This window comes from Phocoena sinus, chromosome 10, assembly GCF_008692025.1.
Source record: "Phocoena sinus isolate mPhoSin1 chromosome 10, mPhoSin1.pri, whole genome shotgun sequence".
NCBI lineage: Eukaryota > Metazoa > Chordata > Mammalia > Artiodactyla > Phocoenidae > Phocoena > Phocoena sinus.
Window position 1 is genome coordinate 84,971,601 of NC_045772.1, and position 144,179 is coordinate 85,115,779.

The 144,179-nt window shown below is 37.3% G+C and overlaps 1 protein-coding gene and 1 pseudogene across 2 annotated transcripts; one reads left to right on the forward strand and one right to left on the reverse strand.

Annotated features, from left to right (window-relative positions):
• Positions 1–23,329: 23,329 nt before the first annotated feature.
• On the reverse strand, positions 23,330–96,721 carry ETNK1 (ethanolamine kinase 1). Of its 2 annotated transcripts, XR_004351732.1 has the most exons (9): positions 96,291–96,708; positions 68,237–68,496; positions 58,825–58,965; positions 54,281–54,423; positions 45,222–45,305; positions 43,306–43,466; positions 30,917–30,987; positions 29,391–29,464; positions 23,330–29,063 (listed from the first exon to the last, which is right to left on the reverse strand). XR_004351732.1 is itself a non-coding variant. In XM_032645245.1 (8 exons), exons 1-8 carry the CDS (start codon positions 96,444–96,446, stop codon positions 28,991–28,993), a joined length of 1,092 nt encoding a protein of 363 aa, XP_032501136.1. In that variant the 5' UTR covers positions 96,447–96,721; the 3' UTR covers positions 23,330–28,990. The 2 variants fall into 2 exon arrangements, 1 of the variants encoding a protein (XP_032501136.1); XM_032645245.1 differs by lacking the exon at positions 30,917–30,987 and having other exon boundaries at positions 96,291–96,721.
• A 31-nt stretch (positions 96,722–96,752) lies between these two features.
• On the forward strand, positions 96,753–101,647 carry LOC116760405 (annotated as a pseudogene).
• The last annotated feature ends 42,532 nt before the right edge of the window (positions 101,648–144,179 follow it).

Here is a 144,179-nt window from a genome sequence, read left to right on the forward strand (position 1 = left end):
TGAAGCCCGTGTGCTCTACGGCCCGCGTGCCGCAACTACTGAGACCGAGTGCTGCAACTACTGAAGCCTTTGTGCCTAGAGCCCGTGCTCTGCAATAAGAGAAGCCACCTCAATGAGAAGCCCATGCACCTCAATGAAGAGTAGCCCCCAATCGCCACAACTAGAGAAAGCCTGCACGCAGCAACGAAGACCCAACATGGCCAAAAATAATAAATAAATTTTTTTTAAAAAAAGTAACTCTCGTAGGTTCAAATCATTGCTTCAAATCCCAAAACATTCAGAACTGCATGGAAAGTCTTAATTTGCTTCAAAAATAAATTCCAAATTTGCTAACAAACAAAAACATCTACCCCACCCTCAGATAAAACCTACAGCAAACATCAACACAATAGTGAAACTTTTAAAGCATTAACTTTAAAATTAGAAAAAAGGCAAAAGCCTGATATCACCATTTCTATTCACATTATACAGGATATCTGAACCAGTAAAATAAGAAAAAGAAAATAAGTCAAAAACATGAGAGCTAAACAGGAAAAGTCAACAGCCATCATTTTATGCTTGTATACATAGAAAACTCAAAAAAATTATATAGGTAAAGTGTTAGAACTATTAAGACTTTTTTTTTTTTTTTGCGGTACGCGGTCCTCTCACTGTCGTGGCCTCTCCCGTTGCGGAGCACAGGCTCCAGACGCGCAGGCTCCGCGGCCATGGCTCACTGGCCCAGCCGCTCCGCAGCATGTGGGATCCTCCCGGACCGGGGCACAAGCCCGTGTCCCCTGCATCGGCAGGCGGACTCTCCACCACTGCGCCACCAAGGAAGCCCACTATTAAGACATTTTAACATGGTAGCTAGATATAAGATTATTAGTTTTTAAATCCATATTAAAAAGTCAATTGTACATTTACACACCAGGAACAGACATTTACAATACACAACTTTTAAAAATACCCCCTTAAAAATCAAAAATTAAAAAAAAAGTCGTATAAATAAATTTCACAAAATCTTTGCAAGATCTCCAAGAAGAAAAATATAATACTTCACTGGACGGCATGAAAGATGACTTAAATAAATGAGAGACATACCATGTTCATGGATTACATGAACATGTATGTATTCTAACCATATCAGTTATCCCTAACATGTTCTGTATATTCAGTTTAATTCTAATCACAGTTCAGTAGGTTTTATGGAACACTAAAAGCTAATTTTTTAATCATATGTAGATTAATGGGTAAATAGAGAGATGGACAGTTATGTGACAAAGCAATATGACAAAAGGTTAATTATAGAATCTAAGTAGTGGGTTCATGGGTGTTTGTTTGCTATAAAATTCTTTCAACTTCTTTTCATTCTTGGAACTTTTCATAATAAAATGTTGGGGGAAAATCATATGGAAATGTCAACAGCTCAGAATAGCCCAGACACTCCTAAAAAGGAAGAGCCAGGTGCTTTACCACACAGGAAAATTTTGAATAAAAATTATAATAATTGGGCTTCCCTGGTGGCGCAGTGGTTGAGAGTCCGCCTGCCGATGCAGGGGACGCGGGTTCGTGCCCCGGTCTGGGAGGATCCCACGTGCCGTGGAGCGGCTGGGCCCGTGAGCCATGGCCGCTGGGCCTGCGCGTCCGGAGCCTGTGCTCTGCAACGGGAGAGGCCACAACAGTGAGAGGCCCGCGTACCGCAAAAAAAAAAAAAAAAATTATAATAATTAAGAGAGTGTGGCATTGGTATGGGAACAGAAAAACAAATCAATGGACTATAATAGAAATCAGGCATTTATGAAAACCTGATTTATTTCAGATATGACATTATAGATCACTGGGGAAAGGGTGGATCATTCATTAAATGGTTCTAGGAAAACTGGTATGCAAATAAAAAATAATTAAAATGTTAACAACAAAACTTTAAAACTCAGGAAAAAAATCAAGAGAATATCTTTTAAATATCTTTAAATTAATCAAGGCACAAAAAAGTATATAATAAAACCTTTTGCAAAAAAAGCTTAAAACAGAGAAGATTAAGATATATATATATATATATTAGGGTTACTAAAAGGATAAGGAAAACATTATTAAAATTTATGGAGTGTTTTTCTTCTCATGCCAATAACACTCTTGCAAACATGGTGAACATTCTTAAAATCCACTGGACTTTCTGTAAGAAGGGTGGCAACACAAACCCCCCAAAATGACAGTGCAAGAAGGGCAAGGATCCTCAGTATGCCCAGGGAAAGCAGCATTATAACAGGAATCAGAGCGACTATGGTAAGCATAGACTAAGCTGTTTTTTCTAGGAAAAGGCTAAAACTACAAAGAAGATTGCACTAAGGCTTGAACGTATTGAGCCCAAATGTAGATCTAAAAGAATCCTGGATATTTAGAGATGCAAGCTTTGGAACTGGGGAGGAGATAAGAGAAAGGGCCAAGTGATCCAGATCTAAGCTTCATCTTTTGTTTTGTTATGAAGACAATACAATTTTGAGGTTATGTTCACTTCATTTGGTTGCTTTGTTCTTTGGGGAGGCAAATAAGCTAGTGTCATCAACAAAATTCCCCTTGTGGGGAAATTTACACTTTAAAAAATTGTATGGAGTGGAGGGATGAGGTTACAATTTGGAATGAGCATATCGGGAGCCACAGGTGTAGTAGTAATGATCTATTTTTTTAATTGGGTGATATATATGAATGTTTATTTTATTTATAGTTATAGAACTGGATACATACTATTTTATATATGATATAATATACAAATTAAAGATTTTAGGTCAAATGCAAGATGCTAAGAAACCTAATGGGAAAGTAAAAAATCTAAAAAGCGAATCGAGATAGAAAGAGATAAGCAAACTCTCTTAAAACCTTAACGTTTTCATGTCCCTCAACTTTAAAGAAAATAAGCCAAAATAAAGGTGGCACTAGCTTATATTTCACTTTAGTAAATTTGGTAAGGCATTCATGAAGTATAATCTAGAAGCTTAAAAACTACACAGGACTTCATGAAGTTCTTTTTTATTAGCCTTTCAAAATTTATGAATTGTAGCTAAGTATGTCTTTCTGTCTTAGGAAAGAGAGCAAGGGAGTGGAAATTATGACCAAATATCCTTCCCTCCCTCCCTCCTTCCATCCTTTCTCTCTCCTTCTGTATTAATTTTAATTTTCTAATACTGTATAACAAATTACAAAAAGAAGAAGAAGGAGAAGGAGAAGGAGAAGGGGAGGAGGAAGAAGAAGATATTAGAATATCCATAGGAGTTCTGTTTTGCGTTAGTACCAGAGGTGTTTTCAAGTGTATCAGACCTCCTCGATGCTGTAAACCAGAATTCATTAACTCAGTCTTGTTTAATCATTCTAGAAGCAACAGTAACAGCAGCAGAATGAAAGTCAAATCCAGAGTGAATTAGTCATAGCTTTTCTGTGATGCTGGTTTGTTTTTTTTTTTTTTAGTGGCATTAGCTAACATTTTTATCCCACTGACCCCTGTACCGTCCGAATTGTATACAGCACGTATACTCACCACGGAGAAGCACACTCCTCTTCTGTCTTATTTCTTCCTCGTCTCTTTACAGCCTGTGGTGCCATCTTGGGGCCTTAGAGGCATTTCATCCAAATATCCACATTCGCACAAAATGTTCCAACACCTTCCCAGTACAATCCTTGACATTTTCCCTGCCCTCCCTGAGAAGCATGTGCTGTGAACCTGCTCCTTCTTGCATGTGAAATGGCAGCTGGGCTCATTAATCGTTCCCTCAGATCCTCTACGTCCTTTATTCCTCAAAACAAACTCTTTGGCTCCATTCATAACAGGTCTGATAGCACCCTAAATAAAGTGCCGAGACTTTGCTGGAAGGCATGAAAGATGACCTAAATAAATGAGAGACATACCATGTTCATGGATTACATGGACATGTATGTATTCTAACCATATCAGTTATCCCTAACATGTTCTGTATATTTAATCCGGGTTAGACATGGATGGAGGTATAAAACGGTACGTGTCCTATCAAAGTATTCCCAGATTCCCTTAATTACACTTAGGGAGTTGTTCCCTTTGAATCCCCTAAACAGGTGGTGAGTGATGTCTTCTTTTTCCCTCAGGGGCTACTAGCCTACAATATAATCATTTAACTGGGAAACACACAGGTTATGCTGAAGTCATTCATTTTATATATATCTGGTATACCTAGCATTACTGAGCATATATGGTTACCATGCACTGTGTGAAGCAATTTATATGCATTATTTTTACCAATCTTTATAACTCTGTAAGATATGTTTAATTACCAATATCCATTTAAACATAAGGAGACTGAGGTACAGGGAGTGTATTAATGTGTCCAAAGTCACTCAGCTAGCAAGTGGCCAGACCAGGAATCAGACCTGGTCAGTCTGGCCCCAGAGCCTGAGCCATACTCACTGACTGCCTTCCCCTTCACCCTGGGTGAAGCTCTGCAGTAGGTTCTAGAGTCATGTGCATGGATGCTGAAGACAATATTTCTGCCCCACATCCACCCAGAGCATAAATTCCAAGAAAAACACCTTAAAATCTATTACAGAGCTAAGAACAGAGTGGTGGTCCAGCATGGAAAATGGAATAACTAACTCAGCCTAGAGGATTGAAGAAAGCTTCCCCAGGGGAGTGACATTCAAGCCACAAATGTGACAAAGAATATCTGAGGAAGAACAGACTATATACTATAAAGTACAATGTTATAAAAGGGGATGTACCAGGAAAGGCAAGAAGCTTGATATGATGGCACGAGACGTGGGACCATGGAGAGAGGAAGAGGATGAGAGTGACAAGAGACTGAAAGGTTAAGTTAGGCCTTAATTGTGATGCTAAAAAGTCTGCATATTGTTTTCAGGTAAGGGAGCCAACTGCTTTTAAGCAAAAGTATTACATTATTAATGTTAACTCTTGGGTTGCTTTTTTTTTTTTTTTTAAAGGATATTAGCCAAGTTAAAGTACAGATAATGGAGTAGAGAGAAAGACCAGAAGAAAAGGCACCTGTTTGGAAGCCAAGACAATAGCAAAAGCAAGACATAAAGAAGGGCGGCTTCCCTGGTGGCACAGTGGTTAAGAATCCACCTGCCAATGCAGGGGACACGGGTTTGAGCCCTGGTCTGGGAAGATCCCACATGCCGCAGAGCGACTAAGCCCATGCACCACAACTACTGAGCCTGCGCTCTAGAGTCCATGAGCCACAACTACTGAGCCCACAGTGCTGCAACTACTGAAGCCCACACGCCTAGAGCCCGTGCTCTGCAACAAGAGAAGCCACCGCAATGAGAAGCCTGCGCACAGCAAAGAAGAGTAGCCCCCGCTCGCTGCAACTAGAGAAAGCCCGCGTGCAGCAACGAAGACCCAACACAGCCAAAAATAAATAAAATAATATTAATTTTTTTAAAAAATGCTTTAAAAAAAAAAGACACATAAAGGGCCTGAGGCAGACCAGTGGGAAGGAAAGGCCAGAACAAGACACAGGAAAAAATTTCTCCACACGACTTACTCCACCATTTTCATACCATATAGTTACTTAATAATTTGTTTATTTTCTGTCTCTCACTAGATTATAAGTTCCATGAAAACTTACAAGGATTTTTGCTGAATCCTTAGTGCCTAGAACACTGCCCCACAGGACCTCCATAAATATGTTTAGAATAAGTGAAGTAAATTCAAAGGAATTGAGGGATAAATTGGATTTAAGAGATGAGAGAGTTAAATGACTGAAACTTCTAGCTAAGGAAACTGAATGGATGGTGATAGAGCTCAAGAACCCACAAGACAGTTTTAAAGTGTCTACAGAATTCAGATTGACATATGTTGAAGGCTGTTTAATGTTTGGAATGGAACACCAGGGAGAAGTTGAGACTGATTTTAGAGATTTTGGAGTCATCAGTATAGAGTGAGAAAGAGTCCTGAAGTCATGGAAATGGACAAAACCGGGCAGAGCCCGTGAGAGGGAAGGAGAAGAGAAGTAAGGAAACCACGAGCGACCACAAAATTTAAGAGATATTATAACCAAGAAGGACTCTATGGGGCTTTCCCAGGAAAGAGCCCCCACCTCCCCTGCCCATGTCCCCTCTGCCTGCCTCTTGTCTGTAGAAAAACTTTAGCCAAAGAAAAATAAATTTAAACGGAGAAATGAGAAAATGCAAAAAGCAAAGGAAAATAGTCAAATAAGACAAAATAATAATAGTTCAACCATTAAGCAAAGTCAAGGACCTTTAGTTGCTCCTCAAGGGCTATAGATAATATTTGGAGCCATATCCTTCGAGCTGCTTTGCAGATTCTGAAACCCCCACCAGGTGGAAGGAGTTAACTACATGATGACCAGACTGTACTCATGACATGAGTTGCTCCATCTTACACAATTCCGAGAACAGGTCTCAAGGGAAACGGGAAGGAACCAGCCCTGGAACTGAAGATTAACTGTACCTAAAACAATCAAGATGACACTGATCAGACCACCACATGACCAATTTCAAGATGATTGTTGGAGCTGACTGTGCTGTTCTGCATGTAACCCCCTCCCTCTGCCTATACACCCTTGAAACTCCCCTTTAAAGGATCCTGCCCTGTGAGGGGCAGTTGGGAGTTGGTTCTTTGGGACATGAGTGCACCTTCTCCCCAGGTTGCTGGCCTCCTGAATAAAGCAACCTTTCCTTTCCCACCAACACTTATCTCTCGAGCATTGGCTTTCAAGCAGTGAGCAGCCAGACCTGAATTTGTTGACAATAGGAGAGCCTGTAACAGAAATAAAGAAGAAACAGTGAGAAAGCTAAGAGGAAAACTGGGAGAGAAGGGTGCTCTGGAAAAACCAGAGGGGAGAGTCTTCAAAAGCAGAGCCTGGGGTTGAGTTGTGCCATTAACCTTATCTGAGTAAAATCAAATGAAGATAGAAATCAACTATACTTCAATAAAAAATTTTTTTAATAAAAATAAATAAGTAAATAGAAAAAATTGAATGAAGATAGAAAACAGGACTTTTTTTCCTTTATTAAAAAAAAAACCACAACTTGCACCAGAGCACATGGACTGGGAGGCAGAGCAACACTTGCCCTTGAGCCGAGGATCTTTGTGAAGGACAAAACCTGCTCGACTCCCAGGAGGTGGTCCTTGCTAGGAATTAGGCAAGGAATTATTTCAGGGTAGTGAGAACAGAATGCAAGGACCAATAGAGTCATCAATCTAAGATAATGGAGAAAAGAAAAGTAAAGCAGAACAGGGCAGGAGATGGAAACAATCCATCTTTGAGTTTAAGGAGCATGGGGAAGGTTTGAATCAGAGGAAGATAGAACTTGTCAAAGGTTAGAAAAAGGGTGAGCTGATCTGTATTGATAGTTCACCTGAGGTTGGATCCTAGTGCCACAAACTGCACAGGTGTGTAATTTTTTCCAACAGGGTTCAGAAGTTCAGTAACAGGAACAAAGAAAGCAAGTGGTTATCTTCATCTTAAATTTCTGTAGAAATTTACATAATGCTCTACTACCCATTTTAAAAATTGACAGCAATCACAAAAGTCTAGACTGTAGGAAACTATAGGAAAAATAATTTTAGTTCCCTCAACAAATAAATCATAAGTTGAAAGAGAGAGAAAGAAAGCAGGAATCTGTACATTGAAAAAATATGAAGAGAAGGAGCAACACATCACAATGTGGGGACATATTTGGATACTGATTCCAGCAGACAAATTATAAAATAATATTTAAAAATTGGCATGACAGGCATTAGAAATGTGAACATTAACTGGGTTTTGTGCTATTAAGGAATTACTCACATTTTTGGAGTAACATTGCCATTGTGGTTTTGCTTAAGAGTCCTCAGGTTTGAGAGATTGATACAGACACACTTACAGATGAACTTGGTACAGGGCTGGAGCTTGCTTCAAAATAATCTGGGAAGGGCTTCCCTGGTGGCGCAGTGGTTGAGAGTCCGCCTGCCGATGCAGGGGACACGGGTTCGTGCCTCGGTCCGGGAGGATCCCACGTGCCGCGGAGCGGCTGGGCCCGTGAGCCATGGCCGCGGAGCCTGCGCGTCCGGAGCCTGTGCTCCGCAACGGGAGAGGCCACAACAGTGAGAGGCCCGCGTACCCCGCCCACCAAAAACAAAAAAAACCTGGGAAGTGGGAAAGTGGGTGGGGACATAGGTAAAGTAAAATTGGCTATGAATTGATAACTGCAGCTGGGTGATAGGTACGTAGGGATTCATTATACTATTCCATGCACTTTCATATAGGTTTCAATTTTTCTATAACAGATTTTGTTTAAGGACAAAACAAGATTCTATTCAGTGAATAATGGAAAAATTGCATTACTCCTAATCATGGCCAGTTAGGGAGATAATGAAAGAGAGGGAAAATTTTTAAAGGGAGGATACACAAGTCAGAAAAAGGCAGAAAGATGAAAAGGACTGGAACACAGAGAAATAAAGGCATAAATACAAACAGCAAAAGAGGAAGCAACCAAGTGAAAGACAGACTTGTGAAATGACATTACCACCTTGTGGTCTTTTAGGATATTGCCCCTAAATACTCCAGCCATGATGTTTTTTCACACCTGTAGGCATTTGTGGGGATGTCATGCCTACACTTGCACCAGGTGTAACTGAGGTCATGGCCATACCTAAGCTTCTGTCTGGAGGTTTATTATTTGTGACTGAAATTTAGTTGACTCTCCTAATATTTTCAGACTGTACTTCCACTCATTCTCACAAGGTCCCCACATTTACTAAGTTTTATCATCCTGAATGTCCCACTTTATATATTCAGGATTAGCTTCTAGTTTGCTATTTCAGGACTTTGTGAACAAATCTTTGTTCACCTTATCCAAACCCTTAGTGTATTTTATTTTATTTTATTTTTTAAAAAACAGCTTTATCGAGATATAATTGATATCCAAAAAAATGGACATATTTAATGCATGCAATTTGATGACTTTGGAGATATGCCAAAACCATCAGGACAATCAAGGTAATAAACCTATTCATCACCTCTATTTGTTATATCATCTACTTGCCACTCTAACTCCAGCCTAATCTTAATTTCCAATTCCTCCATCTCCTTGTGCAGTCTACTCACGTTTCTCTAACCTTGTCCAACTCCACAGAAGTTACTTTTCATTGCAGTATATGACAGAGCAGCATACGGTATTCATACAGTGTGGGAGTGCCCCCACGAGACAAAGGAAAGGATTGGAAATGTGGAACCAAAGGGATTCTACAGCTAAAGTGGCCCCACTATTCAGTCAGATGACCCAAAGAAGAACGTTCTGTCTCATACTCAACAGCCCAAATAGCCCCGATGCGATTGCTATCACCTGGTATTATCTTTTAAATTCCGCCTCCTCTCCATCCACATTCCTCCTGTGTGAGCTCTTGCTGGACTCCCTGGCGTGGACTATGCTAGTCTCCAAGCTAGCCTCCTTGCTTCCATCCGGTAGTGCCCTCACCTGACCCTCCACACTGCATCTAGTTACTTCTCCAAGACGCAGATCAATCCTGTGATTCTCCGCTTAATACCTTCCAGGATTTCCTAACATCCACGAGAAAAAAAATCCTAAATGCAGACCGCCAAGCTCTACCCAACACAATTCCCTGCTTTCTAGTCTTATCCACTGCAGTGTCCCCAACGTACACACTCCGCTCCAGCCATGCCAGGCTGCTTGCTATTCCCAAGAAGGCCACTGAACGTGTCACACTCACTTGCCTTGGCACAGATTGTTATTTCCATCTGAAAACCCATTCTTGTGCCTGGTTAACTCCTAATCTTGGTTTGTCTTAACTTAGACACTGAGTTAAGACTCAGACCTAACACAGCTGACCGCAATTCCCACCTGAGTGTTCCCATAGCACCTTAACGCTCTTACACTTAACTTATTGTGTTGTGATGATGTGTTTACAGGTCTCTCTACAAGCCCTGCCTCTAGCCCCCTCAGACTCAAATGGAAGACAACTGGAACTGTGCTGTACTTATTTAAGCTTTCCCAGAACTTAGCACAGTGGCCCGCAAGGCGTGGGTATGCAATAAAGATTGGCTGCCTTCTCCTCTGCAGCTATTTGTGGAAATCTGATCTCCAAAGTATAGAGTGGGTGGCCAGAGCTTTAATGAAGAAAAGAGATACCATTTGGAGCTGATTGGGTTGGGTATTTTTTAACGATACTTAGCCAGTGTTAGCAAGGATTCTCCCTTAAACTTCAGCGAGGAAGTAAAAATGTGTTCAAGTCTTGCAGAAGTAAATACAACAAAATATATCAAACATATGTATATCATTAAACCCAGAATTCCACGTGTAGGAACTGAAATTGACAATATGCACAAAAAGCTTGATACAAGAATATTTGTCACTTGACAATATGCACAAAAACCTTGATACAAGAATATCTGTCACAGCAGTATTGATACAGCCTAAAAAAAATCTGGGAACCCAAAATGTCGAGAATAGGAGCTTTAAAAAGCAAATGCAGTATAACCATATGATGGAATTCTAGGCAGTCATTAAAAATTATATAACATGAAATTTAAAATTATTCTCTTGAAAAGCAAAAAACAAACGCTGGTTATAAAACAACTGTGGCCAACTTAATAGTGCATGCGTGTGTGTGTGTGTGTGTGTGTGTGTGTGTGCGCACACGTGCATGCATGTGTTTATTTCTATCATGGACTAATGCAATACACTTATGTACATACATACACTTATACACAAACATAAGATACCCATGCATAGTGAAAGTTTGGGAAATATGTATAACCAAAATGAAAATAGGTTTATAAATAATGTAATTGTTGGCTCCTCTGTACTTTCTTTTCTTTTCCCCTGTATTTTATTTTATTTATCTTTTAACATCTTTATTGGAGTATAATTGCTTTGCAATGGTGTGTTAGTTTCTGCTGTATAACGAAGTGAATCAGCTATACATATCTCTCTGTACTTTCTGATTTTTCTCCAGTGAACAGGTATTGCCTTTAAAATAAAAAGGGGAAAAATAAAGGGTTTTTTTTTTTTTTTTTTTAAGATAAGAGGAAGAAGAAAGGAGAGGCGGCAGAGTCCCTGAGGCCATCAAGAGAGAACCTAGGAAGCTGGCCTGAATCTAAAAGAGCATCTGAATCTTAATAAGACAAAAACCAATGGAGTTTTACAGAAGGTTAAGCCAATTGGTCATATGTGCCTTAGTGTCAAGTACTCAGATCAATATGTACTTGAGGTCAGTGTCAGTGAATGGAAATGATTTGAAGAGGAGGGAGCTAGGAAGAGGAGGTGATATCTGTCAATATTATGGGTCAGACTATTCACATAACCCTTGTTTCCTTGGTTGCCCTAGCTCACCCCTTCACTCGCCTCCATCCTTACTACAGGGACTTGGAGAATACTAGAAACTTCCTTTATTCATGGAGAACAGGAGGGATATCTGTGGAAGTAGTGCACAAAGAATATCTAGGCCAAGTGTCTGCCCAGACTATCTGGATCTTCTTCACTAGACCTGGGCATCCCTCCCCTAACCCAGAGCTCAGTGGACAGAGCTTAGTGCTTGGAAATTTATTAAGTTTAGGTTTCATCAAAAATTTCATACTGTTTGATTTACAAAGAAAACCAATAGGGAAAATCTCCTGTCTCACTAGAATGGATATCAAATATTCATTTTGAAAATTCTTTTGTTCTGACAAAAAAACCCCACTAAAATCATACTAGATGAAAGAGGGAGTTGAAGGTTGTGATGATTAATTGTATGTGTCAACCTGACTGTGTCAAGCGATACCTCGATGGCTGGTTAAACATTATTTCTGGGTGTGTCTATGAGGGTGTTTCCAGAAGAGATTAGCATTTGAATTGGTGGACTGAGTAAACCGGATGGCCCTCCCCAGCGTGGATGGGCATCATCCAACCTATTGAGGGAGGTGAAGGAAGGGAAGCTGTGCTCTCAGCTTGACTGTTTCACCTGGACCATCAATCTTTTCCTGCCCTCAGTGCTTCTGGTTCTCAGGAGATCGGACCCAGGCCGGAAACTACACCATTGACTCTCTAGCTCTCGGGCCTTTGAACTACACCATCGGCTTTCCTGGGTCTCCAGCTTGCAGACAGCAGACCATGGGACTTCTCAGCCATATGTATATGTATATATATCCTATTGGTTCTGTTTCTCTAGAGAAATCTAACTAATAGAATGATGAAGTAGAGATAGCAAGAATACACTAATTTTAAAGAACTTTTTGGCTGTGAAGTTGAGAGAGAGAAGGGTAGAGGTGAAAAGAGGTATGCATTGTTATTTTGTTTGCTTGAAGGCAAAAAGAGAATTTTGCATTCTCGTGTCTCATGAGGAAAGCTATTAGAGGGGAAATATTGAACATAAAGGAGAGGACACAGAGGGAGGCCTTGGGATCGAATGAGATGGAGAGCATTAGAGCATCTCTACTTCCGAGGTTGCAGAAAAGTTAAGTTATGGAGATGCATAATATTTGAAGTTTTGAAGATGTAGTGTGGTGGGACTTTTTGATTCTTTGTGAAATTAGAGGCAAGATCTACTGCTAGAGGGAAAGGAGTGTACAGGGGGTGGAATAGTCGTTTTAAAAGCATGATATATTTTTGGATAATGTTTTCTTGGAAAAGATACTTCATCACAGGTGGTGTTCTCTGGGAAGCAGACACTGGGACAGAGTTGGGGGTACAAAGGATCACTAGAAAGTAACACCTGTGAAAGAGGAATTATGCTGTACCAGAAGCTCAGGGTTGTTCTCTATTGTTGGACATTCAGAGGAAGCGGATCCAACTTGGTAGGTAGGAATTCATGCTATTAAGCTCATACATAATAGCCTTCATCATAGCCTTCATCACTGTTAATGTGGTCACATCATCCATGTGCCCATCGTGCTAGCCCTAGCGCGGCCACTGATATAGGCTGGCAACGTCAAAGCCCAAGCCATTTTGACTGCTTATTTGTTTAGTGCCTCTCCCATGGTGGATTCTATCTGGGGCATGGCTAATGTAAGAATGATCTTTACACATCATGTCCACTCCCATATACTCATCCATATGTCTCTTAGATCTTGTCATCAGTCTCCCGATCTTTTTTCCTTCTATCTCTGACCAGCTTGTCACTGCCGTTAGTCCTCATACAGTGTAACTTCCTTCCACACGAAGCGGATAGCCTAGTGTACCACCCGCTGGGAATATTTTCCTTCACTGTAATTTTTTCAAGACCACACTGAGTGGAGCAGTAATTCAGCTGCTGCCCACATCAAGCTTACATCTACAAAACAAGCCAAACCGCCTATCAACCAAGCTGAGGATTTTCCGCCTTCCTTCAGCTGGTCCTACAGGCCCTCCCACGTGACCATAGGTGTGAACTGGAGGAGGGGCAGTGGTGCGAATATGATGGATAATGTAAGGGGGTGGGTTATCTGCTCATTCATTCTGCTTGAATCTTTTGGTCCTGCTCATACTTGGTCCAGATGTATTATTTCCAACCTATAATGGACTGCCACTGAGCCCACCTGACTTTATAACCTGGTATGACCAACAGGAGCCGGATCGTGACGGCCATTTTAAGACACATGGTTACTTGGGGACCCATGTTCAACTGTGCCATCTCTACTGCGGACCAGTAGCACACTAACAGCTATTTTTCAAAAGGCGATTAATTCTCTGCTGCAGATGGCAAGACTTTACTCCCAAACCTCAAGGGGCCGGTTTGTGATTCTTCCACTGGGAGAAACTCCTCATTGAATCTTTCTCTACCATTGACACCTCCAACCCTGTAAGGTCTATGAAACCATACAGCCCAAGTGGCCGAGCTACTTACACCAAAGGTTCCATTTGTTGCCGAGGTTACCAGTTCTAAGCCCCACTCGAATCTGCCAGTCTCCCATATCACTCACTATACGGGAGGAAGCAGTATTCTTAGGTGTGGAATGTGGTGCCTCTGGAATCCAAACAGACCTATTATGCATTGTGATTCCTTCTTCGTAGTCAAAAATGCACAATATAGCATTTTCTCATTTCCTTTGGGAGGGGACATCACACCATATTCTGACCACTGGACTCCTAGAAACTTTACTTAAGAGGTAGATCTATGAATCACCTTAGGGCTTATCACGTATGTGTTTTACCAAGGCCTCCAGCACGCTAGCTACCCCTGACCCCGTTTTTCTTACCTCATCAGCAGAATGTCATTGCCATATGGATTAGTATGATGTCCAGGGGATGTCCAGATGGTCTAGATCTACTCGGACTATATTATGCCAGAGAATGAGAAAGTTAAACATTTCCTGGAATAAGATTACAAATATATATTATTTTTCCTTCCGTGTAAATGAATACTCTCTCTGATCCTGGCATGGCTTAAGTGTGATTCATGTCAATCGGAGGCAAAAAAGGACATCAATCAGAAGTACCCATTTGCATCACAGAGCAATGGTCTTGAAAGCCCTCAAAGAAGAGAGGTGCAATGCAGTCACCCTGGGAGAACTGCCCAAGCCTAAGGAGTGCAGTAACCACCCTGGGTACCAGCAGAAGAAGGGCATGCAGAGTAAAGGATGCTAAAAACCACACTCCCTGCCCTTGGGTGCTCTAGACCAGAGCCAGTACCATGGTCAAAACATATAGTAGAGAATCAATGCATGGGCCTACAAGTGGTTCAATCCCAGGAGTCAGCAGGAGACCATTGGTAACACAGAACCCTAAACTCATTCTGGTCATACGTAAGAGTCATTTCAAAAGCAGCACGTCAGAACTCTTCAGGCAGTGGTCTTGAATGACCCGTTGATGTGCTGTAGCTGGCTGACACCAGCTCATGGGAGCCAACTGTTAGCATCTCTTCCCAACTCTGCAATCAGTGACATCATGTTAGTAGCCTGAAATTGGGCACGGTGAGTTTTTATACCATGGGAACTGGCAAACACTTCAGGGCTTTCTTGTGAGATAGCTGCTTGTTAAAGTGCTCTTAAAGGCCAAGCTACGTTGGAGACTACGAAACTGTAGGAGCATCAACTAGCAAAATTGTGCCCCCCAGCAGGGCCAGCCCCAGAGGCAAGAGTGGATGAGGCATATGGTTGGATATATCAAAGCCTAAGGATTGGTTAGACAATGATGGGAGAAAAACAGAGGTGGCCAGTAGGTGAGGATGCTGGTAGGAGGGCCTAAGGTGACACACCAGAGTCTAGGCTATATAACAATGACAGGCCAGAAGAGGGATGTTCGGACAGAAAAGGAAGAGGTCCAAGTTCTGGAGGTTTTAATGAAGGAAGAGAAAAAGTAAGGTGGAAGAAAATGAAAATGAAAGAAGTTAGATGAATAGGAAAGAGTAGCTAACAGTTTTATATTTCTGTGGTGCATTTTCAGATGACAACCTAGGCATATACTATGATCAACCAGATAGGACGCTGATATGAAATGGAAATGTTAAAATTTGAAGAGGGTAAAGAACTTCCAGCCTGGGTTGCTGGAGAGACATTCTCAGGTACAGCTAAGTTGTCCATGGTGATGACAGCAGTGGGAATGAGAGAGGACTGTGACTGAGATCCTGAAGCCCCTCGTGGGCAAGGAGGCCTGACCAGAAGAATAGAAAACGACAGTAAGAAGAACAAGTTGAGTATGGCATAGTTCATGAACTTCACATAAGGCAAGTGTTTGCTGGAAAGAAACAGTAGTGGAAGGCTAAGAAAAATTCTACGGTGCTCTGGGCCCTAGGCGCACGGATTAAAGAAAGCACGAGGAGCCTCTGCTCTGGGGACTCTGACTAAGTGGTATCCTCAGGAGAGAAGCTGTTCTCAGTTCAGGCAAAGAAGAAAATACCTTGTGAAACAGTTAATGTTTTTATACACTCTTTCCTTAAACGCCGCCCCCTGACACACCCACACATACTACCTACTTGCCTTCCCTACGTACAACAGAAAAACCCTAAGATAGTCTGTGTTCCTGCCATCTGTATCAGTCAGCTTGGGCTGCCATAACAAAACACCGGATTAGGTGCCTTAAACAATATTTATTTTCTCACAGTTCTAGAGGCTGGACATCCAAGATCAAGGTGCCAGTTGATTAGATTTCTAACAAGAAACTCTCTTCCTGGGTTGTAAATGCCGTGTGCTCACAAGCCCTTGCCTCAGCATGAAGAGAGTGAGCAAGCTCTCTAGTGTCTCTTCTTATATGGACAGTAATCCTATCGGATCGGGGCCCCAGCCTTAAGAATGCATTTAACCTAATTACTTCCTTAGAGGCCCCATTTCTATGCTGGGGGTTAGGACTTCAACATATGAATTTGGGGGAACACAAACATTCAGTCCATAAAACCATCCAAAAGCTAGGCAAAAATGACCCTTATTTGCCAAGAACCTACATAATATTTCAGAGATAAAAGACTCAAAGAAGTGAAACTCAAAGCCTGAGACCTCCAAAGACAAGGTACCTCCCTGCAGTAGCCAGTGTTCAGATAAGGTGAAGCTACGGGGAGAGTCAGCTCATGTACCAGCTCGTGACTCAGCAGTTTAAGTAGGGGGCACAGCAAAGGAAGGGCAGGGATGTACCAAAGTGCAGAATAATACCAAAGAGTCCCAAGTTTTATACGGAATCCTTTCAAAAGTATTTTGTTTACTGTATTCTAGCATTTTAGAACTAGAAGGGACTCTAGCGGTAATCTCATTTAATCTGATCATTTTACAAATGAGAAAATGAAGCCCACAAGACTCCTGGTCATTACTGGGAGTTCCTGCCACCTGAACAGAAGGATCTTTCTACTATGTGACACTTTACCTCTAGTTTCTGGCTGTCTCCAAAAAGATGTTCTCAGTTGACAAGGAAAAAGAACAGAAACTAAACTCCACTCAACCTATACAAAGACTGGTGCTATTACTGACCCCCCTCTAAGCTTTCATTTTTTTATTGCAAAAGATAAAAGAGCTGCTGTTGTCAACATAGTATCAGGTAACATGAAGACAAAGGAAAAGAACGTTGCTCCTCTAACCTAGGAAGGACACTCACTGGCAAATGTAGCCAAGTGGTTACTTTTCTTGTTGATTTTTCTTTTTAGACCATTTCAAAGCTGGAACTCAGAAATCTTTTTTAGCAGGATTGCTTTAAGTTGTTAGGGATGTCATAAAGACAGCCTTTTACAAGGCACCTACACAGCCTTCTGCTTCCATGTGAAAAAAAAAAAGAATAACTGCAAGAAGCACAATAAAATTTTAAATTCTTTTCAAAGTGTTACAAAGAGGAAGAAAGAGAACAGTTTGAGTTAGATTCGTCAAATGTGGTGAGAATAAAAAGGCAATCCTTTATCAACTAATTACTAAATATATATAGTTTTTAATAAAAGAAACTAAATCATTTTCAACTATTAAGATTCACAATACAGAGACTTCCCTGGTGGCGCAGTGGTTAAGAATCTGCCTGCCAATGCAGAGGACACAGGTTCAATCTCTGGTCCCGGAAGATCCCACATGCCGCGGAGCAACTAACCCCGTGTGGCACAACTCCTGAAGCCCGCGCGCCTAGCGCCCATGCTCCGCAACAAGAGAAGCCACCGCAAGAAGCCCGCGCACCGCAACAAAGAGTAGCCCCCGCTCACCACAACTAGAGAAAGCTCGCACACAGCAACGAAGACCCAACACAGCCAAATAACTAAATATTTATTATTAAAAAAAAAAAAAGATTCACAATACAAAGAGTTGAGAGAAACCGTGAGAGAAACTGCAGTAGAAACCAGAATGTTTGATTCATAATCTTGTGTTGAATTGAAATAGTACAGTAAAAATACTTGATATGTCAGAGTAGTTTTAGGTTGATTCCTCTTTTGTGATATTCTGGTTGGGTTAAGGGAACAGAGGAGATAGTCCAATGTAACTGCCAAATCTTTAGTAAAAAGTAGATTGTTGCCTGCATAACAAGTTATTAATGATGGCCACTTTAAAAAATAAAGTTCTGGTATAAATCAATCATGTTTGGCTTGGGTTTTATTGACACTTATACAATATTATGAGAAAAACAATTATAGATTCTGACTGAAACTCATCTAGAGAGAAAAAAAAATCTTTCACTGCTTGTTTTAATGTTAGACATACATTTTAAAAAATATACACTGGTTGAGGGGGCTTGAAAAGCTGCTGGGATGCTAGATTCTAAGAACACTGAATTCTGGTCATCTCCAGGAAATCAACACACAAAATATCTCAAACTTTTCCAAATTTGGGCTCAACTATATAAATTAACATCAAGCCATGCAGAAGTATATGCAAAAAAGTAGAATGGATTTCTAACTTCCAAAGTAGTGAAGTGCAGCTCCCCTAATGAAATCACTTTTCAGGTATCACATCAACTCAGGAAAAGTGATTCTGGATAGCCATTTCCGAGGCTCATCTGTCTCCAAGATCAACCACTGCCTTTTGATTTTACTTGCTTTTTGCTCGATTGGAAATATTTCCTAATTATTCAATACTTTGATTCATTCATTTAACAAACATAAAGTGAAGTCCCATTACATAACTAGTGCTATGTAAGGTTATGATACCATAAAGATAAAGAAGGCTCATAAAGTATACCTGGGGAGGCAAACTTATAGCCAGACAATCCTGGATACGTTCACTTGATAAGAGGTGTCCTGGGCACTGCAGTGAAGCAGAGGAAAGGGCCAGAAGGGACAACGGCGCAAACACGGAGATGGCTTTCTGGAAGCGATACTTCCAAAGTAGATTGCACAAAGTTTTTAAAAGCTTTAACAAAGTCAAGAATTAACCTGGTCAAAAAAAAAAAAAAAAAAAAGAATTAACCTGGTCAAGAGGATAAGAAGCATGGAAAAAAGCACAGAGTTTTGAACAAGATTGACATGTCCAGAACTATAAGTAGATGGGTGTTGCTCTATCTGAAAGTATAAGGCAGTAGGTGAGAAGAATCTGAAGCTGAAAAGAAGAGCTGAGACCAAACCAAGGAAGACTGTGCTTGGAGAGCCATTTTAAACAGTGAAATCGCGAACAAAAAGCACAAAAATGGAAAAAACGTGGTACTAAATACATAATGAAAAGAACATTTACAGTATGAGAGCTAAAACAAAAGGCAGAACATCAGCTTGTTCAACCTCAGCTGGGAATTCACGTGTCAAGGGACTCAAATTTTTCATCACTCTGCATAGGCACAAGTCCACAAATGACCACAAAAGTGCCCCCAAAATTGACTTTCCCCCAAAATAAATAAATTTTAGCACATAGGCGAATTCACAAATATGGAATCCATGGATAATGAGGATAAACTGTGTGTGTACTCACACATACACACATAAATATATACATGTGTAACACTACACACTGACAATAGAGAATATGCCTTCTTCAAGAACACAGGTTAACAGTGCCCAAAGTGAATCATATATTAGGTCAAAACATCAATAATTACCATAAAGTAGAAACAAAAACACTCTCTGATCACAATGGAATAAATCAAGATATTAAGAACAAAACCAAAATTAAAAAGGTTCTTCCACCTAGAAATTAAACTTGGGTAAAAAGGAAAATATATATAAATTACACAATTTCTGAATAATAATTAAAACACCGCAAGTTAGAATAAACGGTTTTTGTTAACATCTATGCTAATTTACCGTATCAGTTAAATTCCCAACTGAAAAAGCTACATTAAAGAGGTTCCACATTGAATGATGGAGGAATATCTCCTATTGGACCAAAGTTCTCACAGATAACTATAAAATTGGGATATAAAACTACCTAAAAGCACTAGAAAGCAATAAATAGCAAAAGAAACCAGATCAGGATTTACATTTAGAAAAAGAGAATGGCACTGAGTTTCCCATATTATTTACCTGAGGGCAAGCCACAAGTCAGAGGTTTGTGGGGTACCTAAAACTCAAAAAACCTGCAGTCTTTACTTGACGAGCCAGAGGACAGAGTTCAAAGTAACCGCAAGAGCTGGAAAGTATGGAAAGAAATTCTGAGAGAGACCCAGAGATGACACTAAAATCTGCATACAGACCGACCAGATCTCTGGCTGACTTGTAAACTACACAGGTGTGGGGCACATTCCAAACAGCCCAACTAAATCTAAAAAAAAAAAAAAAAAAAAAAACTGATCAAAAATTTTAGCTGCTATCCACCGAGGAGAGCCAGAGTTTGAGTACAGCCAAGTTACATACCTGCTAAAACAAACAAAATCAATACTTTTCAGAGGATCATAGCAGAATCAAGAGTCTCTACAACATATCAATCACAAGTCCAGGAAACAGATCAAAGCTACTAGACATACAAAGAAACAGGAAGATACGAACCATACTCAAAAGAAACCAAATCAACAGATGGTCCCTGGGATGATCCATTGTTGAAATTCATGGACAAGGATTTTAAAGCAACCATGCTCAAGGATGCAAAGACTATACTTATATTGAATAAATAGAAAATTTAAAGAAAAATAGAAACTCTAAAAAACAATGAAATGGAAATTATAGAACTGAAAATAATATCCAAAATTTAAAAAGTCACTAAATGGACATAACAGCAGTTTGGAAATTAGAAGGGAGGAAAGAAGCCAATGAAGTATGAAGACAGATGAACAGAATAATCCAATCTGGAAAACAGAGAAAACAGACATTGGAAAAATAATGAACAGAGCCTTAGTGACCGGCTGAACAACTTCAGTCTAACCATGTGTAGTTAGGGACCCATAAAGGGAAGAGAGAACGAGTCTGAATACAATACTTGAAGAGATAATGGCTGAAACTTCCCCAATTTGGTAAAAGACATAAATTTACAGATTCAAAATGGTCAAAATTCAAGCAGAATCATAAATACAAAGGAAATCACATCTAAATAATCAAATTGCTAAAAACCAATTAAATACAGGTCATGCAAGCAGTCAAAAACAAACAAAAACCCCAAAATACCACACTACAAACAGAGGACATTCATCTGAATGATCACCAACTCATCACAGGTCAAAACAGTGTTCTTAGGAAATACAAGTATTGAAATATTAAGGGGTAAAGAAGACTTATGTGTGTAAATTGCTCAAGTAATTCACAAAAAGAAATAGAAAATGGTAAAGCAAAGGAAGTAAAATATTACTGGGGGAATCTGGAAGAGGATATATGGGAGTGCATTGAAGCATTCTTCTGACTTTTCTAGTATTTCCTAATTCTGTCAACTGATGGAATTTAGAGGCAGTAATGCCCAACAATGAACAATTAAGGCAACTAGGCCTTAATTTCTAAATATTCTCTAAAAAAAAAAAAAAATGTCAGGGATCCGTGAAGAAATAGCTGAATTGAGGGTTGGGGCAGGGAAAGTACAAACCTAGCCTGGAACACCTTATGTTGCCAGAAAAGGAAGTGCTCTAAAAATGAGGTGGGCAATGTTGAAAGAATACAGCAGCCAGCTTGAAGGAGCTCTCAATCACCAATCTAGAAATAAACTGAGCAACAGAATGACTGTAATAGAATTATAGCCCACAGAATATCCTTGTGTCCTTACTGCTTGGATAAATAAATAAAGGTAAATAATAAAGGTACAGCTCTTCCTTACAGTAAAATTCCAATTTATGAATGTAGAAGGAAAGAGAGAAATAGAAAATCAGCATCGTGCAAACATCACAATATTGTTGCAGGAAAAAACTGCCAATGGATGCTAAAATTAATAGCAAAGAAACCACACAACTTCCAAGTATCCTCTTCCACCAGCTAATTACCAATTAAAAGTAAAACGTGGGGAGAGAAACCTGGCAGACACTTCAATTAAGTAACTAAGGTTAAAACCACTAGTAACATATGTATTAACATCTTACACCTCATATGATACACTGAAAAGGGCCTATTTCTATGGTAGTCTTGAAAAAATACCCATCTATATTATCAGAGTAAGGAAATAAGAAAAACAAATATGAAATGGTAGAGGCAAGGAAGAACTCTGGAAAGCTGAATCAGAAATTGGAGGTGTCAGTACGGACTCAATTTCTAAAACATACATGAATATGAGCATGTGTACATGCGCACACACACAACACGTGCGCGCTCCCTTGCTCTGCCGGCTAAAAGGGCCTAAGATCAGTAATAGCCCAGGAGCAATGAGCATCCCTAGTCCTCAGATCTAAATTTCTAAATACTAACACCCCCAAAAGGAACCAGGCTCCTTGGAGAAAATGCCTGATTCCAGGGGTCAGGAAGGGAAGTACAAAATTAGTCTGCAATTTCTTGTTTTACTAGAAGGTAAGGAAGTGCTCAAAAAATTTCGGGGTATATCAAAAGGACATAGGAACCAGATTTGATGGGGTTCCCCCAAGCCAAATCTCAGACAATTTAACATCGATATATGGAAGTGTAGTAACAAATTATAATGCATTGAATAAAACAGAAACCCATGAGTATATACTTAAAATACGGTCCCATGCATGGCAGATCAGAGAAAGATAACAGACACAAGAGGATGATTCCTTACAGTAAACAGAGATAGACAGATGATAGACAAGAGATTCCTTACAGTAAAAGGTTGATATACGTGAAGCATGCAGCAGCACTAGAAGTGACTATTTTGCAGCCATCACAATAAAGACTGGTTTAGATAATTATCAAGTATTGTTAAATCAGGGGAGGAGGACAGGAGATGTTTGCCAAGGAGCAAAATACTTAAATCTTAAAGTATCTCCCCAGACTGCTTATTAGTTACCACAGGGAAAACAACTATACAGTGACGACATAGAACAATACTTTGACCAGGTGATCAAAATTAACATCAACATTGATTTCCTCACATGTGATACTCTAACAAGGACAAATCACTTCTGTAGTATTTTGGCTGCAATACATAACCTCAATCTAATCATTACAAAACACCAGACAAACCCAAATTGGAAGGCATGCTAATAAAACAAACACACACACACTGCTGACTATTTTCATTATGGAAAATTGATCTTCATGATAAACATTATCTGAAGGTAGAAATCATATCTTATCTTTGTATCTCCACCATCTATCACACTACCTGAAAATTAGAAACTGAGCTTAACTAACATTAGTTGAACGGATAGTCCTTGCCTAGACTGTAAGATGCTAAGTCCCAACCAGTGTCTCTATTCCTGCTTCCAGCCCCAAGCACAGTGAAAACACATAGTGGCTACAATAATGAATTTTTAAACTAGGTAAACAAAATTTGTTCATAATTTATACAATATTCTACACTCTCATCTCAACCAAATTTTCAAAAGTAAACTTTTTTCAAAACTTTTAAACACTATATTAAAAAACCAGAGATTAGAAATTTAAAGACTCACTTCAAATATACAAATAGTTATACACGAACATTTAAAAGCTTTTTCTACAATAGGAAAACCACAAAAATAAGTTGAAGTAACAAGATTTATGGATACAAGCAGTTAGAACTCAACTTTATTGTTACAACCAATTTTTATTTACAGAATATAAATCTCTTCAAAAAGATACATTCCTTTATTTAATCAATGATAAAAGGCCTTATTAAACAGAAATAAAGCCTAAACATCACTTATATTTAAACAGAAATACAGATTCATTAAAAGTTTATGAACACATAGCAAAACTGCATCTTTATTTAAGCAGTTACATGAATGAGGCTGTTTTTAATTTTCTTCACTGGTAACCCCATTTTAACCAGAGAACAAATTTTACTTAAATTAACAGTAGTAAAAATGTAAAAATTAAATTTTAAACATGAAAAGAAGCAACAAAAAACAGGAAGTATCTTCATTACCAAACAGATTAACAAGTTCCCAGACACTCAGATACTTTCTGAGGCATATCAAAACACCTACATCAAACGTTGCATTCATTTGAGAGGTATCAATACATTTTCAGTGCTGAGACTATTTGTAGCACTTACAGTATTTACAGAGCAGCATTATACTACTATGGTTCACATTTGAGAAACATAAATTTAACCTTTATGCCACAATTTCCCAATTCAACCTACAGCTAATGCAATGACAATTATTCATTTTGGTTTTTTCTTCTGAAACTGATAAGGACATTGTCATTTAAGAATATGTAATAATGCCAGGTCTTCTTTCTTAAAATAATGGTATATTTTAAAATCCAAATACTTCAAATCATGGAAACTTCACCCAGCTACACAAAGGCTCCTAAATACAGTAGAGTTTAAAAGTTTCCTTTTTGCAGATTCTACCAATTTATAATTACTTTAGTACATGTAAGTAACAGGAAACTTCTTCAGATTGTTGAACAATAAAAATTACAGGGTGTCACTACATAATTTAAGTAGCAGCACAGTACAACCATGCAAGTGCTCTCATTTCCTCCACTGGAAATGGGGGGAAACATTTGGGGGTCTTTCCCAGTTCACAGGAGCTAGTTTACACAGATACTATCAGGTCTTAATCTCTCAAAGTTCCTTTTGAAATTTAACTAATGGAACAACTCAAATCAGCCACCTTTTTCTTACCCTTCACTAACGAGTTCAAATATAACATGTAATGTTTTCAATTTGTATAAACACCTTGTGTTTTGTTAAAATGATTTATGGTATTAATACCATTAATGGGCAAGGTGTAGACAAAAATATGCCTACATTTAGGGATTAAGAGTATTTTACAGAGCAATTTTTTCGTAACTAGAAAGCCATAGGATGCATAACGAACACAGATTTTATTTTAACTTGCTGTTTGATAACATCAGTAGCACAGTAAGTGCATTAAGTATAGGAAAGAAGAGAAAGCAGATTGCAGGACAGAAACCTACTAAAAACTTGAATTCTGAATGCCTCAAAGTCAAAAGGGTATTTTCTATAAGCACTATATTATTTTTTCTATTCAAATAGTTTAAATCTGTCCATTTCAAATTATGATTCAGAAAGGAAAATTTTAGTGTTAAAAACTGTTCAGAAAAGTCTAATTCATTGTGTAATATATCTTATTAATTTCAGTTTTCAAGTATTCAAGTAATGCAAACTCAAGCATTTTCTTTTATAGCAATACATTTATGGACTAAACTTCAAAGATGGGGAAAAATTCATTTAAAATAATCGTTACACTTTTCTGTCTGAAGACATCAAACCCAAGACATATAACACTGTAATCTCACAAGTGGTATGTAGCAGAAAAAAAAGGTGGTTTCATATAACTAATGTCTTTCATTAAAAAAAGAAACAAAAACAAAACAGATTGCCTTAATATGTAACTAAGTTTCCAGTCAAAGACATTCTAAAAATCTAATGAAGAAAATTCAGAGCAAATCAATTTTGAAATAAAGATAAAGCTACTTTACCACATACTTATAATTCACTTTCCTTTGTGCATAAAAACTACTAGCATTTGCCTTTTCTGTAAAGTAGTGCAAGTTGCTGCCAATAACAAAACTCCCCTAGCATAAAACATTGTTAACTTTGTCTAGCAATTGAATGACTGACTAATATTAAAAGCTTAAGTCTATATCACTTTGGAATGCTTATTAAAAAGCAATTTAAAGCAGAAAATCAAACTGATAGTTTTCTCATTTACATTATGAAGGAATTCAAAAATGGTACAGAAAGCTTTGTGTAATGTAAAAAAGAAATATCCATATAACTTTAAAAGTGGAGGTTTTTAACTGTTAATTGAGAGTGTTTGGGGGGAATTTTTCCTTTAAATCTGGAAGGTTACATAATAAATATATTTATGAAGTTAAATATTTTTAGTTCAGCAAAAATGGAATTAGCAGTCATTAAAAGAGCACATACCTTTTCTGTGTTTTACAATCCCATAATGAACAACTTTATACTTAGAGAAGCCAACTGAGACATGCTTAAGTTGAACTAGGAGCTATTACTTATCATTTCCCTTGTATATGTGGGACTTAAGATTCACACTGAGATATATAAAAACTCAAAGGTTTTTTTTGTAGAAAAAGGTTAACAGCCTTGAAAACAGAAAAGGATAACACTTCAGTCTGCAATCATAAAATTATATTTTTAATTTGCTTTAGCTTAGAGTCATGACTCAAATGGAATTCTAACAATGTATTAATTTACTGCTTGCAGGAATCTAACCTCCAAAAACTAGTGGTCAACTAAAGTTTGAAAAAAAGTCATATTAGGCACTGAGAGGCTAAATAAATAAGTACTGACATTAACAAAAACTGACAAACCCTATTTCCAGTTCCTCTTGTTATCCCACTGTGCAGCCCGATTTGTTGGCTATTTCCAGTCTAAAACCAAAGAGCTGGATCATGACCTTACAGAAAAATGTCTACAAAAGGGAAAAGAATGCAAAACAATACACAATCTCATATGCAACATACAAGTCACACTAATTTACAAATTTTTATTTACACTGTTTTATATACATTCCAGGCAGACCTAGTTGATGAGTTTTGTGCTCATATTGATCTCAAATGATCATGTGAACAGTATGATTTACTACCACGTCTCTTTAATTCCCAGAAAGTGGTGGTAGCATGGGGTCAGGAGGGGAAAAAATCAAGTATTACTGGTCAGTTAAGATCATACAAGTATGTAAGGAACAAAGGGAAAACAAATTGTGGAATTTTGCTTGCTAAAGCATCCAGGCCACTATGGTCTACTGACTAACACTGAGTATACATGAATGCCACTTCTCTAACAACCATTTTCATATTTACAAAATGAGCTTACTATCAGTTGAGTTATTAGGTAAGGCATTCAAGTTCCTTAGCTTAACATAAAAAGGCAAAAGACATCCCAGCAAGCCACAGGACAAATTTTAGAGGGATGTTTTCCCTTTAGAATCCCTTAAATGATCAATTAAAAGGGAAGCAAACTTTGAACCCTATTAGGCTGAAGCATGATCCCAAAAACCTGTACAGGAAGTGGGAACATCATAATACCCAAAATCTAGCCTAAAAGTGGGGGAAATATCTTAAATAGCTTATTTTGTTCCCAAGATTCATTGCCTAGGGCTAAAGTGAGAGCCTCTATTCCCCTTTACATTCACTTCTATATGAATCTCTCTGAACCACTTACAAGAGTATCACAGCTAGCAGCTAGGCACAATCTACCAGCAATGGCTCGGTGAATCTCTATTCAAAATAGTTTGAAGAATATGGAGAAAGGCAGAAAAATGATCTTCTCTCTTCCCACAGTTCTCCAAGATATATCTGCACTTTTAAGAAGTCGGAAAGCAAAAAAAATCAAGAGTACTACATATTCTTCATTGTTCTAAGAAAATGTTCCAGCCCCAGATGAAATTCCACCAAAAACAATTTTTCAAGTTCACTCTAACATTATATTAAAAGCTATTCATTGTTTAATTGGTTCCTTTCATTTAGTTAATTAGGTAAAAGTCTATTGATCCTACAGTAATATGGTTTATAAAAACAGAAGTGAACATCTGTAACATTGGGGAGGTAGAAAACAAATCTTGGTCTAACACTGCTAATATAGACACAAAACAGATTTTAAGATTCTATTCATGTAACTAGAATTTACCATTTTAAATGGCCTGTAAGTGTTTCTACTTACTTTATTAGCTTTAAACATCTTGAGATAATCCAAGTATTTTAAAGCACTTATCTGAGAATACAAGTCACTTGGAATAATACATCAGACTCCCCAGAAGATTTCTCAGAGGATTAATTTGTAGTTGCATATTCTGAATATGCAGATCCATTAAGCCAACTTTGTACATGGGCACTTATGTGACCAAAGTGCAAAGCTTGTCAGACTAATTTTTCTAAGCAGAGTTAACCATGACTGCTCAATTCTACACAGCAGTCTTCAAAATTGGATGCTTGCTTATCTATCTCAACGATCTAAGTTCCTTCCAAATAATAACTGCCATCCTCTCACTCTCAAACAGACAAAAACAAACAAACAAAATCAAAAGAAATCAAACCAAACAGAAGCCCTCCTACCATGAGTATTTTTGCTTAATTCACATTGTTATATCAGATTTTAAGTGTACAAGGTTCATGTTCTAAAGGTTCCTTATTTAATTCTTTTAACCATCTCAACTTATTTCTCTGAAACTATTGATACATTTATCAAGTAATCATTTGCTATCATTCTAAAGACATGGAGCCAGACTAAAACATTAAAACCACAGTGTAAGGAATGAATCTGAAGAAGTAAAAAAGAATTAAACTAAATGACATTTTCTTGTTCCCAAGTATGATAAGCATTCTGGCTTTGTTTCAAAAATTAACAATTGCTGTACTAGCTACTATTTAATAACAAACAAAATATACAACATCTTAATAAGTAAAACAAAATTTTTGGTTAGAAACAATTTGATACAGTAAAATTTTAAAAACAAACTGTAACTTAAATGACCATATATAGTATATGAAAACATTATTTAATACAGATTTTGGTAACATAAAATCATCATATATCTATTCCAGGATTATATGGTAAATATTAATATTTATACTGCCAGACTATGTAGCAAGAGGGGAATTTAATTCTAAGATGTTCCCCCCCCAAAAAATGCTTTCCAATACTCCAGAAAGATGTACCACTAGCATAGACAGTGAATGTACTTCACTCTCCTAAACAGATATTTTTCTATGAACATCTTAAGTTATCTAAACCAGTGTCTGGCATTCCAAGAGTAAATGATTCATTTAACTAACAGTGTGTCAAAATAAAAAGGTTACACTAAACACCTAAAATGTTTACTAAGATTAATGTTATTAAAGTAAAACTTAAAAGAAAATTTTCTCTGGAAAATTTTTGTTGCTTACACCCAACCAACAGATGAAAACAGTCACAGAATTCATGTTAAATTTATAATAAATAATTAACATATAACATAGATTAAATTATCAAAGGATTAAACTGACATCTTTATACCCTTCTGCTGATTTAACAAACTTCTAACCCACCACATACTGAGAGCAGTAGGTGTATTTCTTAACATCATTCTATTTAAAAAATAAATTGGTTGTTTAGAAGCATAATTTGTAAAGCAAGATAACCAAATTAAAAGAATTTTAACATATATTGGCTTTTCGGAATTTCTTAAAATATCCACAAGCATTGTTCAGCTACTTAAGAATAATTAAATGTCTTCTTTACTCAGGCACCTTTAATGCAGTAACCTCAGGCTTCATCTTAAAGTATTGGTTAAAACGAACAATTGCATACCTATTGAGAAAAGAGAGTAACAACATAATTACAGCTAAAAACCTTAATCCTTCGTTTATTTCCACCCACCCATTCTAAACTGATTTTTTTAAGTTTTTAAATTTTCAAGGGACATACTTTTAGTTTATTGCACCACCTACTGGACACTTTTCTAATACTGAAATCATTTAACAGATTATACCAGATTTCCTTGCAGACCAATTATTAAATGTATGCAACCTCTGCAACATTTGACTAAAAATAATAACTACAATGTCCCCTATAAATACTAAATGTAAATCCCAAGAGTAGAGACAAATGTAATGCATACAGTAAAATTAAACTTACCCAAGGAAATCAAACTCAATAGTGGAGTATTTGGCTTGAATCAAAGCCCACAGTCCCCAAAAGAAATGTGAAGCCTAAAAAAAGGGAAGAAAAATCAAGAATTATGATAATGCATTTCTTTGTAAAACAAATATTAAATTGTAAGTTTCTTCCTTTTTCATCAACTCCATGAACAATACTTCCTTGATGCTTTTTTAACACAAAGTATCTAAAACCACAGGTAATACTGAAGTGTACAGTTATCTGGATGGCTATAGACCACTTTTGTCCACAAAAGGTTATAATAAATTATAATCACTAAAAAATAAATAGAGCCCAGTTCCTGTATCCTGCTTTGTGTGGGCAGAGTTTGGCATCAGCACTGATACATGTTGTTAGTTAAGTGTTTTTAATGGGTCATAATTGCTAATAGGATTTCCTATAAAATACATTACCAAAGGATTTTGTTTCTTAAAATATATACAAAAAGGAAAATCCAAATCTCAAAAATAAAACATATACTGAAACCTGAAGATGTTCAGGGGGTGACAAATTTCTGAAAGCAATTTTTATTGACCCAACAATTCTGCGCAATCAACAATGATATAAAGTTACACAACTTATGTTGGAGAAAAATGAGTCTTAGGACTTAAAGAGTAAACAGATGACTGTATAATTAGGAGCTGCATAATAATTTTGTATGTGTGCTTTACAATCTATTTTCATTTAAACACGATATTTTAAGATTCTGAGGGAGGAACCAAGATGTTGCGGTAGAATGACATGCTCTTACTCCCTCTTGTGAGAACACCAGAATCACAACTAGTTGCTGGACAATCACTGACAGGAAGAAACTGGAACTCACCAAAAAAGATACCCCATATCCAAAGACAAAGGAGAAGCCACAATGAGATGGTAGGAGGGGCGCAATCACAGTAAAATCAAATCCCATAACTGCGCGGTGGGTGACTCACAGACTGGAGAACACTTATACCACAGAAGTCCACCCACTGGCGTGAAGGTTCTGAGCCCCACGTCAGGCTTCCCAACCTAGGGGTCCAGCAATGGGAGAAGGAACTCCTAGAGAATCAGACTTTAGAAGGCTAGAGGGATTTGATTGCAGGACTTCGACAGGACCGGGGGAAACAGAGACTCCACTCTTGGAGGGCACACACACAAAGTAGTGTGTGCATCGGGACCCAGGGGAAGGAGCAGTGACCCTAGGGGAGACTGAACCAGACCTACCTGCTAGTGTGGGAGGGTCTCCTGCAGAGGAGGGGGGGTGGCTCTGTTTCACTGGGGGACGGGGACAATGGCAGCAGAAGTTCTGGAAGAACTCCTTGGTGTGTGCCTTCCCAGAGTCTGTCATTAGCCCCACCAAAGAGCCCAGGTAGGCCCCAGTATTGGGTTGCCTCAGGCCAAACAACCAGCAGGGAGGGAACCCAGCCCCACCCATCAGCAGTCAAGCAGATTAAAGTTATACTGAGCTCTGCCCACCAGAGCAACAGTCAGCTCTACCCACCACCAGTCCCTCCCATCAGACTTACACAAGCCTCTTAGACAGCCTCATCCACCAGAGGGTAGACAGCAGAAGAAAGAAGAACTACAATCCTGCAGCCTGTGGAACAAAAACCACATTCACAAAAAGATAGACAAGATGAAAAGGCACAGGGCTATGTACCAGACGAAGAAACAAGATAAAACCCCAGTAAAACAACTAAATGAAGTGGAGATAGGAAACCTTCCAGAAAAAGAATTCAGAATGATAGTGTAGATGATCCAGGACCTCAGAAAAAGAATGGAGGCAAAGATAGAGAAGATGCAAGAAATGTTTAACAAAGACCGAAAGAATTAAAGAAGAAACAAACAGAGATGAACAATACAGTAACTGAAATGAAAACTACACTAGAAGGAATCAATAGCAGAATAACTGAGGCAGAAAAATGGATAAGCGACCTGGAGACAGAATGCTGGAATTCACTGCTGCAGAACAGAATAAAGAAAAAAGAATGAAAAGAAATGAAGACAGCCTAAGGAGACCCCTGGGACAACATTAAACACAACAGCATTTTGCATTATAGGGGTCCCAAAGGAGAAGAGAGAGAGAAAGGACCCAAGATAATATTTGAAGACATTATAGTCGAAAACTTCCCTAACGTGGGAAGGGAAATAGCCACCCAAGTCCAGGGAAGCGCAGCGAGTCCCATACAGGATAAACCCAAGGAGAAACACGCCAAGACACATAGTAATCAAATTGGCAAAAATTCAAGACAAAGGAAGATTATTTAAAGCAGCAAGGGAAAAATGACAAATAACATACAAGGGAACTCCCATAAGGTTAATTAATAGCTGATTCTCAGCAGAAACTCTTACAAACCAGAAGGAGTGGCATGATATACTTAAAGGGATGAAAGGGAAGAGCCTACAATGAAGATTACTCTAGCCAGGCAAGGATCTCATTCAGATTCCATGGAGAAATCAAAAGCTTTACAGATAAGCAAAAGCTAAGAGAATTCAGCACCACCAAACCAGCTTCTACAACAAATGCTAAAGGAACTTCTCTAAGTGGGAAACACAAAAGGAGAAAAAGACCTACAAAACAAACCCAAAACAATTAAGAGAATGGGCCTAGGAACATGCATATCGATAATTACCTTAAACATAAATGGATTAAATGCTCCAACCAAAAGACACAGGCTTGCTGAATGAATACAAAAACAAGACCCGTATATATGCTGTCTACAAGAGACCCACTTCAGACCTAGGGACACATACAGACTGAAAGTGAGGCGATGGAAAAAGATATTCCATGCAAATGGAAATCAAAAGAAAGCTGGAGTAGCAAAACTCATATCAGACGAAATACACTTTAAAATAAAGACTATTACAAGACCCAAAGAAGGACACTACGTAATGAATCAAGGGATCAATCCAAGAAGAAGATATAACAATTATAAATATATATGCACCCAACATAGGAGCACCTCAATATATAAGGCAACTGCTAACAGCTCTAAAAGAGAAAATCGACAGTAACACAATAATAGTGGGGGACTTTAACACCTCACTTACACCAATGGACACATCATCCAAAATGAAAATAAATAAGGAAACAGAAGCTTTAAATGACACAACAGACCAGATAGATTTAACTGATATTTATAGGACGTTCCAGCCAAAAACAGCAGATTACACTTTCTTCTCAAGTGCCCAGGGAACGTTCTCCAGGATAGATCACATCCCAGGTCACAAATCAAGCCTCAGTAAATTTAAGAAAATTGACATCATATCAAGCATCTTTTCTGACCACAACACTATGAGATTAGAAATGAATTACAGGGAAAAACACATAAAAAACGCAACACATGGAGGCTCAACAATGTTACTAAATAACCAAGATATAACTGAAGAAATCAAAGAGGAAATAAAAAATACCTAGAGACAAATGACAATGAAAACACAGCGATCCAAAACCTTTGGAATGCAGCAAAAGCAGTTCTAAGAGGGAAGTTTATAGCTATACAAGCCTACCTCAAGAAACAAGAAAAATCTCAAATAAACAATCTAACCTTACATCTAAAGGAACTAGAGAAAGAAGAACAAACAAAACCCAAAGTTAGCAGAAGGAAAGAAATCATAAAGATCAGAGCAGACATAAATGAAATACAAACAAAGAAAACATAGCAAAGATCAATAAAACTAAAAGCTGGTTCTTTGAGAGATAAACAAAATTGATAAACCGTTAGCCAGACTCATCAAGAAAAAGAGGGAGAGGACTCAAATCAATAAAATTAGAAATGAAAAGGAAGTTACAACAGACACCACAGAAATACAAAGCATCCTAAGAGATTACTACAGGCAACTCTATGCCAATAAAATGGACAACCTGGAAGAAATGGATGAATTCTTAGAAAGGTATAACCTTCCAAGACTGAACCAGGAAGAAACAGAAAATATGAACCAACCAATCACAAGTAATGAAATTGAAACTGTGATTAAAAATCTTCCAACAAACAGAAGTCCAGGACCAGATGGCTTCACAGCTGAATTCTATCAAACATTTAGAGAAGAGTAAACACCCATCCTTCTCAAGCTCTCCCAAAAAACTGCAGAGGAAGAAACACTCCCAAACTCATTCTATGGGGCCACCATCACCCTGATATGAAAACCAGACAAAAATACTACAGAAAAGGAAAATTACAGACCAATATCACTGATGAATATAGATGCAAAAATCCTCAGCAAAATACTAGCAAACAGAATCCAACAACACATTAAAAGGATCATACACCATGATCAAGTGGGATTTATCCCAGGGATGCAATGATTCTTCAAAATACGCAAATCAATCAATGTGATATACCATATTTACAAACTGAAGAATAAAAACCATATGATCATCTCAACAAATGCAGAAAAAACTTTTGACAAAATTCAACACCCATTTATGATAAAAACTCTCCAGAAAGTGGGCACAGGGGGAACCTACCTCAACATAAAAAAGGCCATATACGACAAACCCACCACAAACATCATTCTCAATGGTGAAAAACTGAAAGCATTTTCTCTAAGATCAGGAACTAGACAAGGATGTCCACTCTCGACACTATTATTCAACATAGTTTTGGACGTCCTAGCCACGGCAATCAGAGAAGAAAAAGAAATAAAAGGGATACAAATTGGAAAACAAAAAGTAAAACTGTCACTGTTTGCAGATGACATGATACTATACATAGAGAATCCTAAAAATGCCACCAGAAAACTACTAGAGCTAATCAATGAATTTGGTAAAGCTGCAGGATACAAAATTAATGCACAGAAATCTCTTGCATTCTTATACACTAATGATGAAAAATCTGAAAGAAAAATTAAGGAAACACTCCCATTTACCATTGCAACAAAAAGAATGAAATACCTAGGAATAAACCTACCTAAGGAGACAAAAGACCTGTATGTACAAAACTATAAGACACTGATGAAAGAAATTAAAGATGATACAAATAGATGGAGAGATATACCATGTTCTTTGATTGGAAAAATCAACATTGTGAAAATGACTCTACTACCCAAAGCAATCTACAGATTCAATGCAATTCCTATCAAACTACTACTGAATACCTAGGAATAAACCTACCTAGGGAGACAAAAGACCTGTATGCAGAAAACTATAAGACACTGATGAAAGAAATTAAAGATGATACCAACAGATGGAGAGATATTCCATGTCCTTGGATTGGAAGAATCAATATTGTGAAAATGACTATACTACCCAAAGCATTCTACAGATTCAATGCAATCCCTATCAAATTACCAATGGCATTTTTTTACAGAACTAGAACAAAAAATCTGAAAATTTGTATGGAGACACAAAAGACCCCGAATGGCCAAAGCAGTCTTGAGGGAAAAAAGCGGAGCTGGAGGAATCAGACTCCCTAACTTCAGACTATACTACAAAGCTACAGTAATCAAGACAATATGGTACTGGCACAAAAACAGAAACATAGATCAACGGAACAAGATAGAAAGCTCAGAGATAAACCCACACATCTATGGTCAACTAATCGATGACAAAGGAGGAAAGGATATACAATGGAGAAAAGACAGTCTCTTCAATAATGGTGCTGGGAAAACTGGACAGCCACAGGTAAAAGAATGAAATTGGAACACTAACTAACACCATACACAAAAATAAACTGAAAATGGATTAAAGACCTAAATGTAAGACCGGACACTATAAAACTTTTAGAAGAAAACATAGGAAGAACACTCTTTGACATAAATGACAGCAAGATCTTTTCTGATCCACCTCCTAATGGAAATAAAAACAAAAATAAACAAATGGGACCTAATGAAACTTAAAAGCTTTTGCACAGCAAAGGAAACCATAAACAAGACGAAAAGACAACCCTCAGAATGGGAGAAAATATTTGCAAATGAATCAACGGACAGAGGACTCATCTCCGAAATATATAAACAGCTCATTCAGCTCAATATTAAAGAAACAATCAACCCAATCAAAAAATGGGCAGAAGACCTAAATAGACATTTCTCCAAAGAAGCCATACAGATGGCCAAGAAGCACATGAAAAGCTGCTCAACATCACTAATTATTAGAGAAATGCAAATCAAAACTACAATGAGGTATCACCTCACACCAGTTAGAATGGGCATCATGAGAAAATCTACAAACAACAAATGCTGGAGAGGGTGTGGAGAAAAGGGAATCCTCTTGCACTGTTGGTGGGAATGTAAATTGATACAGCCACTATGGAGAACAGTATGGAGGTTCATTAAAAAACTAAAAATAGAATTACCATATGATCCAGCAATCCCACTATTGGGCATATATCCAGAGAAAACCACAATTCAAAAAGGCACATGCGGGCTTCCCTGGTGGTGCAGTGGTTTAGAGTCCTCCTGCTGATGCAGGGGACATGGGTTCGTGCCCCGGTCCGGGAAGATCCCACATGCCACGGAGCAGGTAGGCCCGTGAGCCATGGCCGCTGAGCCTGCGCTCCACAACAGGAGAGGCCACAAGAGTGAGAGGCCCGCGTACTGCAAAAAAAAACAAAAACAAAAAGACACATGCACCCCAATGTTCATTGCAGCACTATTTACAATAGCCAGGTCAGGAAAGCAACCTAAATGCCCATTGACAGACGAATGGATAAAGAAGTTGTGGTACATATATACAATGGAATATTACTCAGCCATAAAGAGGAACGAAACTGAGTCATTTGTTAAGACATGGATGGATCTAGAGACTGTCATACAGAGTAAGTCAGAAAGACAAAAACAAATATCGTATATTAACGCATATATGTGGAATGTAAAAAAATGGTACAGATGAACCAGTTTGCAGGGCAGAAGCTGAGATAGAGATGTAGAGAACAATCGTATGGACACCAAGTGGGGAAAGCAGCGTGGGGGGGATGGTGGTGTGATGAATTGGGCGATTAGGATTGACATGTATACACTGATGTGTATAAAATGGATAACTAACAAAAACCTGCTGTATAAAAAAATAAATTAAATAAAATTAAAAGAAGAAAAAGAAGCAGACTCACAGATAAAAAGAACAAACTAGTGGTTACCACTTGTGGGGGTGGGCAATATAGGGGTGGGGGAAAAAAGGGTTATCATGGGGTTATATGAAGTCACGTGTGTGAAACTTTTGGAAATTGTAAAGCACTACAAAATTTTTTAAATCTTTCATTTAATAAAAAATTATGTACAATTAAAAAGAAAAACTGGCAGTGTTTTGGTCAGTTCAGTAAAGCTACACAGAAAAGACTGCCAAGCATATGCTGGCTCCTAGTTTTTATGCCTTCTGTGGTTCAGATGCATTTCTTTCATTCTGATTACTTAGGAAAAGTTATCTCCAGCTTGCTTTTTCCCATTAGTTTCTGTCTACTTTACTGTCTTCAATTTATCTTGTTTAATGACAGATTTTTAAGGCAGTTGGTATTTTACTTTTTTAGTCATCATTCTTTTTATATCCCTACTTATTACATCTTATTAGAAAACCTATTTTGTTCTGTGTTTCAGTTTTTTCTGCTACATATTTATGAGGCTTCCAATTGACTTTCTCTTTGAAAGCATTAAACAGAATATTGGTATAAATTATATTGTACATACAAGCAAAAATAAAATAGTTGCATGTGTATTTTTTTAACATTTACATAGATAGATATTTGGCTTACATTCATCCCTACCTATGCATCTTTTGATTAGCTATAATCCACATCCAAATATTTAGACCATCTGTTCTCATATATTGAAAATAGATTGATCTATATTTTTCCCTACTGGAATCGTACCTTACTATATATCCAGCTTTAATTTTCATATCTTTCTATAGTGGTCAGATTCTACTAAGTTTTACCATTGCATTGTACTCCTTAGCTTTTCTAGGCTGGGACTACACAACACTGCATTAAACAGAGTTAAATATTTGATAATCTAAAAAAAAAAAAAGTTTCTGATAACACTAAGACTTCACTTCCCGAGAAATACTCTATTCTAACTAGAAATACTATAACTAGAAAAAAATTACTAGGTGTGTGGTTGTAAGCAACTTAATTAACCCCTCTGTACGTTTGTTCTCTCATCTGTAAAATGCAAGTGAGATATTATAATTTATAATAAGATATAGACATTTGATCTTCATTCACTGTTCCTGGCTCATAGCTCCTTGGACTTTCCTAAGCATAGAGCAACTGGAAGCATCTTTTGTTACAATATTTGGTCTTTTGTCATTGGTTCCTGAAATAGTTCCACAGCTATAATGTGAAAGGAATGTCTTTGTTATTCTTAACAAGCCCCTTTCAACCACATGTTAATGAGGTATCTTTTGGAAAGCCCCTAAACTTGAGGGCTGGTTGCCAGGGGAATTAACCACGTGATTAGAAGGTTGGAACTTTCCGCCCCACCACCTCCAGACTTCCAGGGAGGGAAGAGGGACTGAAAACTGAGATGGCCAGTGGTTTAACCAATCTTGCTTTGGTAATGAAGCGTCCACTAAAACCTAAAAGGAAGGAGTTTGGAGAGCTTCCATATTTCGTGAACCAGATGACCTACGCACATGTTGGGAGGGTGGTACACCCGAAACTCCACAGGAACGTAAGTTCCTACACCCAGGACACTTCCAGACCTCACCGTACTATACCTCTTCATCCAACTGTTCTTTTGTATCCCTATAATATCCTTTATGATAAACTGGTAAACAAATGTAAACGTTTCTTTGAGTTCTGTGAGCCACTCTAGCAAATTAACAGGCCCCAAGGAGGGAGTTGTGGAAGCCTCCCATTTAAAGCCAGTGGACTTGCGAGTGGCATCTAAAGGGGCAAGGGGACAGTCTTGTGGGACTGAACCTTTAACCTATGGAATCTGACACTATCTCCAGGTAGATAGTGTCAGACCTGAGTTAAATTTGTAGGACACCCAATCACTGCCTACTGAGAACTAGAGAACTGATTGGTGTGTGGAAAAAAAACCACATCGGAGCAGCTGGCATACAACAAACGTTCAATAAAATGTTAATTATTAATTATATGAAACCAGAATGACAAAAATGATGAAGATTTTTTAAAATGGTCTTCTTTCTGTCTAAGGAAGTGTCTCAGGTATTGAAAAGTGATTTATGAGATGAGATGCCTTCCTTCTTTTGAAAGTCTAAATCAGTGGTTCTCAAAGTGGTCCATGAATCCATGGAAGACTCTGAGGCCCAAAACTATTTTCATAATAATACTAATATGTTACTTGTCTTTTCGACTGTGTTTACATTTGCAATGATGAAAAAGCAATACTGGGTGAAGCTCCTGGTACCTTAACATAAGTCAAGGCAGTGGTACCAAAATGAATTAGTATAGTAGTCTTATTCTTCACCACCACCACACACTCACAGTACAAATCCAGTCTCACTAAAGAATGTCCTTTAATAAAGTCCTTTAACTATTAATTTTATTAAATCTCCACCCCTGAGTACATGATATTCTGATATTCTGTGGGATGATACAGGAAGTACAAATAAAGAATGTCTGATGCATACCCAAAGCGTGAAGGCTGTCTCAAGGAAAACCACATATGACTGAGTTGTGACCTAAACTTGCACATTTTTAATGGAACATCATTTTTACTTGAAGAACAACTGACATATGAACTAGAGTTATTAGACTTGGGTATTTGGCAGACATTTCTCAAATATAAAAAAGAGAACTTGTCATTTCAATGAGAATAAATGACAGTATTTGTTGCCAATGACAGACTTTGACTATTCAACCTAAAATTAGAACTTTGGAAAATCTGTATTCAACTCTGTGAGCTTATCAGCTTCTCAATAAAGTACCTAAAACTTTTCTGATACTGGTGGTGATATCAATAAATGTGATTTTTTAAGTATCATATAATGAGATGTATCAACTTTTAGAAGATCTATACAGCTCAATAAATCCATATTTTCCAAATAACTAATGAATGACATTCAAATTACAAAATCACACATTGGTAAAAGAACCATTCAAAGTGCAAGATAAACTAATGGAGTTTAATGTAATAGAATACAAAAGTTAACTTATGTGTTCAGACTGAACATTACAATTAACCTTTAAGAAACCATCACTTGCTGAGTTTTGGTGAAGCATCAAAAAAGAATATCCACAATTCTCTGAAAAGGCAAAACACTCCTCTTTTCCAACAACCCTATGTGTGCGAAACAGGACTATCTTCATATACTTCAACCAAAACAATACATTGTAAGAGATGAAATGCAGGAGCAAATATGAGAATACAGCTTTTGTTATGCCAGACATTACAGAGGTTTGCAAAAGTAAAGAATTATGTCATCCTTCTCACTGACGTGTTTTTTGATTTGGAAAATAGCTATTTTTCATTTTTAAAATGCTGTTTATGTTAACATGAGTTTTTTAAAAAAACATGTATTTAATAAATATTTTGAATTTGTTTTAATTTCCAAGATGGTAAATACTGATAGTTAAACCATATAAACAAAATCTCGTAGAGGTCTTCAAAAAAGTTTTTGAAGCGTAAAATAAGGTACTGAGACCAAAAAGTTTGAGAACCACTAGTCTTAATCACCTCAGCATATTCTAATGATATAAAAATCATCTGCAACTGGTATCATAATCTCTTCCTATTAGGTGGGTTCTGTAGTAGAAAAGACTAAAATCAGGGGACATTCTACACCTAAAAATAACATAACATTCTACACCTAAAAATAGCAGTGCTGGCAAATGTATTTCTCAATTTTTATTCATATAGTAATGGAAAATAACTAAATAATTCTAAACTAGAGAAGCATTATACATAAAACTTCACGTTTTTGGTAGGTAACACCTTTTATAGGGTGAAAAATTAAAAATTTATATGTAACATTAGACTCATAAACAAAGGGGGAGTGAGGAAATAGCCCATTTGTCATTTTGCATTCTCCAAAATGGCAAAGAGAGAATATTTAAGTACAAATAATATAATAATCTGTGATTCTATGATTTACTAATACTACTTCTCTCAGATTTGGAAGTTATGGATATGTAAATCTATCAAAGGGTATTTTAATTCCTAGGCTACCCACATCTGTTGCAAAGAAAAATTAAAAGCTTTATATGGTGAACAAATAACTAAAATGAATCCTCAAACTGTTTCCTGAAAACCTCAATATAACTTTAATATTTTACTTAGAAAGAATCTGAAGTCTGCCAACAATGTGTCTCAAAACTCAAAGCTTAAAAAACCCCTGTATTCCCTATTTGGTTTTGTAATGCAAATACCTACTTTTGTTTGTCATCTCCTCAACATTAATTAATTATAGTAAACAATTAATTAGAAGTGAAATCTTTTAATACTGAGGAAGTCGGATCATACCATTTACTGAACATTTATTTATTTAGAACATTACCAAACATTTACCAAACAATAAACATTTACCAAACATTTATTTATTTAGAACAGCTACACCTTGATCTTATTCAAACCTCTTTTCCTCCCTTATCAAAACAGCTTTATAATGTATGTATGTGCTGTCTTCTTCATGACAAGTGATCAAGGAAAGAGGAGGAAACAGTATTTAAGACACATCCATAAGGAACAAGAGGAACTTGCCAGAGAATACAGGGAAAAGGGCATTCTAAGTAGAAAGGAATAATCTATACAAAAGCATACAGGCTTAAACCACCCTAGAGTGTTTAGAAAACAAGATGACTCTGCCAGAGAGGAGGTGGTAGGTGAGAAATTTAGTGGGAAATAAGACAATTTGTAGATGCTATCATTTGGATTTCATTCTGTAAGTCACGGGGAGTCATAAAGTAGGAAAGTGACACAATCAGATTCATAAATTAGATTCTAGTTATTAGAAAGAGCACTTTTAAAAAATATACAGTGTGAATTACAGACAGAAAAAACCTGCAGGTAAAGAGACCAGTAAAGACTAACATATGTGAGAGACAAAGGCCTTAATCAAAGGTCATGCAATTAAGGAGAAAGGGTTGGAATTGACAGAATTTTAGAGTAGAATCTGAAAATAGAAAAAATGTGAGGAGAGGAACACATGAAAAAAAATTCCTTCTTTCCTGGTTTCAGAATACAGCAACAGAATGGACAGCATTTTAATTAAGTCAAGATAGTACAATAAAGAATGGGACAGAGGATAGGATGCAGAAAATAAACTTCAAGTTTGGACACCTTGTGGTCAAATACTAATGGGACCCTGGATAGATACAGTCAGTACTGATCTGGAGCCTGTCAGTGGGATCATTAACAGAAAGGGCAATAAAAGCCATGGGACTAGATCACCCAATAGAAGTATATAAAGTGGGGAACTCCCCAGGAGTCCAGTGGTTAGGACTCCATGCTCTCACTGCTGAGGGTCTGGGTTCAATCCCTGGTCAGGGAACTAAGATCCCACAAGCCGTGTGGCACGGCCAAAAAAAAAAAAAAAAAGTATATAATGTACATAAAATGAAAGGAGGGAGGCCCAAAATCCAAACACTAGGAAACACTAGCATGTAAGAGGGTTGGAGGAAGAGTAAGAAGAAAGAGGAGCCAGAGAAGGAGACAAGCAGGAGGGCACAAAAGAGGAAAACCAAGGAAGAATGGGACCACAAAAATTAACGAAAGGAAAAATTGGAATCAATGGAAAATAATGTCAAATGCTATGGACAGATCAAGTAAGAAAAAGACTGAAGAGTTTTAACTGGATTTAGCAATTATGTCATTATTGTTAAGAAAACCCTATATTCTCTACTTTAAGATCATGTTTAAATAGAATAAATAGGAACAGCAGACATCCTAGGACCAACTGGAGAGCATGTCATTAATTTAACCAACAGTTCGACTCAAAATAGACATCAAAACAGCAGGTAAAGAAGTCACATTTCAGCACACCCTCTTACTTAAGATGTATTCTGTATGGCACTGGGGGAATGCTGCTCTTAAGACTATGGAAACAGTACACCTGTGAGCCACCAATAGGGTCTATTTGTGAAGACTACATAGCAAATATTCCCCATGTCAACTGCAGAGAATTATATTAAAACTAAAAAGAAGTAGTAGCTAAAATAACTTCAACCCAGTATTCAATTTAATTAGTCTCAACACCTTAGCTGAAAGCTTATTCTAATGGCATCACGTCATTCTCAAAAGGTAATTTAAATGAACTAAAATTTGAAAACATAAATGCATTTAAAGAGAAGTGGGTCTTGAAAATAATAAAGCATTACAATATCAAAGAGGCAGGAAATAAATGCTTATCAAAAGAAGCTCAGTAAGACAAAATACTGGTGGTTATGAAAACATAATTCTACCGGTCCTTCCAATCTACTTTTATCACGTTAACATGATATGTTAACATGTTAACATGTGATGATTAAATATATTGTGGAAAAACCTTACTACCCATAAATCTGTCCTTGATTATGTTTTTTACAGCATAAAGAAAGAGGGCTTCCCTGGTGGCGCAGTGGTTGGGAGTCCGCCTGCCGATGCAGGGGACACGGGTTCGTGCCCCGGTCTGGGAGGATCCCACGTGCCGCAGAGCGGCTGAGCCCATGAGCCACAGCCGCTGAGCCTGCGCATCCGGAGCCTGTGCTCCGCGACGGGAGGGGCCACAGTGGTGAGAGGCCCATTAATCCTAACTCTAACTAGAATCCATTCATTAAACAAATAATTTCACTGAGCAGTTAACCATGTGGCTAGGCACTGTTGTTCTAGAGGCTGGGGATATAGCAGTGAATGAAACAAAATTTTTGTCTTCAAAAGCATTATAGTGGGGGAATTTTAAACAATCTCATTTTGTCATTATTTTAAACAAATAACAAGTTCACAAAACTCAAAATGGGCAACTGTTTAAAAAATGATGAAAATTTTTAGTTTTTAACATTATATCAAGAATCTTTCATTAATTGTTTAAATTTAAACTTACCAATGAAAACTGATTGACTTGAATGAAGAGTATTTCTACTTCCTTTTCAGTAACTTCAGACCCAAAACCCTTATATTCTTTGTACGCTTCAAGGTAAGAACGCAGCCACTGGCCCTGCAGTTCTCTATCTGGATAAAGACTATAGTCTACATCACTCACACCTAAAATAGAAATGAAAATACACTGAGATTTTTAAGAACACATTACACATCTTGTGCAAACTTTAATAATCCGTACCATCTACATTTTTTTTTCAGAAAAAAATTATTAAATGTTTCCATTTGGGGCTGAAATACTAGATATTATTAAGTAAATAGCATTTATTAGAATAATAAACCAATCATAATGTATTCCAAATTAAATGCTAATGTACAATACAGTTGATCACCATAATCAATTCCCATTGCCTCAATTTTTCCTCAAAGTATGAAGCTTGAATCACCTGCATCAGAAGCCACAAATCTTCAATTTTAATAAGTACCTCAGGAGATTCTTATGCACACTAATATCTAGAGCATTTCCTAGAACTGTGGCTCTAAAGCTTCTTTAATCATTTCTCACAGAGTAAGAAATATATTTTTATATTGAAACCTTATACACACACCTGATATTAAGTTTCACAGAACAATATTTACCCTAACTACACCTTCCAATTCTGATACTTTCTATTTCTTTTCCATTCCTTGCTTTAATTATCCCACATACCTGATCTCATGATGTAGAGTTTGAAAAATACTAATCTAGTTCATAGTATTTTGCCTAGCATTCAAGGTTCTTCCTAAGTTGATCCAAACTTACTTCTCTGGTCTTATGACACTCTATTCTCCTTCATGGATTTTATATCCTACAGAAATAGGTATACTCATCTTGAAGATTTCTTCCTTCTTCCTGCAGTGCCCTCTCTTTCTCTTCTATCTGCACATCCAAACTCTAACTTTTTCAATTTTTTTCTACACAAAATCATATTAAGATCACTCTTTGGTATCCACAGCAGTGACTATCCATATTACTAACACGGTGATATCTCATTATATGCACAACTGCTTTCCCTTCCTATAGATATTTATGTACAACATGTATCTGGGGATACGGCAATGTATATAGGCTTGGTGGAGGGAAATAACTGAAAACATGTAAACTAAAACTTTCCCCCAACTCTCTTTACCCAGTCTGGTAACTTAGAAGTATGTGAAAATACATGAATACATAAATATACAAATTCAGCAATGAAAAGTTCGTGCTAGGTATAAACCATCCAGGAGAATTCCCTAATCTTCACTATTTTAGAGCATTTCATGTTTCTAAATATAGCCATAAAATGTATTTTAAATTAATTATACTTACATTAAAAAACTTAAACTTTTACCTTTGATGGTAATAAAAGATTATTTTCAGGGGTAAAAATGACCAGCTTTTCAATTATTCATAGCCAATGACAAAAAAAAAAAAAAAAATTCTTGAGCTTTTTAGTTAAACAACATTCCAAAAGCCCTACTACACAATAGAAACAGCAAAGGCTTTTAAATGATTAAAAAGTTGTTTTCAAATCTTAGTTCTTTGCATTTTACTGTGACCTTGGTGAGTTACTTTACTCATTTGTAAACTGGGAATATTACCCAACTTATTATTGTGTAGAAAAAATCAGATGAGATTTACGAAGCAACTATGTCAATTCTTAACGAAAGCCACACACACAAAAAGCCACAATCATTATTTTCCTTAAGAAATTAAGGAAGAGGTCATCATCTCTTTCCTCCAATAATAAAGAAAAACCAAAAAGGTCAGGAAGAAAATAAAAATTGTTGCTCCTACCCCCAGTTGATCTTCTTTAAAGAAAAGAAAAAACAATTCGAAAAGCATCCTTTCAAAATTATATATGCTACTCCATTAGAGGAACATGGTCCTCTAGATTTTACCTGCAAATTCATTGAAATGATTTCCAATATCATACGCCAGGTAGTTGTATCCAGAATATTCATAATCAATGAACTGTACATCACCTATGTGAGACACAAAAACAGAGACATAAGAAATCACATATAGGATCAGAAAATCCCTATGCTATTTATAATTAAATAGCTTCCAATATTTTGTCTCATTGTACGTGCTTGGTTACATGCACTTCTGAGACAATACAGGGTAAGGCTGTGAATTTTATGGCAATGAGCTTTACAAAATTCAAATTATTTATCTGGGTCAACAGCTTCTTTGTGAACATTAATGTCCACTACACTAAAGAAAAGTCAAAAAACAGTCATTCTCCAAGTTCAAACAAAAGCAAAATATGTCTTTAACCACATGGGGGCATCAGTTACTTAAAAATTCAAGTTTGGTTAGAAATGAAAACTATCTTTGGAAACTTAATAATCTACGCAACTTTAACAAAAAATTAATCTATGATACTCCAACAGTGAATTGACAAGCTAATCTATATATGGAAATAAAATACAGACTTTCAAAGACTTATTAAATTCTGAGAACCCTGCACTTGCTGATCAACATAACAACATGCCTCATTTAAGAAGTTAGTTGCTATCAAACTTACATATTCCTGGAATGCTACATAATTAAGGTTTCCAATAGCATATTTGAGCAGCCTTAAGGTGGTTGTTTTATCATTTAAAAAGAGCAAAGGTATAGTTGCTTTTAAATATTTTTTTAATTTGAGAAATTTTTACATAAACTAAAGAGATTCCTATTCTAAATTAGTGCTAAATACAGATACAGATATGCGTATTTCATTATAATTCTCCAAAGACTATCCTGTTCCGCCTGCCCAGGGGACAAACTCCTGCTTATAAACACTTCATTTTCGAGTACTGAGTATTAGAGAGGGTTTGGCTCAACAGAGATATAGGTCCTATTTTTTAAAAGACGAGAAAAAGAGAGAGAGAAAGAGAGACAGAGTGAAACATTAAAAAAAAAAAAAATCAAAATGGGTCACTGTCTACATCAAGGGATCACAAACTCAAAGGCTAACAGGGCTCAACAGTTAAAATGGATACATGAACAGAGATGGCTATAAGAATAGTTTCTAAGCTGCTGATATTGAGAAAATGCACAGCGTATGTCTAGTTACATTGTCTTTTAAAACATCAAGCTGAGCAAACTTCTGGTTTATACACACTGGCTTTTCCCGGATAAAAGAGCTTTTGAACTGTCATGTGTCATACAGATTTATATGTTTAATATGGGGATGTATGTTGATCATATTCAAACTCAAAAAAAGAGAATTATATGACAGAAAAATGTAATGGCAAGTGGAGTATTTTAGACAAAAGCCAAAAAATTTAATGTAATTGTATTTAATTCAAAATTTTTACAATAGTCAAGTCTAGAGTAAAATAAGTGAGATTACCAAAGTATAAAAGGCCAGTTACCAAAATCTATACGCATATTGACAAAATAATATAAAGTTTTTAGAAGTTGGTAACTACATAAACCACTACAACTCAACCAGTTTAAATTCCTGAATTCACAAAAACTATTCCACAGAAAGTCTTAGAGTTAACAAAATCACTTCACTAAACTTGCAGAATGGGAAGACAGAACAAGCTTTAACCAAATCACTTTACTAATAAGCTCCGAAATGAAAAGTCAGAACATATTTAAAATTTTTTTTCTAGGTACCCTTGGGAATGAGAGAGTAAAGACCACCATCATGACAAAATACTTTGCAGCCATGATAAAAATTTCATTTTCAAAAATTATTAAATGACCAGGAGAATTACAAATGTTATATGAAAAAAGACATAAAATAGTAAACACAGTGATCCAAATTATTAAAATATTATGCCTGAAGAGAGGAAAAAAGAAAAAAAAATAATGCATAGGGGAAAAAAGATGAATGGAAATAAACCAAAACAAAATGTTTCTACTAGCTTCATTTCAGATGGTAGACAAGTGACCTTTCTTCTTTTATTCTTTGCAATAAACATTACTTTTAGGAGGAAAAAAAAAATGACAGTTTAAAAAGATTAAGATGAATAAGAGACTAAACACAATTTGGGAAATACCTAACCACCCAGCCTTCAAGAAATCAGGATTCCAGAGGATTTACCAAGTTGTATTACTGAGCCAACCAAATAGTTTTAATAAACAATGTTTTAAATTGCAGCTGTTGATTGCTTTAGCTCTTTTAAACACAAATTCTTGTAGAGCTCATATTAACTGTTACATGCCAATAAAAATACACAGCCCAGTCCTGAAGCTTACTTTTGCCACATAAACAAAAGCTTCAATTTCAATTTTCAAAATTATATTTAGAATTTGGCAAACATAAATAAAATGGCAGGTAAAACATGCCTGCTTATAAATACAATTTAAATAAAGCATAGATCATTTTAACAAAAGTTAAAATCTGTTTCAGTATGAAAATTTTAGCAATGACTTTTTGTAGTAGCATTAATTCATTAAAACTAGCCTTTATTTTTAAATGCTATGTTGAGTTTATAAATAATGAAATTTTAAAAATAAGAAAATGAAGCTAACAAGATACAGATGAGGCTGTTACCAGGCTCCGTGCATGTGAACAAGTGATGCGATAAACCTCCAGTCAGTGCGTTTAAGAAGCACGGGTGCGCCGCCACATGGCAGCAACAATGGCATACCTAATCTGTAGCAGATGAAGAAAATTTGGCAAACTCACATTTTACAAGACACAAAGCTTAAAAGGAAAAAAAAATTTTTTTAATCTGCATTAACTATTCTTTTCAAACAACTGCAAACAAAGTGGAACTCAACCTTAAATTTAATCTTTTGCAACAAAGTAAAATTAAAGAGGCCTGCTTCCCTTATTTCGGGTGCCAGAAAAATCAAATTACTGGAATGCTTTCCTACCAAAAAAATGCACTGAACTTTTTTCTTCTACAAATTTAACTTCTGAATTCTAAGTTTTCCAAGTATTTAGAGGAACATCCACATCACTATAATAATTAATAGCTCATATGGCATGACTATCTTGTTAATTCTTTAAGATATGAATTTTTAATTGGGGATTCAAGGGTGGAAAGAAAATGAGAATACTCCCGAAAATTTTACACAGAATTTTATATAGGCAGATTCTGAGGGGATTCTCAATTTTCCAGATTCTCAAGGGATCTTTGACCTCTAGAAAGTAAAGCATTGCTTTAAGAGCTAAGACTATATTTTATCTGTATATAATTAGCACACAGTGGGTAAAGCATAAGATTACTGAATAAAACTATAATCTGAATGTTCAAATGCTACATTTTTCTTTTTTCGTTTCTTACATATCTTCGCAGTAATGAAATCCACACTCTGAGTTAAACTGTTCAAATTTCAGTACAGTTTAAATAATATTTAAAGTACTTTAAAACCAAAAAAATTAGCTTATTAACTAAGGCTATATAATTCACATGATACATTCATTTGGACTCCTTTTATTTATTGTTGTTACAGAGAAAAGGATAAAGATGAAAAGCAAAATAACCAATATGAGAACCTGAAAATGTTTCCAACTCACTCTACTACTTGCTCTACAGTGTTATGTAAGGCAGAAAGAGAACGGAGAGAAAAAGTAACCATGATTACACTAATGTTGGCAAAATGCTCTCTAATACACAGAAAAGGGAAGTATTCTGTTCTGGGAAACTTTCGCTTCATCCCTTACTCTAGCGTCCAATAATTTTACCCTGGACGTGTACATGTTCACCACACAGTACTCATCATTCTGAATGTAAACTTCTGTATTGTGATCTAACTCGTCCACTACATGGCACATGGCTTCCTGGAGAGGCAGTAGGTCCCTTCCACTTTTCCTTATGCAATCCACAGAGCAAATCCTAGCACACAGGAAGTATTCAAATGCTAGTGAAATAAATGGAGGTTTTGCAGAAAATGCTCAGACACAATGATAACACATATTTAAATGGAAGCGGGGGATAAGCATGAAATATTGAGGAACAAAATATGGCATTTCTGCCATTCTTATTCCAGTATATGACTGAACATATACAGTGGGAATGAATGTATGAGTAAAGAAAAATCACTGAACTAGTAACTATTTTAGGTAGCTCTTCCTTGATAGTTCAGGTTTTTACAGTCCATTTAAAGTTTTTTATTACCTGATTTAGGGTTATTTTATTTTATACTAAATAGTGATCCAGACTACAAGTTAAAACAAGGTTAAGATTATCGTTCATAAAAATTCCAACCTGGAAAATATAGGTTAGCAAATAAGAAAATAAATTTAAATTTTAAAATAAAACAAAAAACTCTTGTTTAAATATCAATAAAATAACAACCATATCAATGCCTTTTCATGAATAATAATAAAGTGGATAAGACTTAGAGTCAATCAAGTGACTAAGAATGGTGACTCACCCATTTTCTATTTATATTGTTTTATTTAAAACTCTAAAGAAAAACCTGGCTTACTCTGTAATTCCCAGAAAAGCTTCCTTTTTCTTCCACTCATTTTGTATTTCCTTAAATAGCTGTGAATCAGCTTCTTGCATTTGCTGACAGAGAAAATAATCAATGGCAGCCATTTTAAGTTACAATTAGGTCTTCAAGTGAGCTTTTTATGAAGCTTTTATGAATGGGGGAAAAGGAGAAACAAAACAGCCACCAATAAACATTCTGACAGAGCATCAAGACATGAGACAACAAACTCAAAAGCTTTAGCAATTACTTCTAACATGTCAGCAGTTAAAGGATTAGTTGAAATTAAAATATTAGATTTGAAGTCAGTCAATAAGCAATACTGAAATTTGTTCTACTTAGTATAAATTCTTTTTAATTAATTGCTGATTAATTTAAAAGATGACTGATGTAAGTCTTATCTTACAATTCTGGAGCGAAAACCACTGCTTTTGGTTTTACTATTATATAACAAATTCTATCATCATATTATTAAGTATACTTTTCTTACCTTTTTAAGATGTCATTTCACTGAAGCCAAGGAATGGGCTGCTGTCTTACCAACCACCTAATTCCTGGCACTGACTAACTTTTCAAAAATCTTGACAGCTACCATCAACTTCAGAAAGGAAGCTTACTCTTCTCCCATATTCCTGAGTCCTGTCAACTGACATGATGAAAACAAGTAGAAGCAGTATTTCTTCTGTGACGCCTACCAGTTCTGTAACATTCGCAGGTGAAAATGCCTATAAACTGCAGGGTGCTCACAGTCTTTGTGTGTGTGTATATATGAGTACGTATATATACATATACATATATACATTTTTAAACTTTAATCACTCAAGTTATAGTTAAGATAGGGTCTGTAAATTGCACTTAAAGATAATCTGAATTGTCACCGCATACCAATGAGCCATAAATCCTTCTGGCTTATACTGATAGTAACCATTTTCACTTTTTCAGAATCAGATACATTTTGTATAATGCATCTCCTATAAACATAATACAGGGGTTGGCAAACAATGTGGTCTCAAGTCAAATCCACCACAGTGCCTGTTTCTGTAAACAAAGTTTCATTGGAACACAGCCACACATATTTGTTCATGAATTATATGAACAGTATATGGCTGTGTTTGTGCCACAACACAGATCTGAATAGTGGAAACAGAGACTATAACATGGGACGAAAAGTCTAAAGTATGTACTACACAGCCCCTTACAGAAAACGTTTGCCAACTCCTATCACGGTATAATAGCTGCAACTGAGAGCTGCTAAGCACCTAGTCTGGTGCTATTTACATTACATGCATCATCTAAAATCTTGCCAGGAACCATCTGAAGTAGATATCATCTCCTAAGTTTCAAATAAAGCAAATAAAAGCTCTAGACTATCAACAGTATAAGCACTTCCTAGAAATCTGCTAAACATGCAGAGTCCTAAGCCCATCAGTAGAAATTCTTGTTCAGATGGTCTTGGATGCAGCCCAGAAACCTACATGTTTCCCAAGTACCCTAGGTGATTCTGGTGCAGATAGTAAAGGATCAAATATAAACACTTAATGAAGAGATAAAATGAATTGTCTAATACCACCTACTTCCATATGTGATTAAGCAGGGATTTGAACACGAGTGTGCTTGGTTCCAAAATCTATATTCTTTTTGACTTCTTTTAAGTTACTTAAGAGTTAAGAGTTTGATTACTCTTTTAAGAGTAATATATCTGCTTGTAAGAGTTACTTAGAGATTTTTAATCTAGTTACAACATATAAAAAAATCTAACACTACGTTTGAAAAGTACATGCAGAGACTTCAAGATGATCCAATATAAATTCATGAAGCTTAACTAAAATTTGTACTTCCAAGAAATTAAGGGTCTGAAACACACTACAGAGAGATACTGAGATTGATGATGCAAAGGCTAGTCCCGTGGCTTTCATCTTGTTATTTTTATATATATCATAGGTGGATACAAAATGGTGAAGTCCTGACCTCAAATCACATGAATGATTTAACAAGTGATAACAAATCAAACACATTTGTGAACATAATATATAGCTTAATCATTTATTCTTTGTAGAAACCATTTTAATTTGAAAAGACTTGACACTTGGCTTTTAGATGCTATAATAAATTAACAAGTTCAGGTAAAGAACTTTGCAGTGCACATTTCTAATTTTCATGATCCTCCTTGATATTGCAATTATAAGTACTAATGATATGCTACAGCTCAAATATATATAGTTTCTGCTTATTAAACTTACTAAATTTATATAATTTACTTTTTATAAAGTATGAGGCATGTTACTTCTCCTTATAACTAAAGACAAATATGTCATAGTCACATTACTTCAAAACCATTAGCTCCTAAGTTGAAACAGAGTAAGATAATAATAAAAAGAACAAGCTTCTTGCCATTGTCATGAGTTTCAGATTTTACCTGAACAATATTCCAACCATGTTTTCTTAATGCTTATGTATCAACTAATCACATAGGAATTGATTTTAATGGATGCCACAAAGTCCAAAGTAGCCTTCCTAACGGACAGTATAAAGCCATTGGTAAGAAAAAAATAACAGAATATCTCCACAACTAACACACAAACATAACCACAAAGACAAGAAGAAACAAATGGTACATAACAGACTTCTGTGAAGAAGGGCAAACTCTAAAACCTGTATCAACATATTTACACTTGTTGAACTGCGAGTTTTATTCTTCTGTGTAGGGAAGAAAAATTAGACACAAAAGTATGATTTAGGTAACTCGTGGTAAAGTAAACAATGACAACCTTGAACTCTTAAAGCCAGACTGGAGCATAAATATTTTATTTGAAAATATGAGAACTTTTCATATCACTAATCAGTAGTTTAGACAGGCAACTGGTTAAATAAAAAAGTAAAAATTAATTTTTTTACCTAAGACATAGTAATCTGATTTTTTTGGTCCCTTATGTTTTAGATTATAAACAAGTTTGTTCAGTGAAATGAATATTCAAAAGAAACTTATAAAATTAAAATATGAAAAGTTAAAATTATATTCCAAAGGAAATAACAGATTCTCTTAATTAACTTGCAGTTAAAAATAAAGCTGAGTGTCCACTTCAAATGTAAGATGAAGACCCTCACTTGAAATTCCGTTATATAAAATAATGTGTTTATTAGATCTTGCACTGAACTTAAAAGCTAATATACATCGCTTTAATGCATAACTAATACTCTAGTCTCACAAATGGCATTGAGATTTGGTTACTAGCATATAATGTAGTACATATATACTATGACAATTATATATAATAAATGGATAATAATAAATTAAAGGACACTGTCAAGTACTTAATGCTTTGGGGTACACCCGAAGTTTTCAAAAAACGATTCCACACAGACTTCAAGACATTCAACATAAAGATGTTAGCTCAGAAAATTTTTTAAAAATAGAATCTCTAATCCAAATTAAAATATCAAATATAAAAGGTACTTAAGTGTGTTTTTGAAAATATGTGCTTCAGTCTACCACCCTTGACAGTGTTCTTTGGTTCGTTTTCTTCAAACTAAAGTCAGTTACAAATATTAAAAGCTTTTGCATTAGCATAGTCTCAGCTTACAATCTGATAAGAATGGTCATAAATAGTAATTTAACATAATATGACCACTTAATCAGAATTCTTTGGCTTCAATATCTTCACAACACCACACTTTTAATTCAAAATAATCTTCCAACTATGATACCTATGTTCAAAACTGGTTTCCTACAAAATGCAATAGCTTCAAAGTTTCAAACAGACTTTTTGAATTAATACTAATCTTTCAACCAAAATTATGTTTTAAAAATGCCAATGTAGTATTGAAGGGCACCTACCGCTTTAGCAACCAAACCTCAAACCACTTTATCCAATAATATAATACAACCAAGTGTTTCTTAACGATAAAAACACAGAGAATTTGAATACAGCAAGATAGGAACAATCCCAAAAAACATTTCACCAAAAAGTTCACTGACCATCTCAAAAAATGTTAAAACAATTTACTAAATTATCTTATTACTTTAGTAGATAAAATTTCAGCAACTACAAATAAAATTTCCTCCATCTGTGGCTCCCTCCTTAGCATCAAAATATCTAACAAATCAGTATAATAAACAGGTAATAGGAAACCTAGAGACATATTTGCTTCTAATACTGCTGTCCCCCCGACACTCAAAAAATTTCTATATTTATAAAATAGTACAATGTCAGCTGGTTTTTCAATTACTCCCATTACAAGCAGGTGCATTTTCAAACCATGAACTACCAAATATTTACAATTAAATTCATAAACCAAGTCATTTTATCAGTTTTCATTTAAAACTCTAACAGAAACCAAAAACTGTTTCTAATAAACCAATTCTAAGAAACATATTTTATACAACTATAAAGAGAATATGTACTCCTAATTTAGCACAGTTACCGTGACTTTGTAACCAAAAGAAAATGTTGAAGACTGCACACATGTTTTTAACCCTTGCGTTTGAATTAAATTTACTGACACAAAGATCAAAGGATTGTTAAGAACATGAAGAAAAAAACCTTACTCACTGCTAAAGTCAAACACCTACCTTGTTTCTCATTGTAGATTATATTCTTACACAACAGGTCATTATGGCAAAGCACAACAGGTGAGCCCAGGTTAGAAAGAATCTTCTTCATCCAAGTCATTTCTTCCTGAAGAATCTGAGAGCTTGGGATATCACTTAGGAACCTTTCAGTTTAAAAAAAAAAAAAAAGAGTTATATCTTGTTTATATTAATGGCAACATTTTTTAAAGTTTCATTAAGGAATAAAATCTTCTTTTCTTTTCTTTTTGTCATATAGAACTGATTTTTTTCCTTCTAGTTTTATTAAGATATAATTGACACACACAGCACTGTGTAAGTTTAAGGTGTACAGCATAATTTGACTTACATACATCACGGAATGATTACTATAATAAGGTTAATGAGCAGCCATCATCTCACAAAGATACAAAATAAAAGAAAAAAATTATAGTTTTCTTGTAATGAGAACTCATGATTTACTCTCTTAACAACTTCCATATATAATGCACAGCAGTGTTAATTTATGATGTTTTATATTACATCCCTAGCACTTATTTATTTTGTAACTATAAGTTTGAACCTTTTGCCTACTTTCATCCAATTCCCCCTTCCCCATACCCCACCTCTGGTAACCACAGATCTGATCTCTTTTTCTCTGAGTTTTTCAAATATAAATGACCTGCAGCACTATGTTACTTCCTGGTGCATGACACAGTAATTCCATATTTCTATACATACCAAAGAAAATCTATTTTTAATAAGTCCTTTCCATTTAAATGCACAGACTTCTGAATTAAAGCAAGCCAATTATTCTAAAGATTAGAATACAGAAAAACCATTAAAAAGAACTTAAACATGAATAAAAAGAAACAGATCAACAGTTAAAATGCAGGGCAGAAAAGTAAAAAATATATCAGTACAAAATGGGGTGAGGGAATAATATATATATCTAACAGCTAACAATTACTACCACTATTCTAAATGTCTTATGTTTATGTCCATTTTATAGATGGGGGAAACCAAGACATAAAGAGTTAAATAAAAAGTTTAAGTATATTATGTAAAGTTACAAAGATAGTCCATTAAAGAACTAAAACATCTATTTCAAGCTTGGAAGGGTGAATGTAGTATAAATCAGCTAAAGTCGCATTTGATAGTCAATAGATATTATCTACTATTGATAAATCAACTCATTATTATATGATAATCATACAATTGTTAATCATATAAAATTATGATACTATCATATGGTAACCACATCACAGAATACTCATCTTTACAGAGAACTGCCTCAGTAGTCAGACTGGGAAGGGTGAGTGTTGGTATGGCAAGAAGGATTAGTGATCATGGCTTTTTATCCTACACTCTTTTCTGTACTATTTATTGTGCTGTATTTGTAATAATTTGATAAAAATACAATGGAACAAAAATAAGGTGCTACTACTAATTCTTCAATAGCACCATCAGGCTTACAAAATAAGTTCTCTTCATTCTTTCTCTATATCGTCTCTCAAATTACCCCTTACATTTTCCATTTTATAGCACAAAAAAGATTCTGTATCACTGAGTTTACTTTAATGAATTTGCCTATTCATTGTTCTCCCCACTCCTGCATTCTCTTCTACACATACCTTCCAACAGAGATCCTTATATGCGCTTTTTAAAATGGTGAAATTATTCAAGAATTTATTTTAAAAGTACTGAGTCGAATGGAAATAATAGGATTCAAAGGATTATTAACATAATTACAATCATGTACAGACAAAAAGGAATGGAAGAAAATATGAAACATTTTTAATATTTTAACTGTTTTTAATGTTTTAGTTGTATATTTTCTGTTGGGGGGAGGTTCTTTCATTATTTACCACACTGCATCTCCAGCTTTACCCAAGTATCACTAACCTCAAGCATTTGAAGTAACCTTCTCTGACTAATAATAATTTTAAAAATAGCAGCTAACATTTATTTAGCACTTATATGGCCAAGCACGGTTCTAAGAAATTTATATATACCAACTCAATTAATCCTCACAGAACCCCTAAAAGGTAAATATATTACCTTTGTTATTTATGTTTTACAGAAGAATAAATAAGTAATTTGTCCAAGGTTACACAGCAGAACTGAGATTTGATCCCAGGCAGTCTGGCTCCAGTCTTGTACTCTTAATCCATACAGTACCATACTGCCTCTCAACTCTGCACCACTGCCATCTACTTATTCTAAAGTGGTTTTTCCCAAAATCTTTCAATAAAATAGCTATTTCAAAAGAGAATTTTTTTTGTTTTTATGTTATCACTTTCTGAATATCCAATACACCCGACACACTTCCAGGTGTCTGCCTATCCCAGTTAAAGGGGTGTAATATCCCTATCCATTCAAAGTTTGACAAACTACATGTAAATAAAGCACACACAGAGTGAGTCAAACTAATCTTTGAAATAATCAAGCTCAAAACAATACAGCTGTTTTTCGCTAATGAATTATAAAAAATTAAAAGAAACAAGAAAAAAAAATCCACAGGTCCTGCTTACTTCTGTTGTTCTTAAAGCAAAGACTTCCTGAATACAAAAGCTGAAATCTTCATGTACACTTTAGGTATAAAGACAAAATAAAATTTCCAATTTTTGCACTAGTATTAATCACACTATGGAAAAACACGTCTGGTGTGGTTTCTGAGGCATGTGCCGCCGAGTATTTCAGAAGGTCCCAGCAGGACTGTGTTCTGCATGTCTGTCAAGAGTGGCTGCGATGGAGGAGGAGGAGGACTCAGCTCACCGGCTCCCACTGGCGCCATCAAAACGACAACTACTTACAGAGCTGCTTACTCTTGACGAGAAAGACCAGAAGACTGGCACAAAAGATTTTTTAAAGGTATAAAGAAGAAGCCACAAGAAGACGAGTAGAAGGGGCAGAGATGCAGCACAGTCAAGACCTGTACCCCTGGGTGGGCTACCCACAGACGGGAGGATAATTACAATTGCAGAGGTTCTCCACAGGAGAGAGGACAAGCCCCACAGCAGGATCCCTAGCCTGGGGACTCCTGCACTGGGAAGACATTTGGCTTTTTAAGGGCACACTTTCAGGAGAACCAGAGGGCTGTGGGAAACAGAGACTCCACGCTTAAAGGGCATATACAAAATCTCACACACTCTGGCATCCAGGGCAGAAGCAGTAATTTGAAAGGAGCCTGAGTCAGACCCACCCGTTGATCTTCAAGAGCCTCCTGGAGAGGCAGGAGGCAAATGGAGCCTACCCTGGGCTAAGAGACACTGGCAGCAGCCATTTCGGGGAGCTTACTCTACCAGGAGGACACTCGCCCTGGTAAGTGCCATTCTGGAATCCTCCCTCTAGCTTACTGGCACCAGGACCCAGGCCCGCCCTAGCAGGCCAAGTTTTAGGACCCCTCGGGTCCCTCAGGCAGCATCCAGGGATCTTGCCCCACCCACCAGCAAGCTGACACCAATTTCCAGGACATGCTGGACACCAAAGCCAGCTGTGCCAGGAACCAGCTCTGCCCACTGGGGGTCTAATACCAACTCTGGGGAACCCCAGGGCCCTGCAGCCAGAAACGCTGGGACCTGGCTCCACCCAGCAGCAGACCAGCACTAGGCCCAGGACCCTCTGGGATCTGGGCCCTTTCCACCAGCAGGCCGACACTACATCCGGGACCTCTGGTCCCACAACCTGCTCCCCCAGACCCAGTTCTGCCCACCAGAAGGCCAGCACTAGCCCCCTTAACCCTGCTGCATATTGTATATGAAAGTTGTTAAGAGAGTAAATCCTAAGGGTTCTCATCACAAGGAAAAATAATTTTTTCTATGTCTTTGTTTATTTATGATGGATGTTCACTAAACTTACTGTAGTAAGCACTTCTAATGCATATAAGTCAAATCATTATGCTGTACACAAACTTACACAGTGCTGTATGTCAATTATATCTCAATAAAACTGGAATAAAAGAAACATGTTTATATTATTTGGATTCTAAATACTGATTTACACATTTTTCTATATAGGAAATGAAATACCTTAGTCACTCTGAACCTGAAGTCCTACAAAAGCTGAGACTCCAGTAAATTAATTTTCAACATCATGAGACTTAAATAGTCACAGTAAACTAAAACCCAAACTTTTTCATACTCCAATATTACTACACTGTCCCAGTATAGATCTCTAGGCCCCTTCAGAACAGCCTTCCTTTGGACAGAAGGAATTTTTTTAAAAAGGTCTCTATTGTCAACTCACACTACGAAAAATGTACCCATTCATAGTATTCTTTATATTACGTTTACTGCCAAATAAACATTCCATATTTGTTTCTTGGCTCACCACTTCCCCACTTTTATAGGGGTTATTTTTCTTTTTTTTTTTGAGTCAGCTGTAGGAAGGGAAGGAAATTTCTGTAGTGCCTTTTGAGAGTCATATGAATTAATGCTTATTTTACTTAAATGCAAAGAGATAAACCAATCCAGATTTTATACACAAAAACCTTACAGTTATCTTTGAAACCCTATATATGAGCAAAGCAATGTAAAACATAATTTAAAATATAAAAGTAATTTTACCTTTTATTAATATCTTCATCTGCAAATCCTGTGGGAATGAGAGAGAAATATTTTCCCATCTTTAGCCATAGGTTAGATTTGGGAATCCAGCCATTGTGTGCATGAATAGCATGGATTTTAGCAAGCTGACGTGCTATAAGCCTGTTTAAAAACAAAACAGCATAAAAAAGAAAGTGTTAAGAACCATACAGTTCATATCTACTCATAGGTAAACTAAAATAACTAGGGTGCCTTTATCTTATAACATGATTTATTTTTACCATATACAAGATTCAAAATAATATGGCAAGTCAACTCTCACAAGGAGAGGCAAACAAGTGTTTAAAGCATAAGTAGGAAGAAACACCTAAAATTAATACAGTAATTAAATATTGTGTCCAAAAGGGACTGAGTGTCTGGATATAGGCAGCCTATTTTGAATATACAATGTTTGTGACCAGCAGAACAATACACGACTATAAATGATTTCAAGGCACGTATTAGATATTAATCACTGATGCATTTAAATTACACTGAGTCATTTTAATTTTGAGCTTTTGAAGTCACTGAAGTTAAAGGGCAAAAGGGGCTAAAGTAAAAAGGTAAATGCGCAGATAAATAGGTTCTATGAATTAATTTCTGTGTGTTGTTAACAACAAATACTCTGAATAAACGTTAGGATTTTATGATGTCAGAATCAATACTGATATAACAACAAAATAGTTTGAAGCTGTGTAGTATATTTGTGTCCACACCATTTTTGTATCTGCAGAACCTAGTACAGCAAATGCTAATGGAGGAATAAGCATACCAAATAGAAATAAAAACTAAATTACCATATAGTCCATAGAATAGTAGGTAGAAACGTGACTTAACAATAATCTACAAATAAAAGAACTTAAAACTGGCAAATTTTCAAGATGCTAACAATCTAATGTAACGTTCCTCAAAGTACAGTCCTAGGACCTACAACACAGCACCACCTAGGAATTTCTAAGGTTCCACCTCGGATCCACTGAATCATAATCTCTGTGGGTAGGCCCCAGCACTGCATTTTAAACAAGATTTCCAGGTGATCCTAATTCACTGTATAATTCGAGCGGCACTAATATAATGCTCCAATTCTGCTTCTGAAGTCACTGAGGTTAATAAAGGGCAAAAGGGACTAAAGTAAAAAGGTAAGCGGGCAGATAAATAGGTTCAGCGAGTTAATTCCTATAACTGTCTTAACAAGGTCTCTGAACAAACATTAGCTCGGCTATGTACTAAAATCAATCTTTGGAAACTTAAAAAAAAGAAAGAAAGAAAGAAAATAATACAGAGGCCTGGGTATTACCCCGAGAAATTAATTGGTTTGGGGTGCAGCCAGGGCGTTAAGATATTTTAAAAGCTTCCCAGATGACTAATACACAAAAACCACTTAACTAAGTACACAGGGAATCTAGCATTGTAGTAATCCTTCACCAATCTGTGATTAAATAACACACTTTTATTATATTTTTATACTACAGTGACTATTCTCATCTATCTAGTTTTATTATTTAATAAGAGTCCTGACTTTCCTTTGGAGAAACTTCCATCCCCCTCACTTTTAGTTCACTTTTGGTTCAGTCAGAGCTCATCTCAATCCTAACTCCCTATCCCACTGGCACCACTAACTTTAGGAGCAAAGAGATGGCACAGACTTGCCCAGAGCATTCCATCCTTCAGGCCAGAGTGATCGGTTCAGGGCATATTATCCAAGCTAGGCCAAAAAGATTTGATCCCAAGACTTTGGTTGAAGCTACTGACTTTGGTTGAGGCGATCAGAAAAGGAGGGACACACTCCCCACACTGCAAATTGATTAGATAAACCTGTAACTGCTAAGAATCGTAATTGTCACTCCTTAGAAAAGTCTGCCAGAATAAAAAAGGTAACACAACAAAACAGACAGTGGTATTCCTAATGGCACTATTAGAGTCCCTGGATCCACCCATGCTTGAACTTAGTATTCTCAGATATATGAATCGACAAATTCCTCCTTCTTTGAGTCAGTCTGAATTTTCAAATTATTATTCTCAATAAGTCCTAATGCATCTCAGAAGTGTTTAGGCATTACTGCAAGTGAGTTTCAGTTCTACTACAAGAAATATTTGATGTTTTGTTTGAAAGGACACAGCATTAAAGAACCAATAGATTGACTAATATTCTTCATCTTTCAGTTTGGATGACTGTAATTCAGCTGACCACATCTCGTTTGATGTTTGATGATCTAAAAAATATTTCACAGTAGGGGAAAATGCTCAATGCCTATTAGGAGCAGAAAACTGCTATTGGTCTGACAGTACTTGATGCAACGAAAAGAGGTCTATAGGACATAGCCCTTGCAAATCTTTGATACCCAAAGCTGTAACTGAATTAGTTGTTACCCTACTGATTCTCTCATGTACCCAGGTACAGAAATTGGTGAGTTTCTCTTGTCTTCAGAGTACCACTGGATTTTATTACTGAATTTAAAATAAGTAATAAAATATTTGTAATGCTGTTCTTTAACCCACCTAAATTTTTAAAGAGAAACCTGCTTATATTGTTATTCTGAAGCTTAAAAGTTTACATGTAGATCACATTCAGCAAGCTCCTCAGCCTAAAACTGCTGCCAAGTGTAGTGTCTGATGCATTCAATATTTTCTCCTTGTTTTCTACTCTGGAAAATAAGTATGATTGAGGTTTCACTGTAATTGAGTAAAATTTGCTTTTGGCCTTTATTTTGATGATTAAGTTAGGATTCTATGGATGCTGAAGTTATGTGAAAGGAGAGACATAGATATATCTGAGAATATCTTTCACCTTTAAGGCACTGCATTCTTGTCTAAAATGGAAAATTTGGCAGATTTGAGAATAAAATATAATTGAGTATGCAACCATGTGAAGAATAAATCTTATTTTGGGGGGAAAAAAAGAATCCTAATGCATTACCAAAATATTAAAATCTGTGATCTTTTTAGTTATGTGTGTTTTGGTCCATACCTCTGAAATTACCAAATAAACATTTTTATATAAATTAAATAATTATTTCTTAAATGATCTTCCCCAAGACCATATACTCTACAAGAATATAGGAAAAAAATCTATTTTTATATCAATCTCTCATACAGTATTTGCATAAAAAGCTAGGCCCAAATGAACATGTAGTACTTTAAGCATCAGGAACCTTCATGATAATAAAAGTGATAATAAAATCAAAACAAAGGAGAGTACAAATATACACATATATACATGCAAACACACATATACATACATAGATGTGTATGTGTGTGTGACACATATATATTTGAAGCCACTAAAAACTGGTTTTAAAACTTTAAGGAGGGGAATTGGAACAAAAGGCCTGAAGAAAGGTAATACATGTTACATAAAACTCAAGGGGCAATCTATAGCAACAGAACATTATGACCTAGAAATGTTTACTCAACAAATGAGACCAGTGATTCAGAAGAAGGGTCACATATTAGAACAGGTATTTAATACCAAAAAATTTTATTTGCTGTTTTAAAAATAAATAATAATGCCTGTTTTTTATAGTTTTACCTCAGAGTTTGTATGAGACCCTGATTTGCAAAACACAAAATGTAGTCTCAGAAGTTGTCCAAATATAAGTTATTTAGCTAGGAGTGACTGGAATGACAATTCTAAGGTAAATACTTCAAAATCGCCACAACTCCAAGGGGTTCTTACACGTTAATGGAATCTGTTGAACATGAATAGCTGCTACAAGAAAAAGCACCTACTAATTTTGATTGTCTTGACTCTTTTGGCAGAAAGGTGGCTAACTGGAGCTGAGCCAGGCCTTTCCACTATAATATACTGCAGTAACACTGCACAGAATTAGTTGGGTTTTCTTCTGACTTTTCCCTTGTATTTTAAGTCTAAACTTAAGCAAATCATTTCATTTCTCTGAGTCTCAGATTTCTTACAAGGAAAATCAAATTACTGGCGTAATCTTAAAGCTCTCCTTCAAACCTGACGTGATATGTCCCTGAATACCAGAAAAAAATTTACATAAACATTTACTCAATTTGGAGATTTAAGTTCAATAATGACAACAGGAATTTCACATTCATATTCATATACAAAGATCCTGTAGACTAACTTCCCATTTCATACCAATTTCCTACTGGGTATAATAGAAATGTTAAATATATATAAACTATGGAGTGAAAGGCAAATTTTCCAAATTTGATTTTGATTTTTATCAAAAATTATCAAATATTTTCTCCTTTGAACAAATTTCTGAAATTACAAGTGAAATTATAAAAATTATTTTATATGCAATTTTAAAAACATTTCTGCATAACGTGATATAAACCTACTCAAATGGAAAACAAACTAAATTATTAACAACCACCATACAATAGCAAAATTAATATTTGCAAAAAAACTATACCAAAAATTAAGAGCTAATGATTAATACTTCTAAAGTAAACTATAGATATTTACCTTATCTACAGGTGCACTGTTAAAATAGAATTCGATTATATAAGGGACAAAGTTAATGTTAAATGATAACATCATGCTTATATAATAGGTAAAAATATATTCAGAAGAGTGTTTAAAATGTTTTGTAACATTTTCCTATGTAATTAAAAAAAATAGCAGCAAATAATAATAGTATAGTTGACATTGCTTTATCAATACTACTGATAAATACTACCACTAAGTTATCATACAAGGGGCAAAGACCATGCCTTATTCTTCTATCCTAGCATTCAGCACTAAAAGGAGGTACTTAACAGATATTTGATGAATAAGAATCATCATCTTGGCAACAGACTCAGGATACATTTAGAAACTTACCATAGGATTCTACCACTATTAGAGTTTTTCTCTGGTGGATTAAAATTTATCCTGGATTTTAAAAAATCTCATATAATAAGAACTGTGCCAAAATTAATGCCTAGCTATAGAAAAACAAAATGACCATCCATTTGAAATACTGCCTGTCCTTTAACAAGACACATCTTGTATAATAAGCCTTTTTTGCAAAATCTAGGATTCAAGTCAATGTCTACAGGTCTCAGAACTACCAGTGTATCTTTTCTGTAGCAAAATTAACAAGGAAAGGAAGAAAATCTATTATACAAATATCCTCGTGGAAATAACAAGTATAGTTCAACTGCAAGCATAGCAGCTACATACTTAAAAACTAGGCTTTGCTAAGAGATTTTAAAAATTAAATAAGTCCTACTTACAAGTTCCATACTCATCTAAAATTTTTGATAAATTGGTGTTGAACAAAACACGCAATTTGTGAAGGATGGCTTTGTTAGGAAAATTTATGGTTTTTACTAGTAAATGAATTCACCAAAGTTGCAGAACACAAAATCAACACATAAAATACATTGCAGTTCTACATTATTGATGAACAATCCAAAAAGGAAATTAAGAAAACAATTCCATTTACAATAGCAACAAAAAGAATAAAATACTTAGGAATAAAGTTAACCAACAAGGTAAAAGATTTCTATACTTAAAACTACAAAATGTTCCTGAAAATAATTAAATACAGAAATAAATGGAAAGACATTCCATGTTTGTGGACTGGAAGACTTAATATTGCTAAGATGTCAATACTACCCAAAGTGATCTTTATATTCAATACAATCCCTATCAAAATCCCAACAGCATTTTTTGCATAAACAGAAAAAAATCCACCCTAAAATTCAAATGTAATTTTAAGGAACCCCAGATAGCTAAAACAAGCTGGAGAAAGAAGAATAAAGTTGGAAGTCTCACACTTCCTGATTTCAAAACTTATTACAAAGCTACAGTTATCAAAACAGAGCAGCACTTGCATAGCCTCAGACATACAGACAAATGGAATAGACAGCTCCAAAATAAACCCTCCAATTTATGATCAAATGATTTTCAATAAGGATGCCAAAACCATTCAATGGCAAAGGAGAGTCTTTTCCACAGCTGGTGCTGGAAAAACAGGGTATCCACATGTAAAAGAAAGACGTTCCTTAATCCTTTCCTTAAATCATACATAAAAATTAACTCAAAGTGGATCAAAAATCTAAATGTTAAGAGCTAAAAAAACTATAAAACCCTTAGAAGAAAACATAGGAGAAAAGCTTCATGACACAGAACTTGGTAACAATTTCTTGGATATGACACCAATAGCACAGACAATAAAAGTAAAAACAGATAAACTGGACTACATACATCAAAATTTAGAACTGCGCATCAATGGACAAAATCAACAGAGTGAAAAGGCAACCCATGGAATTAAGTATTTGTAAGTCATATATGTGATAAGGAGTTAATATCCAGAATACATAAAGTACTCTTACATCTAGACAACAAAAAAAAAGTCCCATTAGAAAATTGGAAGAGGACTTGAAATGACATTTCCCCCAAGAAGATACACAAATGGCCAAGAAGCATAAGAAAAGACGCTAAACGTGACTAATCATTAGGGAAATAGAAATCAAAACCACAATGAGATACCACCTCCTTGCAATTAGGATGGCTACTATCAAAAAAACAAAATAATAAGTGTTGGCAAGGACTTGGAGAAACTGGAACCCTTGTGCACTGTTGGTGGGAATGTAAATTGGTGCAGCCACTATGGGAAACAGTAAGGCAGTTCCTAAAAATATTAAAAATAGAATGACCATATGATCCAGCAATTCCACTTCTGATTATATACCCAAAGGAATTGAAAACAGGGTCTCAAAAAGATATTTGCACACCCATGTTCATAACAGTATTATTCACAACAGTGAAAAAATATCAACAGAAGTGACCCAAATGTCCATCCATGGATTAATGAGTAAACAAAACATGGCCTACATATAAAATGGAATATTACTCAGCCTTAAAAAGGAAGGAAATTCTGACACACGCTACAACGTGGATGAACCCTGAAGACATTATGCTAAGTGAATTAAGCCAGACAAAAAGGTATGATTCCACTTACATAAGGTACCTAGTGCAGTCAAATTCATGCAGACAGAAAGTAAGATCATTGCCAAGGCTGGGGGTAGGGGAGAATGGGAAGTTGTTGTTTAATGGATATAAAATTTTAGTTTTGCAAGACGAAAAGAACTGTGGAGACTGGCTGCACAGCAATGTGAATGTACTGAACACTATGGAACTGTATACTTAAAAAATGATTAAGATGGGAAATTTTGTTATGTGTATTTTATCACAATTAAAAATAAAAAATGTTAACTAAATTAATTAAACGGTCATAAGAAAGAATACAGTTCTTAAAAAGAACTGTATTAGAGCAATTCAATTGTTTTCTATTAGTAAATTTTATGTACAACAGAGAAAAAACTAGGTAATAAAAAATTAAGATTTCTGATTTTCACTATCATAGATTGGTCCTTCTTCTACCTAGTCTCAGTAAGATAAGGTTTTACTGCACTAACATCAAGGCAAATGCTACTTTAAATTCTATACTCAATAAAGCCAAATGTTTGAAAATCTCAAGGCTGCAGAGAATCTCCTCAAACACCCACTAATACTCACTAATTGCTCCTCTCTTGGAAGCTTTTTAAAAATTATAATAACAGGCATTTTTTTGAAACTGGAAAAATAAAACCCCTAATCCTACCATCCCAACAGAATTTATTTCTTTTTTACAAACTCCCTTTGAGTTTTCACATAAGCAAATTATTTCCTGATTGTAGCCACAGTTCAACTAGTAAGCTGATATTTTTCCTTTTAGTCCTGCATCAGACATCTTGTATGTTTTAGACAATATGAGTTGTTATGACACAATCAAGCATATGACTTTCTTTTATGACTTACTATATAATGCCCTATTGATTTCCGAAAGACAACATTACCAATTTTACTTGCAACTCACAATGTATCATTTCCACTACAAAACCCTCAGCACTGGAAGTTGGTGTTTTTTAGTTATGCTTCTTGATAAGTGAGCAATAACTCATTTTAAATTGCATTTCTCCCATTATGTCTGTTGCTGAGTGGCTTTAATTATACTTCAGCCAGTATTCCCAGCAAGAGGCAAGTTTTAGAGAAATACTTGATAAGAAAATTCCTAAACACTTTAATTTGAATTAGAAAAAAATTTAAAGGTCTCTGCAATACTTGATTGCTACACAAAAGTTCAAATAAAAAAGATCATGATAAACTTCCATAAGTTGAATTACTAGTTAAGCATTAGCTTGATGCTATTCGTCTTTACCTATCATCTCCCTCAGACTCCTCCATGCTCTGCCTCATCCTTTAAAATCCAATTCAAATGTTACCTCAGTTAAACACTGCCTAATTTCCCAACTATACCACAGTAAATTATTTGTACTCTTTTTGAAAACCTTTTCTGTTCCTCTGTGTATACTATTTACCTTATTTTTTCCCCAAGGTTACTGTCTGTCACAGACTGTAAATTACTAGTAGAGCAGCTGACTGAATCATTTTTCCTCCCCTAGACTACATTAAACATAAATACATTCCAATGCCTTTTATATTCAAAGTAGATACTCTTTATTATAATCATAATACAGGCAAGTAGCTACGTCTGAAGAAGCCAAAGCAAGAGAATACTATGAACTTTGATCTATGGCTCAAGACCCTTTCAGGAAGTTTGTGAGGTTAAAACTATTTTCATAAAGTATTATTTACCTTTTTCACTCTCATTTTCTAACAAGTGTACAGTACAGTTTTGAGAAGCTACGTGAAGTGGTGTGATGATGTCATCATGTTGACCGACAGCTAAAAGGACATGCACTTGATAATCTTTCATTCTAAAAACTTTGTGTTCTAATTTCTAACATAGTAAACACTGATAAATATAATTCACATAAACAAAAGCTCTTTGGGTCCTCAATAACCTTTTAAGAGTTGTAAAAGGGTCCTGAGACCGAAATGTTTGAGAACTTTTGATTTAAACTATCAATGAACTTGCTGTTTTCAAATCAAGCCCAAAAGAAAATTTTAGCAATTTTAGAAAAATGATCAAGCATATGCAAGACATTATTCTTATAGAAAACATAATACTTTGAATAAAATAATTTTTAAATTTAAAAAGTAACAAAGGCGTGTTAACAGAATTAAGACTCATAGTAAGCAAGAACTCTGAAACTATGAGCATCTGAGTAACGAAACTTAGGAATAAGAAATGTGTAATGCTTTGATTCAAGCACTACTTTAAAAAATTGAGAAGCCTTGACCTTCTGCGACAGGCTAATCCAAAACCTCTCGCAGTCCTTTCTTTTGCAAAGAGTTAACTATGAGAATTCAGAAAAAAGGAATGTTTTTTCTTTAGCAAAAATGAAACAAAACCCGAACAAAAGAAAGTTTCTAAATTAACCAAATAGTTGCCTAAAGAAAGAAAAGGCAGTTTTAAAAAACATTTCCTTAGTGCACTTAATACTCTTATTTTTCAAAAGGACAAATTATTTAGGAAAAGAAATGTACCTGAAAATGGCGGGGTTGCAGACATGCTTTGGATCCAATGCTTCTCCCTGTATAAATTCATAGCACAGTCCATTATTGAAGGTACAGTAGAGTTGTGGTGCACAGCCGTGAGCCTGCAACACTCGGAAACTCTTCACTTCCTCATCTCGATCAACTAACAACTCAGTCTTATTGCCATAAATTCGCACCAGGACTACATCCTCCATTGTATTACCCACGTAACAGCCAATAAGTTTGTTTGTGATTCCATCTGTGAAAAGCTGCCCAAAAAAAAAGAAAAAATGGGGGAAAAACAATTATTTACTTTTAATGAAGGAATAGGAGATAACTTGAAAATCATTAAATACTAATTGAAAGAAAATATCTACTTAATATAACTTTTGAATACAAGTTTGCCTAACATGTCTATAATTTTAATTGTAGATTTAAACAAAACAGAATACCACTGTTTACTATGTTGTGTTGTACAACAAACACGTTCTCTCTCTCCTATATCTAAATAGATTGGAAAGTCTCTGAAGACGGGGAAAGTGGCTCTCTTGCTAGCATAGTATATAAAAAAGTCTTTAATAATGTTCATAAGTTTAAATACACAAATATACCATAATTTATATTATGGTAAATCTCCAATTTATAAAAAACTCAACTTTAAATGTTATTTCCAAAGATTACTTAACATAATATGTATAAAAAATTGTTTTAAGTATTCGGGTTGTAATAATTTAAACTTGAATGCTACAGCTAAAAAATAAAAAGCACAACCTTAATTAGAGGAAGATAGAGATTTCTCAGGTATTTTCTAAAAGGGAGTTTGAGGACTCTTCAAGAGTCTTAAGTACTTAAAGTCCTTTTTAGATTTGAGTACAATGTTATATTAAAAAGTAAACAGATGATTAGCAATATTAGTTCTCTAAGTCTATTCAAAATTGTAGCTTTCATTTTCCTCTACACTACTTTGACACTAAAACTAATTTTCTATTTACCCAATTATAACTCAGAGCTTTTGGAGGCTCTCAGTGGAATAAAGGGATAAAAGTTAAAAAGTGAAAGTAAGCGTTAAGGACATTTTTCCAAAGACAACTGGGAAAGAACAGGAATAATGCACAAAGAATAAGTTTTAAATGTATACACATTTAACTAATGCCTGAGAAAGAAGGTAAACGTTTCTGTTTTGATAAGATTGTTGTAATGATAAATGACATCTGAAAAGGCTTTAGATCTTAAGCTGAAATTTGAAAGAAAGTATTTATGTATCCTTATTCACCTTTGAATATCTATGTTTTTTGGGTATGCAGAGACATACAAACTGTGCTTTCCACGTAGATTTCAAAAAGATGGTATGTAGGGAGACACTGACAAGAAGCATATGTCCTTAAACTAAACTCCATCGTTTTATTAAAATCTATGTTGAAAGCATGTTGTTTCCTATTAAAATGCCATAACAACTCACACATATTATTCTGTAACTCCTCCACATGTCATGTAGAGATGAAGTATTTCAATTATTGTAATGAAGTTTGAGAAGCTAACATTCTGAAATGCTTGTAATGAAAGACATTCTACACTCCTCAAAAGCCAGGAGTGAAATCTATGTTTTCTACATCCTCCTAACAAATAGTAAGGACTTAATACTTAAATACTAGCTTGTCTTCTTGATCTAGCTTATAACAAATTCATTCTTTCACTTCTGCCTATAATAAATTTCTTTAATTGTGCACGCTACATTGTACATTTATGTGTACATGCAGAAACATACATACAAAGACATATGCACTTAAAAAGGCTAGAAATGGATAACATTACGAGATAAGATTATTGAATACTATATAGACATTTATAACATAGAGTCACAACTCCAATGACACTAACCCTAACATACTCTGTTGCACAAAACAGCCACATACTTGCAATGAAATGATAGTCACAATAAACCCCTGGAGCAAAAAAATAAATATATGAATAACTTCATTTACAAAAGTAGTTTATGTATAAATAAGGATAAAAATGTCTGCAAAGATATCCAATAAAATATTAGGTAGTTTAAATCTTGTCTCCTGTTTTCTTATTTCTCTCTAAGTAGTTTAAACTTTTCTCGTTTGGCTTCTATATGTTTTCTCACTTTTTTTTTTTTTTTCCCGTAATCAATCTAGTTTACATGTGAAAAAATTAAAATAGTGAGAAAAACGAAAGGGGCTAGGAACTGACATGGCACATACAGCAAGGCCTGGAGATTCTGAACATAAGCAATTTCATAGAACATCAATATCAGATGAGGCCACTCTGTGACCATAATGCATCAAGACAAAAACAAAGTCACTCTGTAATCATGTCTGAACAAAGACAAAACTATGCATTTTTTCCAAACCACAAAAATGACCAAGCACTCCCCTATTCTGGCTAATGTGAGGGACTGCCGTTCCTTTTCCAGGAACAGCTTTGGTCCTGCTTCATTCCTCCAGTCCTCTAGGTAAGATAAGCTACCCACACAGTTGTAGACTTGCCCCACTTCCTTCCTGACAACACCCAAATCCAGAGGAAAGCCTTGCTTCCTTGAACCCTCTCCCAAATCACCAAATTCAAATCTTATACGAAGTCCTTTCTAACACCCACATACTGAGAGCCCCACCATTCCCCATGGAATAAGTCTTCCTTAAGGAAGGAGTAATAAACCCAATTTGTTCGGCTTATCCTAATGATCTCTTGATGGAGATTTCTGACTTTAAAGATGTATGGTTCCCACCTCATATATAAACCAACAATTAATTCACGGTGCTTCAGCCTTCTGAAACACACATTTAAAAACATACTAGGGGGCTTCCTTGGTGGCGCAGTGGTTGAGAGTCCGCCTGCCGATTCAGCGAACACCAGTTCATGACCCGGTCTGGGAAGATCCCACATGCCGCGGAGCGGCTTGGCCCGTGAGTCATAGGCCGCTGAGCCTGCGCGTCCAGAGCCTGTGCTACGCAACGGGAGAGGCCACAACAGTGAGAGGCCCGCGTACCGAAAAAAAAAAAAAAAAAAAAACATACTAGGGCATATGCTAGGTATGTGTACTATACTAGATATATACTAGAAATATAAAATTCCACCTCAATGGAGGGGGGACAAAACTACTACAAATCTCATGGAGCTCCTTTTCACACGGTTTATCCTGCACTGTTTGTCAAGTATTTAAGATAATACCAGTTCAGAGGATGAGCTACAGAGCAACACTGCTTGACTATAAATTCTAGCTGTGTCATCTGTAAGCTGAGTGATTTTAGGCAAGTCACTTACCTGTATATGCTTCATTCATCTCATGTTTAATATCAGCACATTAGAATCTGCTTTATAGGTTTTTATGAGAATGACTTAATATACACAAAAGCACAACAGTTCCTGACACAAACTAAGCTCTTATCAAATATGTAGATAACTACATATTTAAATTTGAACACAAGACAGAAAAATAATTCATGATGAGATCATAAAAGTTAATAATTAAGACAACATCTATGTTATAGATTAGCCCTAGACTGTATGCTGCTTCACTGGTACCACCTAGCAAACGTTGAAAGCAAGACCCAAAGATGCAAACTATTCCCAAAGAACTACAAAAACTATCGAGTGCCTAACAAGGTAAAATTCACAATGTCTAATATCCAATTAAAGATTATTCGGCATGGGGAAATCCCTGGCGGTCCAGCAGTTAGGACTCTGCGCTCTCATTGCCAAGGGTGCAATTTCAATCCCTGCTCGGGGAACTAAGATCTCACAGGCTGGGTGAGGCGGCCAAAAAGAAAAAGATTATCAGGCATGCAAAAAGGGCAGAAAAATACAACCCACAATGGGGAGTGAGAGGGGGATCAATTAATTGAAACCAACCAGAACTGACACAGATGTTAGAATTAGCAGGTGTTAAAACTGTATTCCAAGAAAAAAGTGTGTTGTATTCTTACAACAAAAAATTAAGCAGAGTCGCTGAAGACATAAAAAAGACCCAAATTAAACTTCTCAAGATGTCTGAAGGGAAAACACACTTAGATGGGATTTAACACTAGGTTAGGTAGTGGAAAAAACAATTTAGCAAATTTGAAGACATAGGAATAGAAACTATGCAAAACAAAATACAGAGGAAAACATGAATTATCAAAGAGAGAGAGAAGAGCATCCACTAGCTGAGAGACTACATATAAAATTTGAGTCCTCAAAGAAAGGAAAAAAGAGAACAGAAACATTTGTAAAGAAATGACAGCCAAAAGTTTTCCAAATTTGATGAAAACCTATAAACTCAAGATCCAAGAAGCTCAACAAGCCCAAGCCAAGAAACATGAAGAAAACTACACCAAGGCACCTCATAATAAAACTGCTTAAAACCAGAGATAAATCATTTAATGGTACCAATTCATTTTAATCTTCCATTCACTCAGGCACATTTCAGTCACCTTGACCCCTCCCTCTCCATCCCCCACATAAAATGTTTTCTTCCTAGGTAATTCTTAAATCCACTCCTGTTTCTCCATCCCCTTGTCAATCTCCTGTCTGCAGTATTTTAATAACCTCATTGGTCTCTCTTACGCCCGTTTAACCACCTTCCCACCTTCCCAAAAAACTCACACTAACTGCCACCAAAATAATCCATCTAAAATACAAACATGAACATGATGACTGGCAATCTTCAACTGACTCCACACTGTTTAGAGGATAAAGTTTAAGTTCCTTAGGGTGTACAAGTTCCACAATACCTCCCAAGTTATCTAGTGATCTACCTGACAAATTCACCCTTCTTTTCCTTCGCCTCACTAACTTCTAACTTCCTTCAAAATTCCAACACAGGAGTTATAACCTCCAGGAGACAATTCCTAAACTCAGATAAGACATAAATACTTCTCAGCGCTTGCTAGTGACCTATACATAGCATTACTAAAATGCACTGAAGGGACTTCCCTGGCGGTCCTGTGGTTAAGACTCCACAGTCCTAATGCAGGGGGCACAGGTTCAATCCCTGGTCGAGAAACTAAGATCCCACATGTTGCACAGCACGGCCAAAAACAAAAACAAAGTACTGTAATTTCTTAATTATATTTGCCACTCCATATTTACTGTGAGTTCCTCTGAGATTTGGAACACACAGAAAGAAGAAAAAATAAAGGTGAAAAACAGGAATATAAAAGATGGGTCAAAGAGGAAAAAAAAGTATGATGGTACAGTGAAAAACTCAACCATATAAGTAGTTACATTAAATGTAAAAGAACTAAATAATCCAATTAAAAAACTAAGTATGGGGCTTCCCTAGTGGCGCAGTGGTTGAGAGTCCACCTGCCGATGCAGGGGACATGAGTTCGTGCCCCGGTCCGGGAAGATCCCACATGCCGCAGAGCGGCTAGGCCCGTGGGCCATGGCCACTGAGCCTGTGCGTCCGGAGCCTGTGCTCCGCAACGGGAGAGGCCACAATGGTGAGAGGCCCGCGTACCGCAAAAAAAAAAAAAAAACGACTATATGCTACTTTTTACAAGACACATGTAGAAGAAAGCTGATGTAGTTACACCATATCAGACAAAATAGATCCTAATGATACATTCCAGGAGATAAAAAGGGATGTTTTATAATTATAAAAGGACTGAGCCATCAAGAAGATACAAGAATTCTAAATTGAGTGCATGCAATAACATAACTTCAAAATACATATAGCAAAAACTGACAGACTAAACAAATTCCACAATAATTGTCTGAAACTTGAGCACATCTCTAAGAGCTGATTTTTTAAAAACAGGGAACAATCATTACATATACAAAAGAGCTAAGCAATAGAATTAAAAATCCAACTTAACTGACACACACAGAACACTGTACCCAGCAAGAGAATACGCATCCTTTTCAAGTATATATAAAATATTACCAAAATTGACTCTAGGCTTGATTATAAAACAAGCCTCAATAAATATCAAAGGATTAAAATCACTCAGAGCATCTTCTCAAGCTACACTGAATATGAACTAGACATCAATAACACACCACACATACACGTATATACACCTCAAATAAAGTGGTTAAGATAGTAAATTTTAGGTTTTGTTTTTTACCACAATAAAGTAAAAACCCTTAATATTCTCCCACTTATTTGAAGTGAAGCAATGCACATCTAAATAATCCACTGGATAAAGAAAAAACTACAATAACTAGAAAGCATTCTAAACTGAATGATAATAAAGTCATATTAAAACCTGTGGGTGCTTATGGGGACACGTAAATAAAAATATTAAAAATAAAAAAGGCAGGGAGGGCTTCCCTGGTGGCGCAGTGGCTGGGAGTCCGCCTGCCGATGCGGGGGGCGCGGGTTCAAGCCCCCGTCCGGGAGGGTCCCGCGTGCTGTGGAGTGGCTGGGCCCGTGGGCCGTGGCCGCTGGGCCTGTGCGTCCGGAGCCTGTGCTCCGCGGCAGGACAGGCCACAGCAGTGAGAGGCCCGTGTACCGCAAAAAAAAAAAAAAGGCAGGGCTTCCCTGGTGGCACAGTGGTTGAGAGTCCACCTGCCGATGCAGGGCACACGGGTTCGTGCCCCGGTGCAGGAAGATCCCACATGCCGTGGAGCGGCTAGGCCTGTGAGTCATGGCCGCTGAGCCTGTGCTCCGCAACGGGAGAGGCCCGCATGCCGCCAAAAAGAAAAATAAATAAATAAATAAAATAAAAAAGGCAGAAAATCAGTGATCTTAGCTTCTAGCTCAAGAAGCTAGAAAAATAAGTCAATTAACCTTCGATTAAAAAGAATTAGGAAGAAAACAAAAGGGCAAAGTTATCAATAAAACAGAAAAACTCAACAGTCAAAAACTGTTCTTCAGGACTTCCCCGGCAGTCCAGTGGTTAAGACTCCGTGCTTCCAATGAGGGGGTGCGGGTTCGATCCCCGGTAGGGAAACTAAGATCCCACAAGCCACAGTGGTGCAGCCAAAAAAACGCAAACGAACAAAAAAAATACTTCTTTGACGATAAAGTTGATAACTTCCAAGCAAAATCATCAAGGAAAAAAGATACTAATTATCAATAAAGAAGTAAACTTTATTACAGTACAGAAATATATTACTATAAACAACTCTTCCAAAAACAGACAAAAAAGAAAGAGATCCCAACTTGATACCAAAACTTGTCAAGGACATTACAAGGAAGGAAAATTACAGACCACTCCCTCTCATAGTTGGAAAAATCCTAATCAAAATATTGGCAACCGATACAATGATATATAAAAAGGAGAATACATCACAACAAAATGGGGTTTACTCCAGGAACACAGTGGTTCTTAATAAATTGTTTTAAAACGTCATTGTAATTGAGCTCAATAACAGAAAAATGGAGGCAAATCATGTAACCATCATGAGTTGCAAAAAAGTACTTGGGGCTTCCCTGGTGGCGCGGTGGCTGAGAGTCTGCCTGCCGATGCAGGGGACACGGGTTTGTGCCCCGGTCCAGGAGGATCCCGCATGTGGAGCGGCTGGGCCGCTGAGCCTGCGCGTCTGGAGCCTGTGCTCCGCAATGGGAGAGGCCACAACAGTGAGAGGCCCGCATAACGCAAAAAAAAAAAAAAAAAAAAAAAAAAAAAAAGTACTTGATAAAATTCAACATTCATTCATGATGAAAATACTTAGCAAGCCAAGAATAAAATGAAACTTCCTTAATCTGACAGAGTATCCAAAGAAAACCTACAGCAAACATCATACCTAATAATAAACTATTGAAAATGTTCTCCTCCAGAATGGGAACAAGGCAGGGATGCCCACTATCACCTCTTATTTCAATATTGTGATGATGTCCTAGCCAGTGTAGTAAGACAAAACAGCAAGGGGCGGAGTCAAGATGGCAGACTAGCAGGATGCAGAATTCACATCTCTGAACAACTAGGGCAGCTACCAGGCACCAGTGGGTGACCATGGACACCTAAGGGGACAGGAGGAACCCCCAGCAACTGGATGGGGTGTGGGGAGGAGTGGGGGAGGAGGAGAAGTGGAGGTGGGACAGGACTGGTGCCCCTGAGGGGTGACTGGGGGAGGGGAAGGGATCCCACGCCTGAAGGGGGAAATTGGGGGGCCACTGGGAGAACAGAGGGTCAAAAGGGAGCATGGCCAGGTTTCCCCTGCCCACTTTGGCCCCCAGGAGCCTGCTGAGATCCCAGGCCTGATCCTCTGCCCACCTAGGCCCCCTCCAGGAACGTGGGTCCTGAGGGAGTGGGAGGGAGGGAAGGGGAGCAAAAGTAAAGGCCGGATCTAGGGGACCCGCACACCTGAGGGGTGGCTGAGGAAGGGGAGGAGTTCCTACACCCAGCAGGACCCTCCCACGGTTAGGGGTCCAGCAGGGACAGGGGAGACGCTGGGTGAACCCCAAGAAGAGGTGGGGCATGGAGGAACGGAAGGGAATGCAGCCAGCGCTTTCCCTGTCCACATTCCACATAGGCACCAGGGAGCCTGTTGGGCTCCTGGGCCTAATCCTCTGCCCTTGGAGCCTCCCTCCTGCCATGCAGAACCCAAGCCCTGCCCCTACACCCCCACCCAGGGCTCCACCTCTACATTCGGAGACCCCCTCTGAGACGCGCTCCAACCACGCTGGGCCTAAACCCCACCCACACACCCTCACCCAGGGCCTTACCTCCAAATTCCATAACTCCACACTCCAGAGGCCCCCGCTTTGGACATGCTGCCTCTCCCCTTCCATGCAGGTCCTAAGCAGAGGCCCCACCCCATGCTTGAATGTCACCCAGCCTAGGCTCCGCCCCCAAGGCCTCTTCCGGCTGCAGGGTGTGGGTCCTGAGCCTAAGACCCCCACCCCCACCACTAGGTCCTGCTCCACCCTAACCCCCACCCCTGCGTAAGTTCCACCCCACCCACCCACCTAAACTCCGCCCCCCCCAGAGCCAAAGCTTTTTATTTTTTTTCCTCTTTTAGATTGGGGGTCTGTTTTACCTTGTCGTTGATTCACTGTTGTTGATATATTTATATTTTTTCTAATAAATCTTTTATCTTTCTGCTCTTATTTTATTTATACTTTGTTATTGTTCTGCTCCTTTTGGCTTGTCCCCCCCCCCTTTTTTTTCTGTTGTGGTTTTGTTTTACCTTCTTGCAGTTGTTTTAATTATATTTTTATTTTTCCTAATGTATTTTTTATCTTTCTAACTTTACTTTGTTTTTATTCTTTGTTATTGTACTGCTTTTTTTGTTTTTTTTTTTGCCACACAACGCAGCTTGCAGGATCTTGGTTCCCAGGCCGGAGGTTGGTCCTGAGCTCCCATGGTGGGAGCGCCGAGTCCAAACCGCTGGACTAACAGAGAACATCAGACCCCAGGGAATATTAATCAGAGTAAGGGCTCCCGGAGGTCCTCATCTCAGCACCAAGACCCAGCTCTATTCAACTGCAGGAATACAGCCCCACACATTAAAAAAAAAAAAAAAAAAAAAAAAAAAAAAAAAAGGGCTTCCCTGATGGCACAGTGGTTGAGAGTCCACCTGCCAATGCAGGGGACACGGGTTCGTGCCCCAGTCCGGGAAGAGCCCACATGCCGCGGAGCAGCTGGGCCCGTGGGCCATGGCCGCTGAGCCTGCACATCTGGAGCCTTTGCTCCACAAGGGGAGAGGCCACAGCAGTGAGAGGCCCGCGTACCGCAAGAAAAAAAAAATGTTACAGAAGAAGAAGCAAAGCAAAAATCTACAACACCAAATAAATGAAGACGAAATAAGCAACCTACCTGTAAAAATTCAGAGAAATGGTAGTAAAGATGATCCAAAATCTCGGAAATAGAATGGAGAAAATAAAACATTTAACAAGGATCTAGCAGAACTGAAGAGCAAAGAAACAGTGATGAACAACGTAATAACTGAAATTAAAAATACTCTAGAAGGAATCAATAGCAGAATTACTTAAGGCAGAGGAACAGATAAGTGAGCTGGACGATAAAATGATGGAGATAACTGCCAAGGAGCAGAATAAAGAAAAAAGAACAGAAAGAATTGAGGACAGTCTCAGAGACCTCTGGGACAATATTAAACGGACCAACATTCAAATTATAGGGGTCCCATAAGAAGAAGATAAAAAGAAAGGGTCTGAGAAAATATTTGAAGAGATTATAGTCAAAAACGTCCCTAACATGGGAAAGGAAATAGTCAATCAAGTCCAGGAAGCACAGAGAGTCCCATATAGGATAAATCCTAAGAGAAACATGACGAGACACATATTAATCAATCAAAAATTAAATACAAAGAAAAAATATTAAAAGCAGCAAGGGAAAAGTAACAAATAACATACAAGCGAATCCTCGTAATTTCTCTAAGCAGGAAACACAAAAGAAGAAAAAGACCCACAAAAACAAACCCAAATCAACTAAGAAAATGGTAATAGGAACATATATATTGATAATCACCTTGAATGTAAATGGATTAAATGCTCCAACCAAAAGACATAGACTGGCTGAATGGATACAAAAACAAGACCCATATATATGCTGCCTACAAGAGAACCACTTCAGACCTAGGGACACAACAGACTGAAAGTGAGGGGATGGAAAAAGATATTCCATGCAAATAGAAATCACAAGAAACGTGGAGTAGCAATACTCATATCAGATAAAATAGACCTTAAAATAAAGACAGTTACAAGAGATAAAGAAGGACACTACATAATGATCAAGGGATCAATCCAAGAAGAAAACATAACAATTATAAATACTTATGCACCCAACATAGGAGCACCTCAATGTATAAGGCAAATGCTAACAGCCATAAAAGGAAAAATCGACAGTAACACAATAATAGTGGGGGACTTTAACACCTCACTACAACCAATAGAAAGATCATCCAGACAGAAAATAAATAAGGAAACACAAGCTTTAAATGACACAAAAGACTAGATAGACTTAATTGATATTTTTAGGACATTCCACCTGAAGGCAAAAGTACACTTTCTTCTCAAGGGCACACAGTACATTCTCCAGAACAGATCACATCTTGGGTCACAAATCAAGCCTTGGAAAATGTAAGAAAACTGAAATCGTATCAAGCATCTTTTCTGAACACAATGCTATGAGATTAGAAATCAATTAAAGGAAATAAACAGTAAAAGCCACAAACACACGGAGGCTAAACAGTGCCGCTGCTAAATAACCAAGATCACTGAAGAAATCAAAGAGGAAATCAAAAAATACCTATAGGGGCTTCCCTGGTGGCGCAGTGGTTGGGAGTCCGCCTGCCGATGCAGGGGACACGGGTTCGTGCCCCGGTCCGGGAGGATCCCGCGTGCCGCGGAGCGGCTGGGCCCGTGAGCCATGGCCGCTGGGCCTGCACGTCTGGAGCCTGTGCTCCGCAGTGGGAGGGGCCACAACAGTGAGAGGCCCGCGTACCGCAAAAAAAAAACAAAAAAAAAACCTATAAACAAATAACAATGAAAACACAACGATCTAATACCTATGGGACATAGCAAAAGCAGTTCCAAGAGGGAAGTTCACAGCAATTCAAGCTCACTACAAAAAACAAGAAAAATCTCAAATAAACAATCTAACCTTACACCTAAAGCAAGTAGAAAAAGAAGAACAAACAAAACCCAAAGTTAGTAGAAGGAAAGAAACCACAAAGATCAGAGCAGAAATAAATGAAATGGAAACAAAGAAAACAATAGCAAAGATCAATAAAACGAAAAGCTGGTTCCCTGAGAAGATAAACAAAATTGATAAACCTTTGGCCAGACTCATCAAGAAAAAAGGAGAGAGGACTCAAATCAATAAAATTAGAAATGAAAAAGGAGAGATTACAACTGACACCACAGAAATACAAAGGATCATAAGAGACTACTACAAGCAACTATATGCCAATAAAATGGACAACCCAAAAGAAATGATCGAATTCTTGGAAAAGTACAAACTTCCAAGACTGAACCAGGAGGAATGAGAAAATATAAACAGACCAATCACAGTTAATTAAATTGAAACTGTAATTTAAAATCTTCCAGCAAACAAAAGTCCAGGACCAGACGGTTTCACAGGAGAATTTTATCAAACATTTAGAGAAGAGTTAATCCCTATCCTTCTCAAACTCTTGCAAAAAAAAAAAAATTGCGGAGGAAAAAAAAAAATTGCACAGGGAGGAACACTCCCAAACTCCTTCTATGAGGCCATAATCACCTTGATATCAAAACCAGACAAAGATATCACACACACAAAAAAGATTACAGGCCAAAATCAATGATGAACACAGACGTAAAAATCCTCAACAAAATACTAGCAAACAGAATCCAACAACACATTTAAAGGATCATACACCATGATCAAGTGGGATTTATCCCAGGAATGTAAGGATTCATCCATATATGCAAGACAATCAATGTGATACACCATATTAACAAATTAAAGAATAAAAACCATATGATCATCTCAATAGATGCAGAAAAAGCTTTTGACAAAATTCAACACCCATTTATGATAAAAACTCTCCAGAAAGTGGGTATAGAGGGAAGCTACCTCAAAATAATAAAAGCCATATATGACAAACCCACAGCAAACATCATTCTCAATGGTGAAACACTGAAAGCATTTCCTCTAAGATCAGGAACAAGACAAGGATGCCCACTCTTGCCACTATTATTCAACATAGTATTGGAAGTTGTAGCCACAGCAATCAGAGAAGAAAAAGAAGCAAAAGGAATACAAATGGGAAAAGAAGAATTAAAACTGTCACTGTTTGCAGATGACATGACACTATACATAGAAAATCCTAAAGATGCCAACTGAAAACTACTAGTACTAATCAATGAATTTGTAAGGTTGCAGGATACAAAACTAATGCACAGAAATCTCTTGCATTCCTATACACTAACAATGAAAGATCAGAAAGAGAAATTAAGGAAACAATCCCATTTACCATCGCAACAAAAAAGAATCAAATACCTAAGAATAAATCTACCTAAGGAAGCAAAAGACCTGTACTCAGAAAACTATAAAACATTGATGAAAGAAATCAAAAATAACATAAACAGATGGAGAGATATACCATGCTCCTGGATTGGAAGAATCAATATTGTGAAAATGACTCTACTACCCAAAGCAATCTGCAGATTCAATGCAATCCCTATCAAATTACCAATGGCAGTTTTCACAGAACTAGAACAAGAAATTTTACAATTTGTATGGAAACACAAAGACCCCGAATAGCCAAAGCAACCTTAAGAAAGAAAAACGTAGCTGGAGGAATCAGGCTCCCTGACTTCAGACTATACTACAAAGCTACAGTAACCAAGACAGTATGGTACTGGCACAAACACAGAAATATAGATCAATGGAACAGGACAGAAAGCCCAGAGATAACCCCACGCACATATGGTCACCTCATCTTTGACAAAGGAGGCAAGAATATACAATGGAGAAAAGACAGACTCTTCAATAAGTGGTGCTGGAAAAAATGGACAGCTACACATAAAAGAATGAAATTAAAACACCCCCTAACACCATATACAACAATAAACTCAAAGTGGATTAAGGACCTAAATGTAAGGCCAGACACTATAAAACTCTTAGAGGAAAACACAGGCAGAACAATCTATGACATAAATCACAGCAAGATCCTTTTGATCCACCTCCTAGAGAAATGGAAATAAAAACAAAAATAAACAAATGGGACCTAATGAAACTTAAAAGCTTCTGCACAGCAAAGGAAAGCATAAACAAGTGAAAAGACAACCCTCAGAATGGGAGAAAATATTTGCAAATGAAGTAACTGACAAAGGATTAATCTCCAAAATATACAAGCAGCTCATGTAGCTCAATATCAAAAAACAAACCCAATCCAAAAATGGGTGGAAGACCTAAATAGACGTTTCTCCAAAGAAGACACAGATGGCCAACAAATACATGAAAAGATGCTCAACATCACTAATCATTAGAGAAATGCAAATCAAAACTACAATGAGGTATCACCTCACACTGGTTAGAATGGCCATCATCAAAAAATCTACAAACAGGGCTTCCCGGGTGGCGCAGTGGTTGAGAGTCCACTTGCCGACGCGAGGGACGTGGGTTCGTGCCCCGGTCCAGGATGATCCCGCGTGCCGCAGAGCCGCTGGGCCCGTGAGCCATGGCCACTGAGCCTGCGCGTCCAGAGCCTGTTCGCGGTGGGAGAGACCGCAGCAGTGAGAGGCCCGCATACCGCAAAAAAAAAAAAAAAAAAAAAAAAAAAAATCTACAAACAATTAATGCTGGAGAAGGTGTGGAGAAAAGGGAACCCTCCTGCACTGTTGGTGGGAATGTAAACTGATACAGCCACCATGGAGAACAGTATGGAGGTTCCTTAAGAAACTAAAAATAGAACTACCATATGACCCAGCAATCCCACTACTGGGCATACACCCTGAGAAAACCATAATTCAAAAATAGACATGTACCACAATATTCACTGCAGCACTATTTATAATAGCCAAGACATGAAAACAACCTAGATGTCCATCAGCAGATGAATGGATAAAGAAGATGTGGCACACATATACAATGGAATATCAACCATAAAAAGGAACGAAATTGAGTTATTTGTAGTGGAGTGGATGGACCTAGAATCTGTCATACAGAGTGAAGTAAGTCAGAAAGAGAAAAACGAATTATCGTATGCTAACGCATATATATGGAATTTTAAAAAGCAGTGCTGATGAACATAGTGACAGGGCAGGAATAAAGAGGCAGACGTAGAGAACGGACTTGAGGGCATGGGTCGGCGAAGGGGAAGCTGGGATGAAGTGAGACAGTGCACTGACATATACGCTACCAAATGTAAGGCTAGTGGGAAGCTGCTGCATGGCACAGAGAGATCAGCTTGGTGCTTTGTGACGATAGAGGGATGGGATAGGGAGGGTGGGAGGAAGGCTCGAGAGGAAGGGGCTATGGGGATATATGCATACATACAGCTGATTCACTTTGTTGTACAGAAACTAACACAACACTGTAAAGCATTTATACTCCAATAAAGATGTGGGGGAAAAAAAGACATGACAACAACAGAAGTAGGAATAGGAAAGCAAAAAACAAAACTGTCATTATTTGCAGAAACAGAGAAAATGCACAAAGTATCTAAATTAAAACAAATAATTAGAACATGTGAAAAATTCAACGTATTAACATATCAATTGAATTTCTCTATACCAACAGCAAACCTTTTTTTAAAATGATATTCTTTAAATAATATCAGAAAGCATCAAATTTCTGGGGGGGAAAATGACGTGAAAAATGCAAGATCTCTACATTGAAAACTTCAAAAGTTTGAGAGAAACTAAATAAATAAATGGGATATACCATATTTATAGATTCTAAGACTCAATATTGTTAATGAATTCACTTCTCCTCAAATATCTATAGATTCCACAAAAATATCAATCAAAATGTCATCTAGTTTCTTTTGAGGAAATTGAAAAGCTGAGTCTACAATTTACATGGCAATTTAAAAAGCCAAGAACAGTCAAGGCAATTTTAAAGAAGAACAAAGCTAGTGTCTCATACCAAGGATTATAGTAACTATACCATACCAAGACCTAGAAGCAAAACTTGAGAGTAGTCAAGACACTGTGATACTGGTGCAATAACAGACAAAACAGACTAAAGGAACAGAATTCATAAAGAGACCCACATACAGTGCCACCTGGTTTATGACAAAGGTAACACTATAATGGTGGGAAAATGGTGGTTTCAGGTAACACTATAATGGGGAGAAAATGGTCTTTTCAATAAGTGATACTGGATCACTGGATACTGATAGCCATTCGGAAGAAAAATGAGTCATGACCTCCTCCACCTTACACCATAAACAGTTTCAGATCAAAATGTAAAATAGCAAAACAATAAAGGTTCTATAAAACATAGAGGAATATCTTCAGGACTTTGGCATAGGAAGAGATCAAGACACAAAACATGCTACCCATAAAGAAAAAACTGAAAAACTGGTGTTAAGACTATCAAAAGACACTATTAAGAGTGAAAATACAAGCCACCAACTGGCAGAAAACATTTATAATACATTTCTTTAAAAAAAGGATACCTGGTGGCACAGTGGTTGAGAGTCCGCCTGCCAATGCAGGGGACACGGGTTCGTGCCCCAGTCCGGGAAGATCCCACATGCCGCAGAGCGGCTGGGCCCGTGAGCCATGGCCGCCGAGCCTGCACGTCCGGAGCCTGTGCTCCACAGCGGGAGAGGCCACAACAGTGAGAGGCACGCGTACCACAAAAAAAAAAAAAAGGACTCGGGAATTCCCTGGCAGCCCAGTGGTTAGGACTCCAAGCTTCCACGGCTGGGGAGCCTGGGTTCAATCCTTACTAAGATACTGCAAAGCCGCACAGCGTGGCCAAAAAAAATTAAAAAGAACTCAAATATAGAATATGTAAAGAACATCTACAAATCATTAGGAAAAAAATAATCCAGGAGAAAAATTAGCCAAAAAAACTTGAACAGGCATCTCAAAATAGAAGACATTCAAATATCCGACCCACAGAAAAAAGATGCACTAGTTATTGAGAATGCAAATCAAACCCATAATAAGATACCTTAATGCCTACCCGAATGATAACAATGAAGACAGATAATAACAATTGTTGGTAAAAATGCAGCACCCCTGAAACACTCATACAGTATTGCCATTAGGGGTATAAATTGACACAACCACTTTGGAAAACTTAAAGTATCTAGTAAAGCTAAAATAACATACCAGATGACCCAGCAAGTCTACTTCTAAGTATCCACCTAACAGAAAAACAGATATTCACACTCATCAAAAGACATACAGTTATGTTCACAGCAGCATAATTTGTAATAGCCAAAAACCGAAAACAACCCAAGTGTCCACCAACAGAAGATAAATAAACTGAGGTATATTCTTACAATGAGAATAAGAACTATATATACAGAAATAAATCTCTCATAACTTTAGCATATGCCACCCCCCCAAAAAAAAGTATATACCATACGATTCCATTAAAAAAAATTCATAGAGAGGGAAAGCTATGATATAAAATCAGGATAGGAGTAACACTTGCTTGGGGAGAGTTGATGGATAGTGACTCCAAAAGTGTAAGAGAGGATTCTGGGGTACCATTTCCCAAATCTGTTTCCTGACTTGGATACATATTACATGGGTGTGGTTGCTTTGTAGGAAAATTCATCAGGTTCTACACTTAAGATTTGTGCACTTTTTATTATGTATATCACACATCAACAACAAATTTAACTAGAAAAGAGTTAATGTAATATTCAGATCAGAAAAAATGTACTGCCAGTTAATCTTTTGATTACCTTCAACTCACAGTAACCCTAGAGAAAATTTCCTAAAGCGATAAGGTTTTTAAAACTGAAAATAAATGCATAGGTACTTTAGTACTTTGGTTTAATTAATTTCAATTTACTATCTTAAAGAGATACAGATATACATACAGATACATATCCTCTCATATATATATATATAAAATAAAATAAAATTTCTTTCATGTATTACATTCTCAACAGAGATGATATCACCACCAAAGGAGCAAAAGTTGGTTACTGAGGGAAGAAAAAAATCTAGAGACGTTACAATGGTTTGTGGCTCTCTAAAGCTCGACCCTACCTGCAAAATCCTATTCTTTAGTATTTAATTTCTCCTGTTAGGTAAAAATTAACATAATTTAACCTTCTCTTCAGAGAGTAATTATTAAAACGTTGAGAAAGAGTGGAACATAGAACACAGAGATATTCAATAAATGTTTGCTTTTATATAGATTGAATGATCGATTTGTAGAATGAAAAAACTATGACCTAGGTAAGTTCTCATATTTTTCCAAAGTCATACAATGGCAAAACAGGATAAAAACCTGATGTCATGACTCTTAATCTGTTTCAGGGATACACCCTCAAGTTTATGGGTTTGCTAGCATGACCCTAGCACTGCAACATTGTTAAGTATTATCTGAAGAAACGAATAAGGAAGGGGCAGTGGATGATCAATCCCTGATGCCTAGGTGTTTGCCAGATCACCCACAGTATGAAACAGCAGGCATGTTGTCATCTATTACAAGAGGTAAAAGTAAGTGAAACCTAAAAATGACAGCTCCAACCCCAGAACAGCTGTCCCTGAATCCACAATAAAGTGCAAAATAATGAGAAATTGGCTAAATGTGTGATCCCTTGGCTGCTGTTAGCCATACTACCTACGACAGAAAGATAAAGACCGTTTTAGGGTAGATCTTGATGTTGCACCAACCCAGGTTCCAGATGGTCTGATACAACATCAGGCTGCTAAGCACAGAACTGTCACAAAAGAGTTCGTGCTCCACAGCAGATAACTCTTCTTTGACCTCTGTAAGTCATCCTCTGTTTGCCAAAATGATTCAGGTGGGAAGGGCACAAAATAAGGAAACTACTGAAATCTGAGGATATAGTGTAAAGTTGTCTCATCATCAGAATGGTCAAGTTAGGAGCAATCTATGGTTTGAAGTCCATGGCATGTTTAGGCTAATGCAGGACCCACAGCTTACTACTGAACAGTCCTGAATGGCTGCAACTAACCCAAACATACAGCAACCTAATCCCAGCAAGACTGCTAGACTGGAAGAATGGATAGAAGTGGCTACTAAGTCGGTTTCCTGAGAAGGGGAGTTGTGCGGTCCCTCCTCTGCATGCAAAGTGGATCGATCACTCCAGATGAAGTGGCTGATATACTGCATATGCAGGCCATACAAGACTGGCCTTACAGTGACCAGGATATTCAACCACTTAATATGCCCCACCCCCAGGTCATGGTGAATAATACCATGATAAAGGTTTCTCCTTCTACATGGGTCCCCCATGTAACTCTCCTGTTACCAACATGAACTGTTCTGGATGCTGGATCTGATTTGCTGTCTCAAGCTTCCCTTTACAGGTCTCAGGGATGATAGTAAGAAAACTAAATTAAAAGTAAGCGGAAAAGGATGGCAAATGACTTGCCCCAACAGAGTGAAAGTTTTTCATGGTTATCAAAAAACTGGATGAATACAGCAGACATTGATGGGGTTGAAGCAAAACTTTTCAATGAAGCATTATCAGATTGGATGGACTGATGGGACCTGCTAGTGGTCTCCCAGCATTGAGTGCCCCGAACAAATCCACCATATTTACTCTAGCTTAGGAGATTTTAAAAAGCCAGGGTACAAAGATGATATTAAGAGTCTGCCACCAATTTGGAAATAAGCAAACTGACTGTGAGGCCAAGATCTTGGCCCAACCCTCAGCAGCTGGGAACCCAAGGCCAAATTCACATAAGTGGGTAAAATGGCCTAGAGGTAGAGAAGAAACCTTTTGACAGGGAAGCCCAATGCACTGAATCCAAAACCTATGTGAGAGACTCTTAAAGGAGCAAGTTACCCTGAGAGGACATGAGGATGCCACGGTTGATGGTGAATATTTGTATGCAAAGCGGAGTGCTGGAACAGGTATTATGAGAGGTGGTTCTGTCTCCTTTGCCAGAATGTAATACTGAGATAAATATGTTCTATAGTAACACTTTCCCTATTTTAGTACTGTAACAGAAGACATAAATTCACCCTTCAGCCAGGACTAATTGACCATATCAATTAGGAACTTAAAGAATTGCCCAAACCTGCACAGGTTGCTCTTTGAAGCAATACAGAATACCTGGTGGACAAAAAGAAATTACAGTTTTAATGACACCTTAGAAGTTAAAGTGATTATCAGTGAACTTGAAGGTCATCTTGAGAACCCCAAAACAATCCAATACCTTCTTTCAGTACGTGACACTGCCCTGCAACTACAAACCCTGAGATGATAAAAATATTAAACTCTACCTTAGCTACTATGAAATTTCTTTAGTCCTTAAAGATGATTAAGATACCAAGCAGAGTTTCGATATTTATTTATGGTCTAAAATGACCGATTAACTACTGAATTCAAATGAATGAGCTTGCACAGGCCAATACAACGGGAAAGACAAGCTTCAATTATTCTTTAAGACAATGGCTACTGGACCAGCCCATAAGCCTAGAAAGATGGAATTAATGCATGTCAGTTAACTGTTTTGTGGAAGTAACTATTGGATTCCACCATCTTCGAAAATAACAAAATTAAAAGTAATGTAAAAACAAAACAAAATACCATTTTCATGTATCTAACCGGCAAAATTTTTTTAAATTTAATATCAGAGGTTGGACAAGGTATAGAGAAAAGGATACTTTCCAACACTGTTTTGAGGAGTATAAATTATATGAAAGTGAGAAATAGCATAACAGTTTTGTGTCGACTTGGATTAGCTACAATACCCAGTTATTCAATCAAACACTAATTTAGATGCAGCTCTGAAGGTATTTTGCAGACATATTAACCAGATAACGTCAAGTAAAAGAGATTAGTCCCCATGAATGAGCCTCATTCAATCAGGTGAAGAGTTGTAAAAGCAAAACTGCAGTTTTCCTGAACATATGCTGCCTTAAGACTACAACATCAACTCCTGCCTGAGAGCTTCCAGCTTACCAGAGAATGCCCTACAAATTTCAGATTTACCAGCCTCCACACTTGTGTGAGCCAATTCCTTGAAGATTATAATTTTTTTTCTTTTACTTTTAACCTTTTAATTCCACTAATAAGAATTTACTCTATGGATATACTTAGAAAAGTTATCCAAAATATATGTATAAAAGCAGATCACTGCAATACTTTTTTAATACCTAAAAAATAAAAACAATGTTTTTTTTAAAAACATGGGGCAGGTTATATATACTGACATGGAGATGTCTAAGATATTTTATTTTTAAAATCAAGATACAGAATAACTTATGTATACAAAAAAGAATATAGTTATATTTGCTGTATTTATAAACATAGGTAGATAATGTAAGCTAGTAAATCTATAATTTGATAATTTTTTATAAGTTCAAAAGAAATTGTTCACAAAATTATCTTTGGGGAGAATGACTCAGAGTTGGGGGGGCTAGATTTTTTACTTTCCATTTTATAGCCTTGTTTTTTAAGGGCATGTATCATTTGTATTTTTTAAACAAAATCAACAGGGTTAGAATATGAGCCTTTCTAATTTTCCTCTTTATACTCTTTACAATTGTTTTTAAAACCTCACTTTAAAAGTAATTAAGTCACATGATGTTTAACATGACCAAATATTATGTCTGTAGCTATCAAAAATTGTGGTCAATACCATACCAACATGGGAAAATATTTATGAAAGGCTACATGAAAAAACGGAATACAAATTGTACATACAGATGGCCAAACACATGAAAAGAAGCTCAACATCACTAATTATTAGAGAAATGCAAATCAAAACTACAATGAGATATCACCTCACACCCATCAGAATGGCCATCATCAAAAAAATCTACAAACAAATGATGGAGAAGGTCAGGAGAAAAGGAAACAATCTTGCACTGTTGGTGGGAATGTAAATTGACACAGCCACTGTGGAAAACAATACGGAAGTTTCTTAAAAAAACTAAAAATAGAACTACCATATGAGCCAGAATACTGGGCATATACCCAGAGAAATCCATAATTCAAAAAGACACATGAGGCTTCCCTGGTGGTGCAGCTGTTAAGAATCCACCTGCCGAGGCAGGGGACATGGGTTTGATCCCTGGCCCGGGGAGATCCCACAAGCAGCAGAGCAACTAAGCCTGTGCACCACAACTACTGAGCCTGCGCTCTATAATCTGTGAGTCACAACTACTGAGCCTGTATGCCACACTACTGAAGCCCTGCGCGCCTAGAGCCCATGCTCCGCAACAAGAGAAGCCACCACAATGAGAAGCCTGTGCACTGCTAAGAAGAGTAGCCCCGCTCACAGCAAGTATAGAAGCTCGCACAAAGCAACGAAGACCCAATGCAGCCAAAAATAAATAAATAAATTTATTTTAAAAAAGACATGCAGGGCTTCCCTGGTGGCACAGTGGTTGAGAGTCTGCCTGCCGATGCAGGGGACGCGGGTTCGTGCCCCGGTCCGGGAAGATCCCACATGCCGCGGAGCGGCTGGGACCGTGAGCCATGGCCACTGAGCCTGCGCGTCCGGAGCCTATGCTCCGCGATGGGAGAGGGCACAACAGTGAGAGGCCCACGTACTGCAAAAAAAAAATAAAAATAAAAAAAGACATGCACTCCAATGTTCATAGCAGCACTATTTACAATAGCCAAGGCATGAAAACAACCTAAATGTCCATCAACAGAGGAATGGATAATGAAAATGTGGTACATATATACAATGGAGTATTATTCAGCCATAAAAAGGAACGAAATTGGGTCATTTGTAGAGATGTGGATGGACCTAGAGAGTGTTATACAGTGAAGTAAGTCCAGAAAGAGAAAAACAAATATCGTATATTAACGCATATATGTGGAATCTAGAAAAATGGTATAGATGACCCTATTTGCCAAGCAGAAATAGAAACACAGACATAGAGAACAAATGTACGGATTCCAAGCGGGAAAGGGGTGGGGTGGAAGGAATTGGGAGATTGGGATTGACACATATACACTATTGATACTATGTATAAAACAGACAACTGATGGGAACATACTGTATAGCACAGGGAACTCTACTTAATGCACTGTGGTGTCCTAAATGGGAGGGAAATCCAAAAGGGAGGGAATATATGTATATGTATGGCTGATTCACTTTGCTGTGCAGTAGAAGCTAACACAACATTGTAAAGCAACTATACTCCAATAAAAATTAATTTTTAAAAATTGTACATAAGGTTCAATAACAACTATGTAAAATACTTAAGGGAGAAATAGAAGGTAATAAACAAAACGAAACAGTTGATTTTTTTAATAAACTATGAATAGGAAGTGGGTAGTTTTCTACTCAAAGTTTTAATATTGTGATACATCTTTTCAGTAAAACTAAGTTACTTCATGATCATATAGTCTCTTATTTAAAAAATTCATACACAGTATATTTTCTCAGAGTACTGGAAAAAATGACTAATTCAAAATATTCTGTTTGTTAACAATTTTTTTAAAAACTGCTATTGTGATTACCACTAGAGGGAGGGAAAAGTTAGGAGCAGGAAGAGAAAGGGGAGATATTCTGGGCTGCTGGTAATATTTTCTCTTTCCCTGGGCTGGGGTTACGAAGGTATTTACTCTACAACAATTTATGTTTCATTCATTTTTCTGTTCGTTTGTTGTATCTCACAGTTTTTAAAAGGGTGATAAAAATTTACCTATTTATAGTCCATCAGAGCAAAATAACTCCTTATAAGACAAAATCCTGGGGACTTTCCCTGGCAGTCCAGTGATTAAGACTCTGTGTTTCCATTGCAGGGGGGCGTGAGTTCAACCCCTGGTCAGGGAACTAAGATCCCACATGCCACGCAGCGTGGCCAAAAGATTAAAAAAAGAAGATAAAATCCTGAAAAATACAACCTGATTCCTTAAATATACTTTTCATTACTTCCCTTATTTTTGTCACCCACAAAAAAAAAAAAAAAAAAAACCCTTAAGCTTCCCACTTCCTCCCTCAACTGCAAGCAATTAACAAGTCCTGAACATTTATTTTCTGAAATGTCAAATCTGTCCCTTATTTCCATCTTCAAGGCCACTGTCCTAATTTGGATCCCAGCGCCGCTTGTCTGTACTAAAATAAGTCTCTCCTAGGTAGTCTTTCACAAACATTTTTTTAATGCAATACACAGAAAGAAATGTATTTATCCTCTAATTCAGTACATATATACTTTTATATAAAACTAAAAGCTTCACAAGATAATACTTACCTTATTACTTGCAATGCGCTCTGATCTATCCTATCACATCTTATTTTAACTCATCTTTTTAAACTGTAGTGGTTTCAACCCACTATACTGATTTAGCATCCTCTTAGTGTGCAATAACCATCAGTTTCAAAACCACCAATGTCCTTTGTAAGTGATCACTTAATCCCCAATTCAAAGCATTTCCTTCAATGAATGCTGCCTAAATTGTAATCTGCCACTTCTCTAAAATATATATGATATAACTTACCTGCTTAAAAACATTCACCAGCTCCTCATCACATCCTAGATAATAAAATACCACCTCCTTAAAGAGGCATAAAACCTTCGTATCTAAGCACTCCCTTATTTGAAAATCACTCCCACTTCTATGCTTGTTCATACACCATTCTGTCCAAGATACTCATAGTCTAGCTTTTGTGAAAGCAGTTTTTCTTTGCCCAGAAATACTTTCCCATTCCATCTCCTATCTTTCCTTCCAAGCTCAGTTCAGGTACCCCATCTTCTATTAAGCCTTCCCTCCTCCATTCTCCCATGGCTACCTTCTGCTACAAGGAATGCTGCTGAAAAGTAGCATTATGCCAGTACAAAAAAAATACATGTTAAAATTACTGAATTTTAGGAGCTTACAATTCTTTCATAACAACTTTCCACTTACAAATGGTGGGGGGAGAGCCTGGGGGAAGTTGGAGTACTAAAACATACTATGTATAATTTTACATACTTCATTTAATTCTCCTGATACTCTACTCTTAGTAGTAAAGTAGTAAAATTAGTACCAGTAGTAAAATGACTATGAGTACTATAGTTGTTAAATTCTACTATTTTCTACTATGCTACTATTTTCCAAGGTAGAGAGTAAGTCCTTTTTATAGAGATTTTAAAATTTGCCAAAGGTGACAAAAGGCTGGAATCAGGACTCAAAAACCATCTTCTTGGGCTTCCCTGGTTCCCAGTGGTTGAGAGTCCGCCTGCCAATGCAGAGAACACAGGTTCGTGCCTCGGTCCGGGAAGATCCCACATGCCACGGAGCGGCTGGGCCCGTGAGCCATGGCCGCTGAGCCTGCACGTCCGGAGCCTGTGCTCCGCAACGGGAGAGGCCACAACAGTGAGAGGTCCGTGTACCGCAAAAAAAAAAAAAACCCATCTTCTTTCCACTACACTATGCTGAGGCCCCAGAGAGGTGAAGTGGTTTGCTCAGTCTAAGTCACACAGCTATTAATACCTGAAAATAAACTAGTACAGTAGGCTCCTGACTTTTTGGCCACATGTTATCCACATATATAGGGACCTATCAAACAACACATCTCTCTTAGCCATAGTCAAATAGTCTTAGGTCCTACCACCCACTCAAATACTTTACTATTAGATAGTAACTATCTTAAAAGAAAGCGGAAGTGAATCCCGTTTCCAAAATAATGTCACATGTGGAAAAGTAATGCAAATTTATGTTTAAGGAACTTAAAGCAAAATCTTTCTATGAACCAAAGGTTTAATTTTAAAAAAATAACTGATTTCACACAGAAATGGCTTCCCTGTCTTAATCATGATATACAAACATAAACTTTTCTCAAAGAGCAATAATTCATAAGATGAGTTCTCATCTCAGATCTACCATTACAAACTCCCAAGTTCACTTTCATTTAACTATAAAATACATATTAACAGTCTACATCTATCTCACAGGGTCATTGGGAGAATGTATGTGAAAGTGCTTTCTTTATAAATAGTAAAATATTATTAAATTAAAAACATTGTGACTGGTATTGTTTTAGAACCACTCTGCCTATTATAAGATACTACACTCCACAAAGCTCACCACTCCTTTTATATTGTATTCTTTTAATTTTGCACAGATAGGGAAAAAATAATTAAACTTTTTAAGACTCTATCTAAAATGAGATATATTATCCCCTGTGTCCATAAGTTGTGAGCAAAGACTGGGCCCTCTATTATTCTGAATGCATTGAAGTCTTTTTTTGTTTGCTTCTGGATTTTCCAAAATGCTCTCAATAGTTCAGCTGTCAAGAGTAAGTGCCAGGTAAAATAAGTATTACTAGAGTAAGCTTCTAAGGTATGTTTAAAGCATTTTATATCACATAAGAATTTTAGAAAAAGTCTTTTTAAAATATGGGCTGCATTACTGATACCTGTTTTAATCTGTTGACTATTATGTTAGGTATGATGTTTATCTTTATACCTCAAAGGAAATAAAAGCAAATCTCAAAAGAAAATATTCCCATTGATATTTACTAAAGAAATCCTGAAGCATCATAAAAGCAGAGTTTATAATGACCTAGAATGTGGGAGTCAGATCTACCATACTGAGAGATGAATAACCATCTACTCTGCTTAGCAGTTGTTCCAGCTTCTGGATCAATAGCTTTGCTTGCAAATGGAGGGATTATATTTCTAAATAACAATCACCCTAAGGGCAAAAAAAAATGGTAGTATTTACCTTCACTTACAAATAAGTATATTAGAAGTTTGGACAATGAGTCCAACGGTCTTAAAGTCAAAAGCTGCTACATGGGTATCAGATTAAGATTCAATCCCAAGTACAACAATCAAAAAACAGTTTGATGTTAGCATATTTTATCCTTTTTTTTTTTTTTAAACCGATATTCTGGCTTTACTTCACTGAGTTTCACCTAAAAAGATAGTACCTATCTAAAATGGTTGTTCGGGGGATTAAATGATTAAAAACACACCTAATGTACCTCTGGGTAGCTATTCCTGCTGTTCTACAGACAAACACATCAACTGAAATTCCAGTCTTCAAAGCTTCAAACTCTTAAGTCTCTGCTTAAAAAGTAATATGGTTTGCCAGTACCAGAGTTTACCATGAAGTAGCAATGTTTTTAATTAATATCTCTTTAATTTATAATTGACTGCCAGAATATAACTCATTTTAATAAATATAAAGATCTTCTATAATAAACTACAAATAAGTTAATGAATAATAAACTAAAGAAGTCTAGAGTTTCAAATTGTAAGTTTCAATTAAACTAATTTTCCTTAAAGAAAATATACTATTTTTTTTAAATTACACATGAAAATCATTTTGGATTCACTATGTCCTACATACTTGGCTAACAAACATTCCCTTAATTTTCAAAATTTTTGTCTTAACTTTTTTCCAAAACATATGGGTCCTTTTAATCTGCTCCTAACTCTTCTAGGCAGTAAGAACTGAAGCCAACATTCATGAAAGCTGAAGTGTCGAGAACTGTTCTGGGCCCTAGGGCACTGTTCATGTTTTATTCATTTTTGTATAGGCGACTACTTTACCAAAGAATCTGAGATACTGTTAAGTCAATTAACATTGCTGAAACGAATCAGTCAACAAAATAAGGCAGACGATGTGGCTACTTCAAATGAATACTCTTACATTATTGCTCAGATTTGAAACAAACCTAAAATATGCCAGCCTTTAAAATTACTTTGTGTTTGCAAGGGAAAAGGAGGTTCATTTTCGTATATAGTACCTAAAACTCCAAAAGTTAAATACAAATTAGTATTCAAAATAAATTTCATGTATGCTTAATCGTAACTTATTAGAAATAAGCTATCAAAAAATGCATAGGTTCTTAAGGACTTTTTCTCCCAATTTTGTCTATCTATGAATACTGTGGCTCAGGAAAAAGAAATATTCACAAGCCGCTGATCCTTCTAACATCAGATATTGTTAGTTTCACTAAGATGACTAAAACATTTTCAGAAGTACCGATACAAATAAAATAACGTGTGCAGGGCTACCGAAGAACCCATGAGGACCTTGGTCATTACTTTGGAATCGAGTACCGTCGCCAATCCCAGGACTTGAGAAGGTAAGACTTAGGGTGAGCATCAGTGGGAGTACACCGACGGGGGAGGGGAGGGAAGGGAAATTAAAAGATCAGAGAAGATTAATTACCACATTATTTGTGAAAGGCGAGGAGATGGTGGCTTGGGCCGATGGGCGAGGACCCCTCGCAAAGGAGTGGAAAAGGTTCTTTTCGCACTTAGAAGGGACAGGGGAGTGGGAGGAGGGGCAACGATCAACAGGAACCTTCCCGAGGTGGAAGGGGTGCGTCACGAACGTAGCCGCCTCTGGAAAGAGAAAATCCGCCCTCAGGACGACCTCAATAAGCAAGGTGAAGGAAGGGGGAGTGACCTTCCTAGGTGTGACGGAGGAAATACAGGATCACTTCCCAAAGAACGGAGGGAGACGACGTTCCCAGAGGTCCTGCCGGCTCACCGGGGACTAGAAGGGATGGTGAGACCGCCCCCGCCCCCCGGCCCCCCGGGGCCGCGTCAAGGTCGGCTGAAACCCGGGGCTGAGGTGTGGGCGTTACCTGCAGGGTCACCTCCTGAGGGTCCCAGTGCGGCCGCAGGTGTCGCAGGAGGCTCAGGGCCCCCTCCCGGCAGCGCTGCTCCTCCTGATCCTGCACCGTGACGTCCAGCTTGGGGACCACCGGGGAGCCGGGCGGGACGTGGATGTAATTGGCCATGGCCCAGGCTACCGCAGAGACTACCACAACTACGACGGCGACGGCGACCACGAGAACGGCGGGCGCCGACAGGCTGCTGGATCCTTCCGTCCCGGGGCGCCCTCGCGGGAGGGCTGGGGCGTTCAGAATAACGGCAGAGCGGTATGAGAACAGCTGGTGGCGGCACTCTCGCCGACCCAGGTCTGGATAGCGGCTGAACTGACCAGCAACTGCTCACGGGGAATAGCCGTCTCGTCTGCGCTCGGCCGCCGGCGGGCGCGGAGCATGCCGGGACTGGCCTGACGCTGGCGTCACGCGCGGGGCGGGGCCTTGGCTGCGTTAGGATCGAGGCGGAGTTTCTAGCCGCGGGCACAATGGGCCTAGTGCCTGGAGTTAGGTTTCTCGGCCGTTATCGGACAGTGCGGTGCGTGCTGCTAGTCTTTAAAACGTGGGGCTCCCGCTTGGAATGATCCTGAGCCCTGTCAAAACCCCGAACGAAAGGCACTGAAGCTTTAGCTCACCTGATCGGGAGGGTCTTGGGGTCTGGGTTTGAGGTAGGTCTGAGTTTTTCTGGGAAGCGAGGGAAGTGCCCTGAAATAACTCCAGGATCAGCCTCTGAATTTGGCCTGAGTCTGGGCAAGCTGGGTTAACTGGGTCTCCTTGATCTCGGAGCCCCTGTGTACTGAGGACTAACCACATGGTTGGGTTGGCAACTAAATTCCCATCAGCAGTGTACGGAGATCATGGTATTTGGGACAGTTAAGATATTTGGGTAAGAAAGCGACTGCACTTCAAGATGTGTTTTTAAGGTCAGATGTTTGATCATACCGAGAGTTATTCAGAGTCAGCCAAAACAGGTTATAGTGTAGGATGAAGATGGAAGGAATGGAGTTTTGGGGCTCAGCCGCTAGATGCCTGTTTCAGGGTATCCCTGAGTGGGCCTTGAAAGGGCTACCTTCAAACTTTTAGTCTCATTGTCTTACAGCACCTAATTCCCCTGCTAGGGGAATATTGGAAACTGGGTAATCCACAAGTAATTTATTGGGACCTCCTAATTTTCCCAGTGATTTCAGGAAAATGGGTTGAGATTTGACCTCTTAATGTCTTGCCTGCAGCATTTGGTAAATGGTGAATACGTTTGTTACTGGTAAATTAAGTTGCTAACTGGACTCAGCTTAATTAACAGTCAAAATGTTTATCTCATTAGCATCAGTTTACATTCTGATTGTTCAGAAAGAACCTACTTACCATTGTAAATCACAAAATAAATAGCTCACTATCAATAAAGTTAAACTTCATAAATTAAAAAGGAGAAGAGAGTTTTATAGACAGCAAGACAGTTGATTCAACATTTTCCAGACTTAGTCTCTTTTTTAAATCGTATACTAGGAGAAACTCTAAATTATGCATTCCTTTCAATTTGGGGAGAAATAATCAATATACTAATTTCACATTTCAGGTAGTATCTGTTGTTGTTGGGTTTTTTTTGGTTTTTAATTTTTTGGGCGGCACCACTCAGGGTATTGGATCCTAGCTCCCCATCCAACCAGGCCCTCGGCAGTGAAATCGTGAAGTCCTAACCACTGGATTGCCAGGGAATTCCCTCTATTGTATCTTTGTATAATTTGTATTTTTTATTATTAAACAGTTGGCATTTTAAGAATTTTGAAGCTATGGTTTGAATTGTGAAATGATTTAATAGCAAATTACAAAAATTATTTGGGGAATTATACAAGTTTGTAATTTTAATGAAGCAACCATTAATAACTAGAAAGACATAAAAAAAAACCTATTAGGTACCTAAGAATAAAACTAACAAAAGATGTGTAAGACCCTTATGGATGAAATTATATTAATGGAGAAATGAACCATATCCATGAATAAGAAAAGATACTTATTAAAAAGATCTGTTTTCACTGAACAAACCAATAAGTATAGTGCAGTTACAATTAAATCTCAATTGCGTATTTCACAGAACTTGTTAAAGTGGCATTAAAATTCACACCAAAACTTAAGGTCGAAGAGAAGCTGCTATAATTCTTTGTGGGGGCGGGAGGGTTAGAGAATAAGTTGGGAGAACACATCCTACCAGGATTTATGATATAACGGTTTAAGAATGGGCAAATAGACAAGTGGAGCATGATAAAGATTCCAGAAAAAGACCTACACACGTGTGAGATCTTTGAATATGATAAAAGTGGCATTGAAAATTAGGAAAGGATGGAGAAACAGTACTGGAATAACTGCTATTTGTATGGGAAAAATTTTTTGATCCCACTGTTACCCAAAAACTGGGTTTGCCTCTTCGTGGGTGTCAAGCCAAAAGACACAACCAAGGCAAAAAGCTGGAGAAGGTAGTATTTATTACTTGCAGCAAGTGAGAACACCAGGGATCTTTCCCAAAGCAACGTCTCCTCGAACAGCAAAATTGGAGAAGTTTTAAGCTAAGGGAACAGGCATATTCATGAATATGCTTGAGTTAAGGAGAATTCAGCATATTATTGGGGCAAAGGTCAACAGAGTCCAAGCTTTAGTCTTGGACTAAAGGGCGGGGGGTGGGTTGGGGTGGGGGCTTAGTTCCTGTAGAACAACTCAAAGATATGTATCAGATTATGTATATCCACTGAGGAGGAACTAGGACTGTTTTATAGCTGAACTGCTGCTGCTTGACTACTTTTCCACTGTTGCTACATTCCTTTGTTCCCTTAAGATCATTAATCACTGAGACCTGTTCAAGGGCAAGCATTGCAGCCAAGCTTAGATCACAAAATGGCTTAGGCCAAAAATGGCTTCTCTTATGTCAAGAAAGCCATGCCTGGTTTTCTTTCTCTGGGGACCCCCTAGCCTATCTGCTTACAGACTTAATTAAAATTTAAAACTTCTGCTCTGTGAAAAACTTCTCTGTGTTAAGGGAGTGCAAATCCAAGACACAGACTGGGAGAAAATATTTGCAACAACAGATATCTGATGAAAGATTTGTATCTGAAAAAAAAAAAAAAAAAAAAGATTTGTATCTGAAATACGCAAATAACTCTGAAAACGTAACAATTGGAAAACAACCCAGTTTAAAAATGGCCAAAGGATCAGAACAGCCACCTCACCCCAAGATGAAATACAGACAGCAAACAAGCATATGAAAACATGTTCAACATCATGTCATTAGGGAATTGCAACTTAAAACTACAAGATAACACTACACACCTATTAGAATGGCTGAAATCCAAAATACAACACATGCTGGTGAAGATGTACAGAAACAGGACCTCTCATTCATCACTGGTGGGATGCAAAATGGTACAGCCACTTTGGAAGAGTCTGGAAGATTCTTACAAAGATAAACATAGTCTTACCGTGTGATCCATAATCATTCTCCTTGATATTTACCCAAATGAGTTGAAAACATATGTACATCCACACAGAAAACCTGCACATGAATATTTATAGAATCTTCATTCATAATTGCCAAAACTTGGAAACAACCAAGATATTTGTGAATAGGTGAGTAAGAATAAAAAAAACTAAAACAACAACAACAACAAAAACTACTGGTACATCTATTCAATGGAATATTATTCAGCAATAATAAGGAATGAGGGATCAATCCACCAAAAAAAAGGAACCTTAAATGCATATTGTTAAGTCAAGGCAGCCAATCTGAAAAGGCTATAAAATGATTCCAACTGTATTACATTCTGGAAAAAGCAAAACAATATTAGGCACAATAAAAACATCAGTGGTTGCCAAGTGTCTAGCCAGAGGGAAGGAAGGATGAATAGATGGGGCACAGGGAATTTTAGAGCTGTGAAACTACTCTGTATGATACTGTAATGGCGGATAGATGACATGAATTTTACAAAACCCATAGAACTGTACAACACAAAGAGTGAACCCTCCTGTAAACTAGAGGCTTTAGTTCATACTTATGTCTTTGACAAGGCAGTAGTTATTTTCAAAATGTGAATGAATGAATGAAAAAAGTGTATAAGAAAATATAGGATCGGTTGGCCTTGTTCTCCACTTTTCTGTTTTTCTTTTTGCAGATGCCACCCTGCTCTCATCAGCTGCTGGCCCGCCATCTCCTTGAGCCCTAACACCATGCCTACAATTAAGTTGCAGAGTTCTTGTGGAGAGATATTTGAAGTTGATGTTGAAATTGCGAAACAATCTGTGACTATTAAGACCATGTTGGAAGATTTGGGAATGGATGATGAAGCAGATGTTGATCCAATCCCCTTGCCAAATGTTAAGGCAGCAATATTAAAAAAGGTCATTCAGGGGTGCACCCACCACAAGGATGATCCGCCTCCTCCTGAGGATGGTGAGGACAAAGAAGAGTGAACAGATGATATCCCTGTTTGGGATCAAGAATTCCTGAAAGTTGACCAAAGAACACTTTTTGAGCTTATATTGGCAGCAAACTACTTAGACATCAAAGGTTTGCTTGATGTTACCTGCAGGACTGTTGCCAATATGATCAAGGGGAAAACTCCTGAGGAGATTCGAAAGACATTCAATATCAAAAATGATTTTACTGGGGCTCCCCTGGTGGCGCAGTGGTTGAGAGTCCGCCTGCTGATGCAGGGGACATGGGTTCGTGCCCCGGTCCGGGAAGATCCCACATGCCGTGGAGCGGCTGGACCCGTGAGCCGTGGCCGCTGAGCCTGTGCGTCTGGAGCCTGTGCTCCGCAATGGGAGAGGCCACAGCAGTGAGAGGCCCACGTACCACAAAAAAAAAAAAAAAAAAAAAAAGATTTTACTGAAGAAGAGATAGCCCAGGTACACAAAGAGAACCAGTGGTGTGAGAAGTGACATTTTGTGTCTGATGCTGTAACACTGTAAGGATTGTTCCAAATACTAGTTGCACTGCTTTGTTTATAGTTGTTAATATTAGAAAAACGGTCCACAAATGCAGCAGCAAATCAGTTGTATTAGCAGAATGTTGTCCTCATTGCATGTGTAGTTTCAGTACTGATTCCAAACTTATGACTCAGTTTCTTCTAGTATGATCAAAAGTTCTTTCTTCTTTGCTCTGAATAAAATTGAACTGTGGGTTCTCTATAGAAAGTAGCATTTTGGGCTCTCCCTCTTTTTGTAAAGCAATTTCTGCCTAGTTTATTGTCCGGTTAACTTTAGTTTAGTGACTTTTAAAAGTTGGCATTGTAGGGACTTCCCTGGTGGTGCAGTGGTTAAGAATCCGCCCGCCAATGCGGGGCACATGGGTTTGATCCCCGGTCTGGGAGGATCCCACATGCCACAGAGCTGCTGAGCCCGTGCGCCACAACTACTGAGCCTGCGCTCTAGAGTCCACGAGTCACAACTACTGAAGCCCGGGCGCCTAGAACCTGTGCTCTGCAACAAGAGAAGCCCCTGCTCACCGCAACTAGAGAAAGCCCACGTGCAGCAACAAAGACCCAATGCAGCCAAAAATAAATAAATTAAATAAATAAATTTTTAAAAAACTTCTTTAAAAGTTGGCATTGTAAGTAAAACAACTTGCAAAAAATTTTCTGAAATAGAATTAACAATGTATTATATTTATTCATGAGTTGGAAACTGGAAAAAGGCTACTTGAGGTAAATGTTATCAGAGTGGGGTTATCAGAATGTCTTCCAGCTTCCTGGAGTCAGAGTACCACTGGTATTGATTAGCCTGTATGTAGCAGGGCTCCGTTAATTGGATCTGAGGACTTGTTTTTGCATTTTTAATCCTCTCAGCTTTGAATATGTTGGCTAGAGGCTCAGTTACTACTCAGTTTGTGTTTTGTGAGGAAAAAGAATTAGACAGTTTGCTGGCTTTTCAATTAAAAAAGACACTTAACGCATGTGGTGTGTCATCTTTTTATAATCAGTAATCCTATGTGGGGAAAACCATAAACACTACTTGCATGTAAGAAATAATTTAACCTTTAATGTTAAAATGTATGGCATAACCCAGAAAGCATCAGTCACGAATGCAAGATACTTTCAATAAAAAGTAAATCACATTAAAAAAAAAAGAAAAAGAAAATATAGAAATATAGGATCAAGTCTCCATGACTGCAAGTTAAGGAAAGATTTTCTAAAGAAGTCTCATAAAGCAAACACCCTGAAGGAAAAGGACTGACAAATTTGAAAACATTAAAATTTAAAACTTCATGAAATTAAGTCATAAAAAAGATAAAAGATAATTGTGACATATATGATGAAAAAAGGATTAGTATTCAGAATACCACTAATCAATAAGAAAGCCAAACCACCCAAGAGAAAAATGGGAAAAGAATATTAATTTTCAGAAGAAATCCAAACAGCAAATAAGCTTACAAAAATAATACTTCTATAACTAATAATCAAGACAATGCAAATTAAAACAACAACAGACAGCATTTTATATCCATCCATTAGATTGGAAAAGTTTTTGAATTCTGACAGAGCCAAGTGTACATTACTGGTGGGAAGATACATTTATTTAAAAAAAATAAAACTATGGAAAGAAATTTTGCAGTATTTAATCAAGTTGAAGATAGGCATTCTTTACCATCCACCAATTTCAATTCCAGGTATATACAAAAATCCCACATATGTACATGAGGAAGTGTGTACAAGAATGTACACTGCAGTATTAGTCCTAATGGCTTATAACTGGCAACAACCCAGCTGTCCCTCAGTAAGCAAATAATTAGATAGATGATTGATAGATAATAGATAGATGGATAAATAGATAAGAAATATCCTACAACAGACTAATGGTGGTGGGTAGAATACATCTATCTACTTATACATACATTCAGGAGACAACAGGGGCCCTAGAAGTCAGAAATCAAACAGTAGCTTTGAGGACCCAACAGCAACCATACCTCTGGTTAGTTTGCAAATAGCTGACTTCTCTGTTTCTTCTCTCTCCACCTGTTTTTGTCTCATTCTCTGCTTCTTGAAATCGCACTCACTCTTCAGAGTTTAACCTCCAGCAATCATCTTCACGGAGCTTATGTGGATTTTCCTAATCTAAATTTACTTCTTTTATGCATCTGTTAGAACACCTAAAAACTTCTGCCTTGTGCCACCCACACTGTAGATTTAAATCATAAAGACTGTGCCACATATAAAAGACCAGTAAAATGTTTATAACTTGCTACATAATAAGCATTTTGTATGAGGGAATAAAAGGATCACTGAATATACATCCAAAGGCTCTAGTCATAAATAAATTAATGACAATGGAGTTAACTTTAGTTAGCCGAGTAATAGCATAAAGAGTTTGCAGAAGAAAATATTATGTGAAACGAGATTATATGGACGTGTCTAATAGCTAGATCATCCCCCAAACTGAACACAAGTTTAAAATGAAGCCGCTCTTGTACGCCTAACAGAGAATCAGAGTTAGTTAATGTCATTGTAGACTGAACTGAAGATTCAGAAATCCAGAACACCTGTGATCCCTGGTGTTCAAGGATGTGCATGCTCTGCTCCACTGCTCCCCCTCTAAAAAAATGAAAAAGAAAGAGCCTCTAGGTGTTTGGATTTTCAGATGTTACATAAAAATGAAGCTACACGTGTTCTGCTCTTCACAACTTTAAGGGAGCCTAAGGGAGCTGGCCATCTATAAAGCTACTATAACAAACACATGTATGCTTAGCTATATTAATAAGAGCTAATAAATATTTAACTCTATAAAACATGTCTATCAGTGCTTGTTCTAGCTTGCCTCTTTTTCATGTTCCTAGAATCAGATTATAACTCTATTTCATATAATAGACTAATTCCTTAGTAGCAAGATTCTATCATTTTTCTCTTAATAGCCTCCATGGTCTCAAGACAGTATCTTGCATATCGTAAATTACAATTGTGGATTTAGTAGAACAGAAATATTTCAAATGTTTCCTAATTATAAGAATCTAAAATATGTAAGGGGAAAAAATGTTTTTAAAGATATATGGGTAACGAGAGGGAATACACCTTGCCAAATATTGAATCATATTATAAAAGCATAAGTTGAGAGGCTGGCACAGAAATAAACAGATTCCAAAAAAGAAAAATCCATGTATAAATGGGTATTCTATACGTAATAAAGATTAATAGTTTAAATCAGTGAGGAAAAGCAGATTAATTAAAAAATAATGTTGAAATCATATTTGTCACAGTATTTGCTAAAATTGATTTAGCAGTTTTTATTATTGTCATTTATTTTTTTTCTATCTTTTTTGGTGTTTTTTTTTTTTTTTTTTGGCCACGCAGTGCAGCGGCTTGCAGGATTTTAGTTCCCTGACCAGGGATTGAACTGGGGCCCTCAGCAGTGAAAGCATGGAGTCCTAACCACTGGACAGCCAGGGAATTCCTTATTATTGTTATTTAAGTGGTATTAATTAAAAGTTCACAAGTGCTGATCAATATTTCACCTTAATTCTATATAAATCAGTGGCAAAAAACATCATTTTAAAAATGAAGAAACAGGGAATTCCCTGTTGGTCCAGTGTTTCACTGCTGTGGGTCCAGGTTCAGTCCCTGGTCAGGGAACTAAGATCTCACAAGCCATGTAGCATGGCCAACAACAACAAAAAAATCCTGTGGTTTTTAAAATCCATTTTTCCAGGACTTAGCTGATGATTGTCATTTAATAGGCACTTAATTATAAAATGGATGACAGGCTAAATATGTTCTGCATTATACTTTAAAGCAATTTTTTCAGACTCCTAATGTATACTGAATCACTCTATATTGTTTTATTACCATTCCAACTTTCTCCCAAATGTACCCAATAGCTTAAACACCAATTCCCAAGTTAAACATTTAATATCTCTATTCTCATTACTATTCGGTCCTCCATAAGAAGTGTTTGAAACTGTATTTTGATAGTTGGAAGTAAGGATTTCAGAGCAATTGTGTATGCACACAAACTACAAAGGGCTAATGCCTACTACTTGTGTGCCTACAGCACATGAAAAATACACAACAAGTAAGGGCCACTTTCTCCAACTTCAGACTCTACTCTACCTTGTTCCAAAGGATGAAACTTTACTTTCTAGCTCATTAAGGCATGTTATACAGAGACTGGAGAGATAATGAAGGGGATGAAAAGAATTTGAGCTTTGTAAGTAGACAATCCTGCTGTAGAATTTGAGTAATTTATTTAATCTCCTTTAACCTCAGTTTCCCCATGTGCAAAATAGTGCTAATAACAGGTCTGCGGAGATTTAAATAGATGGTTATCAAATCTTCAGGATAATGCCTGGTCCTAGTAAAGGCTCAAATATTATTATTAAGTTTTCATCTGGATTAAATGAAATGGTACATAATAATTAGCTATTATTAAATGAGATGGTGTATTATTATTAGGTAATAAAAGGTAAAAATCTTTCTTAACTTCGTTCAGGGGTATTGTTCCAATGCTTAAACCTTAGTTCAGCAAAGGAATTTCAAAATCTAGAACTAAGTTATGGTTTGGGGGTCTGCGTAACGAAGGAAGCTTCTCTCTTCTTTCCTTGGGAGAGGTGTATCAGAGACTAGAGGAGAATATTCTGGGGGAAGGGTAAGGAAAATATCAAGGACCTACTTTCTCTGGCCCTTTGTGATCCACTAGGTCAGCTCGTGTTACTCTCCTTTTCTTCCCTTTGTATATTTTAAAGCTGCTCTGAGTAACACGACCCGGAAAGAGAGCACAATAGCAGGGAATGAGGAATGAGGCAGTAACTGGCAGCTCAGTGATAATGTCTGCAAGGTACCTAAAACCAGAGCAGATGCGAGGAGACAGGCCATTATCCTGGAGGACTGATGGATAATGAAAACTCTGAAGATTGCTAAGGAGTTAAAAGAAATACTAGTTTTTCAAGGAAGATGGGCAGAATGTCGCCCTATTAATCATAAACTGGTGAGATAAACCAGGATTGCCTAGGTAACTACTATATACTGTAACAGATTATTTAAGCCAACCAATAGTAACCATCCAGAAGAGATTTAAATACAGTAAGGCAAAATTCTGATGGTTTAAAGAGAACAAAGCCTACTATACTAATTAATTAACTTTTATGATGGTGTCAGGCCATTAGCGATAATGAGAAAACATCGGATTTCATGTGTTTGGACTTTGGTGAGATGTGATTCTTTCTTCTTGTCAACACATTAGGACCATATGGCCTACGATCCAGTATTATAAATTAGAAAGAAAACTGACTGAATATCTTATCCAAATGGTTAAAAGTACCATGGATGCTGAAATGTGCCAGATGGGGTTACTTAAGGATCAGTTCCAGGGTTTTTTAATATACTTATATGTGACAAGTATGAGACATTGTAGAAAACCAGCAGGAGTTTCTATCCACTCCAGCACCCCTGAGTCAGTGCTCAGCGATAAAAATAGCCCAACCAAGGTACACATTCTTGACCCAAAACCATATGTCTGAAACAAATATGTAAGAGGTGGCTAATACACAGACCTTCATATGGAAAAAATAAAAAGTTGGGTTGAGGAGAAAAGAGGAAGAGGCAGAGTGGTAAAAAAAAAAGTTCAAATAATGTGAAGTGTTCTAAATAGCCATAAAAAGAATACAAAACTTATGTATTTCTATAGATACAAATTATTCTTTTAATATTAATTGTATCTTTTTTTGTGTGTGTGTGTGTGGTACGCCGGCCTCTCACTGTTGTGGCCTCTCCCGTTGCGGAGCACAGGCTCCGGACGCGCAGGCTCAGCGGCCATGGTTCACGGGCCCAGCCGCTCCGCGGCATGTGGGGTCCTCCTAGTCCGGGGCACGAACGCGCGTCCCCTGCATCGGCAGGCTGACTCTCAACCCCTGCGCCACCAGGGAAGCCCATATTAATTGTATCTTGATCACAAAATAATAAATGTTAAAACAGGACACATGCCGGAATTCCCTGGCAGCGCAGTCAAAAAAAAAAAAAAAAAAAGAAAGAAATAGAAAAAAAAATTAAAACAAAACAAAACAACATGACAAATCATACAAAAGCAAAATTATTAACCTGATGTTAAAAAGAAGAGCACAACATTAAGAGGCAAATGAATATTCCTTTTCTTTTAGAAATTTTCAGGGGTGATAGAAATGCTCTGTTTTTTAAATAAATTTATTTATTTATTTACTTATTTTTGGTTGTGTTGTGTCTTCGTTGCTGCGTGTGGGCTTTCTCTAGTTGCAGCGAGCGGGGGCTACTCTTTGTTGTGGTGCACGGACTTCTCATTGCTGTGGCTTCTCTTTGTTGCAGAGCACGGGCTTCAGTAATTATAGCACGCAGGCTCAGTAGTTGTGGCTTGTGGACCTAGTTGCTCCATGGCATGTGGGATCTTCCCGGACCAGGTCTCAAACCCATGTCCCCTGCATTGGCAGGCGAATTCCTAACCACTGCGCCACCAGGGAAGATCAAATGAATATTCTTCTAAATAAAAACTAAGGCAAAAAGGAAATTAAAAATACAGTAAAGATATTTGGTAAATAATTGATATGAAAACAGTATCACAAGATAGGCCTCTGCTAAATCAGAACTCACACTTGTAGGTTAATTTATGATTTTGCGTTTATCATCAAAATTAAAAAAGAGAAAATAAGCACTGTATTTTTCATTGAAAAAAAAATACCCCAAGGAGGGGAAACAGGGTGGTGGGCACAAGCCCCATAAAATTAGTCTCTCTTTCAGCTTAGCCAAGGCTATCTTAGCTGTTATAGAATATGCAAACATAAATGGGATTCTTATGTATTGCCAATAACTAGTTTGGGAGAAAAAAATTGTTTTAATCATATTGGCAATTGCATCCAAAAGAATAAATTACCCAGGAATAGAGATGTGTAAGAATGTTTCTCCTATAGTACACACTCATTTTTTTAAACTATAAAATATTAACATGTATAAAGAAATATCCTGTTTTTTTTTTTTTTTTTTTTTTTTACTCAGCAACAACATTAGCTCCAGATGATTTGGTTAAAAGTAATCTAATCACCATAGCAAATGAGGAATTCCCTGGTGGTCCAGTAGTTAGGACTCGGTGCTTTCACTACTGAGGGCCAGGGTTCAATCCCTGGTCGGGGAACTAAGATCCCATGAGCCAAGCGACCAGAAAAAAAAAACCCAAAAAAACGCAAGTGAGCAAAATGACAAAGTGATCAAAACATATTTCCAGTAATTTTAAATTTCACACACGTGATGCCCCGTTTAGCAATTTCTTCATACATCATTTAAAATTTTTATCTGTTTCAGAATTTTTTCAGATTATTTTCGCTTTTCTTCCCAAGTATTTACAGCTGCTCTGAGCTATTTAAAATAGTGAAGTTTGAAAGTAATCTAAATATTCAAAACTAGATGATTTGCCTGTGTTGCACAAATTTATGCAATCAATAAATTAAAATGTGGTTTCAAAATTGTACATTTTGAAATGAAAACAAAATAAAATGTATATAATGTCTTTTCAATTTAAAACATTGTGTGTGTGTGTGTCTTTGTGGGAGCAGAAAAGGAATTAGGAAGATAGATGCCATTGCCTTAACAGAGGTCATGATTGCTTTTTCTTTCTTTCCCTTTCTTTCTTTCTTCCTTCCTTCCTTTCTTTCTTTCTTTCCTTCTTTCAAAATATTTATTTATTTGGCTGTGCTGGGTCGTAGTTGTGGCATGTGGGATCTTTTAGTTCCCCACATCTTTACCAACACTTTTCTTTTTATAATGGCCATACTAACAAGTGTAAGATTATATCTCATTGTACTTTTGATGGCATTTCCTTGATGATTAGTGATGCTGAACATATTTTTATATACCCATTGGCCATTTGTATGTCCTCTTTAAAGAAATATCTATGTACAGGTCTTCCCTGGTGGCACAGTGGTTGAGGGTCCACCTGCCGATTCAGGGGACACGGGTTCGTGCCCTGGTCCGGGAAGATCCCACATGCCGTGGAGCGGCTGGACCCGTGAGCCATGGCCACTGAGCCTGCGCGTCCAGAGCCTGTGCTCCGCAACGGGAGAGGCCGCAGCAGCGAGAGGCCTGCATACTGCAAAAAAAAAAGAAATATCTATATATTAAGTCCTTAACCCATTTTTAAGTTGGATTATTTGGATTTTTGCTATTGAGCTGTAGGAGTTTCTTCTATATTTTAGATATTATTTCTTTTTCAGATATATGGTTTGCAAATATTTTCTCTCAGTCCATAGGTTGTGTTTCACTCTGTTGATTGTTCGCTGCACAGAAGCTTTGTAGCTTGACATACTCCCATTAGTCTATTTATCCTTTCATTGTCTGTGCTTTGGTGCCATATGCAAGAAATCATTGCCAAGACAAATGTTATGAAGTTTTTCCCCTAAGCTTTCTTCCAGGAATTTTACTTAGTTTCAGGTCTTATGCTTAAGTCTTTAATCCATTTTGTGTTGATCTTTGTGTTGGTGTAAGACACCAGTTGCATTTTTTTGCATGTGGATATTCAGTTTTCCCATTATCATTTTTTGAAGAGACTATCCTTTCCCCATTGTATACAATACAGCTTGGCACCCCTGACAAAGATCATTTCAATGTATATGTATGGGTTTATTTCTGGGTTCTCTATTCTATTCAACTGGTCTATATGCCTGTGTTTACACCAGTACCATGCTGTTTTGATTACTGTACCTTTGTAATATGTTTTGAAATCAGGGAGTGTGGGGTCTCCAGCTTTATTCTTCTTTATCAAGATTGTTTTGGCAATATAGAGTCCTTTATGGTTCCATGTGAATTTTGATTCTTTTCAATTTTACTAAATAAATTGAATTTATTGAGTCTAAAAGGAAGGACTATTTAGGTCTCCCTAAATGACAGAAACAAAATATAATTACAGCACATACTATTTTGTGTAATTTTCTCACCTCACTAAACCTTGGCAAAGATTTAAAAAATTAATTTCTATTGAAATATAATAGACAAATAAAATTGTAAAATATTTTAAGGGTACAACATGATGATTAGATACAGCCATTGACATTTTGATAGGGACTGCACTGAATCTGTAGCTTGCTTTGGGTAGTATGGACATTTTAACAGTATTCAGTCTTCCAATCCATGAACGCAGGATGTCTTTTGATTTATTTGTGTCTAATTTGTTTCAGCAGTGTGTCATAATTCGTTGAATTGTTCTAGTTCAGTAGATGTTTTGTTTTTCCCAATTGTCCTCTATTATAATTAACATTTTGAGTAACATCTTTGTGCATGTATCTTTATTTTCATTTCTGATTACTTCCTTATGATAGATTCAAAAAATAAGATGACTGTTCCAAAAGCTATAGCTATGTTTAAGATTTGATTCATGATGTCATATTGCTTTCCCGAAAGTCTTTTTCAGACTAACTTTCTATAAGCCAAGTGCATGCCCATCTGCCCTTATTGTTTAAGTCATGGAGATCTGGGGGACTGTATGTTAGCTGCAGTGAAACCCAGTGTATCCTGAATGTTACTTATGACTTTAGAAAAGGTTTAGATTACAGCACCAAAATGATTAAGGTTTGGGAAGATTTTTTATGTTTTTTGAAACTTCGCAGCATAAGATAAAATCTAAATTGAATCAAAAGCTTTGTATTGGGGAACTAGCAGAAATGTTATAATGATTTCAAATGTCTATTGGGAACTCTGAAATGGAAAGTCAAGAGACATTTTGTGAAGCAAATGAAACGAAATTGGTTATGTCAAATAATATCACTGAGTGTTAAATTTTGCCAAGTAGGGAGAATTTACATGAGAAATGTTCCTTTGAATCCCATTTGAAATTCTAGAGCCTGAAGTAGAGATGATTCTGACCATTTTGGTATAGGTAATATAACTTAGTTGTTAATAATAGGTCCTTTACTAAAATTCTCAAAACCCAAAGTCTCTAAAAACCAAATATATATATATATATATATATATATATTTTTTTTTTTTTTTTTTTTTACATTTGGCCCAAACTAGTTGGGTACCAAATTCAGACCTGAAGTGAAATCAAACTACGTAGAGTCCTCATTTGTTCCACTCCACGTGAATTAACAAGTTTAAGTCAGATATATTCATTTCTTTGCTTATGGGAGGTTCCCAGACTCTGCTGAAATGTTATATAAATTTTGGTAAATGCACTCATTTACTTTTGTAAAATCTGAAGAATTCTGAATTCCGAAATATATCAAACCTCATGGTTTTCTGGTAAGGGATTACATACTTGTAGTTAAGATTTTTTAATAATGTGTACTGTGTGCCAGATTATTCTAAAGGCTATATTTATTTTACCTTAATTTATCTTTAAAAAACTTATGAGAAAGATATAGTGGTTATTTCCATTTTACAGATGAGAAAACTGACACACACAAAGGTGAAGTAATTTACAAGGGGTGGCGCCTAAATTCATATCATGGCTCCAATCAGACAGCTGGACTAGCTCAGCTGGCTTTTGAATCAGAGTGCAAGGCTAACTTAACAATAAAATCAAGCTAGTTTAATGACCACTCACACTCAGTTTTCTCATTGTAAAATGAGAATAACATGATTAGCTAGCTTACCTGATTACTATCCAGATTAAATAAAACAAGTAAATGACTTAACACACTGGCACATAGTACCTACTCAATATACCTGTGCTGTTGTTGTAAATGTTGGTCACTTTAAGTCAACCTGAACTGTCAGTCTCAATGGGGACCTTGAAATACTTTGAAGCAACTTAGAATTTGCATCAATAAAAAAGTAAAATATCTGTTTGGACTACCTAGGAAGACACCTTAAAGAAATATGAAATCAAATGAAACCAAAAGTTTTGCTTGTGCTATGGTTTGACCTGTAGAACAGTATTTAACACAGAGTGGGTAATCAATACATATTTCTTGAATGAACAGGGTTGTAAAGTTATAAAGAGGCAGCCACATGCTTCAAATTGTGAAATGATGATATATGATGGTAGATAATAAAAATGTTAATGGGTTCATTGGCTTCCTATAAATAAACAGTAGAGTCCACAGTCTATACTTCATTAGAGTTGTGCTGGCAAGACATCTAACAAAGAATAAAAGAACAGAGCTTTGCTTTCCATTTCAGTCCCTCAGGCTACAAACTGGCCAAGACGGGGGGAAGAGGGGCACTTGGGTGAGCAGAAGTGGGTCAAATGAGGCTGAATTTTAAATATGATTGGAAAGCTCTGGGTTCTGCCTGGGATGTCCTTAAGAGATGAGGCAGGGGGATTTGATATGAGTTCAAGTCATTTAGAAAAATATAAGCTTTATGTTTATACTATATTGAGGGGAGACTATTTAAAACTAGTTATGTGTATTTTTCTGACAAAAGGGCTTTGAAAAACTTTGAGCCTGTAGAGAGTTTAAGAACCCATAAGATACTTCAGAAGAAAATAATTTATAATATATATGAATCACCTGGTAGTAACATTAGTAACAAATACATTGTGCACCAGAACTGTTACATTATTTGTTTCACCTAATTTTATCATGCTAGAAATATCACTTGTGAATTGTGATTAATGATTTATAATAAAAGCAGTAGAGCTTTCTCTCCCCGAGAGCAACTCACCTACCCAGGCCACGTTGATCACTTAATCACTGCCGGTCGATTTGTTGGGAGCAAATAAATAGTCTGTTTTGGAAAAAGAAAGCCAAAAACAGTAGAACACCCAAAGTTATGTCCCTCCAGTTTGTGCCTGAAAAAAGCTCCTACTTATATTTCAAGACCAGTACAGATCAACAAAATGAAAAGGCAACTTATGGAATGGGAGAAAATATTTGCAAACCAAATATCTGACAAGTGATTACTATTCAAAATATGTAAGGAACTCATACAACTTAATAGCAAAACAAGAAATAATCTGGTTTTAAAATGGGCAAAGGACCTGAATAGACATTTTTCCGAAGAAGACATACACATGGTCAACTACAAGAAATGGTACTCAGCATCATGAATCACCAGGAAAATGCAAATCAAAACCACAATGAGGGGCTTCCCTGGTGGCGCAGAGGTTAAGAATCTGCCTGCCAATGCAGGGGACACGGGTTCGTAGACCTAGTCCAGGAAGATCCCACGTGCCGCAGAGCAAGTAAGCCCGTGTGCTACAACTACTGAGCCCATGCACCACAACTACTGAAGCCCGCGTGCCTAGAGCCCGTGCTCCACAGCAATAGAAACCACCACAGTGAGAAGCCCACGCACCGCAACGAAGAGTATCCCCTGCACAGCAACGAAGAACAAATAAATAAATAACTAAATTTTATTAAAAACACACACACACACACACACACACACACACACACACTGAGCTATCACCTCATACCTGTTAGAGTCACTATTATCAAAAAGACAAGTGACAAATAAGTGCTAGTGAGTGTGTGGAGAAAAGGGAACACTTGGGCACTGGTGGTGGAAATGTAAATTGGTGCAGCTACCATGGAAAACAGTATGGAGCGGTCTCAAAAATTAAAAATAGAACTACCATATGATCCAGGAATGCCACTTCTGGGTATTTATCTGAACAAAATGAAAACACTAACTCAAAAAGAGATATGAATCCCCATGTTTACTGCAGCATTACTTACAGTAGCCAAGATATGGAAGTAACCTAAGTGTCCATTGATGGATGCATGGCTAAAGAAAATTTGGTGTGTGTGTGTGTGTGTGTGTGTGTGTGTGTGTGTGTATATATATATATATACAGACATTTATATATCATATACCGTAAAAAAAGAAACAAATCATGTCATTTGCTGCAACATGAATGAGGCCGGAGGGCATTATGCTAAGTGAAATAAGTCAAAGACAAATATTGTATGACCTCACTTAAATGTGGAATCTAAAAAAACCCAAACTCATAGAAACAGACCAGATTGGTTGTGGGGGGTTGGTGAGAGAAAGGAATGAGTGAAGATAGTCAAAGAATACAAGCTTCCAGTTATAAGTTCTGGGTATCTAGTGTACAGCATGGTGCGTATAGTGAATGGTACTGTACTGTATACTTGAAAGTTGCTGAAAGTGAAACCTAAAAATTCATATCACACACACAAAAATGGTAACTGTGTGAGGTGATGGTTGGGTTAATTAACTTCATTTCACAATATATACTTACGTCAAATCATCGTATTGTACATCTTAAACTTACATAGTGTCATATGTCAATTATATCTCAATAAAGCTAAAAACAAAAAAGAAACAATTGTTTTGGAACTAGATAGAGATGGGGGTTGTGCATTTACACATTACATTACATTGTGAATGTACTGAATGCCACTGAACTGTTCAGTTTTAAATGGTTAATTTTATGTCAATTTCATGTCAATAAAAAAAAGAAAGAAAAAGACCAGTAAATATGTCACCTTTGGTAAAGTTATAACTAATAGGCCTTCATATCATATTGTATTACAATTATCTGTTTATGCTTCTACTTCCCTAACTGGATTATGTTCTTAAGGAGAGGAACCGCAATTTTTTTTTTTTTTTTTTTTTTTGCTGTACGCAAGCCTCTTACCACTGTGGCCTCTCCAGCTGCGGAGCACAGGCTCCGGACACGCAGGCTTAGCAGCCATGGCTCACAGGCCCAGCAGCTGTGCGGCATGTGGGATCTTCCCGGACCGGGGCACGAACCCGCGACCCCTGCATCGGCAGGCGGACTCCCAACCACTGCGCCACCAGGGAAGCCCAGGAACTGCATTTTATTTGTTTTGTATTCCTTATGTAGCCCCCTGCCTTAAATAGTAGGCATTTAAGAAATGACTGAGGTAATTACTGAATTGAGTAAGTCACATGTATTTCTCATCATTGAAAAGTTGAAGTTAAGTTTTGGATAACTAGCACATTTTGGGAAAGTCATTGATGTTTGTGATCATGAAGTGCTGAATGTGCTAGGTTATTAAGACCTTTTTTCATAAGATTACAGGAGATTTACCTAACAGAGCTGATAATTGACTTTATCACCCACCAAATTGCTGACACTAACACAGCTGCTAAAATTATAAAAAAACATCTCAGTTGGCTTTGTAAAGGTTGCTCTGTTTACTTCGGGCTGTGACGAACTTATTACTAAGTCAACGAACAGTTCTAAGAGATCTTAATTTCCCAGTAACGTGAGAGTGAGCTCAATGGTGGAATATGACCTAAGGCTTGCAATTCTACACGAGTGTTTAACTTCTTCAAGTAACTCATTAACTATTTGCCTTGCAAATAGAAAGGGCATGATGATTCTGAAAGAACTAAGCAGACTAATAAACGTTTCTGGAAATGGGAAATCCTTCACAATTTTACACTGTTATAAGTGCTACACAGCTTGAGTTGACTTTCATTCACTGAGATATTCCCTCAAATTTTTCACTGTGTGTGTAACTATCCAAACTGCAAATGTGGTGCAGTTAGGGTTGTAAAGGCTTCATCTGAACTTTGTTTTGTGACTCATTTCTCATAACAGGGAACTTTCAACTTGACACACACTCAAATATGTGCATGGAAATAATTTTTCAAAGAAATAAACATGGTGACACAGTGATGAATTTAAAAAAACATTCTATTAAAAAAGCTAATTTAATATTGTTTTGTGCAGATTCTTATATAAGGTTGTATACCTTTTAGATTCTAACTAAAAGTGACATTGGTGTTAATATGGCTATTTTCTTAATTTTACAAGTCTGGCTACAGGTATCTTCATCTCTGTTGACTTGGGTAATGTGTCTAATGTAAATATAAAACTTTCTCAAATAAAGGAGAAATATTTTCGAAGTAGTACTAAGTGAAAACCAAGTTTAGCAACAATCTAGACATTTATTCCTGTCTTGTTCATCTTTTGTTTTTCTGTCAAAAAAAAAACCTCTGAATTAATTATTTTACAATTTAAGAGTACTTAAACTGAGCTGCAATTAAAGGATTTTCTTTCTTTTTGGTACATAACTATGTTTTCCGCACATAGATGGGTATCTTGAATAAGGAAAGTAATAGTTCCACTGAACTGAGTGCAAGTCAGACTTTTATAGGATTGTGATTAATTTATAATGCCATTAATATAAAGACAAAAGAATAATACTCTTTTAATGAGTATGTGGATAAACATAACCAGAAAATCTAGGCTAATTATATCTGTGCTCCCTGGGAGCTAAAGTAATAACGGTAGTTACTAATATAGAACTAACATTTATTGACCATTACTCCATGCCAGCCGGTGGTCTGCACACTTTGTGAATGTCATTAACCTTCACAAACACTATGAAAGAGAACCATGATGAGACATGGGTTCTGAGGGGAAAAGGTGTAGAACAAGAAAGGGAATAAAGTTTTGGACAGAGAGGTTAGTCATCAACTTAGCAGGAGAGCTCGGTTTTAGGTGGACTAGGTTTCAGTTCTGTTTCTGTGCATCTATCCTAGTGAAATGTTCAATAAGAAAGAAGCAGTGAGTACCAATATATTCATCATAGTGGTTTTTAAATAGTAGAAAAATAGAAATAATACCAATCCAATTGTAGAATAATGAGGCATTAACCACAGTATATTCATTGGATAGAACCTTATGCTCTCATTGAAAAGATGTTTCAAATAATGTGTACCAGTATAGAAAAATGTTTGATGATAAAGGGAAACACTCTCAAAAAAATACAGTTCAAGTAGCCAAATATTTTTTAAGGAATTCTAATAATTTCCTTGGCTCTCCTCTAAAATTGTTAATAAGTTCCCTTTGATACACCCCAGTAACACTTCCTATATCTCTTTTTCTCTCCTTTTCAATTTTCTGTAAACCCATATTACTCTGGATCCTCTTGTTTACAAGCCACACTCCAACACACTTCCCCTTTTCTCAACTGTTTTGCGTTTCTGTTCATGCCTCTTTGTCACCTTTTTTGTTTGTTTTTTTTTGTTTTTGGCTGCATTGGGTCTTGTTGCTGCTTGAGGGCTTTCTCTAGTTGCGGCAGGCGGGGGCTACACTTAGTTGCGGTGTGCAGCCTTCTCATTGCCATGGTTTCTCTTGTTGCGGAGCACAGGCTCTAGATGAGTGGGCTTCAGTAGTTGTGGCATGATGGCTCAGTAGTTGTGGCTCGCGGGCTCTAGAGCGCAGGCTCAGCAGTTGTGGTGCATGGGCTTACTTGCTCTGCAGCATGTGGGATCTTCCCAGACCAGGGCTCGAACCCATGTCCCCTGCATTGGCAGGCATATTCCCAACCACTGTACCACCAGGGAAGTCCCTGTCAGTTATTTTTAAATTACCCTACATCAATTAGCTTTTCTCTTCTTCCTACCCCTTACTAATCTTGAACTGTGCATCTCAAAAGTCCATCAATACAGCCTGGCAGAGTGACCTTTTCTCTGGAGGAAAAGACGGGGAGCTAGGACAAAACAAAACAAAGCAAAACAAAAACAAAGTCAGCATTTTCTTTTTTAGCAGAGGGAGTGTCATTTCCACATTAAGAATTTTTTTTATCCTGTTTAATTATGAGCATGCTAACAGAATTTAAGATATCAAATATTGAAACTTGTTATCAAGTTCCAAATATTGAAACTTGGTATTCAAGTATGATTATCAAACTGTTTTTTTTTTTGTTTAAATGTATCAACTTATAAATACGTGCACCAGAAATCCATCCTATAAGCCTTTATCAACATTAGGTATTTTACTTCTTTGTCTCTTTTTTCAGGTGAAACTAGGAAAAATTATTTTCAATACTGATAAATACACAGTTACAAGAATAGTAACATAAATGGAAGAACTAAAATGTAAAGCACTAGAAAGTTCTCCCCGCCGAAAGGGCAAGGATTTTGTGGTACAAATGAAAACTTTTATTGGAACTATGTCCTAGGATCCTGCCATTCCCTTGCTTAGTAACATAAGTATGATTTACATATATCCTAGGTACACTGAGAGGTCAGAGTGCTGAGAAGTAGCCAGTTGTTAATAGGGAATATGTCAAGAGGAAGTAAAACAGAAGTATGGACTTAAAAATACTTTAAATTGCTTCCTTGTTTTTGATTTTTAAAAAAAATTTCCATTTCTAAACATAATTGATATCACTAGAGCCCTGCTGCTCTCTTTGATTAAATGAGAAAAGATTAATTGCTGCACTTTGCACCACACTAGATACTTCCTGTAATATCCTGTTTTCTGTTAACTACTTAATCAATAATTCAATTAAAACTCAGTAAAATTGTAAGTAGGTGGGATGAAGTCTCATGAGGTCTTGGATTTACTTTAAAATACTTCAGCAATAAAAAGAAAGAAAAGGAGGGTGGATAAAGCCAGGATGGCTAATACTGATAAGTTTTTAAATCTCTGTGTTGCATGTATTAGGGTTCATTATACTAGCCGCTCCACCTTTGTGAGTGTTTGTAATTTTTCATAATAAGATTCAAATCAGTAGTTACATTGAAGGCAATTTCAAGCTCTTAGCTTTAAAGAATAAGATTTCACATTCTATCGATGAAGATTTTTTTGATTTATGCAGAATAGAATTGAAAATTATCTGAAAATGTTGTAACCATTTTCAGATGAAAAAAAAACCACGTATACCATAAATATCAGATTTAAGATATTTTGACATTAACAGTAATACCAATGCATTTCTTATTAAAAGTGAAAAATCAAACTGCTCCTTGATTCCAAGATTCTTCACTAGCTCTCTCCCACTTCCCGCATCACCCCTCTTCTTGCTCTTGTACCTCTGGAAATTTAGCTCTCAATTATTTTTTTACACCATACCTCTACTTTCTTAGGAAAATCACCTGTGTATAAAATAGTGTTGCTTGTATTTTAAAATGAAAGGAAATTAACTTAGAGCAGTTACAGTAGACAAAGCAAGAGGTATTTAAATCCATACCGCCTGTCCACAGCCACAGATTTCCTCATCCTAAAACTTGATTTAATTCCAACTTTGTTTTCTTATCTGAATAGTTCTGAATAGATCTCACTCTTGTTTTCCCCCCGCAAGTCCCATTTTTGCCTTGAAATCTCACCAAGCATCTCCCTTCACAGAGATGTGTTTCTGCCTCCAAATTCCTATCACATTTACCACTTATGTTCATACTCTTCTCTATTGTTACATTTAAGTATCTGAACTGAAATGGAACTTTTCTGAGAGCAGTGACTGCTTTCTAGATCTCTCTGAGCTCTCAAGGGGTTGAATGTGATGTTTTGTACATAGACTGAACATTAGACTAAAACTCTGCTTTGGTCAGAACACATGCGTTCTTCCCCACCCCTCTTTGGTTCCTTTTAGCTTAGTAACCAGCACGGACAATCGAATGTGAATCTTAGGGCTTTTATTGGTTTACCTAGCAACCAGGAGGGTTCCCAAGGATACAAAACTCTGAAGACATACCCTTTTGATATGGTAATGAATGAAACAAAGGAGGTAGTCCTAAAACAGAGTACAGTTCCAACAAATTGGAATCATATGTCAATATTAGAACTACTGTATAATGAACCGTGGCTTTCTGGAGGAGCCATTATTGCCCTCTCTATAATCAAACGTTTTACTTCAGTCACATCAAACAAACATCTCTAACATTTTAAAAATGAAATAACGAGGACATATAGAGGAGTGCCAAGAACGATATTACAACCAACCATGTTCACATAAGCCAGATTTAGCAAACATTAGCATTTAGCCATTTTTCCTAAGAAATAAAAATTATCGAGTTGAAGCCCTCTTACCTGGTTTTCTTTCCTCTTTCCCCAGAAGAACAGCTACCCTGAAGTTGAAATGTATATTCTTCTTATACATGTTTTTATATTTTTTAGCGTATGTATATATCCATTATATACTATGTAGTATTATTCTGCATGTTTACAAATGCACAAATGTTACACAAATATTATATAATACATTGTATCCTGCAAACTGCTTTTTCATTAAAAATTATGCACGGGTTTCCCCCGCTGTCTGAAAGTTCGTAGAGCGTTCCTGTGAAAACTTTCCTAAGTCAAAATTCTGTAAAGCGAAGAAGCATTTTCCTTAGGACACATCCTGCTAACGGGATGCGCAAATTAAGTCGAGATAAAGCACGGTACTCACACAGTTCAAAGCTATGGTGGCTTGATGCTGAGAGTAATTCCCAGGGAAGGAGCTTGGCGTGCCATTCTCACTGCTCTGGCACACACTGCCTCTATAATCGTTGGCTGCAAAACAAATGCTGAAGGCGATTTTCACTTTTTGCCATTCTCCTAAAGGTAAAAGTCCTCTTTGGGTTTCATTAGGTTAGTGTAAACACATACTAATGTAGGTCTTTGGTAAAAGGGAAGTGGCATAAAGCAAACGTTTGGAAAGCGGGGCATACCTGTATTTGAGATTGATGCCTGCAGATCTATTTAATAGATTCGTTTTAATTGCTGCATAGGATTCCACAGAGTGAATAACATACAATTTGCTTACTTATCGAAAAGCATTTAGATTATTTCCAATTTTTTGGAAATTATACCCAAAAAAGCCACAATGAATAACTTTTACATGAGGACATGTGTGAGAATCCCTTTAGTGTATATATTTGAACATGAAAAAAACGTTAATATGATAAATTGTTACAGACTTTCTGGGGTTGGACCATGCTTATATTCATGAAATAAATCTTATTTGGGCATAACTTTTTTTCAGTTACTAGATTAGAAACACATTTTGTTTATGATCTTTGGCTCTAGTTCATATGTGAGGTTTGTCTATGATGTTATTTTCTTGTAGAACACTTAATTTTGGTACCAAGGTTACACAGCTTCATAAAATGATTTGGGGACCTTCGTGGTGGCACAGTGGTTAAGAATCCGCCTGCCAATGCAGGGGACATGGGTTCAAGCCCTGATCTGGGAAGATCCCACATGCTGCGCAGCAACTAAGCCCACGCGCCACAGCTACTGAGCCTGCGCTCTAGACCCTGTGAGCCACAACTACTGAAGCCCGCACACCTAGAGCCCATGCTCCGCAACGAGAGAAGCCACCGCAATGAGAAGCCCGCACACCACAGCAAAGAGTAGCCCCCACTCGCCGCAACTAGAGAAAGCCCTCTCGCGGCTACGAAGATGCAACACAGCCAAAAATAAATAAATAAATTAAAAAAAATGATTTGGGCAACTTCCCTTCTATTACTATTTCTAAAAGTTTGATTACAACAGAACTCATTTCACATTTTAAAATCACTGGAGTACCTTTGTTTTGTTGATATGTTTTGAATACTTTTTCAATAAATATTGGAAAGTTAGCTTTTCCAGAACATTACCCATTTAACAATATTTAACAATATTTTTTATTTATTGATGAAGTGATTCACAATATTTTTCTTATAGTTTTAACAGTCTAAACTGTATCTATAGTTATATTCTCTTTTTATCCAAATATTATTTATTTATGGCTTCTCTTTATTTATTTATTTTATTTATTTATTTTTTTTGCGGTACGCGGGCCTCTCACTGTTGTGGCCTCTCCCATTGCGGAGCACAGGCTCCAGACGCGCAGGCTCAGCGGCCATGCCTCACGGGCCCAGCCGCTCCGCAGCATGTGGGATCTTCCCGGACCGGGGCACAAACCCATGTCTCTTGCATCGGCAGGCGGACTCTCAACCACTGCGCCACCAGGGAAGCCCATTCTCTTTATTTTTGCTAGAGATATACTATTTTATTAATTTCTTCAAAGAATAGGCTTCTTCATTTACCTATTGTCTCTTTTTTCTCATTATTTTCTACTCATTATTATTTCTATTTTCTTTGTCATTGCTTTATTATACTTTTTGTAAGTATTCCATGTGTGCTTAAAATTATACATTTTTCTGATTATTGTGTGTAGTAGGTCTATTAAAAAATGAATCAAACTCTTTCACTGGTATTACTCAAATGTTCTATATCCTTTAGAATTACATTTGTTTGATTCTTCAGTTTCCAATAGAATTGACAGTTTTTTCTTGAAACGTATCACTAGAAATACATATACCAATATCTTCATTATTATAACTTTTCATGTGTCAATTCTTTCTCATGATGCAGCATTCATTTGTAACAGTATTAAATATTTTGCCTTAAGTTTTGGTCTGCTGTTAATATTTCTGTATCAACTGTCTTTTGCATAGTATTTTCCTTGCTTAATTTTTCCTTGTTTAACTTTTTCCATCATTTTATTTTCAGCCTTTTCATGTTGTTTTGTTATCAGTATATCTTTTATAAGCAGCATATAACTGTATTTCTATGAATTTCTATTTTGCAATTATTTTGGACTTGCAAAAAGTTGAAAATCTAGTACAAAGAATTTTATATACCCTTCACAAAACCCTCAACTGTTTACATTTTGAAAAACCACAATACAATTATCAAAATCAGAGAATTAACCCTGACACAATACTACTAACTAAGCAGTAGAATTTATTTAAATTTTGCCAATTACCCACTGTCATTTTTAAGCCCAGGATTCAATCTAGAACATTAACTTGCTTCAATTCTGAAAAATTTTCAGTTCTCTGGTATTTCGTCACCTTGACAATTTTGAGGAGTACTGTACAGTTGTTTCATAGAATGTCCTCAACTTGGATCTCATTTTTCCTCATGATGACATTCAGGTTATGTATTTTTGACAAGAATACAACATAAGTGATGTTTTGTCCATCGCAGTGCATCCTATCAGGAAGTGCATAATATTGATATCTCACTAGTGACGTTGATTGTAATCACTAGGTTAAGATAATGTCTGCTAGCTTTCTCCACTGTAAAATTTCTATTTTTCCTTTTGTAATTAATATGTATCTTATGGAAAGGTACTCTAAGGCTGTAAATATCCTGTTTCTCAATATACATTTGCCTACATCCATCGATGACACTTGTCTGAAACAATTATTACCATGGTGTTTGCCACGTTGTTATTTTCTATTTGCACTATGCTTTCTACATTTGTTAATTAAAGTTCTCCGGTAAAGAAGAGCTTTCCCTCTCCACGTGTGGAATGAGAAGAAAGGTATTTGTTCTTTGTCCCCAGTTCCTGGCACAGCGCACCTAAAACCCCTGGAATTTCCTGAGTGATAAGGGTGTTGTGGGCATCTTTTGTTCTAATACACTGAGTTTTGGCAGGCCCATAGATAGTTTCAGGATGACAGCTGGTCCTCAGAAAGACCAAACTTTGATTAGAAGCTTGGAATGTTCAGCCCCAACCATCACTAACCTCAGGTGAGAGAAGAGGGGCTAAAGACTGAGCTAGTCACCAGTGGCCAAAATCATGCCTACACAGTGAAATTTCCATTAAGTCTCCCAAATGACAGGGCCCAGGGAGCTCCCAAGTTGGTGAATATATCCACGTGCCGGGAGGGTGGCACACCCCAGCTCCACAGTCTCCTGGGTTCAGGACCCTTCTGGACCTTGTCTTATGTACTTCCTCATCTAGCTACTTATTTGTATCCTTTATAATAAACTGTAATAGTAAGTATAGCAATTTCTTGAGTCCTGCAAGTTGTTCTAGCAAATTATTGAAACTGAGGAAAGGTTTAAAGAAACTGACTTTGTGGCCAAATTGGACAGAACTGTGGATAACCTGGGTGTAACTTGTGACTGACATCTGCAGTGAGGGCAGTCTTGTGGAACTGAGCCCTTAAATCTGAGGAGTCTAATATTAGTACTAGGTAGTTATTGTCCAAACTGAATTGTTGAATTGTAGCCACCTGGTTGATGTTGTAGAGTTGGACAAGTGATGATGGGAAAGACACCATGTATTTGCCATCATTGTGGATTTGTATTTTATTTTAAAGGTTATAATTAATGGTATGCTGGAGCCAATTTATACTGGCCCAGAAGAGCCATTTGTTAACTTCTATGAAATCTGTCGGCTGGCTGTTAAATACAATTACACACACACACACTACACAAATGGTAGCATTTTTATGTACTATTTTGACCTTGACTTTTCATTAATGATATATCTTGGAGATTGTTCTATGTTAACAGAACTTTTTTTTTAACAGATACATTGAATTCCTTTTTTACTTTTAAGATGATCTAAGTTTGCTTTCATTATGATTGGTCTATGTGGATTATTTTATTTTATAATATTTTATTTTGGACTTTGGTATACTCCCTGATTTTCAAGATTTATGGCTTTCTTTAAGTCTGGAGTATCTTATTTATTATCTCTTCAAATACTAGTTCCGGGGCTTCCCTGGTGGCGCAGTGGTTGAGAGTCCGCTTGCCGATGCAGGGGACACGGGTTCGTGCCCCGGTAGGGAAAGATCCCACATGCCGCGGAGCGGCTGGGCCCCTGAGCCATGGCTGCTGAGCCTGCGCGTCTGGAGCCTGTGCTCCGCAATGGGAGAGGCCACAACAGTGAGAGGCCCGCGTCCCGCAAAAAAAAAAAAAAAAAAAAAAAATACTAGTTCCCACCATGCCATCTCTTTTTTTGAAACTCCTCTTATTGCTTACTGATTATGCCACTTAATTACACAGATATCAAAATTGCAAAAGTATCATTTCAGTTAGTAGCAAAACCTATGCCCTGTGTTTTTCTTAAGGTAAGCTTTTGTTAAAAAAAAAAAAAGACACCCCAATATACAGTGGCTTTAAAATGTCATTATTTAGTGCTCTCATATGTAAAAACCCTGGGGTGATTGGGCCACATTTTCTGGACGGTTCTGCTCCACAACGAGTCATTAAATGAACCTGTTTCCCTCAGCCTGCATCTCCATCATTGCCTAGGGTGAGAGTTCTTAATCATTTTTGGGCCGTGAACTCCTTTGGCACTCTACTCAAGCGTATGGACTTTCTCTCAGAATAATGTTTTTTGTTTTTGTTTTTGTTTTTGTTGCAGTACGCGGGCCTCTCACTGTTGTGGCCTCTCCTGTTGCGGAGCATAGGCTCCGGACGCGCAGGCTCAGCGGCCGTGGCTCACGGGCCCAGCCGCTCCGCGGCATGTGGGATCTTCCCGGACCAGGGCACGAACCCGTGTCCCCTGCATCGGCAGCAGGACTCTCAACCACTGCGCCACCAGGGAAGCCCTTCTTTTGTTTTTTATTTCTTGGCCAGCCACAAGGCACGCAGGATCTTAGTTCCTCAACCAGGGATCGAATCTGCACCCCCTGCAGCGGAGGCGTGGAGTCTTAACCACTGGACCTCCAGGGAAGTCCCAGAATAATGTTTTTTAGTGTGTAAAATGAAATGCACTTGGAGTCAAAGGAAACCAATTATACTGCATTATGGTTAACAAAATAGCGTCCTAAATTGTGATACAATAAAACATACTTTTCTTCTTCTTTTTTTTTTTTTGGCTATGCGGCTTGCAGGTTCTTAGTTTCCCAACCAAGGGATTGAACACAGGTCCTCAGCAGTGAAAGCGCAGAGCCCTAATCCCCCGACCACCAGGGAATTTCCAAAAACATACACTTGTTAATTCATTTACCCAACATGATCAATGGGTCTAATCACAACCATGACTATGAAGTAGGACTGAGTTATGATATTTAAATACTATTTAGGAAAATCTGAAAAAATGATCATGTGATATGAAAATATTCTTTTGGGTGGCCAATTCATAGGAATCAATATTCACACTGTGGTTTGTGGTCTATACCCATAACTGAAAATATTAATTTTAGCTAATGGCTAGTTAAGACAAGGATGCAATGTTTTCCCATTCATGTTCATGAACCTAAGGTTAAGAACCCCTGCTCTAGGGTATCTCTTTGGCTTGAAGTTGAGTCCTAGGCAGCTCAGTGTTGTCGCTTACAGAAAGGGGAAGAGTACAAATAAGTTCACACTCAGTGTTTTAAAGTTCTACTCTGGAAGTGGCATATATTACTTCTGCTCAAAAGGACTTAGTCAGTGGCCACATTTAGCTACAACAGAAGGTAGGAAATGTAGTCTTCAGCTGGGTAGCTGCATGTCCAAATATAACTATGTTACATGAATTTTAGTAAGCAGCTAGCAATCTCCTCCACGCTCTTGTAAGAAAAAATAGTTTTTACAAATTTTGACTTATAGAACAGATAAATGAGAAAGTGAGTTTAGCTGATCATTTCTTTGAGGCATAAACTTCATAAGTACTTTTGTATAGTTTAGTTAGATGAAATATAGTTTCACATGGCAAACCTATAGCAAATAACCTAAGTTAGGGTAGAACCAGGGAATTAGCTCACCACAAAGTGGTGAATTAGGTAAGATTTATTTCAGTCATGATAACATTCTCATTCTTATCCATTTTTTTTCAAATACCCTCTCCACTTCTCTCCCATTTTATGAATCTCATCTTTCAATCTTAATTTCCAATATTTTATTTTGAAAATTTTCAAACGTACAGAAAAGTTGAAAAAATAATGCAAATGAATACCTGTATACCCTCCATCTAGATTCAATAATTGTTAATTGTAAATATTTGCCTTATCCTTCTTTCTTTATTTAATATTATATATATATTATATATTATATATATGTATATATATTTCTAAACAAATTGAATGTTAGTCACAGATGTCTGGGAGGAAGAAATTTTCCTCTGTCCTTCTAAGTTCTTCTGCCTGCTCCGAGAATTAAATTGGCATGGGATGGATTAATAGGAGAAAATCAAACAAAAATTTAATAGCATGCATAAATGAGAGAGCCCCAAGAAAACTGAGTAACTCACAAAAATGGCTGACATCCTCACCTGAGATACCATTTTCAGCTAAAGACGAAAGAGGATGTTGGGTGTAGTGGTTTGGGACTTCAAAGAGGAGGAAGGCAACTGACATGGAGATGGAAAGGCAAATGTTCCAGGTTGCAGGTTGGGTGCAGGTGTACTCTATGTGTTTCTACAGCAGCTACCCAGGTCAAATCACCAAAGCACAAGAAGACAAGACAAACTGTGAGCACACATAAAACATGTGCTCACACAATTTCCTATCATATTATATTCTGTTGGCCAAAGCAAATCACATGGCCAAGCCCTAAATCAGTGAAGCAGGAAAATAGAGTCCACTCCAAGTTGGAAGAGGGGTAGAGTGAATATTTGTGAAACATTTATTTTATCTATTACACTAAGATTTCCAGGAATATGGACACAGAAGAGGATAGAAAGCATAGGCTTCAAAGGGCAGGACACAGAGAAGCTTAGCTCTGGCCACAATTGGTGTTGGGAAGGGGGAAACTTACCCCTCTACCCTTGGGTTCTTGTGGCTGGACTAAGAGTAAAACTGACAAAAGTCAGATTAACAGGAGTAAAAGGAACAAATGTTGATTCACAGAGGTCTCATAGAAATGTGACCTAAGAAGTGGACAGAGGAGGCAGCTTTTATACTTTTTAGACAAAGAAACAGTAAAACTGTGAGGAATTGACAAGACAAAGAAACTTATGTTTGGGGTGCTTAATTGGTGAAGAATCTAAATAGTTTAGTCTTGGGGTAATTAATTAAATAAGTAACAAGGTTTTCAATTATATCTCAATAGAACTGGAATAATTTAAAAAAGGACGGGCTTCCCTGGTGGCGCAGTGGTTGAGAGTCTGCCTGCCGATGCAGGGGACACGTGTTCGTGCCCCTGTCCGGGAAGATCCCACATGACGAGGAGTGGCTGGGCCCATGAACCATGGACACTGAGCCTGCGCGTCCAGAGCCTGTGCTCCGCAACGGGAGAGGCCACAACAGTGAGAGGAGGCCCGCGTACCTAAAAAAATAAATAAATAAATAAAAAAGGAAAAAAAATAGTAACAAGGTTGGTTTATAGAGGTTTTTCAGCCTAAATTTCCTACCTCTGTCAATAAGGATGTCCTCCTCCAGAGGCTGGGAATGCACCTTGCACATGAGACATTTATTTTTTGCTTGACAGAAAGGAGGGTCAGAGTTTCCCTCTTTCACTGGCAGTTTCTTAAGAAACTTTAATTTAAAATAATCAATATGCCATTGAGACATATTCGGGGACAGCCTACCCTGGGTCTCAACATTAGAGATGGAAAAGGAGAAACAGCTCCCCAGACATCAAATATCAAGAATTAATGCGGAGGACCTATGATGTGGCGTATGATGGTAATAGTGATGAAATGATGGTGATGCTATAGGTATCACAAAAAGTCATAGACACTGATGCTGGGGAGAGAGAGGAAGAATCCAGAAATAAGAGGGAAAAAAAATTATTTTTGATTGTGCATGATGAATTACAGCTATTTGTGTGAGCTGCTTAGCCTTTATGATTCACAATCCTTATGTACAATAACGATCACAAACATTGAATACGTCAAATTGTGTTATTTTAGTTATAGTAGAAAATTTATAGAATGAGTATTTATATATTTTTGACATGCAATCTGATTTTTTGCTCATAATTAGAGGTATGCATGATCTAAACTAGGATAGAAACTAAGAGAATAGAAATTGTAAAATATATTTTAAACTATTTTACATAAATTAGGATAGTCAGTAATTGGATTAGGTTTAAAGGAGATGGAAGAACGTAAGATACTTATGTACACAAGCCTATGTGACTTCTTAAATAGTACAGTCAACAAAAGCAAATAAGTTGTGAGGGGTTTGAGAGATAATCTCCAAAAATGACTGCCAGCAATTCCTGTCCATCCTGTACAACACATGCTGCTCCTCTCATTCAGACTGCCTTACGACTTGTTTTGACCAATGAAATATGGCAAAAGGTATATTGTACAGTTTTACCGGGCAGTTATGGGCCTTTCCTTCAAGGAGTGATCTTGAACTTTTCAGCCCTAGCTGAGCTCCCAGCTGGCTGTAGCTATAAGGGTAACCCTAGTCAACACCAGGTTGGCAGAGTTACCATTCAGCTGAACCTAGTGGAGTCACAGAATCATGATAAATTATAGTTATTGTTTTAAGCCATTAAGTTTTGGGATAGTTTGGTACTCAGTAATAGATAACTCAAAGAAAAATTGGTACTGGGCGTGGAGTCCAGTCACAACAAATACCTTAAGATACACAGCATTGGCTTTGGGATTGGGTGGTGGACAGAGGAGGGAACGATGCAAGGAGACTGTTGGGGGAGGCTGGAGAATCAGGGAAGAAGCTGTCAATAAAGGCTGGAGAAATTGCAAGAATAACACTTCATGGAGACTGGAAAGGCAATGAGGAAATTACTACTGGGGACTAGGAAAGAGGAAGTCGAAGTACGTGGTGGCAGAACAATTAGCAAACCTGATAGCTGTAGTAACTTGGAAGAGAAGAAGTACTCGGTGAACCTATAAATTTCTTTATGGAGTTTTCCAGGCAGAACATTGAAAGTGCCAATTGGTTTCTACTGACAACAACATATGATAAGGTATTACAAGAGAAAAGTGAGAGTTAAAAAAGGGGATTGTTCCGTTTTCAAGCAGAATTTAGAGGACATATAAAGGGCCCAGGACGGTCTTTCCACCAAGCAAAAAAGTCTCAAAGCTAAGAAATAGCCTCAGAGCAAAGTTAAAATTCAGAGTTCTGCCAGTAAAACACAGTCAAGAGCAAGTCAAGGGTGCATCTGTAAGACCCTTTGTTAAGACCTCAGAATGATTAAGGAAGTGTCTTGTGGATCCTAAGAGTTACACAGAAGGGCTTCTAAGAAACATAAGGGCATCTGACCATGGCAGCCTAATATGCCCCAAATAGAAACACATGCCCCAAAATTCTAATGGTAGAAAGCACGCTGCGAGAATGACTTATGGAAAAGGAATTATAACACAGGTGAAGCAAAGATCCCACACAGGCTAAACCAAGAATCAATTAGACAATGAATATGGAAAACTCCCAGGGATCAGAATTGGGACCCATCCATGGGGTCTGAGGACTGGGTAACAAGCTGATTTCAGATTGCTATGGACCAGTGACTTACATGTATCTTTCATGTCCTTTTTTAGAACTTGAGTTCCTCTTGCAGTTATCTTATCCTTTTCTCACCAATATATACTGGTATGTCGGGGAGTAGGGAGTGGGGATGGGTAGACAGGTAATTTTAACTCACAGGTCTCCAGGTAAAGATGAAATGAACCTGAGGAATCTCATCCACATCTGGACCTAATACAGATGACAAGATCGTGGACTTTTTGCTAGCAGCATAATGGGATGAGATTTGGGTGAGAGGGAGAGATGAATGTATTTTGCATATGGATGGAAGGTAAATTGTGTTGCTGGAGGCTAGACTGTGGTAGATTGTTTCTCAAGATAGCTATTTTAAGAAACAACTGAGCCAACAATTCCTCCCATCTCTGAATGTGCAGGTTACTTCACCAATCCAAAGGTAGATTCTAATTTCCCTCCCCCAGAATATGGGTTGGATTGCAATTTACATGGACCTATAGAATGTATTAGAAGTGATGCTCTAAGTTATTAGAGAAATGCAGATCAAAACCACAATGAGGTGTCACCTCACACCTGTCAGAATGGCCATCATAAAAAAGTCTACAAATAATAAATGCTGGAGAGGATGTGGAGAAAAGGGAACCCTCCTGCATAGTTGGTGGGAATGTAAATTGGTGCAGCCACTGTGGAAAACAGTATGGAGTTTCCTTTAAAAACTAAAAATAGGACTACCATATGATCTAGCAATTCCACTCCTGGGTACATATCCAGAAAAAACAAAAACACTAATTCAAAAAGATACATGCACAGCAGCGCTATTTAAAATAGCCAAGATGTGGAAACAACCCAAGTGCCCATCAACAGACGATTGATTTAAGATGTGGAATATATATACAATGAAATATTACACATTCATAAAAAAGAATGAAATAATGCCATTTCAGCAACATGGATGGACCTAAAGAACATACTAAGTGAAGTAAGTCAGCGAAAGACAAATATATGATATCACTTATATGTGGAATCTAAAAAATAATACAAATGAATCTATATACAAAACAGAAACAGACTCACAGAGATAGAAAACAAACTTGTGGTTACCAAAGGGGAAAGAGAGGGAGGGGAAGGATAAATTGGGAGTATAGGATTAACAGATACAAACTACTATACATAAAATAGATAAGCAATACTCATTTACTTTGTAGCACAGGGAAATATACTCAATATCTCGTAATAAATTATAAAGGAAAATAATCTGAAAAATACATATATATAATTGAATCACTTTACTGTATACCTGAAACTAACACAATATTGTAATTCAAATATACTTCAAAAAAAAAAAAAGAACTGAGATTCTAGAACATCCAAGCACAGGTGGCCTTAAGAGGTTTCTACTTTTAAATTATAGTACAGATATGGATTTTAGGCCTCAAATCTCTGCTCTTGGTCCTTTGTATGTTTTTTATTGTCATTATTATTGTGACAAGCCAAAGGTGAGCACTTGTTCTTGTGTTCAGTATTGTTTGTGGGCATTTGAGACTACCTGCATGAATACATTGGTGTAGACTTAATCACTCAATGTCCCTTTTTAAAGTAATAGTTTAACTACCACACACATAGCTATTTCAGTAAACCCCTTTATCTGAGAAATGTGGTTATGGTCTTAAGGTAAGAGTAATGAATATCTGCTACTGTTTTCTTCCCCGAATCTACCCTATTCAACTGGCAACAGTATCTGAAATTTTCTTAGGGGAAATGAATCCTTTATAAATCGGCAGTGTGGTTACTGTGGGACGTGACCCTGCCCAGGTTTGATGCATCACACTTTCCCTGCCCGGAAAGACTGATTCCGAGGTTGGTGCATGAACCGGATCAGGCCAATTAGTCAATGTATTGGAACCCTTTAAAAAGAGAAGCTATTTGTCTCAGAGTTACTGCTGGTAGATTTAAGCTTAGAGCTGCTGAATGCCACTTTTATTACCACATGTGTGGAGAGTCTGCATGAAAGTGAATCCTAGAGGGAATAGAGCCAAACCGAGGGATGGAGGGAAGCAGAATCCTGATAGCATCATCTGAGTCTTGGAATCTAGCCATACTTAGGCTTTTCAGTTATGTGTATCAGTCAGTAACAATCCTTTTTCTTGATACATTATTAGCTCTTGATAATTATTTTCATTGTTATATATTATATCATTATTAAGTCTTAATAAACAAAAATTGTTCTTCAGCCTATTTTTTAGGGTTTTTTTGAGTTTTTTAATTGAAGTATAGTTGATTTACAATGTTGTGTTAGTTTCAGGTGCACAGCAAAGTGATATATATATATATATATATATATAGGTTATTACAAAATGTTGAGTATAGTTCCCTGTGCTGCATTGTAGATCCTTGTTAGTTATCTAGTTTATGGATAGTAGTGTGTATATGTTCCAGCCTATTTGAATTGAGTTGTAATTAGTGACTGAAGAAGTCTGACTAGAGCTTGTTTGCAGAGCAGAGGTAGAGTCACAGATGTGGAGGGCAAACTTGTGGTTGCTAGTGGGGGGGTGGGCGGGGAAGGGGCAGTGGGGGGAGATGGATTGGGACATTGGGATTGACATATACATACTACTGTATGGAAGGGTAGATAACTAATAGGAACCAGTTGTGTAGCTCGGGGAGCTCTTCTCAATACTCTATAATGACCTGTATGGGAGGGGAATGTAAAGAAGAGTAGATATATGTGTATGTGTGTCCAATTCACTTTGCTGTACAGTAGAAACAAACACAACATTGTGGATGAACTATACTCCAATAAAAATTAAAAAAGAAAAAGAAAGGAAAAGAAGCCTAATACAATGGCATATAAAATCATCAATTCTAGAACTTGGAATTTCAGATCATTCTGACCTTACCCCAGTGTCTTTCCAAACTGAATATTGGCTAAGACTGGGCCATACTAATGAATAACACTTTCTCCTTATCCAGAAGTGAGTTGTAAGAACCAGTGCAATTGTGCTGTTCCATCTACATGCATGCTTATCCCACAGTTCCCGCACAATATTTTTTTTCCCAAAGGCATGGAGAATGTTGTAGTATAATAGAGGACATAAACAGAGCATTCTCAAGTGACCGGTTTATGCATTTTAGGAGAGAGTATGTATAACGAAATGCAGTTTTGCTCAGAAATGAAAAGGGTCCTCTCTGCTATTGTCAAACTTGTTTTTATAAACTCCTATCTTATATTTTATTTTGGTTTCTCAATCTTGAGTACTTTATTGTCAGGTCTTCATTGGTAAACCTTTTCCCTATGACAATACAATGTGTACTCAATTTTGGAGCATGGAAAATACATGTACTTGTTTTGGACCTGTAGTTTGGATATATAATTGACAGCTTTGTGCTTTGGTGTTTCAAAAATTTTAAGGCTATAATGAGGAGTCACATTTACAATCATCAGTATATTCTCTACAATGAATATGCTCCCTTAATTAAATCATGATGCTGGAAAAACACACACACAAACACACACATACACACAAAGGGGTTTCTACATTTTTGGGATCCAGCAGCAATATAAATAAGCTTGGGCTAGACCACTGAATAGTGAGAGACCATGCACTTCAAAAGAAAAGCCCTGGGCTTCCCTGGTGACACAGTGGTTCAGAGTCCGCCTGCCGATGCAGACGACACGGGTTCGTGCCCCGGTCTGGGAATATCCCACATGTCGCGGTGCGGCTGGGCCCGTGAGTCATGGCCGCTGAGCCTGCGCTCCGCAACGGGAGAGGCCACAACAGTGAGAGGCCAGTGTACCGCAAAAAAAAAAAAAGAAAAAAAGAAAAGAAAAGAAAAGCCCTGGCTGCCAGTGCTCCCTGCTAAGGCCCCAGACTTATAAGGGAAGTCGTCCTGGGTATTTCCATCCAGCTTAGCTCTTAGATGCATGAACAACTTCAGCTGGCACTATATGAAACAGAGATAAGCCATTGCCACCGAGCCCTGCTCAAACTGCAGAATCGTGAACAAAGAAGTGATCGTTTTTAAAAGCCACTAAATTATTGGACTGATTTGTTATGCAAAAATAAATAACTAAAACAGGGTGCCTAAGAACATTTTTGGGGATGGTGGAACACATTTAGGGAAACAATGGTTTAATAATTAGGGATTCAAATATGTTGAATTTGAGATCAGAGTGGGATATATAAACAGAAATGTTCTGCTGTCAAATTTATAACACCTTAAAGAAGAATAAAACAGGATTATATATTTATAAAATAATTTAAGTACTGATTGATTTAACAACGATTTACTGGTATCTATTATGTTCCAGGCATTCTGCTAGGGGTTGAAAGACAATGTAAATGTTTCAAGATGTCTTAAGTTAACTTAGCCAGTTAGCAATTTTGAGAATATTTTTGTATGTATTTGTAGCTCTCTCTCCATTCCCAACAGGCTTGATATCAGTAGTATCTTACAAGAAAGATAAGCCATAGGTCAAATTCTGACAGATGTACTAAGATTTATTAGAATATCATTTTAATTTATATAAAAATTATGGCCCTTCCATGATGAGAAAGCAGAATTCTATTTAAGAAATGCATATTAAAGTGATGAAGGAAAGCAAAATTACAGTATTAATATTTTCATGGTTGGTTTGAGAATAAGTTGTTTGTCATTGGTATATTTTAATGTTTTGTGTTTTGCTGCTTTGAGGAGTATGGCGTATTTAATATTTTACAGATTATCTTTATGATTCCAATATAAAAATTTCATTGATTTATGTTTGCAGTTTCAAGCTGAAAGGCATAAGACAAAGTTATTAGGCTTTATAAATAGCATTATAACTTTTAAAATAACTTAAGATTCAATATAAATATATACACATATTTAATTTTCTAGATTTAGGAGTTATTTACGTACTTGGGGAGTTTTGCCGATCAGACAATTGAACTATTTAACTAAAACAATAAATGTGACCGAATATTAATCAAAAGCCTCTTAAAAGTAATTGTTAAATTTTTTCAGATTTATAAATTACTAATTTGGTAAGTGAAATTAAAAGCTTAAGAACAAATAAGCTGAGGGGCTTCCCTGGTGGCGCAGTGGTTGGGAGTCCGCCTGCCGATGCAGGAGACACGGGTTCGTGCCCCGCCGTGGAGCGGCTAGGCCCGTGAGCCATGGCCGCTGAGCCTGCGCGTCCGGAGCCTGTGCTCTGCAACAGGACAGGCCACAACAGTGAGAGGCCCGCGTACCGCAAAAACAAACAAACAAGAACAAATAAGCTTTTTAACTTATAACTTTAATAAATCAAATATTAATTTTAATAACCTCAACTAATCTTTTGGAGTCATTGTCAAGGACACCAAAATAGTCTTATTGGCATAATGCAGATCGAGAGTTTATCAATGTTAGGTGCAGTCTTTGTTGAAAAGGAATAAATGCTACCATGTATGTGTGTTCTTTCGCTTTGTTTTTCTATTTGTTTAACGGCTAAAATTTACATTTCTAAAATTTAGTTTGAATGTTTAAGTATTTCAAGTAATAAACTGCTAAGAAAGAGATTTTTCTTTTCTTTTCTTGAGTACTACACCGTGAAGAGCAGAATTGTTTAAAAATGGCCCAGAGAGGGCTTCCCTGGTGGCGCAGTGGTTGAGAGTCTGCCTGCCAATGCAGGGGACACGGGTTCAAGCCCTGGTCTGGGAAGATCCCACGTGCCACGGAGCAGCTGGGCCCGTGAGCTACAAATACTGAGCTCTGCGCGTCTGGAGCCTGTGCTCCGCAGCGAGAGGCCGCGACAGTGAGAGGCCCGCGCACCGCAAGGAAGAGTGGCCCCCGCTTGCCACAACTAGAGAAAGCCCTCGCACAGAAACGAAGACCCAACACAGCCAAAAATAAATAAATGAATAAATAAATTTATAAAAAAAAAAAAAATAAAAATGGCCCAGAGAACTCACTGCAGTTTTCCCAGACAAAAAGCAGCTATCTCCCAGGGGGCGGGGCTGCCGTTGACCTCAGCTATCCATCAGCTGGTGGCTTCTTCTACCTAGCAGGAGGGTTACAATTTTCCATGGGTCGAAAGATCTCCAGAAGGGGCTGGATCTAGGATTTGTGGAGCCTGAAGTTTACAGTCTCCTTTTGATAACTTTCATTTTTATTTCCCCAATAAATCTTACTCCTTAACCATATCATGTGACACTGTGGAATTCACTTTGACCCTCTTCTTAAGTTCTGCTGTTTGTGTGCTGATTCAGTGCTATTACTTTACATCTCTTTCACATGCAGCAATGGAAGAAATTAATTTGAAATTTTATCCTGCTCAAATACAAAGGAAGCGTAAGATACAGCCCTGCAGTCACAATTATGTGCAAGTGGAATGTAAGAAAGCTTAGAAAGACACTTGAAATAATTAAATTAGAAAGTGTCATTCTTATGAGCAAATTACAACAGATGTGAAAAATGTTTTAGGAATAAAAGAAGATATTGCTGTAAATTATGTGTTTTTGCACTATACAACCCTTTTTCATCTATGTGGTTAACGTGCCTTTTTTAGTAAATACAAGATCTTCAAGAGAAAACCTATCTTGAAAGAAAAAAAACCTATCTTCAAGAAAAAAACATCTAAGAATATGAGCTTTGGTTTCTGCACATGCTCCCGAGTGATAAGTAGTTTTACAAAGAAGACTCTAGAGGTTGGGGTTTTGGTCCTGGCTCTGCTCTGCCTTTTTCCTGCCATGTGACTTCACTTGAGATCCCAGGTAAAGCAGAGATCATACAGCTTACTCTGCCAACCTGACAAAGTTATTTTGTCGTTTAGCCAAGTGGACGTGAAAGGATCTTTAAAGTTCAGAAGAGAGGTGCTATTGTACCCATCACTTAGTCATTGCTCCATAATCGTGAGCACACAGCCTGCCCCGTGCCTGGAATACACTGCGTATTGGAAGGCCACTTCCCCTCTAAGTCCATGTTCAAGAGCTATCACTTCCTAGAGCTTTCATGTGGGTGTTCAACTTCATCTGAAGTCTTTAGTCTGAAAGCATTTACTGATCATCGGATTATTTAGCTCATACTTTTTGTTATTTCTTTGAATTATTGTATATATATTTTTAAATTTGGCCATACTGTGTGGCTTGTGGAATCTTAGTTCCCCCGCCAGGGATTGAACCCGCACCCTCGACAGTGAAAGTGCGGAGTCCTAACCACTGGACCACCAGGGAATTCCCAATTGTATTTTTCTAATGGAGTGTAATGTCACGTATTGAAGGTAGGAAGCGTATAATATTCAACTTCACAGGCTGAGCGGATGTCTACCTATTTTTTGCTAGGCAATGTGGCGATTCTAAGGTGAACATTCTTCCTCTTTCTAGGAGTATCATAATGTAGTAGTAGAGATGAGACATTTTGCTTATTAAATATTCATATTTATTACCACTGAACACTATAAAATCATTAACGTCTACACGGTATCTGAAGCCCTAGGAGTAAAGGAGCTTGATCTGAAAAGATTTTAGAGAGAAGAGGGCCTAGGGGAGAGAGCCTCAGAGATTCAACATCTAAGACATCAGGAGAGGATACTGAGAGTCCAGGGAAGGCTGTGTGCCTAAAACTGCTCTTTCAAAAAGTCTATTTTTAAAAAACGAACACCGAAAAAAAAAATTACTCAGTGTCATAAGTCATGAGGGAAATACAAATTAAAACCGCAGTGAGACACCGCTCCCCATCCACTAGAGTGGTTAAAATTTATTTATTTATTTTTGGCTGCGTTGGGTCTTCGTTGCTGCCCACGGGCTTTCTCTAGTTGTAATGAGCGGGGGCTACTCTTCGTTGTGGTGCCTGGGCTTCTCACTGCGGTGGCTCCTCTTGTTGCAGAGCACAGGTTCTAGTCTCGCAGGCTTCAGTAGTTGTGGCTCGCAGGCTCTAGAGAGCAGGCTCAGTAGTGGTGGAGCACGGGTTTAGTTGCTCCGTGGCATGTGGGATCTTCTGGGACCAGGGATCAAGCCTGTGTCCCTTGCATTAGCAGGCGGATTCTTAACCACTGCGCTGCCAGGGAAGTCCCTTTCATGTGGTTTTAATTTGTATGTCCCTAGTGATTAATGATATTGAACTTCTTTTCACAGACTTATTTGACACCTTCAGGTCTTGTGAAGTATGCATTTGCACACAATTATGAATATTAGTATACAAAACCAATTTTTACTCCACAGATTTCTTAGTTTGTTAGGATTATTGTTTTTACCGTGATGCTGTGATTCATCAGTAGTTTGTATTTGAATAAACTTTGCAAAAATTAAGTTTCAATGCTGATATCTTTAAATGGAATTTACAGTAACCTTCACAATCATGTTAGATGTTTAGATGTTTTACCTTTGACAGAATGACTCTCAAAAGCTTAATTTTGATTGCATGAATTGTATTAAAAATTATTGAAATGAACTGATTTTTTAATTTGAAGCATCTGATAACACTGACATAAAAACAGGCACCATTTAACTATTTGCAAAGCTTTTATTCTGCTAATGGAGCCAACACATTAACCACTCTTGCTCCACTTTTCATAAGAGCACAAGAAAACGTTCAATAAAAAATGAATGAAATTAATGGAAACAGCCGTTTGACCTAATGCATCACAAAGTGATATGTTAATGGGTTTTCTACACCTGCACATGTTAAATTTTTGGTCTTTGGGCATAGTCTTTTTAAAATAAGTACTTACTTTTCAAGTATACACCAATGTTTCTTCCATTGATTTGTGTCTTCTGGATTTTTAGCAGTCATTTACTAGTTATTACTGTTGTCCCTATGGTAGATATAAATAGTGGCAAATATATTGTGCAAGTAACACTTCTATCATCAATGTTCTTAAGAAATGGAAACACAGTACTTAATTTTTCATTAAACATGCATGTGGGCTTCCCTGGTGGCGCAGTGGTTGAGAGTCCACCTGCCAATGCAGGGGACGCGGGTTCGTGCCCCGGTCCGGGAAGATCCCACATGCCGCACAGCTGCTGGGCCTGTGAGCCATGGCCGCTGAGCCTGCGCGTCCGGAGCCTGTGCTCCGCGGCGGGAGAGGCCACAGCATTGAGAGGCCCGCGTAACGCAAAAAAAAAAAAAAAAAACATGCATGTTATGGGTTGAATTGTATTGTTTTCCTGAAAATTCGTATATGTTGACATCCTAATTCCCCATATGACTGTGTTGGAGATAGGGCCTTTATGGAGCTATAAGATCATGAGATCAATGAGATCATAAGGGTGGGGCTCTGATCCAATAGGATTAGTGTCCTTGTAAGAAGAAATGCCAGAGAGCATGCTTACTTTCTCTTCAACATGTGAGGACACAATGAGAAGGTAGCTGTCACCAAAGAGCTCTCACCAGAACCCAGTTATATTGGCACCCTGATCTTGGACTTCTAGTCTCCAGAATTGTGAAAAAAATAAATTTCTGTTAAGTTACCCTATCTATAGTATTTTGTTAAGATTGCCCAAGCTAATACAGATAGGAGGACTACCTTGAGACAAGGAGTGACATAATCTAACCTTTTATGGGGACTATTCTGGCTGCTATGTTGAGAAAACCTAGACAACCATAGGTAGCTAAGGGAAGAAACAGGAAGACCAGTTAGAAATGTGGTGGAATAATATACATGAGATATGATGGTGGCTTGAACCACTTGGATAGTAGCTAGCAGATGGTGAGAAATGGTAAGAATCTGGTTTCTGAAGCTACAAAGTGTGCTGACAAATTAAATGTGATGTACAAAAGAAAGAGGGAATCAAGGATGGCTCAAATGTTTTTTGCCTGAGCAAGTGGACAGATGATGAGAACAATTAATGAGATAGAGAAGAATGCAAGCAGTAATTTAGGCGAAGACTTACTAGTAAGATCAGGAATTCTATCTGAGAATGTTAAGTTTGAAATACCTATACACATCCAATCTGCAGGAGAATGATTCAGGCTGTAAATATAAATTTAGGAGTTGTGAGCATTTAAATAATTTTTAAAGTCATGATGTCACATAGAAGAACAAATCTGACTCCATATTGAATCTATTGCTTGAGTTCTAACCCTTGTGCTCTGTTACCTGTGCTTATCATGCTGGCTCTGTACCTTTTGTAAAAGAATGTTGCCTATAGCCTGAAATATGCAGGAGAGCCTATCCTTAAGGCTCTGACCTGGAAAAGTATAACAATTTTCCATATAGATATAAAAAGTTGCAGAACAGAGAATAACATTCGTCTTGTTGGAGTTTTGTAAGAACGTTGTGACCAGACCTATGTGGACAACTGCAAAAACAAAGGATTCTGGCACCAAGAAGTTTGCAACAACCAGCCACACTTCTTCCTGTTTTAGTATAAAAGAAGCCTGAATTCTAACTCGAGTAAGATGGTTCTTTGGGACATTAATCTTCTTGGTCTGCTGGCTTTCTGAAAAAAATCGCTATTCCTTGTCCCAACAACAAGTCTCTCAATTTATTGGCCTATTGTGCAGCAAGCAGTATGAGCTTAGACTTGGTAACTCTTCAACCAAAACAACATAATTCCAAAGGATTGAGTAAGAAGCAGAAATCAGAATCCAGCTGGCTCCTATTAAACTAGACAAACTAGACCAGGAATGGGCAAACTTTTTCTATAAAAGTCCAGATAGTTAATATTTTAGGATTTGCAGGCCATATGGTCTCTGTCACAAAAATGCAACTCTTCCATTGTAGCGGGAAAGCTGCCATAAACAGTATGAAAGTGAATGAGCATGGCTATGTTCCAATAAATTTGTATTTACAAAAATAGGCAGTGGGCTGAATTTGGCTTGTAGGACATACTTTGTGGACTTCTGGACCTCTAAAATGGACAGTAGAGAGATTTTCAAAAGTGTAAAACAATGTCAGTTTTTTCACTAATTTCTTTGGAAGAATACAGTTTTGTTTCGCTTTTCTTTCATTAAAAACATGCCCTGTACACTGCTGATGGGAATGTAAATTGGTGCAGTCACTATGGAAAACAGTATGATGTGATCCAGCAATACCACTTCTGGGTATTTATCTGAAGAAACTGAAAACATTAACTTGAAGGCCATATGTACCACCATGTTCATTGCCACATTATCTATAATAGCCTAGACAAGGAAACAACCTAAGTGTCCATTGACGGATAAATGAATAATGAAGATGTGATACACACACACACACACACACACACACACACACACACAGTGGAATATTATTCAGCCATAAAAAAGGAGAAAATCTTGACAATATGAACGGCCCTTGAGGGCATTATGTTAAGTGAAATAAGTCAGGTAAAGAAAGACAAATGCTATATAATTTCACATATACGTGGAATCTTAAAAAAAAAATGAGCTCATAGATACAGAGAATAGATTGATGGTTGCCAGAGACAGGGGGTGGAAGTTGGTGAAATGAGTGAAGGGGGGAAAGGAACAAACCTCTAGTCATAAAATACATGTCATGGGGATGGAACGTATAGCATGGCAACTGTAGTTAATAATACAGTATTGCATATTTCAAAGTTGCTAAGGCAGTAGATTCTTAAAAGTTCTTATCAGGCTTCCCTGGTGGCGCAGTGGTTGAGAGTCCGCCTGCCGATGCAGGGGATGCAGGTTCGTGCCCCGGTCCGGGAAGATCCCATATGCTGTGGAGTGGCTGGGCCCGTGAGCCATGGCCGCTGAGCCTGCATGTCTGGAGCCCGTGCTCCGCGATGGGAGAGACCACAACAGTGAGAGGCCTGCGTACTGCAAAAAAAAAAAAAAAGTTCTTATGACGAGAAAAATTTTTTGTAACTATGTGAGGTTACATACCTAGTAACTAGACTTATTGTGGTGATCGTTTTGCAATATATACAAATATTAAATGATTATGTTGTACACCTGAAACTAATATATGTCAATTATATTTCAAGAAAAAGAAATTTTTTTAAGGGAATTCCTTTATTTTTATTTTTTATTTATTTATTTTTGGCTGTGTTGGGTCTTCGATTCTGTGCAAGGGCTTTTTCTAGTTGTGGCAAGCTGGGGCCACTCTTCATCGCGGTGCGCGGGCCTCTCTTGTTGCGGAGCACAGGCTCTAGACGCGCAGGCTCAGTACTTGTGGCTCACGGGCCTAGTTGCTCCGTGGCATGTGGGATCTTCCCAGACCAGGGCTCGAACCCGTGTCCCCTGCATTGGCAGGCAGATTCTCAACCACTGTGCCACCAGGGAAGCCCAATAAAAATTTTAATAAAAATAATTTTTAAGTATTTATGTTAACATGTAATGGGTTTTCAATTATCATTGTAAATGAATTAATAGATTTTCTAAGTCAACTTTAATTTTTAGGGGAGTAAATATTAATAGATATAAGCCACATAACCAAAATCTCTTTGAGGTTCTCAATAATTTTGAAGAGTATGAAGGGAGTCCACAATGTTTGACGAAAGTACTGCTTTAGAAGTTGGGGACTTGAGTAGGAACCAGAAAATGGTACCAAAGAGGACCAGCTCATGAGGAAAGAGGAAAACCAGAAATGTGATGTCCTGGAAGCCAAGTGAAGAAGTTGTTTCAAGGAGGGGGTGAGGGTAATTGTGCCAAATGATTGTCGAAATTCTAATGATAAGGACACAGTAGACAAGAAATTGTGGAGCTTCAAGGGAAAGGAGGGCCAATTATTTGTGGTAGATCACTGAAGAAGAAGAAGGTGATGGCATCCAGAGCACTGGTTGAAGAATTTGCCTTAAATGAGTGAAAAGTCCCCACTTCTACAGAAACAAGAGGTAGTAAATGAAGGATGAGGGCAACTACTGGCAAATTTGTAGATGCAGGAGCAGGAAACTGAAGGAGTGCCAATAGAAGGGCTTCTATTTTCACCGAGAGGTTAGAAGTGAGACATCTGTTAGGATGAGGTTGTGATGTGTTTGGAGGCTTAGAGAGTGGAAAAAGTGAAAGGTGAGAAGATAGCTGACTACAGAAATGAGAAGGCTAAGCAGGTAATGTTGAATTTCCACGTGGGGTTAGAGATATGAATGTATCATCTAATTCACCAATTGATGTAATTGATGGATTTTCTCTAGCAAATATTTAACAGCTCAGGTGTTGGGATAAAGAAGACAGACAACAGAATGGCTGAACCAGTGATAGGTAAACTTTTTCTGTAAAGAGCCTGATAGTACATATTTTAGGAGTTTGGGTCATATGGTCTCCATCACAGCTATTCAACTCTGTCTTTGTATTGTGAAATCTGTCATAGACAATATATAAATGAATGAGCATTGTTGTGTTCCAATAAAACTATTTATGGACACTAAAATTTGAATTTAATATATATTTTTTGTATTTATTTATTTAAATCAGTTTTTTAAAATTAATTAATTAATTTTTTTTTGTCACACCATGTGGCATGTGGGATCTTAGTTCTCTGACCAGGGATCGAAACTGCACCCCCTGCAGTGGAAGCACAGTCTTAACCACTGGACCACCAGTGAAGTCCCTAAATTAGTTTTTATATATTGCAAACTATTATTCTTTTGATTTTTTTCAACTGCTTTAAACTGTACAAGTAAATATTAGCTTCTGGGCCATACAAAAACAGGCAACGAGTGGATTTGGTCTGTAGGGGCCAGAGTTTGTGAGCCCCTACACTAGACAATGTGACAGATTAGAAACAGTTGCACCCTTGAAGAAGAACTGTCCCAGAACTTTGAGTAGTGCCAGGGTTGGCTTCCATTTGTAGGGTGCACTTGTACAGTACACAAATGCACCTATGTATGTGATGGTGCTCACGGAGTTAGAGTCTATCCAATGACATGACAACAGGAAACAAAGCATAGGAATTAAGGATATCAGCACAACAATGGCTGAAGTGATGTGTCACTGTAGTGTGAGCTGAATAGGAGTGGAAGTGAAGGTGGTAAGGGGCTGATAGACACCCAGGCAAGTGGGTCAAGGGCCCTTAAGTCTTGATGAGCCCAAGGAACTGATGTAGTAGGAATGGTGAAAGGAAGAGTTGGAAGGAAGATGAAAGTCCTAGAGTGGTGTGTTTGAGTTCAAGGTTTTAGAGTGAAAGGTTTTCAGATAATAACAGGATGTATGTGGCTCATCCAGGGGTCAAAGTCTGTGATGAGAAAGAAGGAATGAACAAGTTGTCAATAAGTGAATGTACAAA

Coding starts and splice junctions, on each gene's coding strand:
- ETNK1 (XM_032645245.1), bottom strand. CDS start 96,446: ATGGCCAATTACATCCACGTCCCGCCCGGCTCCCCGGTGGTCCCCAAG. Junction 68,497..96,290: donor CTCAGGAGGTGACCCTGCAG/GTAACGCCCACA, acceptor TTTTTTGGGCAG/CTTTTCACAGATGGAATCAC. Junction 29,064..29,390: donor ATTGAGTTTGATTTCCTTGG/GTAAGTTTAATT, acceptor TTTTCTCAATAG/GTATGCAATTGTTCGTTTTA.